This window comes from Ischnura elegans, chromosome 7, assembly GCF_921293095.1.
Source record: "Ischnura elegans chromosome 7, ioIscEleg1.1, whole genome shotgun sequence".
NCBI classification, from domain to species: domain Eukaryota; kingdom Metazoa; phylum Arthropoda; class Insecta; order Odonata; family Coenagrionidae; genus Ischnura; species Ischnura elegans.
Window position 1 is genome coordinate 117919000 of NC_060252.1, and position 144179 is coordinate 118063178.

The window sequence follows — 144179 nt, forward strand, 5'->3', positions numbered from 1 at the left end:
CCAGTTGGACACCCATTTGGAACTCATTTGTACACCATGCCACCTGCTTTGTAGCAGTTCAAGATGGCGTACTCAATTTTCTAGAAGTTTATTTTAGTCTGCTTCGGATATTTAGGCAAGATGAATATTACGAATTGAAGTGCGGCAGTGCCGCCATTTCGCAATCGCTCCATTGCTTTGCAAAGCATTAGTCATTAACGAAAGACCTTCAAGCTCGACAAGCTTAACACAAGATTCATGTTTTCACATAGCGGAGTGAGGGGTAAGTCACTTCGGTGGTCAAGAAAGTCCTTGTCGAGAGCTTAATTCCGATCTTACGTGGTTGATGTGGATCATTCAGTGTCCATTTTTGAGTGAAATGCCTTCGTTTCTGGATATTTTTTCTTGAAAACCGTCATGTTAAATATCTGAAAATGCAATGGGAAATGCGAAAAAAGGCCTTTCCGGGTAATCGAACTTGTCAACCTCGACATTGAAATATATTTTCGAAGGAGGGATTCATGGCGAAAAAATTCAGCCCTAAAATACGGATCCAAATATGGACATAAACCATTTCCTAGGGATCGCGAAGACAATACATCGGTATGTTTCATCATAGAGTAAGTATATTATATACTTACTCTATGGTTTTATGTATATTAATCTATGCAATATACTACTTTTCCGGTAATATCAAAGAACGAAAGCAATTAAAGAAAAGGTCGCAAAAATGCCGTAAAATTCGCAATATTTATAATTGCGAAGTATACTTTGAAAGTATAGACATTGAATTTTGACGATAATAATATACCTACTTGGAAACGCAAACAAACGCGAGCGCTATGAATTTGTTATTGAATACCTTTATTATACGCAGCCAAAATTCTCGGTACGTAGTGAAGATAATCTTGTCGCATTTCAAATCGGACCCAAAAATACGATTTAAGCCACAAGGAAAATAGAATAATTTTTAAACTAATTCGAGTGATTATTTGGGAGTTCCGTTTCTATTAATTGACTTCCCAGATGGCACAGAATCCTCCGTATCTAATTCGTATGCAGATAGTATCCATTGACGAAAAGCGACGAAGCGGTAGTCAATGGATAGTATCTGCATACGAATTAGATACGGAGGATTCTGTGCCATCTGGGTTGCGATTATTTCTTATACCATTTTTATTGCATATATTAAAGAATTTTCGTTTTCTCGACCAAACGTATCAGACTGAACCTGGCCATGGTATGTTGGCGCGTAGAAGACAGTTCCAAAACAAATGATGACGTATATAAATCGCATGGATTTGTTCACAACGAATTACAAACGTATGGAAAGCCGTTATACATGAATCTTGTCAGTACACAACAGTTACAATACGAATGATGACGCCCGGAAATCCTGTCATCTCGTTCAAAGGGAGTTCCAAATGAATTTTCTCCGTACACAGCAGTTACAATACGAATGATGACGTCTGGAAATCCTGCCGAATCGTTCAAAAGTAGTTCCAAATGAGTAGAAAGCAGTTCCAAACGAACACACTCTGTACAAAGGAGTTCCAAAGGGGATCACAAATGAGTTACAAACGTCTTCATATTTCTAATTTTTGGTACAAATGAGTGGAAATGAGTTTCACAGCAGTTCCAAAGCAGATTTTGGTGTTCCAAAGCAGTTTCAAAAGGGTTCCAAAGCAGTTGCAAAGCAAAAATTTTTCCCTGAGTAGCTATGGTAAGATGATGTGTGATCAAGTGAAATTAGAAATACAGAGCATAAGTAAGGTTTAGGCAGATAAGTAATTTTTCCATTGACTGCATTTATGTCAGAGAAAATTCTTCTATTAATTCCCAGAGCAGCTAATATTAGAGGAATCAGCATGTTTAAGATAATGAGGTCAGCTAATGAATACTATTGAGCAAGAAACATAATTTAGATGTATCCATACATAGGATATACAGCTACATACATGTGTATATGTACATGTACAGCTGTAATACACGTGTATATGTACATATACAGCTGTAATACACGTGTATATGTACATATACAGCTGTAATACACATGTATATTTGCTGTACATGTACATATACAGCTGTAATACACGAGTATTACAGCTGTATTTTCCAGAAAAATACAGCTGTAATACATGTGTATTACAGCTGTATGGCAGGACTTTTGAGCTACTTTTACACGTGTAATACAGCTGTATTACAGGTGTATACATCTGCTATACACCATGTATAATGCATGTAATACAGCTGTATTACAGGTGTATTACATGTTTTGTGTTATCTGGGATGTCTGCCTGAGATTTATTGTTAATTTGGTTACTTTGCATTAATTGTATAAATAATCAGTTTCAATAGCATTGTTTAATCATTCTGGGAATCTGAAAATGTAACATTTGATGGGTGTGTACATTATATAAGTTGGAAAATGGGAATTATTTTCTTTTTTAATACCTCCTTCAACGATTCCATTAAACACAGCTGTTACCCACTGTGCATGTTCGCCTGATTTGGGGAAGGAAAATAATATCTGAATTGTCAGCACTTGAAATTCATTAGACCCATTCTCAATTTCTTAAGACAGTATTGTTTTCATGGCAGTTTACTCGGAATTGTAAGCGAAATCTCTTTCGAGCTTGTCTCATAGATGATATTTTACTTTCCTAATGCTCAAAATTTTCCTTTGATGAGGAAGCCCTTTTGATTAAATGGCCATGAGGTTATTAACAGTAGTTTCAGAAATGATTTACACTGTGTAACACTTAGATATTGAAGTTACATATCCGAAAAAAAATGTCCGGCGATAAGAATCGAAGCTTGACTTCGCTGTGTTTAAAATTTTCTCATCAATACTTTTTGTAGAGAAGTCATAAGTAATGGTAGGCATGATTCCCGATTGTTTTAAGTCTTGCTAAACCATATTATTTTCCTTGAATCACGATTTATGTATATTTTTGACGGATTATTAGCCAAATAAAATCTTGTAGTGCACGCAATAGCAATTAAACGTGATTATTATCGTAGCATTCAGTGTCCTCCCATTCCTCTCTCGTCCATTTATCCTTTTTTATTTACTTTCATAACTGAATTTGGTTTAAAAAGTTCTACTGTGATCATCTCAAGTTATAACTTAGTGGTTTCACATGAATTCATCAGTTATTTTTCACCTTACAGCTGAAAATTAGTTGCTAATGTCGCAAATGACTTGTCGTGCGTCATATTTTTAATTTGCTACACCGTGGTTGAATCGTTTATTTCTGTGGTGTATTGGTATTTCGACAGTCTATTGTCTTTTGAGTGATGTGGCATCCCCTGGTGGGAGTGATGGGGAAGCGTAGTGTGGCCACATGGGCCGGTTGTATGTGATAGTGTGCTGTAGAATAAATAGTTAAATCCCGAGACATCTGAGTGTTTATTTTAATGCTCCCACCGTGGGTGGAAACGTAACAAGTGGCGACGAGCGATGAGTCATTAAACACCCAGTGCGTGTGTTGCGGAGTAATTACTGTGTATCGGATAAGATGGCGAACCCTCTGGTAAAAACTGCCCTAATCGGGCGCATGGACCCTTTTAGCCCGGACGAGGAAGATTTTGTATCATACGCTGAACGTTTTGAGCAGTATTTTCTGCTAAACGGGATAACGCAAGAGGAAGTGAAGGTCCCGATGTTTATTACGTTTTGTGGGGCATCAACATATACGCTGTTGAAAAACATGTTGTTCCCAAAAAAGCCTACGGAACAGACATTTGCGGAATTGGTTGGTGTTCTTACGACGCATTATGCCCCAAAACGACTGACTATTGCGGAACGGTACAACTTTCATACCCGTTCACAACAGACGGGTGAAAACGTGAAAGAGTTTATCATTGCCCTAAAGAAACTTGCAGAGTTTTGTGAGTTCGGAGATTTTTTGAACGATGCTTTGAGGGATAGGTTTGTTTGTCGTATAGAATCAGCGGTGATCAGACAGAGACTACTTCTGGAAAGTAAATTAACGTTTGAGCAGGCGTGCATCATCGCCACCGATTTGGAGTTGGCACAGAAGAATTCGATTATTGACGGGGTTACCAAGTTCTCGAATCTGGAAGTTGGGGCAGTTTATAGGAGAGCCCCAAACGCTAAGCAGAACTTCCACCGCCAACCAGATGCTGGTTCGAGCCGCAGGAGAGAGGACATTCCAGCACAACCGGGACAACGTCAAGAGAACGGACGACGGACCAATTGGCATCAGAGGAATGCTGTGTGTCAACGGTGCGGAAGATTCCACAGAGAGGATTCCTGCCCCGCCCGGGATTGGGAGTGCTTTAGGTGCCATGGAAGGGGGCACGCTTCCAGAATGTGTCGAAGCAGGGAAGTGCGTGAGGTGTACTCAGACGATTGGGAGATCGGTCCGTCAGATGACATTTCCCACTCGCAAAATACCCATCCCGTCAAACCAAGGTTAGAGTCGCAATGCATTTACTTGCCTGCTGTTAAATCGGTATCTGGTACTTCACCACTTTTTGTAAATATGTATGTGAATGGAGTTTTATTAGCTTTTGAGGTAGATAGTGGTGCTAGTGTGTCTTTAGTATCTGAGGAGACATATCACCGGTATCTCAACGGTGCAAAACTCCAAAAGTGTACCCTATCCTTGAAATCAGTCACTGGTGACCAAATTAAGGTCAAAGGAAAAATTGAAGTTGGGGTATCTTGGTCCAGTGGAAATGCTAGTAAGAGCCACACATTAGAATTAGTTGTTGTGTCTTCCACTGCGCGAGTAAGGCCTCTCATGGGTCGTCCCTGGTTGGATATTTTGTCCCCAGAATGGAGAAAGAGGCTACTTTCTTGTTGTGTTTCAAATGAGGGGTACCTTGATGTAGATGATAACAATATTTTCAAGTTTGAGTCAAACACAACGTTGGAAGACAATTGTTATAAATCGCTGTTGAAGGACAGCAAATTGCTATCCAGTTATGCCTGCAAATATCCAAATGTTTTCAGCAGGAAAAATTCAAACATGATCAAGCAGTTTAAGGCAAATCTTGTGATTAGGGAGAATGCTATCCCAATTTTTCATAGGCCATACTCAGTACCTTTTGCCTTAAAAGGAGAAGTTCGTAAGCAATTGGAAGAAATGGTAACCAGTGGGGTTCTAAGACCTGTGAGACACTCTGAATGGGCATCCCCAATAGTGTGTGTTCCAAAAGCAGACGGAGGTGTTAGGATTTGTGTGGACTTTAAGGTGACCTTAAATAGGGTTTTGGTCACAGATTTCTATCCCTTGCCCAAATTAGATGATGTGTTTGGATCATTGGCCGGGGGGACTGTATATTGTACGCTAGACCTCCAAAATGCATATTTGCAGTTAGGTGTTGGACTAGAATCTCAGAAGTACCTTACCGTCAATACTGATGATGGACTTTATCAATTTACCCGCCTACCTTTTGGCATCTCTAGTGCTCCAGGTATTTTTCAGTCTGTAATGCAGGAAATTGTCAAGGGTTTGCCCATGGTTACATGTTATTTGGATGACTTATTAATTTCAGGGAAAGATTTAAAAGATTGCCAAGAAAGGGTGGAAATGGTGCTGAACAGGCTAAATGAATATAATGTGAGGGTTAATATGAATAAATGTAAATGGTTTTGTGAGTCTGTGGATTATTTAGGTCATACAATAAGTGCGAAAGGTGTTTGTCCAATATCACACAAAATGAAGGCCATACTGGAGGCTAAGGTTCCCCAAGATGTATCACAAGTGAGATCCTTTGTGGGAATGTTAAATTTTTATCATCGCTTCCTGCCTAACCTTTCAAGCCTACTAAAACCTCTGTATGATCTTGTAAAAAAAGATGCAACTTGGGAGTGGACTTTTGAATGTAACCAAGCCTTTGGTAAATGTAAAGAGCTCTTATTGGGCCATCCATTGTTGGTGCATTACAACCCTAAGTATCCCATAGTGGTATCAGCTGATGCATCACCATATGGTGTTGGTGCCGTGCTGAGTCATCTGATTGATGGTGTTGAGAAACCAGTGATTTTTGCATCCAGTACATTATCCAGTGCTCAACAAAATTACTCCCAGTTAGACAGAGAGGCATTGGCATTGATTTTTGCTGTGAAGCGGTTCCATAAATATTTGTATGGGCAACACTTCACCCTAGTGAGTGACCACCAACCCCTACGGCACATTTTTGCACCAGACAAAGGGGTGCCTACTGTTGCTGCGGCTAGGTTGCAGAGATGGTCCATTGTACTATCAGCATATATGTATAAAATTGAATACCGTAAGTCAACCCTGTTATGTCCTGCAGATGCATTATCGCGATTGCCAGTACCTGAGGAGAATGTAGTGGAAAATGTATTTAGTGTTTTGAGTGTTTTGCCGGCAAAGTTTCCCTTGACTTATGTGGAGGTGGCCAAGGAAACTGAAAAGGATGTGGTATTGTCTAAGGTAATGGATTATACAAAGCACGGATGGCCAAATTTTGTCAGAGAGCCAGCAATTGTCCCATTTTTCAGGCAAAGGTATGGTATCTCCCTGGAAAATGGATGTTTGTTAATGGGGTCAAAGGTGATCATACCTCTCAAATTGCAGAACGACATGCTGAATTTATTGCATGGGTCACACCCAGGAATTGTGAGAATGAAGTCCCTTGCTCGTTCATTATGCTGGTGGCCAAATGTTAACAGGGATATTGAGGAGAAGGTGAAAAATTGTGAAGCATGCCAAATTGTAAATTTTCAACCAGACTGTTCGCAAAAGGCATCATGGCCCAGGGTTGATAATTGGGGCAGATTGCATGTTGATTTTTTTGTTATGCAAAAGAAATATTTCCTGGTTATTGTTGATAGTGAGAGTAAGTGGATTGAAGTGTACCCTATGGCAAATGGAACTGATGCTAGGAAAGTATGTGAAAACCTGAGTACATTATTTAGCACTTTTGGTTATCCATCACAGATAGTCTCTGATAATGGCCCCCCATTCAACTCAAAGCTGTTTGTTGATTTCTGCTCCCATAGAGGCATTGAGGTATTAAAGTCCCCAGCGTACCATCCCCAATCAAATGGCATTGCAGAGAGAGTGGTTCAAACCATTAAAAGGTTACTTGCCAAGGAGTTGAATACAACACCAGGTGCCCTTAGTGACAAAAACATTCACTCAGTCCTTGGCAAAATTTTACTTGCCTATCGTACTACACCTTTGGCAACAGGTGAGATAAGCCCTTCGGAAAAGATGTTCAAGTATAAACCTCGCACCCTCTTGTCATTAATTAAACCACCCCCTAATAGTCTCACCTTTCCAAGCTCTAGATACCCAGAATACAAGGTGGGGGAAGTTGTTTTGGTAAAAATTAGACCAGGCATGGTGCCTGTAAAAGGTGTAATTGGGAAGAGGGTCAGTGTGGTTACTTACAGAGTGTGCATTGGAAGCCAATGTCGGTATGTGCACATGAACCAATTGAAACGCTTGCCACCTACAAAAATTATCCCTAAGCCAAAAGTTTTCCCTTTCCACTTGTTAGCAGATCCTGATGACTCGGCTGTGGATGCAGCACCTCTATGGTCAATGGTGCAGACTCCCTTGACCATTTCCCCTCGGTCCAGCCCATCCTATCCTGCCTCTGTCCCAACTGCTGAAATGGTGATACCCACTGCTAACCAATCCTCTAGGAATACAGGTCCAGAACTTCGCCGCTCCAACAGACCATCCAAGGCACCTCAGCGGCTTGACTTGTGATGCAAGAGGGATTTGGATTCTAGTAGGGGAGGAGATGTGGTGTATTGGTATTTCGACAGTCTATTGTCTTTTGAGTGATGTGGCATCCCCTGGTGGGAGTGATGGGGAAGCGTAGTGTGGCCACATGGGCCGGTTGTATGTGATAGTGTGCTGTAGAATAAATAGTTAAATCCCGAGACATCTGAGTGTTTATTTTAATGCTCCCACCGTGGGTGGAAACGTAACAATTTCATCCAAAAGATGCATTTTTTCCGGTTTTACATTCAACAGATAACCTTCCCTCATCGGTGGGAACGGCTTTTTCCGGCTGTCAATAGGTAAAATATGGAGTTTCCTTTGACGAATTCCCCATAAGGAACCATGTATTTCTGCTCCACCCGCGGTAAAGGAATATGGCGGACCGGCTAAAGTGCCACGCCCCCCTGGCTTCACTTTCCTACCGTAGGAGGGGTAGCTAACGCCCTCTCCAGATGCTCTATGATGCCCGCAGTGGCCACTTTGCCCACCCTTCCCCTACCCTCCCAGCAAGGAAAAACGGATTTCCATCAGATTTGACACTGATTTCCAACAGGTTTGACGCACTGATTTTCTTCTCCTTTGAATCTGTTTTGAAAATTGAAACAGCTGGAAATCAGTAGGAAGACAGTGGGAAATCAGTTGTGAAGGTCCAACATGGCGGCTGTTTTCCCACTCATTTCCATGAATGTGGTTTGACTCTGGTTTCCACTGTTCAACAGATTTGAATCCGGTTTCCCCGTTTAAGCTATTTCGAATCTGTTTTCCACCTTCATACCTATCTGAATCTTGTTTGCGACTCGATTCTCACCTCCTATGACCTGCCGATGCATAAGTTAACTTCAGATACAAGAGTTAACTGCTGATATTCGAGGCGGAAATAATTATTTCTGCCAATTCCAAGTTTCGCAGAGCTGCACTCAACCAACGTTTCTAACTTCACATGCTACATCTCTATCATCAATCTGGATGTATACTCAGCTGAAAAAAGTTTACAAAATACAGCCTAACAAAATGAACTTCATGTAAGTCTCCCGCCACAACAAAATAACACAGGCTCTATTAACGTATTTATTAAGAATGCACAAACCCTGTTGTAGGTACATATTCAATTGAAACTACATAGTCATCTAATTTGGTAAATTTCTGAGGCAGAATACTCTTAAAATCTCAATTTCATGCGTTAGAAATAATTTAGGGAAACACAGAATTTACAGATGAAATCTCATTAGAAGGAGAGTTAGACAAACTATTTGTGCTTTTTGTAATTGTTTATCAGTTCTTGAAAAGTCATCGAAAGGCAAAAGTTTTGTCAAGAGTAACAGAACAGTCACTGCACCAGAACAACAACAACTTACATCAGATTCCACAATCTTGAATTATCGAAGAGCACAAATTTTTCCGTGATTAACAGCAAAATCACAACACTAGACAATATTTCAGATGCCTTTATGAAAGAAAGACTTCTTTACGTGACTTATGAAAATAATTCTGGTTCAGAATTAAGCCAACGATATCTGTATGTTACACTACAGAAACTTGCCATTAATGTTTAAATACATGAACACGGTCGTCTCACTTAGCACAAACAAACCAGCAAGATACACAATACTCTGAAAATCCTGGTAGGTTCTCTTCGGCGACGTAACGCAAGTACATATTATTCATATTGCATACAAAAATATCAGTAATCGCTCAAAATCTGTTGACACAAGATAAATTATTCAATGAAAACACAAAAGATCGAAATCACATCAGGCTTCCACTGTCGCTTGAAGACTTAAGAGATGCACGAATGGCTTAATTCAATGCTGCGGGAATTTAGCACTGGTTAAATAATACTGATATGATTATTTTTTCTCCACGCCCTATTACTTTAGCACAAAACAGACCACAAGCACGTAAACAATCTTTGCACGTAAACATTCAGCACGGAATCGGCGTTGCTACTTTGGTTTGCTATCTTTTGTAGTTAGGTGGCAGCACTATGCCCGCTATATTTTTAAAAAAGGCGAAGTCACAAAGTGAGGTTTAAACGTGCTTAAGCCGTATTAGCCACTTAAATTGCATGCCCGGTGAGCTCCAGCAGGTGAAATGATGCACAATTCAAAATGTGGATGATGTACAGTAAATTTTTTTCATCACCCGTGAATTTTTTCAAGACGGCAAGGTACATATTTCCTCTACGTCATTATTTTATTTCTGACCATGATTTTGAACTAATTATACTCATTGACACCTCAGAAGAAGTAATTTTCCAATCAACGCAGTCGTAAAGCCTGTATGAGATAGGTCTATATAAGACACTCATTTCAAGAGAATTTCAAATTCATGCTACAATAGGGTAGTTTCCTTCATCAAAGAAAACGAAAGGCATTGATTGCGATTCGTTACCCACCATTAGTGTATTCATAATACACAAATTATTTGGTTTTTGAAATACCGGTTTAGACGAATGGCAAGGGTCAAATTTTATCCTCATTTGAAAAAGGCCAGATTGGCGCCCATGCGATTCCACTCCGCATGACGTCACAGGGACCTAGTTTCTACACGAGAGGATAGGAGTTATGCATCGTCTGAGGTTACCAATGCAAGCATGAGGCACAGAGCTCAGGGAAACATGTCTTAATAATCACCTATTAAAACTGGCTAATGTCGGAAAGTTTTCTTCGTTTGATAAGGTATTAATAAACCTTTTTTAAGCCAAGCGCTACCGTTCAGCAAGGTACTCAGCTATCCGCTAGCATCCTGCGACGTATCAGAGCTAAGCCTCGCCTCAAGGTCATCTCACCGGGCGGGAGGGGGAACCAGAAATACGACGTACGGAGATATTTCCCGACATTCATACTTAAGCGTCGCGTTTTCGCGCGCTTGAAAATTTTCACTTTTCATTTAATCGCGAAAAATAGATGTTGTCATTTAAAAATCTAAAAGCGCGAAATACGTACTCCAGGAGTAATAATCTTTCGATTAAGGCAATAAAAAAATAATAGGAAACCACCCTATTCAACTCCCCACACAGCACATCGTTGCCAGAGGACGTCCGCTGCGCGTCCGTCGCGTCCTCTCAGTGTCCGCGGATTTTCAGGACAGCCAGAGGACATCCGCCGGCTGTCCTGGCCATCCGTCCGCACACTGTCCTATCTTGGATGTCCAGCGGACGTCCAGCTAGTGTCCCATTATGCAGGGTTTCGGAGTTTTGGTTTCCTCACTCACCTCCTCAAGGAGGAACTCCGAGAGAAAGTCTCGAGATCCTCCTCCGAGTAGGGAGTGTAGGAGAAGGGAGAAAGAAAAAAACTCTCTCTCGTTTCTGAAGCCAGTATACTTCCTCCCGATCGAGGAAGAGGAAATTTTTCGTGGAGGAAGAGTTATTTTGAGGATTATTTTAGGTAACCAAGTGTAATCCTCTTGTTGGAGTGTGGACTCTGGGAGGAAATTATAAACTATTTAACGAAAAAAAAAATTTGACATTTTTACCGCTTCTATAGTTTAAGAACAACAAATGTACGCTATTTTTAAGTTTTACATTGTTTATAACAATTAATTAAGTTTAAACAAAGTTAGCAACAATTTAAGTAACATTTACGAGCGTTAAAAATTTCTACATGCCTTACGGGTTAAACAACAACAATTGAACGAACTTATGACTCTCTACATTATTTATAACAATTTTTAAAGTTTTAACAAATTTAGCAACAATTTTAGCAATTTTCAAAAAATTAAAAATTTCCGCATGTTGTACGGTTGAGAAGCGTTGGATGAACAATAAACCCGTACTCTTTCATGATTATAAAAATTACTTAAATTTAGCAACTTTTACAAATATTAACAACAGGAATAATGGAACTTATCGATTTTTACTGAAATTTTATATTATGTACCAATGTCCTGCCGACGTCGCGTAGCCGTCTCGGGGACATTCCATTCCTGCAGGTTAAATGAACTCTTTCAACTTATTGATTAATTAATATTTACTCTCTAGGGATTAAAAAATCTCAGAGGCGATTGATTGGAAAGTATTTTAATGAAACATAACGCTTTAAATTCATTTTAATTTTTAATGGTAAGAATTCTCCTAAAATTATCACGGCATCGATGGCCTCATTCCCAGATTAGACATTGTAATTGTCCAATTTAAGGATAGGCAATAGAAGGTAAGTACTGCCGTACCTTTACTTTATATTGAAATTCTAGATTTTTTGGTGGCGAACGAATTTTGAATCTACCGCTACTCCGCGATACAGATTCTCCACATTCCTCCGTTCCTCCTTTCCAACAGAGGAACCGGAATGGAACACCGGAGACAGCATGGTGGTTTGGCGGTTACAAAGATGCAGCTACATGTATTCCAAGTAAGTTTGATGTGACATCCAAATAATTTTTTCTTGGCGTTCACTGTCGGCAGTATAGTGTTTCCGCATGCTCCTTATATTTCTTATAACTCAGCCTGTAACATCTCGAGGAAAAATATGGCTCTGCTTGGAACAACATGACCGTCTCGGTAAAACCGTTACTTGGCAACTAAAGGTAGCGTCTTTTTCCGTTGTTCATGGTGAAATTTTCGCTTTTGTTCCTTGTTTACATGATATAATTTAAAGTGGAAGTTCTTGTACTATAGTCTCTGTACGCGAGAACGTATAGGAAATAATGTAAGTGCTAGCGTATAAAATAGAACCTGTTGTTTTGATAACGTAGGCTACGGCTGAATTTGTTGTCCGAACGGTCCGTTTGGTTCCGTTCCTAAATCAAATCAAGTAGGGTTCTTGGCAATAAATATAACTAGGAATTGACCCACATCTCGTGATATTAAAATATATATATATATATATAACTAGGAATTGTACTTACGTGTAACCGGGGGATTTTGCAACACGCATATATGATTAATAGGTTTCACGTAAATTATTAATTCTTTGAAATCGGAGTACACCGTGTGATTTCTTTTGATATGTATATTCACGCACGCATCGAAAAAGAACATTAATGTTATGATAGGATGTTAGAGCGTAGGTTTCCGCGGTGATGGTTTGATCTCTGCATTTCTCCAGGGTTTTCTTCCGCGTCAGATTGTTGGTTGACAACAGTTTCGCTGGCTATCCTGCCAGCGTCTTCAGGTCGAAGGGTTATGATAGGATATGGCGATTAAGGTTATGATAGGATAACCACCAATGTTTAGCCTTTTTACAAAAAGTTTTTATACTCTTTATCTGTTTGATGGAACTAGGTTAATAATTAAAAATTTTAGGTCCTAAATAAATAAATGATCTATTATGTCAGTAAAGATAAGGCTTAGGGATTAAAAATTACAATGCCGACGTAACTTTTATAGCGTTTAATATATTTTTTCTGCCCAACTTTGCTAACCTACTAAATTATAAACTAATTTAACTACAAACTAAGTAACTGTGCTATTAGTCATCCATGCATTTAATTTAGTGGAAACTATAGGACGACTGTAAGAAACTTGGGATGAATCTAAACAAGGTCTAATTATAAGTGATATATTGTGTAAACAAACCTTACGGCTATGTTACATGGTTCATTTATTTGCTCAAACTGCTGCATGAAATCTTATACCCATAAAATAGAACTTGTGCATCTTTTCGTACAGCCATCGGTACACATTTTGGTGTAGAGTATCGTGAACCTGATATATTTACCTGGAGGCATTTACTGACTATAGCTTTCATGTAGTGGAGTTGAATAAAAATACCTTATCTGTATTTTATTTAGTTCCTATTTCTATTTATAAGTTTGTATGTCTCTCTTCTTATAATTGTCTGTATACTTATTTGTCTTCATTCTTTACAGATGTTGCTCTGAACCAGGACGATACAGCCACCAATTCTAGTGTGGAAGTTACAGTGAAGAGTTGGCTGGAACATGCTAAAGCAAGGCATGAGAGAGAGGTGTAAGTATTCGTTTGATTATTATATAGGTTTGGGCAAGGAGGAATAATTTTGGTCTGGATACTTTTTTCGCAAGTTGCTCCTGTTAAGGGAGCTCATATAAAGTAAATTTAAATAATTATTGAACATCTTGTAATACAAGGTTCACCCTTCCATGCTAAAGGTAGAGAAAATAGTATTGTTATGTATTATTTTCAGATGCAGATTCCACTACCAAGTAATTCAAACATTTGAAAACAATTTTTGTTCTGCATATGGGAGGTATAATTACCAAAAACATGGTTGAAAAGGATCTCATGCTCTATAAAAGTTCGATGTATAACACCTGTAGAACTTAAGAATGGGATAACTTATTCAACAGGGATGGTAGTTGCACAGTACTACAGAAGCTACTATTTTCTAGTAGCTCTAGCTAACTAAGATGTTTTGAAGTAGGTGTTGTTGTAGGAGCTATAGAAATTTCAGTAGCTCACAGCAGGCTTTAGCTGCTATTCACCTGTTATGTCTCTGTCGAAATGTGAATATTGCCAGTGAGCTAGGTTTTCACTTTTGCCTCGATACCAGACTACATTAGAAGATCTATTTTAATTATTAAGATTGGAAGAATTCGGAGATCTAAATCATGGAATGGCCTTAACTACAGCAAGTTTTTGCTAGTTTTTCAAAGTTTCTATTTTTTTTAAGTTGCATCTCGGCCAATGCAGCTAAGTGGTTTGTGTGCCAAATCAGTGTGGCTGTTTTCACACTAATCCCAAGAGATCTAGTCCACTTAAACTTCCTCCTTTAAATTTTCTAGTTTCCTTTACTCCTATATCATATTCAGCTCCTCTGCATTAGTCTTCCTTAGCTCCAGCTTATGTAACACAATTCACTCTAGTGTAGTCATAATCTTCAAGCAGAGACCAATTGTTCAGAAATATTATCCTCCATTTGAATGCTTTTTCCAATATCTTTTTCGAGACCTCTACTTAGCTGTCTGGCAAGGATGGATCAAAGAATTTTTTTCTAGATGGTGCACCAGGGTCTAACAGGCAAACAGTCTTCTCATATTTGGGATTAAAATCTAGTTCAACAATTGTTCTATGAAAAATGTTCTTAATCATAATGTATACATTACTAACATATTAATATTTTTACTCAAAATCTTTTCTTATTTAAGAACAAGAAAAAGTTAAAGAAAAGTTTGTAAAATGTATTCAGCCTCTAATGGACAGGTTTCCTAATTTTGAAACCTTAAGAATGTTAAACACGTGACTAATAAGACTGTAGCGTCCTGTCTTATGTAATCTGCTTGTTACGTACAAGATACAATTTCTTGCTACAATGAAATGTTTATATACTTCATTATTACAGGAGCAGTGCAGGAGAGCATGACCGCTGAAAAAGATGTGGAGGTTGCCATCCAAAACTGGCTAAGGCACGCCAAGGAGCGGTTGCAGGGGAAGAAGAAAATTTAATAATATGTATGTAGTTTCTTGCATTGTATTATTTTAAGAAGCCAAATAAATATTGTGCATGGAATTGATGCCTTATTTATTTAAATTCTTGTCTGGACCTATTATTTATTTGTATCGAACAAAATGCAATCCTAACCTAAACGTGTCCTCAAGGTGTCCAGAGCGGACAATTTCAGGTCGTCCATAGGCCACCTTTTTTACTGACATGCGGACTTGCAGCGGACATCATTTTGTATGAATTCGGCTGTCCGTAGGATGTCCATAGGCCACTTGGCGGACAATCACCGGATGTCCGAAAGGTGTCCGTGTGCTGTGTGGGTCTGTATGAAAGCACTTGTGGAAAACACTTTCAAGCCAATAAATAAGGAAAAGAGTTTCAAATGACATTCAAGTCAGTGTCAATACAGTCCATGTGGAAGACGGCTGGAAACCAGTTACAGTGGAAATGAGATTCAAATCACTTCCTTCCTTTTCCTGTCCGCTGGAAACCAGTGGAAATCAGTGTCAAGACAGAGTCAAATCAGATTTTAAGAATTCAGATCAGATTCAAATGAGGTTCAAAACTGTTGGAAATCAGTTTTTCTTTCCTGGGCTGTTATCATGATGGAATCAGTAACAGGAAGCTTGCTAGGATCAGCCTAAGAATAACCATTTGCCTTCATCTTTACGCAATCTATCGCTTTCAATGGAGGAGAAATAGATCAAATAATAGCCCTGAAGTCACAATGAACCACTCCGATACGTCTGCACTTCAATAAATGAATCATAACCACGCCGTCGCATTTATTCGAATATGCAACTGACATGCTAGCGCAGACGAACAACGGTGCAGGATGTGTTTCCATCTGTTTAGCGCAGATGACGTCACAGGTGCGATTGGAACATGCTCTGAGCTAAACAGTTTCAAACAGATCAGCGCAGATACGTGATTGGAAAGCACCCCTATACTATGGCCGTGCCGCCGTGCCTCGTACTGAACTATGACGTCACTTTTCTACCAGCCAATCATCGGGCGTTTTCGCTTCTCACTTGCATTTGAAAATTCTCGTGATCTTTGATGCATTAAATATCGCAAACCACGTCATAAAATAATAAAAAAAACGTTCACCGAGGTATGAAAACATATATTTTTTAATAATTTGGGGCTATTGATTATATCTGAAATAAATGCAAGTTCCTTATACTTCGTTTCGGAAGGATAAAAGCCGTTTCACGTTAAAATTTCATTTTGAAGGTATCAATTCGACTAGTTATAATATTAAATATGGCACCTAAAGTATCTGATGGAAAGTTTTGAATGAAAAATGCTCAAGTTCTCAAATTTAGCATCATCAAAATAAATAGCATTTTTGTAAGGGGGAAATATATTTTCTGCCTACGGGGTTTTTAGAATGTATGGAATAATAAACCTTCATCTTTCATCGTTTCTCTGAAGTTCTAAACTTAAAATTCGTATGACTATAGAATCAGTCTTCCATGGAGAGGTCAATGCATTGACCTCTCCGAAATGACCCATGAAATCGCAGCTGCACAAATGTATTTTGCCTCGTTAGATGTTGCCATGATGTTGCCCTTAATATGTAATAGGGTAGGCAAATATATAGACATTGATAAAAATGTCCACCTCTTTAAGTTTTTCACAAAAGATAAAATTTGATTAAATCTGTAGTTTAAACTGTTATCGTTAATAAATTTAGATTTCATATATATTAAACACTTTTTAATTTAATATAATATAGTATTATGCTTGTTTTTATACTTTCTTGTAAAAATTAATATATTTCATGTTGGTGTCTTTGCGCAAATGACCTCTCGTGTGGGCTGCTACGTCTGCTAAGGGCATGATTCACGCGACCTCCCGACATTCAGTGCGTGGCACGTGTGATCGAGGTTACTGTTCCTTGGTGAATTTTTTTGTACAAGTCGTGAAATAATGATTAATTGCTGAGTTAAATTGGCAAAAGGAATTTTTATCATCAACTGTGATGGGTGCTTCTCATAGCGTTGACATTCCTGGAGGAGGAACCGAAGGATAGCATGTACTAAGAGTAAGTTGCTTAGTAGCGGCGTTTCTTCAATTTCTTCTGATATGTGTTAATTAGGAGGCAATTTTTACTCCTGGACGCGGAATATTACGGCCGGTTTTGAGTAATTGTGGTTTTCAACAGTATTTTGATTTAAGTATCCGCTTTATCATTATCAAAATTGTGTATTAGCATATTATGTAGTGACATAATAGTCTCACTGAAATAGAACTTATATTTTTGTACTCGATTTTCCGTCAATATTCGTGCGATAGCGACTTTAGCCTTACTTACTTGTGTAACTAACCTTTTTAGCTGTATTAAATTTTAGGCTATGCATTATTTGCTTCCTCTATCTTTATAAACAGTTATGAATGACCTTAACAAAAAACTCCACATCATAGGATGCCAACAAGCTCATTATATGATATGCCAATTTGATTATTTTAGCTGCCAAGTGAGCATATTTAGACCAGTTTAGTGATTGATGACGTTTCTGCCTTCAGCTCAATCGGTGTGTTAACCTATTTAATTTTCAACGGTAATGGCAACAAATTGTTTTTATTTGCAATGAAAGCAAGCATAGCTTTTTATGTTGTCTCAGGTAGGGTGCAATTGAGGTGCATACTGCTATTTATAATTTTATTTTGGGTGTTCTATTTATATTAATGTTTACATTGTAGTCGTAAGATATTTTTGTCGTGTATTGCTTTATTAATTGGCTACTCTACGTTAAGGTACGTTTTGTCAATTTGTGAATAGGTGACGTGAAATTTAATGCTTGTAGTGAACCGGTCTTCAATGCCGTAGAATTACTGATAGTGGAGTAAAAAGTTGCAGCCAGCCCGATTGTATCGTTCAAAAGTAGGCATAAGCATAAAACATTTTCTGTATAATGTACAATTAATTTTTATTATTGGTAATATACCCTACGGCGTTTTGTTGCATTCAAAGAAAAAAATTGAAGAACGAGACGAGGTCATTGGTGCAAAATTTGGCTAATCGGAAGGCCGAGGGGTTTAAAGTTTGCAACTGACAACGTTGATAAACAGATAACTGCAATATTGACGAGCCTCGTATACTTTGATGATTTTCAGCAATTTCAAATTTTTAAGAAAAAACTGTATCGATTCAACATTTTGTTTTGGTTTTTAATAATCTCGATTGAAGTTACATGCACTGGAATAAATGAATTATGTCGAAGAATGTAACTTGCTGTACTTTTCTCTTAAGCCCCCATGTAAAGAGTGCTTTGTCGTTTATTTAAAGTTAGGAACATAGAAAGTAAGAGTGGATCCTGTACACTTTCCACCATTATATTCACTCTTTAGTGTGACACAAATGCTTAGTAAATAAAATAATTCTTTTTTCCATAAAACATTGCAGAAATGAAATACATGAAAAGTTTTTTTGTATTTTACATAACTCCTGACATAATATTGGTTTCTTACTATAATTTGGCATGCTTATTTTGTAAAATATAATAGCTGCATTGGTGTGCTTTGTCTTACATGAAGTGATCTTGGCAGTTGTGTTTATGAGATTCGTTCAAAACTTTAATCGCATTTTCTTCAACAAATTCATTGACACTCACATTTGCAAGGAAACTAAATTTAGGATTCCCTCAGTTGATTTGACTCGTGTCTTTCTTTTGTTTAAGGTCCAGGATGGATCTCCGGGGCAACAGGCTGGCCTTGAATCATTCTTTGACTTCATTGTTTCCATCGGGAACAAAAGATTGGTATGTGTAGATAAGTAACCCATTGTCTACAATGAGACTTAAGCTTTAAATGTCGCTTTACACGGTGAATGATCATGCAAATGAAATCATGCACCTTGTATAACGGAAAAATTTGCGAATAAACCGTCACGCGCATGCACATTCAATGAAAATTAGAATATGTGCTACTTTTGCTAGCATGATACCGTGTATGATGGCCTGAAAATTCACTGTGTACAGCATCCATAAGGGAACCTAAATGCAACTATCAGGGTTCCCTCCCAACAGTGAAGACCTTAATACCGTGAATAAGCCATGAATTTCAACTACCGTGAAAAAGAACTCGAAAGAGCCGTGAATTTCGTCATCAAACCTTAGAAACCTCTCAAACTTGATTGTAGAACTACGATAGACAGACAAAAAGGAAGAATAAAAGCGCCGTACATTCGAAGAGCTTCTATTAATTGGTCCGTGTGCCAATACAGCACATTGACCTTAAGCCTGCGATTGGAAGACGTTAACCCTGGCAAAAAATCAGGCACTTCTTCTTCACTTCCCTGCTCTCTCCATTTTCCCACTCACACCCTTTTAGCCGGACCTGAATTTTGCTAACGATAGGTGACGTCATGAGAGATAGCACTTTTATTGTTGTGTTTGTATTCACGGCATCTGTTGCTTTTGTTATATTTTTAATTAACGTGCAGCCAATGATTGTTAGGTGATCAATATTTCTGCCTTAAATGCTTTATCTACAAACCGTGAATTTGAGGACATTTAAACCGTGAATTTTATAATGTAGTTAGAGTGGGAAGCCTGACTATACAATGGAAGTAAACCATAAGACATAGAATGTATCCAGGCCAATAAAAGCTACTCAGGATTCTATCAATGTTATCTCTCTCCATACAGCTCACGTTTCGTAACCCAAATTGCATTCCGTCATCTAGGCTGATGATGAGTGGATCAAGTGAGCCAGCTTTTTCTATTGTTCCTTGGTTGTCACATGATTGGCTTGGTGTCAGCCAACCAGATTCGGCAACGGTATAGTTATATCGAATCACCAATTTTCATCGGATCTTCACCAAAATTATTAATACATAACTTATTTCACATTCTAAACAATCCTAGGGGTGGGCGAAAGCACTTCAAGTACATATAAAAATTTACTATTTCATTACTCATCTTGGCGTCCAATGGGTAACATATATGCAATAGCAGCCGTCTTAGTCAAGAAAAGATGATCGAAAACAAACTGTTGCTACGGTGAGCAAAATAGTTTGTATTGGAATCAGTTTTTTGTATTTTTTTGTTCGATCGAAAACAATGCCAGATTTTGGCATGGTCCGTTGGGTTTGGGTATAGACAGGGCATGAAGTGTCTTACAAAGGATGCAAATTTTCCTTTCTATATTTTGTAAAATCCGAGCGAATGACTGGCCTATTCCTAGTGTACGGTCGTAAGACTGGAGGGGTGGGTTGGGTAGTGCACGGTAGAAGCCATGCCGAAGGCAAATCATACTCGAAGGATATTTTTTTATCATTGGTTCCCTACGTGTAGAAAATCACAAAATGACATTTGAAAAAATTCACAAGCCATACTTTTTTTTGGCAGCCATTTTTAAAAGAGTGGCTGGGCAAATTTAGATGAAAAACGTGTTTTGCATAATGTTTAATTTCGAGGCTAATTTAAAAGATATCAGAATAATTCCAAAGACCAGTGTGTTCATCATGAAAAGAACTTTTGGAAACCATTTTTTAAAAATTTATCATAAAATACAGTCGGTCAAAATCTTTCCACAAAAAAAAACTGGAAAAATTTGTCAATACTAACATTTTAATGCCATAAATGTTTATGAAGGAAACGAGACTTGTAAATGAAATGTTGTTTCTGAGTTGAGTACTTAAAAAACTACATGCAGGGTCATTCCATGTCAGTTCACCCAGGCATGGCACCCACCGACTCGGATTTTGATGAAATTTTTGTCACTAGCTACTATCACCTATCTAATGACCCATGTAAAATATTTCTTCTTTCACTCTCATAGTTTGCAAGATATGAGGAGTCAAAGTTTGAGATGTTTGCTCAGAAGTGGCGCTAGTGGGAGTCAAATTCCAGAGTGCAGGGCACAGGGTAAAAATTCATAACTCAGAAACCACATAACATATTTGAATGAAATTTTGACCCCTTGTCTATCCAAGTACATAGCTTCCATAGTAATGTCTTTTATTCCCCTTGCATTGTTATGTTGGCCAAAATGATGTCAACAGTTGTTAATTAACTGATTTTTTTAGCTCAAAAACATTACTTCATATTTTCAGAATTATCACCAAAAGGCAGAGCAGTTAACTCATCCAATTTTTTTTTAAATTGAAGGTTAATATGTGCTCCAATATACTGTGAAATAAAAATGGTGGTGTTTTGACTGCCACTATGAGTATTTCAGGTTTTACTTTTTTTTCTGCCCCTGTGAGAGGGATTTTGGACACGTACTGTAAGATAATAAGTATAAGTGTATCCATACCTTCATGAGGATATATTTGAAATATTGGTCAGTAAATCTAAGACCAAACATGTAGTCTAGTGAATGTGGCTCTTGTTCATACAATTTTTTTTAATAGCAATACTTGGCTTGTGGCAGCTGAGGGTAAAAAAATCCAAATGGCTCAGAAATGTGAAATGATGCTTTTTTCCTGGAATTTACCCATTTTTCAAGTGTTTAGTTTATGGAAAAATTGGTATTAAAATACATTAGACTCTTACTGTGCATTAGAGGATAAATGGAAATACTAATTTAAATAAAATTATTTAAATAATACACTTCAATGTGTTTAAGGCATCTCCCGAACATCTCTGGAGGCTCTCTCGGGCAACTAAATGCTTTACAGTACCACCAATTCCATCACATGGGGATTTTCGATATGGGTGCATAAATTTCACTTTTACATCTTGTTCTTCCTCGTGTTTAGAAAGCACTCATCCAAAAAACCAGTGGTCATCATAAGCACATGCAATGTATAAGTTTGTTAAGATCTGTGAAAAAGTGATTAAATGAGTCCCGCTGAACTGGAGTTGTACAAATTTAGCCTCACTTTCACAGAAGAAGTATGGTCTTCCAAACCCTTAGTGATGGAAGAGCTGGCAGAGCAAATGGTATTACTTATAGATATGTAGCAGGTTGTCACCAATATCCACATTCCTTGATGGCAACTGGAGTATTAAATTTCTATTTCACTGGGAGAGATAATGCTGACATTATGTGCCACATTGTTTTCTCCCCTGCCTCACATATGATTGTATTACATGACAAACTTGAGAAGGTAATACAATCCCACCTATTCAGCCTCACTTTTCAGTGTTATTACATCTCCCCAAGGAATAAGAGAATTAAGTGCAACCTCTAGGAAGAATAAAGTGTTACAATGTATCACAGTGAGGGCATGATAAATCAAAATAGATTCTAGGGTACCACTTTTAGTCTTCTGCCAAGTCTTCTTGTGTAAAGATGCTCCCTGGGTGTCCAAGTTTATTCTGTGTATACGATCAGTGTATTTTTACCTGTACATTAATTGTGTGTGCTATGAGTTAGGCAAAGCTGCTCATTGTGAACTTCGACATTAAAAAAGGTTAGTGTCTCCACTATGCTTCAAAATGAGCAAATTGTTGAACTGTGCAGCATTGGAAAAGTAACTGCATCTGATTGCCTCAAAAAAAGCTACACACCAGTGGTGCAACTGAACAAAATTGAGATCATGAGTATGCTTGAAAAACAGCTGTTATCTCTCAGAAGTGGTGTACCTGGGGAAGTCCTATCCAATGTCTGCGAACATCACAGAATATACTATTTGAAAAAGTATGAAACCTACCAAATATATTGTCTTGATCCTTTTAAGAGCCACAAGAAGAAAATATCAAAATCACTGAGAAATGTAAGTCTTGAATTTGCAGAAAAGGCCTGTAAAATCCCAACTCTTCGGAAATTAGTGCCAGGAATGAAAGTATGCCAGCCATGTAGGGAGGAAGTACAGAAACACTCCAGGTTTGGAAATGAGCTTTCTGATGTTGAAGCAGTAGATAGTGACAGCAATGATAGTATTTTGAATTTTGAAACAACAGTATCCCAAGAAAAATCAACTAAGCTACTTAACAGAACGCTGCAAGATATAGAGGAGTCACCTTTAAAATTTCATGGCATATCATCTCACAGAAGGTCAACCTACGCTAAAAGGAAAGTAGAGTCAGCATGCAGTAATTTTAAAAGGAAAGTTAAAAGACTTCTTGATAAAGAATTATCTCCAGAAAAGGATGAGCCAAAACTGCCAAAAGAACTACTTCAGAAAGTTCATGATATAGATGTGCTCATAGACTTAACCCGTCAACGCCCACGGGTGCCATAGGGCACCCAGTGCAGTGCTGAGCCAATGCTCCGGCAATGTATTTAATATGTGAATTTTAGCATACCTTTCAGTGCACATATTTAGTAGAAGGTTTCCTCCATTATTCAGTCAGTTTGAATTGTGTTCTTTGTGTGAAGTTCATAAGTATCATATTTTTTAAAAGTGAAATATGCGTGAATTTAAAAAAAACTTTGGACGCTGATGGGTTAATCAAACAAAAAGTTGACACATCAAGCACTCATCAAGGAAAGGTACATCTGTTATCATTGGTACCAACTTTATGGAGCAGGAAGAAAGTAATGGAAGAGTTTCATGTGAGTGAGTACACTGCCCGCCAAGCAAGAGAACTTTTCAGAGACAATGGAAAATTAGCTGCACCTGAATTGAGAAAAGGGAAGGCAAAAATAAAACATTACAATTAGTTAGGACTTTCTATGAAAGTGATGAGTACTCAAGAATGATGCCTGGAAAGAAAGATTCCATAAGTATCTCCAAAAATGTACATGTTCAGAAGAGATTATTACTTGCTAACTTGAAGGAATTGTATTCCACGTTTAAATTTGACTTCCCCAGAATTAAAATTGGCTTTTCTAAATTCTGCAACCTTGGTCCAAAATGGTTTGTGGTAGCAGGATGTCATGGAACGCATTCAGTGTGTTTTTGCACAATTCATTAAAATGTCAACCTACTGCTTAGTGCCTGTAATATAGAGGAAACAAGCCAGGACCTAATTGGTTATTTCGTGTGCTCTAGAAATAATAGGGACTGTATACTGCGACATTGCTCTCAGTGTCCTTCACGTGAAAAATTGAAAAGCTTAGTGCTGAAAAAGTTTGAAGAATGTGACCCCGGAGATGAAGTTTCATACAGTCAGTGGGTTTCCAGTGACAGATATTAACTGGTGAACTTCACGGTGACATTTGATGAGTACCTATCAATTTAAATTCAAAGAGTGGAAAAACTGGTGCCCCATTCATTTATTACGAAGGTACAGGCAAACTACCTTAAGAAAATGAAAGAAAATCTTGGACCCCATGAAGCAGCTGTTCTCTTTGACTTCAGTGAGAGCTACTCATATGTTATCCAGGATGAGGCACAAGGGAATCACTGGACAAGTGATAGTTGTACGGTACACCCTGTTGTGATTTATACTCTAGATCACCTGACTAAACAGCTTATTATTTCCAGTTTATGCATCTTGTCAGATGATTTGGAGCATTATGTAGCTTTTGTTTATGAAACCCAAAGAATAATATTTTGCTTTGTTAAGGAAAATTTTACTTTAGTCAAAAAATTGAGTTACTTTAGTGATGGTTGTGCAGGACGGTACAAGAACTGCAAAATATTTCTCAATCTTTGCAAGCATTACCAGGATTTCTCCTTAATGGCATCATGGACATTCTTTGCTACAAGCAATGGAATATCCCCATGTGATGGAATTGGTGGTATTGTAAAGCATTTAGTTGCCCGAGAGAGCCTCCAGAGATGTTCGGGAGATGCCTTAAACACATTGAAGTGTATTATTTAAATAATTTTATTTAAATTAGTATTTCCATTTATCCTCTAATGCACAGTAAGAGTCTAATGTATTTTAATACCAATTTTTCCATAAACTAAACACTTGAAAAATGGGTAAATTCCAGGAAAAAAGCATCATTTCACATTTCTGAGCCATTTGGATTTTTTTACCCTCAGCTGCCACAAGCCAAGTATTGCTATTAAAAAAAATTGTATGAACAAGAGCCACATTCACTAGACTACATGTTTGGTCTTAGATTTACTGACCAATATTTCAAATATATCCTCATGAAGGTATGGATACACTTATACTTATTATCTTACAGTACGTGTCCAAAATCCCTCTCACAGGGGCAGAAAAAAAGTAAAACCTGAAATACTTATAGTGGCAGTCAAAACACCACCATTTTTATTTCACAGTATATTGGAGCACATATTAACCTTCAATTTAAAAAAAAATTGGATGAGTTAACTGCTCTGCCTTTTGGTGATAATTCTGAAAATATGAAGTAATGTTTTTGAGCTAAAAAATCGGTTAATTAACAACTGTTGACATCATTTTGGCCAACATAACAATGCAAGGGGAATAAAAGACATTACTATGGAAGCTATGTACTTGGATAGACAAGGGGTCAAAATTTCATTCAAATATGTTATGTGGTTTCTGAGTTATGAATTTTTACCCTGTGCCCTGCACTCTGGAATTTGACTCCCACTAGCGCCACTTCTGAGCAAACATCTCAAACTTTGACTCCTCATATCTTGCAAACTATGAGAGTGAGAGAAGAAATATTTTACATGGGTCATTAGATAGGTGATAGTAGCTAGTGACAAAAATTTCATCAAAATCCGAGTCGGTGGGTGTCATTTTGAAAATTTCTGGGTGATTTGACGTGGAATGACCCTGCAGTATAAGTTTTAGCACTGAGTATGCCCTCATTTTTTATTCTTATTTGTGTGTCGACTGACTCCGACAGATGGGCTTATGACGGCATTAGCGAAATTATGTGGGCGGGTCAGATTATGCCAGAGTGGGTCGGGGAATGGTTTTCGTATTAAAAACATTAATTCGTCCCTTGAAGTGATATCAAATTCCTCCTGTCACCTGAATTGATACGAAATAAATTGTTCACCTTGGCCACAGTTTAGTTTTCGATCGTCTTTTCTCGTCTATGATGGCTCCTGAGACGTATAAGTTACCCATCCGACGCCAAGATAAGTAATGAACTAGTAAATTTTTATTTGTACTCAAAGTGCTTTTTCTCACCCCTAGGATTGTTTAAAAGGTGAAGTAAGTGATGTATACGTAATAATTTTGGTGAAGATCCGACGAAAATTGACGATTCGATAAAACTATGCTCTCACCCCAGATTCTCCTCGGGGATGGTTTCCACGCATTGCTCAGTGAGGGTTCCCACCCAACTGTGAGAACCTTAAACCCGTGAATGAGCCGTGAATTTCGTCTACCGTGAAAAAACCTGGAAAAAGCCGTGAAATTTGTCATGAAGCCTTGAAAACCTCTCAAACTTGATTGTAGAACTATGATTGACGGATAATAAGAAAAATCGATTTATGGATCATATTTCAAGGTCTGTAACTCGCAGGCACTGTCCACGCATTTATCTGCACACGTATATTCGAAGTGCGAATATTGGTCTGTGTGCCATGACGACACACAGGCCTTAAGGCTGTGATTGAAAGACCTTTAGCCAATGTGATCATTAACCCTGGTGAGAAACAGACACCTCTCCACTTCCCCACCACCCTCCATTTCCTCACTCGCGATCTTTAGCCAGACCTGAATTATGCTAACGATAGGCGACGTCATACGAGCACTTTCATTGCTGCATTTGCATTCCCAGCATTTATCGCGATTGCTATGTTGTTAGTTAACGTGTGGCCTGTGATTTTTATGTGATCAATGTTTCTTCCTAAAATGGTTTATCTACCGACATGAATTTGACGACATTTAAGGCCGTTTTACATGGGGCATGGAATTGCGCAGGTTAGAGCTGCGTTAATTTCTAAAATAGCGTGGAATTGCGCGAATGCATGAACAAAATTAGAACGGGCTATTTTGCCGTCTTGCATCCACGCATTCTCGCATGTGTTCTAGCAATTCACCGCTTTACACGACGTAATTTTGATTGCGCCTTTGCACGCACGTCAGATTGTGCAATTCCGTGTACCGTTTTCCGTGGCTTTTAGACCATGAAAAGGTGGAAAAAACCGCGAATTTTATAATTTAGTTAGAGTGGGTATTCTGTTATTAATCATGTTAGGGCCATTCCACTTCAAATCACCCAATATAAATAAAATTTGTTGTTCGACATTTTTAATTGTCCTGATTTTTTTTCTCATTGGTTCCCTACAAGTAGAAAATCACAAAAAAAAACGTGAAAAAAATTCACAAGCCATACTTTTTTTGGCAGCCATTTTGAAAGAGCGGTTTGGCAAATTTTGATGAAAAACGTGTTTTGCATAAAGATTATTTTGAAGCTATTTGAAAAGATATCAGAATAATTCAAAAACCATTGTATTCGTAGCACTGAAGGAACAAGTGACTTTGTACGCAGTCACGCGCACGGGTGCAAAGTTAAATACACCAAAAGATGAAGTTCGCCATGAAAAAATATTTGACTTAGCCGGGATTCGAACCCGGATCTCCCGATTGCCGGTCAGGCGTGCTACCAGTTACACCACCAAGCCATCTTCTCAGAGCGAACTTCGGGATGGGTTTTACCGAACAAGATGTTGACGTCACAAGTCCACACTGTGGCACATGTGGCGAGGGTCGTGCTTACTAAGCCACTGTCGGGGAGAAAAACCCTTATTTGCCGCTGGTCTGCGGCGACGAATTTCAAAGCACTGAAGGAACAAGTGACTTTGTACGCAGTCACGCGCACGGGTGCAAAGTTAAATACACCAAAGGATGAAGTTCGCCATGAAAAAATATTTGACTTAGCCGGGATTCGAACCCGGATCTCCCGATTGCCGGTCAATATTTTTTCATGGCGAACTTCATCCTTTGGTGTATTTAACTTTGCACCCGTGCGCGTGACTGCGTACAAAGTCACTTGTTCCTTCAGTGCTTTGAAATTCGTCGCCGCAGACCAGCGGCAAATAAGGGTTTTTCTCCCCGACAGTGGCTTAGTAAGCACGACCCTCGCCACATGTGCCACAGTGTGGACTTGTGACGTCAACATCTTGTTCGGTAAAACCCATCCCGAAGTTCGCTCTGAGAAGATGGCTTGGTGGTGTAACTGGTAGCACGCCTGACCGGCAATCGGGAGATCCGGGTTCGAATCCCGGCTAAGTCAAATATTTTTTCATGGCGAACTTCATCCTTTGGTGTATTTAACTTTGCACCCGTGCGCGTGACTGCGTACAAAGTCACTTGTTCCTTCAGTGCTTTGAAATTCGTCGCCGCAGACCAGCGGCAAATAAGGGTTTTTCTCCCCGACAGTGGCTTAGTAAGCACGACCCTCGCCACATGTGCCACAGTGTGGACTTGTGACGTCAACATCTTGTTCGGCAAAACCCATCCCGAAGTTCGCTCTGAGAAGATGGCTTGGTGGTGTAACTGGTAGCACGCCTGACCGGCAATCGGGAGATCCGGGTTCGAATCCCGGCTAAGTCAAATATTTTTTCATGGCGAACTTCATCCTTTGGTGTATTTAACTTTGCACCCGTGCGCGTGACTGCGTACAAAGTCACTTGTTCCTTCAGTGCTTTGAAATTCGTCGCCGCAGACCAGCGGCAAATAAGGGTTTTTCTCCCCGACAGTGGCTTAGTAAGCACGACCCTCGCCACATGTGCCACAGTGTGGACTTGTGACGTCAACATCTTGTTCGGTAAAACCCATCCCGAAGTTCGCTCTGAGAAGATGGCTTGGTGGTGTAACTGGTAGCACGCCTGACCGGCAATCGGGAGATCCGGGTTCGAATCCCGGCTAAGTCAAATATTTTTTCATGGCGAACTTCATCCTTTGGTGTATTTAACTTTGCACCCGTGCGCGTGACTGCGTACAAAGTCACTTGTTCCTTCAGTGCTTTGAAATTCGTCGCCGCAGACCAGCGGCAAATAAGGGTTTTTCTCCCCGACAGTGGCTTAGTAAGCACGACCCTCGCCACATGTGCCACAGTGTGGACTTGTGACGTCAACATCTTGTTCGGTAAAACCCATCCCGAAGTTCGCTCTGAGAAGATGGCTTGGTGGTGTAACTGGTAGCACGCCTGACCGGCAATCGGGAGATCCGGGTTCGAATCCCGGCTAAGTCAAATATTTTTTCATGGCGAACTTCATCCTTTGGTGTATTTAACTTTGCACCCGTGCGCGTGACTGCGTACAAAGTCACTTGTTCCTTCAGTGCTTTGAAATTCGTCGCCGCAGACCAGCGGCAAATAAGGGTTTTTCTCCCCGACAGTGGCTTAGTAAGCACGACCCTCGCCACATGTGCCACAGTGTGGACTTGTGACGTCAACATCTTGTTCGGCAAAACCCATCCCGAAGTTCGCTCTGAGAAGATGGCTTGGTGGTGTAACTGGTAGCACGCCTGACCGGCAATCGGGAGATCCGGGTTCGAATCCCGGCTAAGTCAAATATTTTTTCATGGCGAACTTCATCCTTTGGTGTATTTAACATTGTATTCGTCATCAAAAGAGCTTTTGACAACCATTTTTGTCATTTATCATAAGGGTCATTCCATGTCAACTCAACCAATTTTTGGGGGTTCCCACGCTCACCATCTCAGATTTTGATAATTTTTTCCCTGTTGTTAGTTTCAACCTTAGTTAAGAAAAATGCAAAATATTAAAGACCCATTGCAAGTATTTTCCAAGATATGAGTGCTTGAAGTCAATGAGGCGCACACAAAAATTCTGCGCACCGGTCAAATTATTCAAAACTACCATATTTGTGCCCCTGTTAAACCTAAACCAAACGAGTGAAGCTAGTAAAAATTTTAGAGGCTATAAACATGCTGCTATAGTTTTCAAAACTGTTATCAAAACGATTTTCACTTGACAACTTTTTTTTCTATAAATGTTCAAAAATTGCACTTTTGACAAATTTCGACGTGACTCCACTCCACGTGACGTCACAGGGACCTAGTTTCTCTACGAGTGCATAGGACTTTTACATCGTCTGAGGTTACCAATGCATGCATGAGGCACAGAGCTCAGGGAAACATGTCTTAATAATCACCCATTAAAACTGCCTAAGGTCGGAGAGTTTCCTCCGTCTGATAGGATATTAATAATACGTATTTAAGCCAAGCACTATCAGCTAGCGTGGTACTCACCTACCTGCTTGCATCTTGCGTAGTATCAGCGTTCAGAGCCTCGCCCCAAGGTCACCTCAGTTGCGGCAGTGGGAACCAGAATGACGTCACACAGACTTTTTCCCGGCATTCATACTTACCCGTCGTGTTTTCGCGCGGTTGAAAATTTTCACTTTTCATTTGATCACGAAAAATAGATATCGTCATTTAAAAATCTAAGAGTGTGAAATACGTACTCCAGGAGTAATAATCTTTCGATTTGGCAATAAAAAAAATGGGAAACCACCCTATTATCTGTTAAGCTAATTCATTTAAACAAAGTATGATCGTAATTCTTCGTTAAAACTTTCGCGGGTGCTCGTCATGTTGAATTAAAACTTTTGGGCTATGTCGCCGCGTCAGATTTTGGGTGGCCCCAACGTTTCCCGACCAATGCTGGTCGCTTTCTTAAGGGAATCTGAAGAGGTGGGATTTAAAATTGATATATATAGGTATACGTGTCAGGTGGTGGGGGGAGGGGAGTGAGAGGTTGGAGGAGTAGGTTGTCTATTATTTTTGCCAATTACGGGTTGCCAAGTACAGCTGATTTTAAGGCTTGTGTCTCTGTTGAAGTTGTTTTTCTCCTCTTTAGATATTTCTATTACTTCTCTTACAAGTCTCTGTTTAAAGCCTTTCACTCTCGCAACAATTTTTGCTTCCTTAAGGTCGATTGTGTGGCCCAGCTCTGCGTGTTCGGCTGCCGCGGACTTCGTTGACTGCCCCAGTCGAATTGCTCTCTCGTGCTCCTCTAGACGTGTTTTAACCAATCTGCCTGTTTTGCCGATGTAGTTCTTCCCACAGGTCTGGCAAGGAATTAGGTATACCCCTTCAACTTGTAGTGGAGTTCTATCCTTGACGGTTTTCAATAGATGTTTTATCTGTACGTGAGGCGAGAATATTGTCCTTATCTGGAATTTGCGTAGGATATTTCCTATTGTCAGTCGTCCCCTTAATGTATGGCAGGAAGGCTTTCTTCTGGTTGCTGAGGTCATTTACAGAGGAGTTCGCTGCTTCTGTGGTGTTGATTTTGATCTCGTTGTTCTTTCTGATAACTTTATTAAATGTTCGAGAGATAACTCTGCCGTCGAATCCATTTACCCGTAGAATGGCCTCTAGCTTCTTCCTCTCTTCGGCAAAATTGTTCTGGTCGCTTATTTTGTAGGAGCGGTGAATTAACGTGTTGACTACTCCATTTATTTGTGCTGGATGATGGTGAGATAATGCGTGCAGGTACCGATTTGTTGCTGTAGGTTTTCGATACACTGCATGCCCCAATGTTCCGTCCTTCTTTTCCACGAGGACATCTAAGAATGGAAGTTTTCCGCCTTCCTCCACCTCCATTGTAAACTTTATGTTGCTGTTGATCCCATTCAAATAAGTAAAAAATTCCTGAAGCTTTTCTTTGCCGTGCGTCCAAATGATAAAAGTGTCGTCGATATATCTGACCAAAATCTTCGGCTTGTAGGGGGCGTTCTGAATGGCTGTATCTTCTATATGCTCTATGAATATATTTGCAATTGCTGGGGAGAGAGGAGAACCCATCGCTGCTCCAGACGTCTGTTGATAAAAATTATTCCTCCACTGGAAGAAAGTGCTCTTGAGGCAAATCTCTGTCATCTTGACGATGTTTTCTCCGAACCTGTCTTTTATGATATTTACCGCCTCGTCACAAGGAATATTTGTGAAGAGCGATGTTACGTCAAAGCTGACTAGGATGTCTTCTTCTTTGACCTTGATGCCACTAATGATCAGAAGAAAATGTTGTGAGTTTTTCACGAAAGATTTAGCGTCTTCTACTGCGGGCTGTAAGATCGGTGCCAGGTATTTCGCTAGTTTATATGCTGGTGAGTCAATGGCGCAGACTATGGGTCTAAGGGGCACTCCTTCCTTATGAATTTCTGGCAGGCCGTAGATACACGGAGTTTTTGGATCCTGTGGGTTGAATATTCTTCTATCGGCGGGATCTGGTATTTACGTCTTGATTATTTCTTTCACTATCCCATTGTATCGGGCGGTTGGGTGTCTGTCGATCTTTTGATAAGGTCCTTCCGCGAGTAAATCTTCCATCTTCTTGTCGTAGTCTTCTTTCTCTAGGACGACCGTCGCGTTGCCTTTGTCAGCTGATAAAATCACGATGCTCTCATTTTCTTTCAATTTTCTAAGGGCTTCTCTCTCCGCCATGGTGGTATTATGCTTCTGGGTTTTGCTTTTCATTCTGAGGATTCGGCAGGCGTCCTGTCGAACTATTTCAGCCGCGCTGGGGGGCAAGTGGCCAATGGCGCTCTCTACTCCACTGATGATTTCTTCTACTGGAATTTTCTTTGGCGTCAGTGCGTAATTGAATCCTTTTTGAAGGATCGACTGGGCGGCAGGGTCCAGGGGAAGTTTTGAGAGGTTGACGATGACCTTTACCTCGCATTGTGGATTGTAGCGTTTCTGCGAAATTTCCAATCTTGTAAATTTCCTCTTCTGCTTCTCCATCATAGTCTCTGCTACCGCGATCATGTGTGATGCCATCATCCTGTCGAGCCTCTCGAAATCTTCCTTCTTCATGGCATTGGCGAGAATGATGTGAATGTTGAAAAGTTCCTTGCCGACGTTGTCCAGTTCACGGCGGGTCTCTTGAATCGTTGCTCGTAGTAATTGTTTACTGGCGTTGTGAAGAATCCGGGGTGTGCATTGAGAGCGAAGATGATGACGTAGTCTCAGGAAATTTGGCAGAATCTGCTGGTCTCGGCAACGTAGTAGAAATGATAGTTGGCACAGAAGCGATGACTTCTTGGCTCGGAGTTTGTCGAATTTCTTCGATCGATGTTGCAATTCCTCCCCATAGAGGCGTCGTAATTCTTTGTTAAAACTTTCGCGGGTGCTCGTCATGTTGAATTAAAACTTTTGGGCTATGTCGCCGCGTCAGATTTTGGGTGGCCCCAACGTTTCCGGACCGATGCTGGTCGCTTTCTCAAGGGAATCTGAAGAGGTGGGATTTAAAATTGATATATATATAGGTATACGTGTCAGGTGGTGGGGGGAGGGGAGTGAGAGGTTGGAGGAGTAGGTTGTCGATTATTTTTGCCGATTACGGGTTGCCATGTACGGCTGATTTTAAGGCCTGTGTCTCTGTTGAAGTTGTTTTTCTCCTCTTTAGATATTTCTATTGCTTCTCTTATGAGTCTCTGTTTAAAGCCTTTCACTCTCTCTACAATTTTTGCTTCAGGATGAAGAGTTTTGAAAAAATAATAATTCTCGCATAGGAGCCTCTTCTGCATTTGGTGCAGTAATCCAGGCCTCCTCGTAAAGACGCACAACAAACAGGCACGCGTCTCGAGATTTCTCCTCTAATGGCGGTAAAGAAAACTCCTTGCGGAATCGCATTGGTACAATGGGCACACGAATCACCGGGGAATTTTCTCTCTAGTGGCACTGATTGGGACAAATCCCAGGAAAATGTCAATGCACACAGTTGGATGGTCACTGGGAAATATCACTGTAAAAGTTCCTTTATGGGGTTGGAAAGAATTCGTTAGAAAGGGGGATTCATTTCCGGGAATTCATTATCCTATGCCCAAATCCTCAACGCCTGGACCCATGCTATTTACCCAGACCATTTACTACTGTACCCTGTTCTCTCGCCAAACCTTCTTTCTCCTCCTGTAATCCTACCCTCATTGTCCCCTCTGTTCCTCACCTTATTCTTTCTCTGATGGTCGAAAATCCATCAAAAGGGGGAAATCCCACAAACCCAAGGCCTCTCCTCCCCGACCCACCTTCCATTGACTCTCAACTAACCCCACCTTTTCCTGGTGCAAAGAAATAAAACCTCATAAGTTGTAACCCAGAGCTTGAACAATGGTAAAGAAATACATGCGAGGAGAAACACCTTCACATACCATTCAGGGGGTTAGCTCTCAGGAATGATTATCTGAATTTAGACAGACGCACTTAAATGTAAGATTTAGATATTGAGAATAAACAACTGCTACTAAGCCCGTTTTGGTAATAAACAGTGATAAAAATAACATTAAAGATTATATTTTAAGTGTATCCAATGAGTTTTATGCTCTTACAACGAGTGAGAATGATCAACAAAATTGAGAGTATGCAACCCGCGTGCCACCCAAAGTGTCTGACTGTAGTGGCGCATGCTCACTCTCGGTGCGATATCTCGGGAACCAAACGGCAGAAATGGAAGAAATTTGAGATGGTACTCTGCAAATGTCTAATGAGTCGATGTGGAAGACAAAAAGGTGATAGAATAATCCGAGAGTGGCATCATCTTCACTTACGTTCGGAAAACATCCAAAAATACCAAAATTTCAAAACTTTAAGTGCGATATGGCATGTTATCCCCGTATCTGATTGCAAAAATAATTTTCATGACTTATTTTCTCACCAAGAGGAACAAAATTGGGGGTTATCCAAAAGAAATTCGAAAACTTCAAAAATGAGGATCACCCTACTGTGCACGTGGCGTTAAAATCATATGTTGACCCCCAAATACTTTGCTAAGTAATAATAATAATATAATAATAATAATAATATATAATATATAATTTATTCCATTTACAATCAAATATTACATTTTAGAACATACTTAAATAATTTTGGAATATATAGGTACCCCTTTGAGTAGTTTTGGGGCTACCATCTTAAACTTTATGCATAGGTCTGGTGCTAGCACACATGAGAAGTAAAATTTCTTTGTATTCAGTTATTTGTTCTATTGCCGATTGCATTCATTATTACAAAACGTATTTCAAGTATTTGGACAAGGATAACTATTTTTCTTATATAAACTAGAGATGTGCGAATAGTATCCGCGAATACTCGAATACTAAAAAGTATTCGATATTCGAGATCTCGAATACTTATGTCAAAGGTACCGTCTCGAATACCTTGAATACTTTGAATTTCGCGTCATTCACTGTCGCTCACACGTCGTTGGAAGTTGACTCGGAAAAATGAGGAGAACTCTAGTCGTTTAGTGCATCCAGCACCGTTTTAGGCAAGCTGACGAACTACATCAAATTCGCGGGTGAGAACGGTGAAAAGAGTTCGACGAGGGGAACCGAAATTGATCGGGTGAAAAAAATCCGAAAATCCTAGGTGTCCCCCATCAGGAGAACCTCAGTTCCGTGGGATAGCAACATTGGCACATTTCCCACGATCCGCTATCCCCCTCCATTCAGCGTTCGCCCCACCCCCTCCGTGGATTTCCTCTTCCCCGAAATCAAACAAAAGGTCCCGGCTCGTGCAGGGATCGTATTATGAAGACCTCAGCTTCGAAAAAAAATATCAAGTCACCGGAAAATAATTGAATCACTTTTCACCTTTCCTTCTTTCTCCCCACTGACCATTTTCCTGCATCCATCTTTTGATAAAATGAGACGAGGTGTTTGCCATGTGTCCTTTGTGTCTAGTAACGACAGGCACTTATTTTGAATCTTCCCCAGGAGATGAATCTACCATAGGGAGGAACTCAGTGTCGTGGGATAGTGACATTGGCGCATTTCCCACGATCTGCTATCCCCCTCCATTCAGCATTCGCCTAACCCACTCTGACGATTTCCTCTTCTCCGAAATCAAACAAAAGATCCCAGCTCGCGCAGGGATCGTATTACGAAGACCTTAGCTTCGAAAAATATATCAAGTTACACGAGAACAATAAAAACGTGTCTCACGCCCCCCCCCCTCTACTCGCCCACTGGCCTTTTCTGCTTACCTGCTTCGAAGTTCCCCATTTCTGGAGGTCAACCGCTGCATGAGTCATCTACTAGCCCAAACGTTTTCTAACAATGACTTTCGGCAATTGATATTACACTTTTATTGGATTGAAATATTAGTAATGTGCGCGTAATTTAAAAAATAAGACCAAACACGACATATTTCTGACTTAATTTAAGCATTTTATGCAGGAAAATAAATACCGGATAGATGAAGAAATACGACGGAGGCTTAGCGCTTTGGCGTAATGCTCAAATAGGGTGGTATCCTATTATTTTTGTATTGCCTAAATCGAAATATTAATACTCCTGGAGTACCTATTTCATGCTTTTAGTTTTATAAATCGATATCTATTTTTCGCGATTCAATTAAAAGTGAAAATTTTCAAGCACGCGAAAACGCGACAGGTAAGTATGACTGCCGGTAAAAACTCCGCGTGACGTTGTTCTGGTTCCCGCTGCCGCAAGTGAGGTGACCTTGGGGCGAGGCTCTGAGCGCTATTACGACGCAGAATGCTAACAGGTAGCCGAGTACCATGCTAGCTGGTAGCGCTTGGCTTAAATAAGGATTATTAATACCTTATCAAACGAAGAAAACTTTCCGACCTTAGCCAGTTTTAATAAGTGATTATTAGGACATGTTTCCCTGAGCTCTGTGCCTCATGCATGCATTGGTAACCTCAGACGATGTAAAACTCCTATCCTCTGGTGTAGAAACTAGGTCCCTGTGATGTCACGTGGAGTGGCATCGCATGGGCGCCAATCTGGCCTTTTTCAAATGAGGATAAAATTGACCATTGCCTTTGGTCTAAACCGGTATTTCTAGAACCAAATAATTTGTATATTATGAATACACCAATGGTGGGTAACGAATCACAATCATTGCGCTTCGTTTTCTTTAGTGAAGGAAACTACCCTATTGTTTACATAAAATTAAAATATTCCATTAATCAGCAATTGTCCTGATTGAATCCTTTGAAGGCAATCACAATTACTCGCCAAAATCTTGGGTTTCCTGCTGCATAGGCGACCTAGTCAAACATTTTCACATTCATCGTTTAGTATTCGAGGTATTCGAAATTCGAGGTATTCGAATATTCGAGCAATGATTAGATATTCGAATTCGATAGTCGAATTCGATATTCGAATTCGAGAAATCTACTATTCGACCCATCCCTAATATAAACGCATAATTACATACATAGAATATACAACATACCTTTTATTGTAAACTTTTTAACCCACCTTTCTTAGTAGAAACTCTACTTCCTCACACTTCATAAGCCATTTTTTTACGGTGGATGCAAATCCCTATCTTTTTTCCGAGTTTGCTACATTACTCGGCAACAGGCTAAACAATTTAGGCCCTAAGTAATTGTATGACTGCCGATCCATTTCAGTCGTCGGCCTAGGTATATGGAAGTTTCTCCAAGCTCTAATGTCATAGTTTTGTGGTCGGGCCTTTTCACCACTATGGTTATAGAATATTCTAAGGACTTTATAAATGAATAAATGCCTTAGTGGGAGGACATCTAATTTTTTGAATAGAGGAAATGAGTGGCTTTTCCTATACGATCGTGTTATAACCCTGATAACCCTTTTTTGCGCCACTATCAATGGTTTAATGTTGATAAAATATGCTCCACCCCAGCAGGCTATTCCGTATTGCAATCTTGAATTAACGAGAGCATAATATACCATTTTTAACACTGATTCAGGGCATATGTATCTGAGGAAGTAGAATTTTCTTACAATAGAAATCATTTCTGATTTTAATTTATTTATGTGAGACTTCCATTTACAATTTTGGCCAAAATATATACCTAAATATTTTATGTGACTAACCTGTTCAATCAAAATACATTTATCACAGGAAGTAACATTATCTTTTATACAATTTGCACATTGATAGTATAGTTTACTTTTGCTTGAGGTAGATTTACTCATGCTGAACATTATACATTTCGTTTTTTCACTTAACAACATATAGTTAGCCGAAAACCACATATTGAGTGTTAATAGATCACTTTGTATGTGTTCATATAGATCATCAACACTATTAACAGAGTAACTTAGTGCAGTGTCATCTGCGAATGACGTTAATTGACCTTTAAACCTGCCAGCACATAAATTGTTTACATATATTAAAAACAGTATGGGTCCCAACACAGAACCCTGTGGCACACCACAGGTGAGTCGAATCTTTTCACTGTAGCAATTCTTGAGACGCACACATTGATCTCGATCACAAAGATAACTTTGAAACCAATCATATGCGGTTCCACGTATACCCACTTCCCATAATCGATTCATTAGCATGTTATGATTAATGCTGTCGAAGGCTTTGGTAATGTCTACAAATAAGCCAGCAACTCTACAGTTCTTATTCAGTCCGTCGTTCAGCTCTGAACAGAATTTTAATAATGCATCCTCTGTACTCTTACCACTCATAAATCCAAATTGGTTTTTATTGAAAAAACTATGCTGATTTAGAAATTTAAGAAGTCTGACTTTAACAACTTTTTCTATTATTTTAGCAAATACAGATAATAGGGATATTGGTCTGTAATTATTTACGTTCATTTTATCACCTTTTATAAAAATTGGTATCACTATTGCAGTTTTTAATTGTTTAGGAAATATTCCAGTATACATACTTAGATTAGCAATATGGGCAAGGACCTCCGAAATATTTGCATTTACTTCTTTTATAACTTGTGTAGAAATATTATCAACACCTTTAGATTTTTTAGACTTTAATTCCTTAATAATGCTGCTTATTTCTTTCGCATCAGTGGGAACAAAAACCAGTGAGTCAATTGAATTGGAGATTGGGAATATTTCTTTGTATTTATTCGTATTACTTTCAAAATAATTGTTCTGGGTCAATGCTTGAATTACTTTACTATAATGTGAACTAAATTTGTTTACAATGTCCTGGCACTTAGTGACAATGATACCATTACTAGTTCTAATTTTTACACAATTATTATTTCCTTGCTTTCCTCCCGTGAGTGAATCTAAAATGCGCCATTGAGCAGCGGTATTATTGACATTACTATCTAATAGGTCCCTGTAATACTTTTCTTTGCACTTTTTAATATCATATTTTAATCTTTCCGTGTACGATACGTAGTACCTATTTAGCTTTTCATTTTCAGGGTGTTTCCTCATTTTTTTATACAGAAAATTTCGCCTAGAAATTCTCCCGCACAAAGCGTAAGTCATCCATGGCCTCTTCATTCCTCCCGATCTGTTACTGTCTGACACGTATTCAGCTTTTTCAATGCAGCATTTAAATTTATTTATAAATGTTTCATAGGCTTCATTGACATTTTGTTGTGAATAAACATCATTCCAGTCGCATCTTAGCAAACTATTATTTAGATGGTTAAAGTTTATCCGGCAATGGCTTCGATAAACTCGTTCGTATATATTAATGGGTACATTAATATTTAAAGAACATGATACAGCATGATGGTCTGTTAAACCCCAATCGTCCGCTCTTCCCTCATACTTATAGTTATCTCTACTTGTGCAAAAAATGTGATCTATACATGTACCACCCGTTTTGCTAATTCTAGTTGGTACTCGAATAAGCTCATCCAGTCCATGACTAGCCATAAGGGTTCGATATCCAAAGGAAATATCGTTGGGTTGTAATATACATAAATTAATATCACCAATTACAATTAAATTCCTCTCACGAGAGATGGTTAATACATTCTCCAATTCACTCAAAAAATGTTCAACAGGGTTAAAATTAAGTCTATATACACCAATAATGCTTACACCAATACACCAATAATCCAAGAAGAATCATTTATCCCTACTGATATTTTAACCATATCAGCAGTTTTTAATTCACCCAGATCAATAGAAAAAAACTCATAAGTATCTGCTACATATGCAATAACTCCTCCAGCCCTGTAGTTATTATTACACACATCAAAACTCCGATAGCCAGTTATTTGATACATAGATACTTCAGTGTCATTGACCCAAATTTCTGTCAAAACTATTACAGCGGGTTTCATATCGAGATTAATTAGTTGAAATACAAATTTATCAAAATTAGCTCTTAGACTTCTTATATTTTGGTGCAAGACAAGGAACCTGCCACCATTAAATCCACTATCATTAACAGTACTCTGCATTTTGTTAGTAAAGATAGGTTGAAGACGTACATAACTCACTCACAGAATGCTTACAGTTTCTCCAGGTCATCAGAGGATTTCAGAGTGATTACTTGATCATTCTCCTTCTTCCTCATGAGTATTGTCCCATGCCTTAGCCATAAATATTTGTATCCCTTTTCTTTCTTCGCAAGACGCGCAGCAGCGAAGAGTCTCCTCCGACCTGGACTCAGGCTCTCGTTTATGTACACCGGAGTATCGGTCGTTAAGCCCAGGTGCCGTGTGGAGAAGGTCCTTTTCACTCGCCTCTTTTGAAGAATTTCTTCTTTTGTATACCTACGGACGAATTTGACTATGATACCTCTCGTTCCGCCTTCGTGTCCCTTCTTTCCCAATCGGTGGCATGTGTTCACCATATCGTCAGTTATTTTAACACCAAGGGTGTCCCCGACACTTTTCACGATTTCTAAGGTATTTTCATTTGGTTACTGGGGAATGCCATGTATTTCAAGGTCATTAACGCGAGAATATTGCTCTTGGTCGTCTAACCTCTTTTCTAATTCACTCACTCGAGATTTTAAGCCAACATTTTCTTGCCTAAGCAAGTCTATTGTCGCTAAATATTCAGTAATCTGCGTTGAGTTTTCTTGGAGCACTTTAATATTTTCATCTAATCTATTGTGCACAAACTCAATAGCCCTGTTCAAGTCCAATTTCATGCGTTTCCTGTCCTCTTTAGCTTCTTCTAGAAGGTTTATAATATGAGAGATACTAGCAGTGTCCGTATCCGCCAGTGGAACTACTGACATGCTCTTACGTTTTTCCGCAGCACAGGTAGGACAACGCCAACTTTGCTTTTCAGCGCTAATATACTCGATATCCTCTTTGGACAAGTGAACACAAGTAGCGTGACACTGGGTTTGACATTCACTGCAGGTAATCCTTAGCTGGCGCTTAAGAACACTCACATTACATACACTGCAATTAGCCATTTTAAACTGTGGTTTCCACTTAATATTAGTAACTCGAGGTTCTAAATTGAGTAGGAAGTTATCCTCGTAATTGAATGCACTTATACTCTGGACGCAACTGAACACATCACTGAGGCACCTACCTGTCTCGAGCGAAGCACCAGCCCACGTCTGTCTTGTGTGGAAGCTCTACCATGACTGTAATCAGTAAGTAATCAGTTTTGATATTGTCACCGCTAAAGTTGAGGAGTAAAAAATGTCCGTTTCTGTAGCAGCTTTACATTTTTTCTTTTTTTTTCTTCAATTTTCAAATACCCTGTTATATCATGTAGTAGATTTAAGGCCATAAGTAAACAAAGGACTTCTTAAATAATGTCAGGTTTGGTTTTAGAGTCATTGCTCAACACCTGCTTCTTAATTAGTATTCATTACTAGCAATACTTATAGGAATGTTGCCGTTCTACACTAGAAGGACCAGGATCGTATGGCTGCTTAGAACGAATATTAACCATCATTTTGATGGGTAGTTATTATGATAAATATTTCTTCGTTGGTGCTAGAATTTATAGAATACCTCATCAAATATAACCTCTATCTTAATTTATCCATGCAACTGAGTAATTTTGTACAAATCATTTAACAATAAATGATTCTAAATGAACAGCAGTCACGTTGCTCCTGCTTCTCCTGCCCTAGCCTACCACACGCCTCTCGGTATGACTGACATGCTCCTTACTTCCATTCAAAATCTAGTAAGTAGTGTTAAATGTGTGTGCTAACTAAAACATCAAAATGGCTTGGCGTCATTTAGTGTACAAAGAGTCATCGTTTCACGTCGACTACCGTTCCTGAAAAACGTGACGATAAATGAAATGTTAATGGGAGTATAATATCCCATAAAAAAAACAATGTAAAAAGTGAATATCGGCTCCTAGACCTCACAATTCCTATGCGAAAAAATTTTAGCGTATCATATGTGGGGCATTTTTAACGATGGGAATGCCAAACCATGGCATAAATACGAGTTCATGTCTTCATCGACAACAGTAACAGCAGTGACGTAAATCCTCCTCCATTTTTGTATCTTCCCGCATTTGCTTTTTGGCTTAGCTCTGGTGTGCAGTCCAATGAATACTACTTCCACTACCAGACGCTACAGATGGTGCTCCGGAGCACCGGTCCATAGGCCCTACGTTCACTACGAGAATTTCTTTTCAGACCGGTCAGGAGCGAAATCAAATTGGTGTAAATGAACGAGGGCGGGCAAACTGGAAATCGAAAAGATGGTTTTAATTGCGAAGTGAGGTGGGCGGACATCGCCTGGGCATCTTCATGGCTGAAACATCGTCGTAGTAACTTCAGGAACCAAAATTATTGTGAACATTGTTCTTTTGGACATTTTCGTGGAAATTTCTCTGATGCTAAAATTTGCTAAAACAGTAATTGCAATTAACAATATACTCAGTTTTACACTTTGTTTAGACTGACTGTATTACCGCCCACGAAACGAACAACCTGCAATGCCTGCTATTTCGCCTTTTTTTCTCATGAGAAATTTAAAAGACTTGACGTTATCGCGAAGCGAAGGTGCGATAAACGAATGATGATCTCAAAATTTTCGTGACGTTATCGCGAAATGACATTATACGGGGTGACGTACAACAAGGACTCACTCTATTTAAATAAATAAGAGATTGTAGCACTTTTCCACAAAAATGTTTTACCCTGTACAACACGTTTCAGCTCACAGAGCCATCATCTAGTACAATACCAGCTGATGTCTTGCACCACCACTTCCACCAGTAGAAGCCTGAATCTGTTGGACCTGTCATTTAGAGTAGTAATTTCTGGACTAAAAGACATTATTATAAAAAAAAAAATAGAAACGCATTTTGACAGGTGTTGGTCTTCCAAGGTAGACAAGTGGTATAACTCCATTTCTCCGTGAAAACATTAAATTATATTTTAACAGAGTATGTACTATTAAAAATAAGCATAAGTCAGATAAAATGAAGACTACAGAAAAAAAAATTCTAGGCAATATGATAAAGTGAGTAGAGGTTAACAAGTAAAAAGGTATATGGTACTTTTTCATTTTTCACACAGTTTATTTAAGACGATTATAGGTGTCATTGCTGAGGCGACATCTTCGGGCTTTGCTCTCCGGCTGTGGCGCCATGCGCATGACCTGGACTGCTAGTCGCATAATATGCTTGGCAGTCCATACCACCTTGTCCGGTACAGTCCACAAATTTCCACAGAGGAGAATGACGCCTCGGTGGCTTAACTGGCTAAAGCACTCGGCCGGAAATCGAGGGATCTGGGTTCGAATCCCGGACAAGGCGGATGATTTTTTTCCTCTATGGATTTTCCGCACGATAACAAAAACGTTTGGCGGAGGAAGACGACAGTACACTGGGCAGTCGACGTGTGCATTGAAATGAAGGAAGGATACTCCTGCGGACGAGGAGGAGGAGAGAGCCCGGCAACGTACATTACCTTTTTAATTGTTTACAATGGATTTTCACAAATTTAAGCCTGAAACCATCAAGTTTTAATAGGGGTTGCCCACCAAAATGATTTTTCTGGACCTTCAAGTGTTTAACCCTTAGTCTGCTCCCATTGTCTATTGACGATTTAAACTAAGTTTGTACTCTCTGAGTTTGTAGGTGCTCAGAAGTTCGTCCTTTGACAAGTAGATGTCATGCGGACATCTTTTACTCCTCTTTCTATTTTTATTGCCCGCCAGGAACCCTTAGTAGCCTATTTCAGATTATTTGCGCAGTTAAAGGGTTAATAAAATAACTGGTGTGGTGACTGTTGTTGCAGGACCAGGACAATGAGATGCTGAAGGAGGCCTTGCGTGATGCAGTGGGGACAGAGGCGAAGATGTGCGTCTACAGCAGCAAGACGCAGAGTGTGCGTGAGGTCATCATGCGGCCTGGAGAGGGGTGGGGGGGACAGGGGCTGTTGGGCATCTCGATACGCTTCTGCTCTTTCGAGGGAGCCAATGAGAACGTTTGGCACGTGCTGGTAAGAATCAAACAACCAATTTCAGTTGATGCTTAATGATGCTTAATTTTATTAATCTTTAACACTTTGGGTGCTGGGTGAATATCACCAGGTCTTTACCCCAGTGCTGGCTATTTTTTTGCAATTTTCAAAGCGATGTTACAAAAAGAATTTTTAAGATATGCATGAGTGAATAGCATTAGTTTTAAGACCATACTTTTATCTTTTGAATTCATATTGAAATATTTTGTATATCATAATGCATAAAGAAACTGCAGAAGCTAAAAGAAAGCCTATATTTGTATTGTCAAAAAGTTGAAAAATCATTGTTTTTCATAAATTTATTTATAAAATAATCACAACACACTAATTGGAAATAGTAATTACCAATATTTGAAATTATAATAGTAGTGAACATTTAAAATTATAATAATCAATGTTTGAACAATAATAAAAATCAAATAATAGCTATATTGCAAAGTTCTTCCTTGTGTGGAAAAGCTGGAAGCATGGCTCTATGCAGAGACCAATCTTACATGTACTACACTGATAGGAGGTACTATCGTTTTCAAAAGTATGTAGACACCCACGAGCCCCACTTAACTGATGTGGTAGGGTCGGTAAAAACTTGGAAGGTTGGCACATGAGGTAGCCTGCATCTCTCGACAGTTCGCCAGCAATAGCCGACGAGGACGGACGCAGGGGCGATTGGGATAGCGGGACGGGAGTCAAACTGTCAAACCACAGGCGCAATAGCCCAAGCAGATGGAATACACCGAGGAAACTCACGTCCACGCACGCGTTTTGGCCGTCTGGAGAGTTTTCATTTGGGCTCCGTGGTGAGGTTGTTTCCTCTCTTTAGATTCATACTTGGAGTCACCGTGTACACTTAATGTTTATGTGGCTCCGTAGCTGAGTAGGATTACTTCACGCAAATTTGATGCACTGAAGTTATGGGGGGGATTCGAACCTGAGCCAATTGTATTTTTTTTATTTTGTGAAAGGTCAATTGATAACATCAACATAATAGTTTACTCAATAAAAAAATTACCACCAAATTTTTTAAGCGACTAATTTTTTTTAAAATAATGACTCAATCTGCCTTAACACATTTATTTCTAAGCAAGTTTATTCAAAGAGTGGAAATAAGCAGGGGAAGTGGCAGAGGTTGTAATTTGTCCTTGCTACTGTCGAATTTCCATTGATAAAAATCTGTACTCATATTGTGGACAATACTCAATAAATAGCCAGATACACTCGTGTGAAATTGGAATGATAGCCGTAGATCATGATGTTTGAAACTCTATCGATAACACTGATCAACCAAAAAATAATTTTTCCTATTCTAGCCACATGTTTGGCTAATCCTCTGGTATTTTTCGGGCTGATTCCGAAACTGGGCCCAGATGTTTTCTATCGCGTTGAGTTTTTTTTAGGGCAATCGGATTCAAAGGAGTTTAAGTAAATAAATAAAATAATGTGAAAAATGGGTACTCACTCGTAATTTTCTCGCATATTTAGCTTCTGACGAATCCCTTTTCAGTGTCCACCGCTAATCTGATAATATGTTTCTGAACTTTTCATGGTGCTGTTCGTGCATCAGTGAAATATTCTGGTGGAAACACATATCGTGTTGAGCACTAACGGCGTCAAGGTATGTAGGAAAAAAGTCCAGGTGTGAGCCAATGAAGTGATTTGTTTTGAATACGTAGAGCAGCCCATTTTTAACGCAATTTAATTACATTAACCACCAGATAGTGGTGATATTTAGCCATTCTCTTTCCTAGAAAACCTTCAAATGCATTTTTGAATGACTTCCACGAATTTTTTTTGTTGAACTCTTGTTGTCAAAATTCCGAATTCTTCAGCACTTCTTCAAAAAAAAATCTGTGGCCCAATAAAAAATCCTTCTATTATCTTTTTTTTCACTGATTTTTAGGACATTTGTTTCAAATATGTAAAACCTGCACCACTTTTACACATATGTTTTACTAAATTTTTAAAAATCCCTAATTTAATACTTAGAGGTAGCAAAATAATGTTTTTAGGATCGTAAAAAGATGAAAAGGACATTTTTGAATCCAGTGACGAGTGCTTACGTTATAGCCAATCTTTTTTCAAGCAATGATTTTTTCTGTCTCTGCTATCCCAATCGCGGAAGAAGCAATAATATTTTGGTGCAGTGAAACTGTATGCCTAGTAAAATACAGCTACTTCTAATTTTCCACAAATTTTGGGTACTGAAAAATTTACTGCCTATTCTGGTAAGATTCTTTTATGTCGGTTCCATGAGCTAATGCTTTGGAGGGAAGTTCAATTCCATTATGTTAAAAAACAGCCTTTAAATGACGTTAAAGGAATCAATGAACTGAATGATCATCTGTGTTATATTCAAAACTAAGAGTACCCATAACAGAGAGAACATCATTGCAAAACTTAAATTTTGTTATCATGAGAAAAAATTATTTGAATTCGTCATTGAGAGGTGGATGCATAGAAATTTTTGTATTTGGATCCAGCAAATTCCAACCCATCAATTGTGATCTTAAGATTTCTCTCTGCTTTTTAGACAAATTTAAGTTGCGCAATAGATCACTTAAATACTCTTTTGTCATAAAATGAGGTGTATCAGAAATGTTTGGTCCGAAAATTGGGTCTTTCGAGTTTTCGAATCCATAATTCTCAGATACTTTCTGAATATTCGCTAAGATCAACATTTTGTGTGGTTCCACCACTGGTAAATTTTTCAAGTGTGGGGTTGATTCTAGGTTGTTTGGATCTTTTACAGTGCGTTTTGACTGCGGTGTTATTCCTTTAATTTCTGTTTCACAAAAATAGATTTCAGAAATATGATCCTTAGCTTCCCGTCGAATCATGAGGACGGAAAAATTCATATGACATTTTCCATCAGTCCAACCAGTCTTTCACACCTGCTACATATCACAGAAGACTCCGATCCTGTATCCTGGTCACCCAACGGACAGTCATAATAAAGTCTAAAACACTGTCTCAAAAAGGTAATATTCCTCCTTTTAGCCTTCGAAGTAATTTCACCGCACACGTAGTAAAAGTAATCGTGGTAGTTCACGCACTGTTTAGGCCCATTCCCCCTTTTAAAAATGTCTGCCAAAAAAGTATGGCTTGTAAATTTTTTCAAATGGTGTTTTGTGATTGTCTACTTGTAGGGAACCAATGAAAAAAATTCAGGATAATTAAAAATGCTGAACAACATGGCCTCGGTGATTTGAAACGGACTGACCCCATGATGAAAGCTAAGACACTTCATAACGATTACAATGTAATAAGCTGACATTTCCTGCGAGCAGCAAATTTCTAAAACCGTCTGCAGATGAAAAACACACGTCTTTACGCGCCGACAGTCACATACTTATTTGGAGTGGAAGCTGATTATGCGTTGCATCAAAAAAAACGATAGGTTACTGCAAGTTTAATTATATATTTTGTTGGGACAGGAAGGCATGCTCTCGTAGGACAACATGTTATGACAGGAAATTATTATTTTTACCTGTTCATGCTATTATGATATATAAATGAAATAAATTACTACTTTTGTAAAAGAAAAAACATACATTCAGCTGTCCCAATGAAACTAGACGTGATGGAAATAATCCCTGCCCAGATTCCAAATCAGCCAAAAAATACGTCTGAGATCATCCAACGACGCGTCCTGGAGACGTCGCGACGTCTCCAGGACAAAATCTTTGTTCACCAGTGTGGGAAGTTATGTAATTAAAAGCAACAATGCTTTTCTTCCAATAGGAGTGCGAAATACAAATATATCCAAGGATTAAGTTGAAGTAAATTGATACATGAAATCTTTCTCCCTTAAAAAAGGACGAAAGGGTAATTGGGTGACCTCGGCTAGGGCCCATGATAGGGGGTCCTCCACCGGAAGATTTTGGGAAATCGCACGCCTACAAATGGATTTTGACGCTATTCTGGCTCTTAAAATTTAGATTCAAGTTAATAAAAAGTATCAATTTTGTAAATAAAAATACTAAGAAAAATGAAAATTACATAGCTTAAAAATTTAGATAGGTGTGATGGTTCTATTATCTATTTAGAATATTTGTACCTAAAAACCGCACTGAAATATAAAAATCCTCCAGAATAACTTTCGAATAACCCTTTCAAAAAGCATAAGGTTCTCTTTTATCTTCTAAAACCTTTATTTCATTATTTTTTTACAAACTTTGCATGCCGATTAAGCTGTAAATAAAGCTGTAGATAAAAATAATCTAAGCTTAGAATTTTATAATTGTTAAAAATAATTTGATATTAATCGACCTTTCACAAAATAAAAAAGTCATTTGGTTCGGATTCGAATACCTCCCGATAACTTCAGTGTATCATATGCACGTGAAGTAATCCTACTCAGCTACGGAATCACATAAACATTCCGTGTTCACGGTGAGTCCAAATATGAATCTGAAGAGAGGAAATCCTCGCCATGGAGCTCGCAAGAAAACACTTCGAAGGCCCAACATGAGCGTGGACGTGAGTTTCCTCAGCGAATTCTATCCGCTAGGGCATTTCAGCCTGTAGTTTGACTCCTTTCTCGCTAGCCCGGTCGCCCCCACGTCAGTCCTCGTTGGCTATTGCTGGCGTACCGGTGAGAGATGCAGGCTAACTTATGTGCCAACCTTCTAAGTTTTTATCGACCCTACCACATAAGTTAAGTGGGGCTCGTGGGTGTCTACATACTTTTGAAAACGATAGTACATTTTCTGGCAGCTTTCCCAGTCGTTTTTCGCCCTTTCTCGGAGCACACCCTACACCTCTTTCGAGCCTTCTTTTGTCCTGATGGTGCGGGAATTTTTTCAATGAAATGCTTTTCAGATATTCTAGTTATCTTGGCTCTGGCGTTTTCAATGGGCGATTCGTCTTCCAATGTAACTAACTCCGAACAAATTTTTTGCGTAAAATAGGTGACTGCAACGGATTTTTGGCTAAACTGATTGTACATGATTGTGGCATTTGTCACTGCCATAACTATTAGGTGGAATGCCAGCTTACGCCACCACTTCACTGATCGATGATCCAGGGCACCGTAACTCATTAGTTGATCAATTAGATCTACACCAAATTTTTTCTTGTTATAGTGTATTACTATCGCAGGTTTAGTTTTCTCCCTTCCTCTGCGATCTTTGAAAGTGATCATGTCACTTGTATGTCGAGTGGAGAGCAGAAACACATCACGTTTGTCTTTCCAACGCTGGACTAATATATTTTCATGTCGCGCGAAAACATGCTATCCATGAGATAGGCGAGCATTTTTTATCGCCAATGGAATCCCCACCCTATTTTTCATGATAGTACCTACTAATCCCGTTTGAAGGCTTTCCAATTCACGGGCCAGGGCTTGTGTAAAATCGGTCTGTATATAATGTGTGACCCTTTTTAGCAAGCGTTGCCAAAAGTCTCTTGACTATAGCCAATCCAAAGTTTTCCTGGCCATGAAACACATCCACATTCCAAACAAAACCACTGCTTGCTTCTGGGAGCATGTACACTTTGTAGCAAAACCTACCACGAAAGGGACAAATTCCTTCATCTACAGTTATATCCTCCGCAGGTTGGTAGGATTTTTGAAATTTATTTTGAAAATCCTCGAGCAATGGACGCACTTTGAATAGGGGGTCGTGACGGTCTACGCGTTTTTCAATGAATAATTGGTTGTCCGCAAGATGGAAATTTCCTAAGATTGCAAGTAATCTATCTGTAGAAAAAACACCAGGACAGAAGCCACACGCCAAGACGGGATCAGTACTCCAATGATCATGGATACGAGGACGTTTGCTAAAGCTGATGTGCATTATAACGGCAAGAAACTTTTTTACGTCACCTTGAGTCACTGTTTTCCAGGATTGCAATCTGCTTTTTGCGGATAGTAAGTTCCATCTCCTCAGTTTTGCAATTCTTTGCCTTGCACATAAGTTCGTATGTTCCTTGATACAATTTATCAAATCAATGTCGAAAAATGTTCAAAAAATCATCATCTCACTTGAACTATTTAGCCCAGTACATATTTGATTTCACACCATAGTCACCAGTGAAGATTACATACTTCAAAGATGGAAAGATTATCGTTAGAATAGAGGCTCGAAAAGTAGCTAAGTTCCATATCCTAAATAAAAACCTTGGGAAGTGCGTCAATATCACTCCAAATATCTCCCGGGCCCGCTCCTCTGTTAGTTGACCGTCTTCCTCTAGGTGCACCCCTACGATTGCACATTGTTTTTTGAGCTTCTCCTCGCTTACTTAGCTGTTGCACCATTTCTGGTTCATTCAAACCTTCAGACTCTGAAATAAATATCATATGAACAATGAAAAACAGTAATTGTACGAATAAATGTTGCGCAAAAGATATATAAAAGAAGTCAAAAAAAGGTCACGCGGGTTGCGTTACTGTACGCAAGAAATGGAAATTACCTGTTGAACTATCTTTGCTGGGCATGTAATCATCATCGCAATCTGAGTCATCAAAATCACTTTCACTATCATCGCTGTCGAAACAATTCAACGCATTGGCAATGTCTTCGTCGGGGAGATTTCGCTCCATGATCACTGGCGAAAGAACACACGAATGACAAACGAGGTAGGGATTTCCAAACCTTCAGACAAATTTTGTCTTGAAGGAGAAAAAATATGACGAAATATATAACTTTGTGGCATTAACTTCACCTGTAAGAGCAAATGCATGAATCCGAGTAATACCAGCTGCGTAACTTTGAGGCGGGAGCCGCCACAATGTAAACAAAATGCCCGTCGTAATATTACGCCTCCCGCAAATTCTGCAACACCTCGCGCCGCATAATATTAAGCGGTTAGCACTCAAAGTGTTAAAAGTCTTAGCAGACATAAGTTGTACACCAGTGAGCTTTTATGATCACAATTGCTCAAATTTAGCACTATCTTTGTATTTTCCTTCGATTGTATCTCCTAACGTTAAAAACGATAATGATTATTTTAAGAAAATAAGACTTGGTTTAATTCGTAATCCTGAAGTATGTATGCGATGTATTTAGTGCACGAACACTTTAATACTCTCTCATGTATTCATGAGATTTGGCTGAGCAGACTTCTTTATGAATTTGCAAGTCTCATTCTCCTGTAAGTAGAATTAATTACCAGTGAATGTTCGTGCTGAAAATACATTATCAGCCTTTAAGAGAGCCATTTATAATTATTTACTGTTACCATTCCTGAATGAAATATGAAATCTAATTCCTTTATTCAACTTTAAACTAAATTATGGACTCAATTTAAAGTTGAATGATACTTCTTGCTTTTTTATTACTATTTTTTAATATAATGTACTTTAAAGTCTTTAAAAATCTTCGCAAGTCTAAAAGGGTATTAGTCGGTCGATCTTGAATAAAAAGTACCTTTGAGGATAGGGTATTTGTTGGAAAAGGTATCGTCATTTGCACTTGAATGAGATGAAGTCAATCTGGGAGGGTGCCTACTCCAAATTGCAAGACAATGAAAAATACAGTGTTGTTTCTAATTGTTGAGTCTAGATGATACCGTTTGTGTTTCCTTTGACTGCCACCAGGAGGTGAACCCATCGTCGCCAGCCGAGGAGGCCGGACTTCGAGCTTTCGAGGATTACATTATCGGAGCTGACTCGGTTCTTCACAAGAGTGGTAAACATTTTGTGGGGTGATTGGGGGCCCCAGTCGAGATAAAAGTTAATAAAAAGTAGTGATTTCTCAAGAATAAATGTTGTGAGAATGCATAGCTTGTAAAATTTTCTAATTTATCCTGGTTCTAGTATCCATTTTTTGAATTTTTTCCTTGAAACTCCACTGAAACATAAAAAGCCTCTAAAATAACCAAGGACATGAGTCGGTTCCTAAATTTTTTTTGTTCTCGGCACTGGTCCGATTCTCTCCCATTGGTTCTCGATACTCGGCTCCAAGGATGAACTATTATTATCTGAATTAATGGCAAATTTTGATGAACAACAACAAGAAGTCAATGACAATAATTTCACTAAAGAATTAAATCAGCAGGAAAGCTCTGTAGAAAAAATCTTAAGATTGTCTCCATAATTTTATTTTCCTAGTAAAAAAAAGTTTAAATAACACGTTGTTAAAGAATGCATGATCGACCAATGTGTCACATTACATCAGGTAGCCACTGGTTCTTTCTCCAGGTCTTGACTTTAAAAATTCAACATTTTTACCCTATTTATTCTGTTTTGGTAGAAATATTGCCTGCAGTACCAAACAGGCATTCACCGAAAACAGTAGTTGTCGAATGTTGGTGGTGATTTTCGGGAATTGCTGCGTAGGTAACATTTTCATGCTCAAATAACGTTTCACTCCTCCCACTGGGAGCGTTATCAAGAGAATGGGAAGGAAACTGTTGTCATCCTGAGCTTATACATGTTTTGTTACCTATTGTTGACCCGATTTTGAATTTTAGGTGATAGCCGTTGGTCATTATATTGGGCCAGGAACCCTCTCCATATGCTAATGACGCAGGCCTTTTCAAAACGCTAACCCACCGAGCCAAAACCGTGTGTGATGCGGAGCATATCAGTGGTGAAATGCAACACCTTATGTGGGCACTGAAATGGTTGCAGTGTCTCTTTCATAAAAAGAGCGATGAAAGAAAGACACCCCCCTCAAGATGATGACACAAGGGGAAGAATTAACATACGCTAAACTTCCATACATCTCCGGGGTCACCGATAGAATCGCTAGGATCCTTCAAAAAGGCTACATGAAGACTGGCTTCTGCACGGTGAAGAAAATTCATAGTATCCTACCTTCACCGAAGGGTAGCCATCCTCCCCTTTAATCTATGGGAGTGTATGAGGTTCCCTGCTGCTGCGGCAGAAGCTACGTGGGACAGAGGCAGCGTTCAATCTCCCAAAGGCTTAAAGAGCACGAAAGAGCATTAAAACTACATCAGTGGGATGCATCAGCTGTCGCTGAACATTATGCCTCCAGCCCTGGGCATAGAATAATGTTTAACGTTACACGGGCATTGGCGAAGACGGAATAATATCATCAGCGTCTTATACGTGAATCCGTCGAGATAGCGAAGAAGGCCAAACAACTTCAATAGGGAGGATGGATGTATAACCTCAGCCGCTTATGGAGAGGGTTCCTGGCCCAATCTAATGACTGACGGCTATCGCCTAAAATTCAAAATCGGGTCAACAACAGGTTAACGAAACCTATAATATAAGCTCGGGACGAGAACGGTTTCCCTCCCATTCCCTTGATAACGCTCCCAGTAGGAGGAGTGAAACGTTGAGTGTGAAAATGTTACATACGTAGCAATTCCCGAAAACCACCATCAACATTGATAAAAGAATCCGTGAAAAACTTCATACGAAAAGTAGTGGTTGAATTTGATTGGCCACGCGAAATATGCTTGGAGCACAGCTTACATACTTCATAGCATCAGGATCTATAGTGAAACTCCCCCAACATCTGATGACATCATCCGTTAATTTGTTGTAACTAGTGAGTCAGTTCAAAATATGTTCTGTATTCTGCGATGTAGCTTAAATTGTTACTTTAATTGACAACTCACTTGCATGCTTCACTGTCACAGTTCCTATAACCTCAGCAATAAACTGCTCAATATGCCGCTACAGCGACACCATGGATAAACTGAGCGGACATGAGCTAACGCAACGTTGCAATGCAGTGCATTCTGCAGGATAACCACACTTTTCGATGCCTTGCGTGGGTTTATCAACTTACGAACAATTTCTCGGAACATATCTTGCTCATATGTCGAAGATTTACTGTATATGTACGTGATTCAATCATAAGAGCACTTTGACGTGAAACGATTTTCCACTGGCTGCTGTTCATTGCAGTCCACACGGCATTGCAGAGAGTTGCATTTTCTGAACACCGCCTAAATATCACGTGAACGGCAGCTGGCTAGAAGTCATTTTGTCTGAAAGGGGCCTCAATGTAGCATTGTCTGTATTTGATGCGGTAGAAATTTCAGCGAAGAACCGACAGTACCAGGAGCCGTGTAGCGGAAGCGACACACCTCTAAAAATAACCATTATGAGTAGTCCTTTCAGAAAAGCATCAGGGTCTCTTCTATCTTCTCAACCTTTTATTTAATTTATTTTTATATGATATTGATACCCTCAGTATGTTTTAAATAAAACAAGAAATGAGTGCGTAGAATGTTATGATTGCAAAATATATTTGGTTCAAGCAATCTGAGTACAGTGAAACATCTCTTAAACGAAACTCAAGGGACCGAAATTTTGCCGTTTTGTTGATCGGGAGTTCGTTCCCCGGGTGTGATATGCATGTTGCATCATCCTAGGGGCACGGAAATTGAAGGGAGTCTGTTTGCGTTATCTTCATTCTTCCTTCGCACACTTCTAAACAGTGCTGATTTCTTCAACTGCAATGCAAATTGCGGGCCAGAGACCACAATTAGGAAGCCTAAGTGCGTATTATCCAATCACTTCGCGTGCTTTTTAATCGGTTTTCAAAAATCGGTTTCATAATAGGGGAGTTCGTTCATTGGGGTTTTTCACTACCCTGTTTACATAGGCAATTGGCCGGACCAATAGCAGTTGTTCGTTGAACGGAGTTCTTCGTTTAGCGAGAGTTCGTTAATGTGAGGTTTTACTGTATTTTTTACTACATCTTACGTATAGGCTTCACGAGAGACAAGCGCATTGTGGGGGCCTACTAAGCTCAGGGCCCAAGGCGATTGCCGATCGGCTGACCTGGCCAGACCGCCCCTGGCCATAATCACCAGGGGCAGTTTGGGCTGGCCAGAGCCACTCAAGCCCCTTTGTTTTATGTCGAGAGGTATTTTGTTTTGCAATCGGTCAACAGCCCTTATTTTGACCTCTCTGAGCACAAAAATTGTAGATGCCTGTTCAAAAAGCGTGCTGGAAGTGAGATGATATTCATGATGGCGGCTAAGTTAAGAAATGCCGTTTTCTCTTAAAGGTCGTTTTAAATGGGGCACTTCATTTTGCAGGTTAGCACTGAAAATGTTTGTTGAAATTGCAAGAATGCATGCTCGGGATTAGAGTAGAGGTTAATTTGATGTCTCGCATCCACGCATCCTCACATTTATTCTAGCAATACTCCGCTATACACGACGAAATATTGATTACGCCTCCGTATGTACGTAAGATTGAACAATAGGGAACTTGCATATATTTCAGATATAATCAATAGCCCCAAAATTATATAAAAATATATGTTTGCATATCTCGGTGAAAGTTTTTTTATTATTTTATGACGTGGTTAGCGATATTTAATGCATCAAAGCTCACGAGAATTTTCAAATGCACGTGAGAATCGAAAACGCCCGATGATTGGCTGGTAGAAAAGTGACGTCATAGTTCAGTATGAGGAGGCACGGCGGCACGGCCATAGTAGAGGTTGCATACTTGAATACAAGCGACGGCGTGGTTATGATTCATTTATTGAAGTGCAGACGTATCGGAGTTGTTCATTGTGAATTCAGGGATATTATTTGATCTATTTTTTCTTCATTGAAAGCGATAGATTGCGGAAAGATGAAGGAATATGGCTATTCTTAGGCTGATCCTAGGAAGCTTCCTGTTACTGATTCTATCATGATACCAGGGTATTTTAGTGAAACTGTAGACTTCGGCGCCGAAAGACAATGCCGAGAAATGGAAAGGTAGCTGATGTGCATCTGAAATGTTTTATAGTTCATAAGAAAGTGAGACTTGCATGTAATATTGGCGAAAGCGTATACTCATGTGAAATGTGTATTCTTTTCGCAGTCCTTTAGAGTCTTATGGTGAATTTATTTCCACCTCGAAGCTTTCGATGATACTTTCAAATTAAAAATACCTTGCCTGGAGGGCGACAGGAAGCTCTGAGGAAGCCAGACTATTAATGTTTCAATTTAGTAGCGATAATATAGGCGAACTTCCAACACAATCTACCATCTTGTGACTAAAAACCCTGAAGCCACTTCCTATTCTGCAGAAAGAATCGGTTAATCGCCCTTCGATCAATATAATAAACACAATGTCTGCGGGTGTTAATAAGTTACTTTTAAATAAATACTTCCAAAATTAGCATTAGAATGTGCATGTTTTCCAAACAGAGTCTTTAATACATTTTGGGAGCTTCTCTCACGATATATCTGAAACCTACTCTAAAGGTGAGCTCATCGTTATTGCGATTGGTTGTCACTTAAAAATTCCGTATCAGAAATCGTAGAGAATGACCTTTGACGATGACTGTGATCACCTGCACTCACGCTATCACTGGAACCGGTGGTGGAAATATCAAACCAATACAATTTCTAATTGGTTTTAACTGGGGAAAGAGCAACATAGAACTGCAAATTCTTCGGGCAACTTTAGGTTTGACTTTCCCTCAAACACCCCATTTCCCCTGTGGTGCACATCAGGATCCTATCTTTATACGATGGCCTGACAACTTTTAAATGGATCCTTGGTTTATCCTGACAACCAACTAAATGGAAATTGCTGATCCACACGTCTTCCTCTATCTCCACAGTTTCCAAATCAGGGGCCGTGGAGTATTCCTCTTGTGACTCAACTTTTTCTGAAAAGCAAGCAACGGCATAGAATAAAATCAAAGAATGCTGCGATTCATTTTATGTGACCACCTCTGGATTCCATTCGTTTTCCATCTACAACTTCCTTTATCTTTCGAGGTAAACTATGGGACAAGATAATGTTTAAATATTTTCATTAATTTATAACAAAATATAAGTTCTAAAAATACCCAAAAGCCATTTTATTAATCCGCACTGATGAGTGTAAATGAAGATGAATGCTGTAGACGTAGTTGTTTTCCATTGGTTGAGTTGCAAAGTTCATAAAGTTAAAAAAACGGCTAATTTTTCGGTGCGTGGAGTCATTTATTGCACTGGCCGCGTCTACATTTTTGAATTTTTTTGTAATAAAATCAGAATTTAGGATAAAATTTCCTTTAGAATGACGTATAGTTCATTATTATAGCATGCTGTGAAGCCAGGATATAAATTTGCAAAGTACAGCGGCACATCATTTTGACGCCGACAGTAGAAGAAAACGCTGTCTTCTTGGCTGGCACTCAATGCATGAGGATCAACGTTGCTCTTTATTTTCATATTCCATCCCTTGATTTTAAGCATCATAGAATTTTCTATGTCCTTCCGTAACTGAAATTGAACAAGTGCCATAAATAATTTGAGTCCATCTTAACCATCGAGAAATACCTATCTCGATTTTTGTTGAGAAGTTGATTTTTTATTCTACGGCAGCCGAATTATCGAAAAATCTCAGTTTCAAGTTATTCAGTCAATGAAATATGGAAATATTACATATTTATATTTAAGTTATCTTCGCTTACATAGCACACGGGGTTATCATTCCGATTATTATACTCTTATTTTTCCGTAACGCTCATCCCGACAGACGGCATGCATCGAGGCTTTTCTTCTAATTTGCTCGGTGGAAATGCTGACAAAAATTTTTTCTGGGGTGTTATTGCACAGAGAAACAATGCACCACTTGTAATTTTTCCGTATTTCACCCATGTTCTCCTTTAAATGCAACATGGCTCTTCCAAACCTGCAGTTACTGGGCTTGGATCTTGGACTCCTATTGAACTATGACGTCACGGCCTAAGATTAGTGGGGGCAGTATTTTTTAGCCCGCAAAACTCGGGAGACTTTTGGGAGTCATTTTCTAGTGTATAAACTGAATTTTAAGCGGAAAAAATTATATTGCGGTACTAAGTGTTTACTGTAATATATCAGCATACTGTTTATAAAAAGTATGCAATTTCCCTATTACGTGCTCCTTGTAAAACGGCATTTGGAATTGGAATAAATCGCTGTATTAAACATGTGTTGTAATAGATTGACTAAGTATTAAGAGCATAAAATGGCCTTACTTCTCAAGATACTTAGGAAAGTGGTTGCGTCTGTTTCAGAAAGTGTTACATGTGTTTGTCTTTGTTGCAGAGGATTTGTTCTCGCTGATTGAGGCTCACGAGGGGCGTGCGTTGAAGCTGTATGTGTACAACACGCAGGAGGACGCTTGCCGTGAGGTGACAATCACGCCCAACTCGGGATGGGGCGGAGAGGGGAGGTAAGTGAACATTCAGCACTCTCGCTAACAACCTTATCACAAAGGTCTTGCTTTTACGAAGCAAATCGTTTGTCCCGGTGTAGGAGCCGATCCAATCTATAGTTAAAGGAACGTCATTAAGAAATTTAAGTTGTTACTTAATCTATAATCCCTGCCCTGGGCCTTATTCATGAAGGCCTTGATTGTGTCGAATCCTCGACAATGTCGAGGTGGCGACGTTCAAGCCTCCACGTTTCCGTAAGTTGCAATTCCACGAAGCATATTGTCGCTGTTTCGAGGCCGCCCTAAACGGAATAAATATTGAAGCGAGGTAGGCCTCGACAATTATTTCGAGTCATGTTTATCCTCAATTTACAAGGATTGCAGCTGCAGCTGACATATTTAGAACCTTATAGTTCAATAGCTGACGTCCGCACAATGGTGATCACGGTCTTATTTCATGTATTTAAGGCGGCAAAATAGGTATAATGATACACATATAATTTTATAATACGATAATTCCAAAAACCGAAGTTTCATGACGTTGTTTCATGAGCTATCACCTGTGAACTAGCCTTAAAGTTATTTTCTGTGAAGAAGCGTTATTAAATATTCGCCATCACGAATCTCAGTCACATTAGAACAATATTTATACATTGGATTTTACAGCCCTCAAATTTGTGAAGTTAGGCAAAACTCATAAACTCCCACTGACTGATTTAGGGTTGTGTCTACGTTCGTGTTGATTTCGTGATTATCATGGGTTGTGTTCTTCTTTCCGATGCATGTTATATGGCTGTGTTTTCTGCTGTAGGTGATCAATGTAGAAATGTTGGAAAGGAGGAAAATCTCAGTAGTATAAGGGAGAAAATGATAACTGAATTGAGGCTTGTTTTTTTTACCTAGACTATAGCTCGCCAGCATGGAAACAACTTACAGCTGTAGAGATAAATGAGTGTGCTTGTTTTGAACTGTAGTACGTGGTGGTTCTCTTTGAACTTGATAATTTATGGAATACCTAGTGCTCTAAATGCATTGTACTTATGTGTGGATAGCATGAGATAATTTCACATTGGTTACGTTGTCATACACTTTGCAGTTAAAAGAATATGAGAACAATGACATTATTACACAAGAATAGCCATTAGAAAAAATTACCCTGGACCGGGAATCGAACCACTATGTTATCCATGTTCTTTAACCTAACTATTGGTTCTCAATCACCTAACACCTAGTGCCGTGAACCTCGGTATAATTGCCATGGGAATTAAGGAACCTGGATAGCGTAGCGGTCTGTGCAGTGGCGCGGAAAGCCAAAGGTCTGTGGTTCGATTCCCGGTCCAGGGGAATTTTTTCTCATGGCTATTCTTTTGTAATAATGTCATTAATCTTGTATTCTTTTGACTGTAAAGTGTATGACAACGTAACCGATGTGAAACCCAGCAAGGCCTCATCCATATTCTTCACTGGGAAAACTGAAGACGTTGCATTAAAACTCCAGACATTTGCTGTTGTTTTTTTGTTGTATTGAGTGGTGGAATGAATCTAATTCTGTTTTCTCTCCCTTGTAGTGTTGGCTGCGGTATTGGCTACGGATACCTTCACCGCATCCCGATCCGCAACAACCACGATGCCAGAGGTAAACCGCGTGTCGTCAAGGCAGCTGTCACGCCTCCAACTTCATCCCCCAAAGAACAACCGGCGCAGATGCCAGCTGCAGCGACGCCCACGCAAGCTGTCTCCCCACCATTGGCTCCAGCTGCATCTGATTCCATCCCAAAGGTATGATCAACAACGCCGTGTTGGTTTTACGAGTCATGGCCCCTTTGCGGACAAAATTAGCCATGAATGTAAATGAGCACATTACGAAAAACTAGATTCACAGATTTGGAGCACTTTTGGAGAAGTATTTATTACTGCGTACTCAAGCAGCGAGGGGGGGTTTAGGGGGATAAAAACCCCCCAGAGCTCAGGGAAATTTTGAAGTTTAATCCATTTTACTTAATTGGATAAGATATTCTATATTATTATTACAGTATTCTGCCGATTAAGGTAGGTTTCCATGGAGAAAGAAGTGATCTGGGAGTAAGTAACTCACAGTAAGGCCTACTCCCTTTCAATCCATCTAAAAATCCTATTCTTTTCCTTCCCCTCCCTCTTTTCCCTAACACTCTACCCTCTAACACCATTTTCAACATCCCCTCCTCACTAAGTACCCCTCCCATCCATACCTTCTGTCTCCTCCGTACCTCATCTAAAAGATGCCTCTCCTCGCCAACCATATACAGCACTTTGTCGTTCCTTTTCTTCTCCATTCTTCTCCGTACCCTCATCTCGAATGCCTCCAATCTTCTCTCGTCGTCTTTCCTTAATGTCCACGTTTCCGCACAGTAGAGCGTTACACTCAAGATCAAACTCTTCACTAACCTTTTCTTTAAACTCTTACCTAATGATGCTCTCAGAAGCTCCTTTCTGTTCATGAACGCCTCTTTTGCTAATGCAATTCTCTTCCTAATGTCCTACTACTGTGTCCGTTTTCCTCTAATGTACTCCCTTAATAGTTGAAATGCTCAACCAGCTCAAGTTTTTCACCACCCACTTTTATCATAAGTCTCACATTCCTCGCTCGTGATGCTGTACAAAACTGCATAACCTTAGTTTTCTTGTGATTAATCCTCATCCCATATTCTCGCAACGGTTGTATAACGCATCCACTAGGGCCTGAAGCCCCCTCACTGACTGGCTAATCAACGCCTGATCATCTGCGAATCTCACTGATTTGAACATCATTCCTCCTACTTTTATTCCTGCTTCTAATTCATCCCATGCTTCCCTCACCATCTCTTCAGCGTACATATTAAAGAGCAGCGGCAAAAGAGGACAGCCTTGCCTCACTCCTCGTCCCATTCTTGCTCACCCAGATTCTCCGTCCGCTATCCTCACTTGCGCAGTCTGGGCCATATATAGATTACGAATCAGTTGCCTATCCCTCCAATCTACACCTATTTTCTTGAGAATATCCAATAACTTTACCCAGTTCACTCTATCAAAAGCTTTTTCAAAATCCACAAACAGGCATACACGTCCTGCTCATATTCTAGGTTCCTCTCGACGAGGGACCTCATTGCATCACGAGTTGACTTCCCTTATCTGAAACCAAACTGATCTTCGCCCAATTACTTGTTTGCCCTCGCCTCCATTCGTCTGTTCAATATCCTAAGCACCACTTTTGCCGCATGCGATATTAGGCTGATAGTCCTGTAATCTCCACATTCCACAGCTTTCTTCTTTTTCGGTAGTGGAATTCAAACCGTCTTCACGAAATCCTCCGGCCAACATCCCTCCTCATAGATCCTGCGTACTAGTTCGAAAAACCTTTTCTTACCTTCCTTCCTTAGATTCGTCAGAAGCTCACACGGGATATTGTCCACGCTTCTTGCTTTCCTGGCCTTTATATCACAAAGTGCTTTCTCTAATTCTGAATCTAATATCCCCGGCCCAAGATTATCCTCCTCCACTTCACTTTCATCCTTTAAAGTCAATCTCTCCGGTCTGTTCCTTCCTTTATAGAGTTCCTCCATGTATTCCTTCCATCTGCTCTGTACCTCTTCTCGCTCGGTTAGTATCCTTCCATCTTTAGCCTTAATTTTAGGCATGGTTGGCCCTCTTTTTCCTCCCGATAGCGACTTAACTTTGCCATATAACGCGCCTACCTCTCCATCCTTCTGTAACTTTTCCATTTCCTCACACTGTCTTTTCCACCAAGGCTCCCTTGCCCTCTTAGTTTCATGTCGTAATCGATTACAGTGGAACCCCGATTTATCGTTCCCGCATTCATCGTTTTCCCGCATTTATCGTTCGCCGCTCCTGGTCCCAAATTAAGTTCCATAAAGACAATGTAATTTTTTCCCGCATCTATCGTTCCCCAAAGTATCATTTTCCTGCATTGATCGTTTGAAGATCGTGGTCCCGTCGAATAATTTTCCCTCATTCATCATTTGATAAAAATGAGACAAAGTGTTTACAACGTGTTATTTATGGCTAATAAAAACAGACACATAGTTTGAATCTTCCCAAGGAGATTGGAATGCGATAGGGAGAAGCAGAGTGCCGTGGGATAGTTACATTAGCGCATTTCCCAAGATCCGGTGTTCCCCTCCATTCAGCACTCGCCTCCCCCCGGTTGAAGCTTTCTTCTTCTCCGAAATAAAAAAAGGTCCCAGCTCGAGCTGGGATCGTATTACGAAGACCTTAGCTTCGAAAGAAAATACAGTAAACTCTCGATTATACGAAGCAGGATTTTACAAAGTTTTCGATTATAATAAGTGATGGTGCGGTCCCGGCGAAAAGCCTATGGTAAATACATGGTGCTATTCGATTATACGAAATGTTTAGAATTTACGAACTTCGGATCGGTCCCCAAGAGCGAAAGGCATTCGTTTGTACGAACTAAGGTGAAATATTTGTCAACAAAACTAGTTACGCCGGCATAAGTAGCTAAAAAAATCAGCGCTACCAACTGTGGTTCATCAAAAGTGTGAAATCGTAAATCATAGTGCAACTTTGGAGGGAAAGGGTTTGCCTAAAACCTCACGGTGGGAATTTAGGGGAAGTAGGACTTAATTAAAATATCGCGACTGACATAATGCCCCTATTTACTTGCCTATTCGTAAACATCGCATCGACAATACTTCGTAGTTTAACATGTCAGGAAGGTCGCGCGGGGTATTTTGTGCACTCCCAATTAACCCTTTGCACTGCTGTGAACGTACCTGGTGCGTTTGCAAGGCAGGCTGCTGTGAACGTACTTCGAAGACTACTTGACTACTTTTCGCCGAAGCACTTCGAAGGGTCCCTAATCCGGGACCCTTTCCTCGACGAGCTCACCCTCGCTGGCCCCTCTCTTCGACCCTCCGAGCATGGGGCCTATCTCCCCAAAAGTGACCGCTCTGACTGCATTTTGAAAATCTATCAATCAATGCCATCATCAAAAATAATTGTTTGCATCGCACTCCTGCCAATAAGGCATTCAAGTATGTCTCTGAACCGTGTTTCTGCGATGAGAAATAACGATTTTGTTAACTTTGCTAAAATGGCCAAGTTAATAAAATTGTCATTTTTCATCACAGAAACACGGTTCATAGACGTACTTTATTTCCTCCACTACAATCGCAAATTGCTGGAAATCGGCCGAATTCCCTTTGATAGCTTATCATGAGGATGTTCTTGAGGTTGGTAATTGATACAACGAGCCTACTAGAAATTCTACCGCTATAATATCACGGCTATGGTTGATTCGTTACGTTATACCTTCAGGAAGCTGCAGCGGATAAAATTGCGGAGGATATTAGAGGCTTAAAAGATGATTTTGAAAAATTCTTGGAAAAAGCAGGAAGAGCACTGCGTGCACCATCAAACGATTATATTGCCCTTTACAATGATCTCCAGGCTTGCGACAATGGGATGCCGGTACATGCATCGGATGAAGCAGCGGCCGGGACTAGTCATAATAGCAGTGACGACAAAGATGAAAGTGAAGTAATTTCACCAAATAAAAAAGAAGTACACGCTGCCCTCCAAACATTAAGATATTTTGATCTGGCTAACGAGTTAGGTCCCCAATTTCATTCCCATTTATGCAAGTGAGAAACCATGGTGGAAGCGGCGATGGAGAAGGGCAAAAAGAAAAAAAATAACAGATTTTTTAGTAGTATCTTTTCGTGTATATAATAGCCTTCCTGAGTAAACAACTTAAATATCTTAAGTATTGGGCTCCATTAACCACCAACTTATTTTTCAGGCTACTCGTAATGTAGATGCACTTCTAACTCTAACCATGAGCTTTTTTCTCGCGCGTCTCCCAGTTTTCCCATGCCGAGAGATCTTTCTTTCCAAGTCTTTGTTTACTTCCGGCGGCAGCGGCCTTCTGCTGATCTTGCTGACACCCATCTTACGCATCCCAAACCCCTCCTTCCCCAGCATTTCCCATTCACTCCCCCCCTAAGGACGGAGCTTGAGTGCGTCGTAGAAAAATAAGCCCCTCAAACGTAAACTGAGGCAGAGCTGAAGGCCCTTTCCCCACCCATCTTTCTCCTGCCCCCTTCACCGCACCATATTCTGACCACTTCTTTCCTCAGGCAATCCTATCCCACTCTTATTCACCCCACCCACGTTCCCCGATTGTGGAGAAGGGCATGGTTCATCTTTACCTGCAACGGGGGTAAGTTATTAACCGGAGAGAGGCTGAAGAAGTATCTTCCACTATCGGTGAAATGGTGCCGCGCTTACAATTGTCTCTCTTCTTATCTGCTGACGTTTCGATTGAAATTATTTTCTTTGCTCTTTCCTCTCTACATTTATTTACGATTATGGCACGAGTATTTTTTAGTGCTAAAGCTAAGAAAATCTTTTCTTTACGTCAATGATTCTTTGCATAACTTTCAATACGGCGGAGAAAGGGACACGAAAACTAAATGAGATGAATGTACAGGTTTTTGCGTGTCATTTTTGGGAATTCACGCAAGTGAACCAATACTTCACACACGTTGAGAAATGATGAAACATATCTTGTAGAAAAACAATCAATGCGGATAATAACATTTCTCTCTTTATTTCTCCGATAATGGAAAATGTTTCTCCTGTCGTTTTCCGGTTGTAACCTTGCTCCTGTGGGCATAAAAGGAGAGAGAAATACTATATGAAGATAGCACTTCACACCCGGTATGAAGAATATGGTCCGAATGAAGAATGAAGTCTTTCGTAGCAACATTTGCTAAGATGATTGAGCACAGTATACTGTGCGGATATATCCGGACGAAGAACTCGAACAGAATTTACTTCAAATATTCGCCAGAAGATAATCATATCCTACGTAATTTATAATCGTATCTGAATCTCAACAAAAATAACCAATGGAAAAGATAGCACATTCAACTGAATATACAGAGTAACTCGAAATATTAACTTACGAAGGTTATTTTGGAAACGGGTGGAGGCCCTCGTTTTTCTTTTTTTTTCTCGTCACTAAGCGATAGAGGGCGACATAAATGGCGGTTAGGACGGCTGCCGCTAAAATTCCGTGGGTGCTGGAAACAAATATATATATCTTACGCTAACTTAATATTTGTTATTCGCTCCTAACCACAAATTTATAACATTAAATTCTTATAATAAACTTTGCAATTCAATATTTGATTACGTTTTCTAAACTGGTCGGGAATTTCTTAAGCGATCGTTGATGTTGAAGTATGAACGAGAAATGGGAATTTTATGGTGGTATAATTATTTAACGATCTTTCACAGCATATATCGATAACAAAATGACTTTACTAGGAATAATATCGAGAATAACCGCCGAAAACATTTAAATAAGACCACTAAAGACAAAAAAGGGCGGAAGAAACAAAAGCGAACATTTTTTCGTGACTTATGAAAAAGTTTTGAAATTACGAAACTCGATTTTACGAAGCGCCAATTTTCCGGTCCCACTGACTTCGTAAAATCAAGAGTTTACTGTATCAAGTTACTCGAGAACAAAAGAAACCTTTTTCACGCCTCCCCCTTTCTCGACCGCTGACTTTTTTTTAGCTGACTCGCTTCAAAGATCCCCACCTCTGGAGGTCAACTGCTGCATGAATCACCGATTAGCCCGAAAGGTGTGTAAAAATGAATTTCAGCAATTGGTATTATACTTTTATTAAATTGAGATATTAGTGATGTGCACGTAATTCAAGAAAGATTCATACCAAACACGACTTATTTCTAACGTTATTTAACCATTTTAAGCAAGGAAATAGTTGGAATAATATGATGGTGATTTCCGGCAAATATCGATATCCTTGCAGCTGATAGTGAGCTTCATGGCAGTTGATGCGGATTTTTTTCGAAAACAGGGTTACAGGATCTGGTTACAATTTACGAGTTATGCTACAAGTCTCACTTGTCTGAGGTGCTAAGGAAGCGAAATATTCTCAGGATATTTTGTTTCTCGCTACTAGCAATCTGAATTCATCTGCTCATTTAGAGCTACGCTACTTATTGTTAGAAATGAGTGGGTAAGTTGCCTTCTCTATCGGATAAAAAATTTCATTGCGCAGTCATATGGTCATGCTTCACCCTCTGCAGTAAGCTCTGCCGATGCCGCACGCGATAGTATCAGTGCCGAACTTCACCTCGTACGAGTGGTTCCGTACTTTCCGGGGTGGATTGACTTAAAACTAGCAAGTGTTTTCCGTGTGGGTTCAATGGAGTCAGGTTTCAGTTTCATTAGTTTTATTCTTATTTGTCTTCGGACCATGGCCCTTCCAAAGACATAAGTGAGAACTTTAAAAGATGTACTGAAAATAATTGATGATGAAGAAAAGAATCCGGGCTAGATATGTGTGAATATTACAGTACGCCTCAGTATGTCCGCTAGTACATGACGGCAGGGGTGGGGGTAGAGCAAGATCCCTGGTGAAAACAAGAGGTGGGATGAAGCCGAGGATCAGGTGGGCGTGCCGCAAACGATTAACGCCACATTGCCTCAATCATATTAAAAATTTAATTGCTTCAAAGGAAGATTTCAAATAATAAACTATTAATGGCCTTCTTGATCCATCTCATAACCAATCACTGCGATGGCAAAATCAGTTGTTTGAGGCACGCATGCAAATTTCTCTCATAAATACGTGTACTGGAAATGGCATTTGATGGATAAGAATTTTTACATCAGACAGAAATGCATAATAGCAGTGAAAATTCCGAGTGGAGTGCAAACATTTTTTAGCAAGGCGGCTCGTTCCTTTAGGATATTTGAAAGAGAGATAAGTCGAATCAACAAAATGACCTAAGTGTTTCGATAAAGTAATAATATTCCTGTAATCAGCTAAAATCTCGTTTGAATCCATTAATGAATATCATAATTCGCAAAAATCCAGCGGATCCTGGGACATAGGCAACCCGGAATAACAATCCTGCATCGATCGTTTTCCCGCATTCATCTTTTTTTCATCCATCCCCCTGAAAAACGACAGATCGAGGTTCCACTGTATTTAGTTCCCTATGCATTCTTTTGGCCTGTTCTGTGTCCGCGTTCTTCCACTTCCTCCTCTCCTCCATTTCCCTTATCATGTTCTCCGTTATCCACGGCTTCTTTATCCTTCTACTGTCAACGTAACCAATTGACTTCTCAGCCGCTTTGATTATTCCCGTTTTAATATTATCCCTTCTTTCCTCAACAGTCTTCGTACTTTCAATCTCCCATATACTAATGTCCACTAGTTCCTGTTATTCTCTCCTCATACTCCCCTTCAGCGCTTATAAATTCCATTTCTTTGCCTTCCTAACTTTCTTAAGTCTTTTGAATCTTACGTTGTGCTTCATGAGCACTAGGTTGTGGTCTGAATCCGCATCAGCTGCTGGGAAGCTGCGCGAGTTTTTCACACTGTTCCTAAACCTCTGTCTTACCATAATGTAGTCTATTTGATATCTCCCCACATCCCCTGGACTTTTCCATGTGTTTCTTCGCCCTTTATGATGATTGAACCACGTGTTTGTGATGAATAATTTGTTTCTCCTGCTAAATTCTGCTATTTCATTTCCATCTCTCCCTTCCCCGACTGAAGCGTTCCAGTCCCCCATCACTACCAGATTTTTCTTACCCGGTGTGTCTCTAATTATTTCCTCGAGCTGTTCATACACCTCGTCTACTTCTTCCTCCCTATGATTGCTAGTGGGCATGTAAACCTGGACCACCACAAGGTTGGTGGGCCGTGCCTCAATTTCTACCACCAGAATCCTTTCGCTTACCTGGTCTATACCTACCGCACGCTTACCCATCTTCCCGTTTAATACTAAAGCTACCCCTTGCTCCCATCCACTATATATAGCCTATACCCATCACTCCAATAGTCCCCCCCATCCCTCCACCTCACCTCGCATAATCCTAAGATATCTATCCTCCCTTTATCCATTTCTCTTTTGATATTTTCTAACTTCCCCGCCCTCATCATTGTCCTCACATTCCACGTCCCTGCATTTATAGCCGACTTCTTCTTCTCCATCTTCTTCTTGGTCGTCTTTTCTTCTCTCTTCATTGCTGCTGATGATGATAAGTCTCTGCAAGGATTTCGCATGTTGACGAAGCCGACCTCGCTGCCGTGCCGGACACCTGCCCTTTGCGGATGGGTCCCGGACGATGAGATTCCGTGACTCATTTGGTTGTACTCCATGTTTTCAGGGAAGAGATAGTTGATGGGGATTGCCACTTCCATTCCAACAGTGTTTTTCACGTCACAGCATCACGTGGACTACCTTTCATCTGGCTCCTACCATTCGACCTATCTGGCATGGGTGGCCCTACTGGGAATAATTTAGAATTAATCCTGCCAGTGCACTTCTAGGGGTCATAGGAACGTGCAAGCCTTTCCACCGCGACTAGGTTGTAGCCCAAGGGAAAGGATATTACTATGTATAAACAAGATATTCTATATGATCTTGTTTTTTCTCGGCGAATATTTCTTATAAATATTTCTCGGGTTTCTAGCCGAGTGAGACTATTTTGTTCTAACGTTAGTTACGTTGTTTGTTATCGTCCTTTAAACCGTGACCCCACTGACTCCGTAGTCAGAAAGACTATTGAACTCATTAAGAAAGCAGGTTTACCAATAGAAATCAGAAGAAACCTTGTGCCACAAGCTCCGATACCGCCAAGACTATATGGACTGCCAAAAGTTCATAAGAGAGATATACCCTTAAGACCCATTGTGAGTGCAATTGACTCTCCCACTTATTACCTGGCCAAATACCTCACGGGTTTATTAACTCCCTACGTGGGAACATGTGAACGCCACATAAAAAATTCGTCGGAACTTGTGAAGATCCTGCAAGATTTCCACTTGGCTCAAACAGACATCATGGTCAGCTTCGACGTCGTGTCTTTATTCACTCGTGTTCCATTGAAGGAAACGCTTGAGCTTCTAGAAGATCGTTTTGACCGTAAGACAGTGAGCCTTTTTCATCATGTACTAACGTCCACATATTTTCTCCATAATCGAAAATATTACGAGCAAGTGGATGGTGTACCAATGGGATCACCACTCTCTCCTGCAATAGCGAATTTCTATATGGAAGCCTTCGAAGAAAAAGCCCTTGCCTCAGCGACGCATAAACCAACACACTATTTCCGATATGTGGATGATACATTTATTGTTTGGTCTCATGGATCTAAGGCTCTGCATAATTTCCTGAAACACATGAATGAACAACATCAAAATATTCAATTCACGATGGAGATAGAGAAAAACAACAGTTTACCCTTCCTCGATATTTTAATCCAAAGAAAGGAGGACGGAACTTTAGGTCACCGAGTTTATCGGAAGCCAACACACACTGACCTGTACCTAAATGGCTTAAGTCACCACCATCCATCTCAAAAAAGAGCTGTTCTCTCTACCCTCCTGCATCGTGCAAATATTATAGCAGACAAAGAAAGCCTCCCACAAGAATTAGATCACCTACGGGAAACATTCCTCCGAAATGGGTATACGAAGAAAGAGATTTCGCTCGCCCTGTTAAGAGCTAACACAGAGCACAAGAATAACCGCGTTGAAAGCTTCCTCGTTCCAGATATGCCTTCCAGAGATAAGAAACCCATAGCAAGAGCTTGTCTGCCTTATGTCTCAACTGTGGCCGGGAAAATATCGAGGATTCTAGCAAAGCGGAATATTGAAACTATACACAAACCACCGCAAAAACTGCGTGGGGATTTAGTGCGTGTGAAGGACAACTTGGGACTCAGAACACCTGGAGTTTACCGTATCCCATGTCAGTGTGGGAAAGTGTACATCGGAGAGACTGGGCGCACGGTAGAGACACGAATTAAAGAGCACAAGAGGTGTATAAGACTGTTCCATCCGGAGAAATCGGCCCTCGCTGAACACAGCCTAACGGAAGATCATATAATATCTTTTGATGAGGCTCGAGTGATCTCTAAGGCACCTTTGTTTTGGGATCGTCTCCTTAAAGAAGCCATTGAGATCCGGCTGGAGAGGAATAAAGTAAATCGCGATTCTGGGTACACGATAAGCACGGAATGGAAACCGTTAATCAAAAAGATAACGGACAGAAGGCGACAACAATGCCCCGCGGTTTGCACGGCTATATAAGCGCAGGAAGGCGGGCCTGCAGCACATTCATTCTCTGAGGACGATGGAAGAGTGTTCCGTCGAAACGTTAGAACAAAATAGTCTCACTCGGCTAGAAACCCGAGAAATATTTATAAGAAATATTCGCCGAGAAAAAACAAGATCATATATAACACACCTCTACGGGGAGGAAACATACATAATTATACGCCGCCTTGAACACCTAAGGAAGGAGAAAGCGAAACTTCTTAGTTCACTCGCATTCCTCCTAAGATGCCGGGACCAAGATGTCTTGCCGAAGTTCGCCCAAGTCCGTACCGGAGTCGACTCACCCTCAGCGAGGAGGATAATGAAGAGAGCTGGTGCCGCTCTTGTCCGCGACCGGATTCACGACAAGAGAAGATCTCTTGATGAAATTGCAAGAGAGTTGATGCCGTTACACCTACGCCTCGCGTCCTTCCTCTCTCCCTTGGACTGGGATTACATCGATGTCTCCACCACTGTTCAAGCTGACATCTTATTTCGCCAAGACACGGAAAGGCTGAAGAATAAATTTCTTCGGCTTTTACCAAAGAAGGCGCCTACTCCAAAATCAGATGTAAATCGAATCGTGATTAATCTCACGGGTGATGCCCTTGACGAACATACTTTATCCGTCCTTTCTAAAGGGCTTAATTTCGCCCCTGCTCCAAGATCTATTCCATATGAAGATTTCATGGGAGGTATAGAGCAAGCCGTACGGAAACTTCCGTCTGACGCCGCGGAGGAGATACGAGGAGAGATATCGATGGTTCTTAAAAGAGCTGCTATCCCAAAACCGAATTTGAGCAGAGAGGAAAGATTGGCCTTGACTAAACTACGGAAAAATGTTGACTTCGTCATTCTTCCAGCCGATAAGGGAAACGCGACAGTCGTCATGAAGACCAATGATTATGAAGAAAAACTTCGACTTGTCCTTCAGGATAAGGCATATCATCCTTTAAACCGTGACCCCACTGACTCCGTAGTCAGAAAGACTATTGAACTCATTAAGAAAGCAGGTTTACCAATAGAAATCAGAAGAAACCTTGTGCCACAAGCTCCGATACCGCCAAGACTATATGGACTGCCAAAAGTTCATAAGAGAGATATACCCTTAAGACCCATTGTGAGTGCAATTGACTCTCCCACTTATTACCTGGCCAAATACCTCACGGGTTTATTAACTCCCTACGTGGGAACATGTGAACGCCACATAAAAAATTCGTCGGAACTTGTGAAGATCCTGCAAGATTTCCACTTGGCTCAAACAGACATCATGGTCAGCTTCGACGTCGTGTCTTTATTCACTCGTGTTCCATTGAAGGAAACGCTTGAGCTTCTAGAAGATCGTTTTGACCGTAAGACAGTGAGCCTTTTTCATCATGTACTAACGTCCACATATTTTCTCCATAATCGAAAATATTACGAGCAAGTGGATGGTGTACCAATGGGATCACCACTCTCTCCTGCAATAGCGAATTTCTATATGGAAGCCTTCGAAGAAAAAGCCCTTGCCTCAGCGACGCATAAACCAACACACTATTTCCGATATGTGGATGATACATTTATTGTTTGGTCTCATGGATCTAAGGCTCTGCATAATTTCCTGAAACACATGAATGAACAACATCAAAATATTCAATTCACGATGGAGATAGAGAAAAACAACAGTTTACCCTTCCTCGATATTTTAATCCAAAGAAAGGAGGACGGAACTTTAGGTCACCGAGTTTATCGGAAGCCAACACACACTGACCTGTACCTAAATGGCTTAAGTCACCACCATCCATCTCAAAAAAGAGCTGTTCTCTCTACCCTCCTGCATCGTGCAAATATTATAGCAGACAAAGAAAGCCTCCCACAAGAATTAGATCACCTACGGGAAACATTCCTCCGAAATGGGTATACGAAGAAAGAGATTTCGCTCGCCCTGTTAAGAGCTAACACAGAGCACAAGAATAACCGCGTTGAAAGCTTCCTCGTTCCAGATATGCCTTCCAGAGATAAGAAACCCATAGCAAGAGCTTGTCTGCCTTATGTCTCAACTGTGGCCGGGAAAATATCGAGGATTCTAGCAAAGCGGAATATTGAAACTATACACAAACCACCGCAAAAACTGCGTGGGGATTTAGTGCGTGTGAAGGACAACTTGGGACTCAGAACACCTGGAGTTTACCGTATCCCATGTCAGTGTGGGAAAGTGTACATCGGAGAGACTGGGCGCACGGTAGAGACACGAATTAAAGAGCACAAGAGGTGTATAAGACTGTTCCATCCGGAGAAATCGGCCCTCGCTGAACACAGCCTAACGGAAGATCATATAATATCTTTTGATGAGGCTCGAGTGATCTCTAAGGCACCTTTGTTTTGGGATCGTCTCCTTAAAGAAGCCATTGAGATCCGGCTGGAGAGGAATAAAGTAAATCGCGATTCTGGGTACACGATAAGCACGGAATGGAAACCGTTAATCAAAAAGATAACGGACAGAAGGCGACAACAATGCCCCGCGGTTTGAACGGCTATATAAGCGCAGGAAGGCGGGCCTGCAGCACATTCATTCTCTGAGGACGATGGAAGAGTGTTCCGTCGAAACGTTAGAACAAAATAGTCTCACTCGGCTAGAAACCCGAGAAATATTTATAAGAAGATATTCTATATTACTAATAGAATAGTATAAGGATCAATAAAATATAATATCCCTCAGAAAGCTGTAAAACTCACCATTTTGAACCATACATCTTTGAAATTCTGCAATTTATTAACCTCGCACCTACCGCTTATCCTGGTGGTTCTACAACCCCCACTCACCCCGGTATTAGTTGCACCTAAACCCCCATCAGCCTTAATTCCTATCTGCACCCCTGCGATGAATGTTCATAAAGTAAGTTCCGTAAAGACATGATAAAAGAGAAAGTGCAAATACTTCAAAGAAATTTATTGCACACATCTCCACCATCTCTTACACTAGTTTTGGACGTAGATGCCGTCCAAATAAATTAAATAAATTGTCAGCCTTCCTGACCCCCCCCTGAGCACCACAAAATGAACAAAATTCCGCAATTTGTTTATCTCGCACCTACCGCTTATCCTGGTGGGTATTCTATAACCCCCACACACCCCGGTATTAGTTGCACGTAAATCCCCCCCTCCCCTGGCCTTAATTCCTTGCTGTGCCCCTGTACTCAAGGTCATATGTAGAGGTCCGTGGAAGTGGTTTTATTTTTTGCTAAAATTCATTTTAAAACCATGTGATTTCGGTGTTATAGAAAATGTTGGCGGTTTTATTAAAATGCCACAATTTTCCCACATTATAGGCATTTTGTTATTTTACGATACACATTTCATGAGTACTTATTCAAATATGTAGTCTTGGTGAATACGATCGGCAAACGGCAAATCCCTCTACCTCTTATATGTATACTTCGTGAGCCATTCCAGAATTTTTGTATTGTCAAGTTTCTCTACACTAAATAAAGCCTTTAAAAATGCTTCTGTAGTAGCAACAACAAGCTCCTCCTTTGCTTTCTTTGACTGAGTGACTGTGTGTTCAAATGATAGCTGTTGTTTTGCAGGTGTCCCCTTTTTTTTGCTCGCTTTTGTATATCGCTACTGATGTGCTTTAACAAAGTGTCACATCTTGCAAATTATAATCTTTTATCGCAAACTTTGCACAGTAATACTCTGTCTTTCACATTAAATCCTAATGAGCTGAATTCGCTTGCTCTGTTAGGAACAGTATCACTTGCGTTTGGCATTTTAAAATTCCCATCCTTCGTTCAATATTTAAAGCTGGAACTACGATAAAAAAACAGTCTAACCTCAAAACACAACCACTCACAAAGGTGTTTTCAAACTGAGTGCTGGGTAGCTACAGTATAACCATAGAACTGTACAACTTACAAATGGCCGAAATGTTTCATGACGTGGGTTCCCTTTCGATACCCCTCACTCAGGTGTTGAGGGAAGGTAGGACAGCTGCTAGATACAACAAAATCGCTTAGTTTTGATTACAGCTGTTGCCAATCAGTCGGGAAAGGCAGTGAAAGAATCACACGTAATAAAACATAATCGGATTCAAAGAAACTTGAAAAGTTATTTCCCATTAATCGATCCTGCAACATCTAGATTGAGACACTTTCTCTCCAGAAGAATTAGATATTACATTTGGCCAATGCCGAAATGATTTCTTTTGCATTGTAGTTCAGTGCAGAGCCGAATATGCGACGATCCATCCGCTAGTAAGGAGACCCCCCTCTCCTCCTATCCTTTCTGTTCCTTCCTTCCCTTCCTCCATTGCTAGCGCTTCGTGCTTTCAAATAACCATACTTGTCAATGGATATCTTTAAACGAATCGAATCACGCAGTTGATGGCATGGCGCTGTTGATGGCCACCATGGTCACCACGGAGCCCATTTCAATTCGGCCCGGTGGTGTGCCCTCTACGGCGTGAAATACAGGCAGTGCCACATTGAGGCTGCTTTCTGACTAAACGAAATCGAAGAGAGAGGCTGTGATAAATTGAACGGCAAATTCTGGTGGAGAAATCACTACGGTGTGCGATAATACGCGGATGCGTTATGCGCGAGGCTTAACGAGCCAGTTGACCTTGGAATCGTAATGAGATGAAGCAAGTGAACGTCGGCAGCATTAAACAATGAAGGTTTAGGCTTTAATGGACTGTGACTCATTAGATGTGATATTTTTCGCTAATCCACTTAACATTGCAAAGAATGCGAAATTTTGTTTTCATTTACCGATTTTGTATCATTTCATGTTATTTCGCGATATCGCATCTCGCGAAATTCACGGACCTCTAGTCACATGTCATTCGTCTGGAGAACTCCCGCCCACACTCTGTTGAAATTGAGTCGCTTTGTTTATCAAATGTCTTGGATTTCTTTTTCTAATAGCTCTCCTTTCCATTTTTAGAAAAGTAATTATTGCAGTCTTTTACAGATTATAAGACTCTTTTCGGTATGGCACACACCAGAAAAAAGTCCACTTGAAGGGGCAGCACGACAGGACACGAGGACTTGAGTTACCGTATAAGCGCGTGTAAGAGGCGCACCTTTTTTCCCAGAAATTGCTGCCGAAAATGAGGGTGCACCTCTTACACAAACTTCTTATCTTCCCCCCTCCCCTTTCACCGGTCGCAAGTCCAAGGGGAACTGAGTGGGCTTGGTTTTCAGTGTGAGTCAGTCATCTGAAATCCTAGGTCAAAAGCAAGCGGCAGGCAGGGGAGTTTATCCCTTAGTGACGTATTTTTAAAATGCTCCTGTTTGCTTTTCTTGTAAGCATTGCGCGGTCACGTCGGTATCTCAGAGGTGGGCATTGAAAAGATCGCGCGGGGGTTTTTCGCTCCGGAGCACGCGCTAAATTTATTGTCACGAGTAAGCATCCCACGGCATTTATACGGCATATAGTAATCGCTTATCAAACGTAGAGAAACGCATAGTTTTGAAGGACATACCTGATTAGTAGTCAAGATCTGTCTTGCTGAGCAATTTCCATTACGCTGAGCATGTGATTTTTCAAAAATCATCTTCAGATGCTAATATGAGGATTTTTGCAACTGAAAATTACATTGGTGTCAAAATCTGCGCTTTAAAAAATTCGAAGGGTGTGCTCATTGTTGGACTAAATTGTGGATATAAGAAATCAGAAATGCTTATAAGTGAAGAGCACTGAAGGAGAGGTCGAGGGGAAGGAGCGCGATCCCACCGTCCTCGAAGCTACGAGCGAAGGAGCAAGGGACAAACACGTCCGATATTGCATGTGACGTTGTTGCCTACAAAGCGAAGGGGCGAAGGCGCAGCAATGTGATGTATGCAGTTTGCATTGCCTGAAGTAACCAGTCTGTCTTGTCTTGTTTGAATGCGCTTATGCTACTCTTGCTTCTTCCGAAAGTGTGCTGTTTGGACTATTTTGAATATTAGTAGCCTTGTTGTAACTATAAATCTTTGTGTCAAACAATGAGAGCTTAAAAAACTTAAATTCTGTCAGATATGCGTCGCGTTAGATTTCTTTCTTTTTTTGTACCTCGTGCGTGTCTTGCAATTATTGAAAGCTATCGAGATATCCTCAGGCTCAGTAGATGACTCCCCTTGCATTTGGCCTCCAGAAACTGGGAGATCGATCAAGGTCAGTTGCTGAGACGGGGTAGGGATGAAACACGTTTCCGTTGTTCCCCTGTAACTTGATGTTTTCCTATTTTCCTGTGGGGTATCGGAAAGGAAAAAAAAACGTCAGAGGCATTGGCTGATGGAGGGCCGAGTGTGGCTCCGTTAAATCTATGACGTGGTTATTATCCTACGGCGCTCAGATTGCCCTGATTGTTGTCCAATCTCTTGGGAAGGTTCATGCTATGTGCCTGACGTGTTTTGCCTTAAAATTTTCCACGGCTGCAATTCTATTGCAATACTCCTGCGAGAGCATTTAAATAAAATTGTTCGTATGACAAGCAAAGTAGAGCAATGGCGTATGCTAAGAGAGGATCGGAACTCTTTCTACTCCCTCTTATGCCTCTATTACCGCCGCAGTTTATCAAAATTTCCTCTTTCAAATAGTACTGAAAGAGGAAATTTCGATAACTGAATGAACACCGCTGTGACTTACGAAGAACTTCATGCTAATAGGGTGTTTACCTATTATTGTTTTTAAATGCCTAAATCAAAAGATTATTACTCCCGGTGCACATATTTCAGGCTTTTAGATTTTTATATGAGGATATCTATTTCTTGTGATTAAATGAAAAGTGAAAACGCGACGGTTAAGTATGAATGCTGGGAAAACTCCATGTGGTGTCGTTCTGCTTCCCGCTGCCGCTAGTGAGATGACCTTGAGGCGAGGCTCTGAGTGCTGATACGACGCAGGATGCTAGCAGGTAGCAGAGTACCCTACTAGCAGGTAGCCCTTGGCTTAAATAAGGATTATTAATACCTTATCAAACGCTTAGACCATAGAAGAACTAGACCCGCCATTCCCCACCCCTACCTATGTCTCGCCGTGTGGCCAACATCTCCCCTCCGTTCCCTTCCTTCCCCACCCACTTTTAAAGGGGCGTGACGTAACGGTTGTGACGCTCATCGTCGTAGTGCATGGCAACGAATGGGGATTCACTGTATCACTGCGGTATTTTGACCATTTTCTTCACGATTTTTCAATTAAGGGTCATTCCACGTCAAATCACCCAGAAATTTTCAAAATGACACCCACCGACTCGGATTTTAATGAAATTTTTGTCACTAGCTTCTATCACCTATCTAATAACACATGTAAAATATTTCCACTCTCACTCTCATAGTTTGCAAGATATGAGGAGTCAAAGTTTGAGATGTTTGCTCAGAAGTGGCGCTAGTGGGAGTCAAATTCCAGAGTGCAGGGCACAGGGTAAAAATTCATAACTCAGAAACCACATTATATATTTGAATGAAATTTTGACCCCCTGTCTATCCAAGTGCAAAGCTTCCATAGTAATGTCTTTTATTCCCCTTGCATTGTTATGTTAGCCAAAATGATGTCAACAGTGGTTAATTAACCGATTTTTTTAGCTCAAAAACATTACTTCATATTTTCAGAATTATCACCAAAAGGCAGAGCAGTTAACTCATCCAATTTTTTTTTAAATTGAAGGTTAATATATGCTCCAATATACTGTGAAATAAAAATGGTGGTGTTTTGACTGCCACTATGAGTATTTCAGGTTTTACTTTTTTTTCTGCCCCCGTGAGAGGGATTTTGGACACGTACTGTAAGATAATAAGTATAAGTGTATCCATACCTTCATGAGGATATATTTGAAATATTGGTCAGTAAATCTAAGACCAAACATGTAATCTAGTGAATGTGGCTCTTGTTCATACAATTTTTTAAAATAACAATACTTGGCTTGTGGCAGCGGAGGGGAAAAGAGTCCAAATGGCTCAGAAATGTGAAATGATGCTTTTTCCTGGAATTTACCCATTTTTCAAGTGTTTAGCATATGGAAAAATTGGTATAAACATACATTAGACTCTTACTGTGCATTAAGAGGATAAATGGAAATACTAATTTAAATAAAATTATTTAAATAATACACTTAAATGTGTTTAAGGCATCTCCCGAACATCTCTGGAGGCTCTCTCGGGCAACTAAACGCTTTACAATACCACCAATTCCATCACATGGGGATTTTACATGGCTTGCAGCAAAGAATGTAAATGATGCCATTAAAGAGAAATCCTGGTAATGCTTGCAAAGATTGAGATATTTTTGCAATTCTTGTACCATCCTGCACAACCATCACTAAAGTAACTCAATTTTTTGACTAAAGCAAAATTTTCCTTCACAAAGCAAAATATAATTCTTTGGGTTTCATAAACAAAAGCTATATCATGCTCCAAATCATCTGACAATATGCATAAACTGGAAATAATAAGCTGTTTCGTCAGGTGATCTCGAGTATAAATCACAACAGGGTGTACCGTACAACTATCACTTGTCCAGTGATACCCCTGTGCCTCATCTTGGATAACATATGAGTAGTTCTCATTGAAGTCAAGGAGAACAACTGCTTCATGGGGTCCAAGATTTTCTTTCATTTGCTTAAGGTAGTTTGCCTGTACCTTCGTAATACATGAATGGGGCACCAGTTTTTCCACTCTTTCAATTAAAGTTAATCTGTACTCATCAAATATCGCAGTGAAGTTCACCAGTTGAGATCTGTCACGGGAAACCCACTGACTGTATGAAACTTCATCTCCGGGGTCACATTCTTCAAACTTTTTCAGCAGTAAGCTTTTCAATTTTTCACGTGAAGGACACTGAGAGCAATGTCGCAGTATACAGTCCCTATTTTTTCTAGAGCACACTAAATAACCAATTAGGTCCTGGCTTGTTTCCTCTATATTACAGGCATTAAGCAGTAAGTTGACATTTTAATGAATTGTGCAAACACACACTGAATGCGTTCCAGGAGATCCTGCTACCACAAACCATTTTGGACCTAGGTTGCAGAATTTAGAAAAGCCAATTTTAATTCTGGGGAAGTCAAATTTAAAAGTGGAATACAATTCCTTCAAGTTAGCAAGTAATAATCTCTTCTGAACATGTACATTTTTGGAGATACTAATGGAATCTTTCTTTCCAGGCATCATTCTGGAGTACTCATCACTTTTATAGAAAGTCCTAACTAATTGTAATGTTTTATATTTGCCTTCCCTTTTCTCAATTCAGGTGCAGCCAATTTTCCATTGTCTCTGAAAAGTTCTCTTGCTTGGCGGGCAGTGTACTCACTCACATGAAACTCTTCCATTACTTTCTTCCTGCTTCATGAAGTTGGTACCAATGATAACAGATGTACCTTTCCTTGATGAGTGCTTGATGTGTCAACTTTTTGTTTGATTAAGTCTATGAGCACATCCATATCATGAACTTTCTGAAGTAGTTCTTTTGGCAGTTTTGGGTCATCCTGTTCTGGAGATAATTCTTTATCAAGAACTCTTTTAACTTTCCTTTTAAAATTACTGCATGTTGACTCTACTTTCCTTTTAGCGTAGGTTGACCTTCTGTGAGATGAGATGATATGCCATGAAATTTTAAAGGTGACTCCTCTATCTTGCAGCATTCTGTTAAGTAGCTCAGTTGATTTTTCTGGGGATAATGTTGTTTCAAAATTCAAAATACTATCATTGCTGTCACTATCTACTTCTTCAACATCAGAAAGCTCATTTCCAAACCTGGAGTGTTTCTGTACTTCCTCCCTACATGGCTGGCATATTTTCATTCCTGGCACTAATTTCCGAAGAGTTGGGATTTAACAGGCCTTTTCTGCAAATTAAAACTTACATTTCTCAGTGATTTTGATATTTTCTTCTTGTGGGTCTTAAAAGGACCAAGACAATATATTTGGTAGGTTTCATACTTTTTCACATTGTATATTCTGTGATGTTCGCAGACATTGGATAGGACTTCCCCAGGTACACCACTTCTGAGATATAACAGCTGTTTTTCAAGTATACTCATGATCTCAATTTTGTTCAGTTGCACCACTGGTGTGCAGGTTTTTTCGAGGCAATCAGATGCAGTTACTTTTCCAATGCTGCATAGTTCAAAAATTTGCTCATTTTGAAGCATAGTGGAGACACTAACCTTTTTTAATGTTGAAGTTCACAATGAGCAGCTTCGCCTAACTCATAGCACACACAATTAATGTACAGGTAAAAATATTCTGATCGTACACACAGAATAAACTTGGAAACCCATGGAGCATCTTCACACAAGAAGATTTGGCAGAAGACTAAAAATGGTACCCTAGAATCTATTTTGATTTATCATGCCCTCACTGTGATATATTGTAACATTTTATTCTTCCTTATGTAGAGGTTGCACTTAATTCTCTTATCCCTTGGGGAGATGGAATAACACTGAAAAGTGAGGCTGAATAGGTGGGATTGTATAACCTTCTCAAGTTTGTCATGTAATACAATCATATGTGAGGCAGGGGAGAAAACAATGTGGCACATAATGTCAGCATTATCTCTCCCAGTGAAATAGAAATTGAATACTCCAGTTGCCATCAAGGAATGTGGATATTGGTGACAACCTGCTGCATATCTATAAGTAATACCATTTGCACTGCCAGCTCTTCCATCACTAAGAGATTCGAAGGCCATACTTCTTCTGTGAAAGTGAGGCTAACTTTGTACAACTCCAGTTCAGCGGGACTCATTTAATAACTTTTTCACAGATCTTAACAAACTTGAACATTGCATGTGCTTATGATGACCTCTGGTTTTTTGGATTAGTGATTTCTAAACACGAGGAAGAACATGATGTGAAAGTGAAATTTATGCACCCATATGGAAAATCCCCATGTGATGGAATTGGTGGTATTGTAAAGCGTTTAGTTGCCCGAGAGAGCCTCCAGAGATGTTCGGGAGATGCCTTAAACACATTTAAGTGTATTATTTAAATAATTTTATTTAAATTAGTATTTCCATTTATCCTCTTAATGCACAGTAAGAGTCTAATGTATGTTTATACCAATTTTTCCATATGCTAAACACTTGAAAAATGGGTAAATTCCAGGAAAAAGCATCATTTCACATTTCTGAGCCATTTGGACTCTTTTCCCCTCCGCTGCCACAAGCCAAGTATTGTTATTTTAAAAAATTGTATGAACAAGAGCCACATTCACTAGATTACATGTTTGGTCTTAGATTTACTGACCAATATTTCAAATATATCCTCATGAAGGTATGGATACACTTATACTTATTATCTTACAGTACGTGTCCAAAATCCCTCTCACGGGGGCAGAAAAAAAAGTAAAACCTGAAATACTCATAGTGGCAGTCAAAACACCACCATTTTTATTTCACAGTATATTGGAGCATATATTAACCTTCAATTTAAAAAAAAATTGGATGAGTTAACTGCTCTGCCTTTTGGTGATAATTCTGAAAATATGAAGTAATGTTTTTGAGCTAAAAAAATCGGTTAATTAACCACTGTTGACATCATTTTGGCTAACATAACAATGCAAGGGGAATAAAAGACATTACTATGGAAGCTTTGCACTTGGATAGACAGGGGGTCAAAATTTCATTCAAATATATAATGTGGTTTCTGAGTTATGAATTTTTACCCTGTGCCCTGCACTCTGGAATTTGACTCCCACTAGCGCCACTTCTGAGCAAACATCTCAAACTTTGACTCCTCATATCTTGCAAACTATGAGAGTGAGAGTGGAAATATTTTACATGGGTTATCAGATAGGTGATAGTAGCCAGTGACAAAAATTTCATTAAAATCCGAGTCGGTGGGTGCCATGCCTGGGTGAACTGACATGGAATGACCCTTAAAAGTACTAATATATATTGCGTTATGTACGAGAAGTATTCTCTCAGCCATGATTGGATTGGTGAATTTACAATTAATGAACAGTGGCATTTTTCGTCATTGGCAGCGACGAAAAAATATTGTGGCAGTAAAATGAAGACAAAGCCCTTTGTAAACTTCCGCAGATTTTTTCTTATCTCGTTAGCGATCTAGCATCATTCGGAAAATCGTTACAAAAACATGAAATCTTGCACAAAAGTTGTAAACGGGGGAATTTTAGAGAGGAAAAGGGTCATGGTGTAAAGAATTTGCCGGTCGTCCACGAAGTAACGCGGCAACGCCTTCGCATATAGTAATTTTTAAACGGTCAATTATGCGACGCAAATTGAACTGCACGCTAGCGCTACTAAAAAGGGATGTCAACAAATCAGCATTCATATTATTTAGGTAAGTAATTTAGTTATTTCATAAATGCATAATTTTTTACCTAGCAGACAGCTCTCGTGTTATATATATTTTGCGATGGTGGAAAAAGGTCGCCGGCTTTGCAAGTGACACCTACGATTTACGTACGCTACGGAAAATTCTGGGGATAAATAATACCTATTAACATATTTATAATAAGAAAGAAAGAGAGGATTGGATTAAAATAATTTTAAAGATAAATTTGCTTTATAACAATCAATTGTATTTAATATATTGAATAACTTATTAAATATTTTCATGTAATGTTGTACGTATGTACTTACAGAGTTTTCAATTAAATTTTTTTAAACAATTTACGACATAATTTAATTTTTTTATTCTTGTCACAATACGTAAGAAAAGAAGATGCAGATTCAACGATCATCTAAGAAATAAATCGCATTTTATTAAAAAATCCAGAAGCAATTACTCTGTCCAATGTGTGAAATGTAACGGATAATTTTCTATTTTTCACGGCAGTATAATATTTCGAAGAACTTGGAGACGCAAGAGCATAAAAGATATTTAAATACTGCTGCATCTTCCTCCAAAATACAGAAATTTTTAGTAAAAACAATTTATGGAGACGAAGAAAAGAAACTAGCATTAGCAGTAGGATGTCTTCCCATGCTATTTTTAATAGTCATTCCTTCAGATCAAAGGCATGTACAATCGGTTTTGCAGCGCACATGATACATAACGCCTTTCAAACAGCTGCTGTTATAGATATAGATATGAAAAATATTGTCATTAAAATATATTTCTATTTTTACATTACACTGTGCGTCTTCAAATACTGAAAGAATTTTGTGAAACTGCGGAAGTCGCATATATAAGAAAATACTTGGTTACTGTAAAACGCACTAGTTACCTCTTTCGTCAGCTGTAGATAGAATTTTTAAATTATACCACACTATGAATTCCTACTTTCTATATCAGGCTTAATGCCCTACAGTTGTAGAAGAGAGTTTTGAAAAAGAATCCTCAAATTTAGCTAGAGTTTAAAACCAATCAATCACCTTTTTTAAAAATGCTATTGAAGTTATTGAGGGTGATAAAATATTGGTAATCTTAGTAGTGAATGAAGTTTAAAATATCTGAATCAAAAGCGGTCAGAAAGTCAAAGCGGTCGGCTAAAATCTCTATGACCTTTGACCCACATTACGACTTTCGGTGGTCAAAATAAATTGTTGTACGGATGAATGAACTGCGTAACCGACTTTGGCACCCTTCAAAACCTATGGTTTGACACGTTGGTTGTCATGATGGCCAGACATTTAACTCTATGACCTTTGAGACCTCGGTGGTCAAAAAAAATAACAATACGGATCTATTAACTGAAAAATCGACTTTGGCACCCTTCTAAACATATGGTTCGAAACCTGGGTGTCACGATGGCCAGACGTTTACCTCTATGGTCTTTGACCTCCGTATTAACCTTGGAGGTCGATTAGTGAATAATATGGGTATTTGGACAATACCATTGACTTGGGTGCCCTATAAAATCCATGGATCGACACCTTTGTTGGTATGCTACTCTTTTTGCCTCCCTTATGACTTTGACGGTCAACGGTTAAATTTTCGTAAATAAAAGTGTTATTTTCGGGTTTCTCTGGTCCAAAAACCTAAGAATTGACATCTCGGTCAATGAAATTCAGACATTCTATCTCGACTTTTTAAACATTTAAACCCCATAGGGCAAATTCAAGTTTGGACCCACATTGTGAGGTCAAAAGGTCAAAATTGTAAAATATTGCTTACACTCAAAAAAACTTAGGCCTTTTCCCCATAAGTGTGCCAGTTTTCATGAATATTGCTCCTTGCAAAGTTATTAAAATTACATTCTTAATAAATATATTTAATGCGATCGCTTCGTCTTGATTTATTTAGCTTTTTGCGCTGAGTCAAGGCTATAAAATGCCTTAGTTCATCGTAAAAATATGTTTATTAAGTGTATAATCATTTTGCGTGCCCAATATCGTCACTTTTCAGCGACTTTGCAGCGTATGAGCGTTAAAATATCTCAAGTGCGCATACGGAATATCGTCCGCAGTCCGAACCGTGACGTCACGATCCCTCATCCCACTCACTTCCCCGCGGTGCGATGTTGGCCACAGCGTTCCGTCCGAACGGCAGGTCTACTTACTTAAATGGTCTAAGATCAAACGAATAAAACTTTCCGACCTTAGCCACTTTTTAATGGGTGATTATTAAGAGATGTTTCCCTGAGCTCTGTGCCTCATGCATGCATTGGTAATCTCAGACGATGCAAAATTCTTATCTAATCGTATAGAAACAAGGTCCCTGTGACGTCACGTGGAGTGGTATTGCATGGGCGCCAATCTGGCCTTTTTCAAATGAGGATAAAATTGACCATTGCCATTCGTCTGAACTGGGATTTCTAAAACCAAATAATTTGTATATTCTGAATTCATTAATGGTGGGTAAGGAATCATGGTCAATGCATTTAGTTTTCTTTGATGAAGGAAACTTCCCTATTATGAGCTCCTACGCACATACTAATAAAACAAATTCTTGCCAAATTATATTTTATTTAAAACTGATGAAATTATAGTTGCGCAAGGAAAGGAAGGAAGCCCTGCATGCCGGATTATTGCGAGGGCAGATTGTAAAGATTGTACTGTACATTTATAGGGACGTATTAAAGTCTAGGGATGGGTTGAAGAGCATTTTTCTCGAATTCGAATATCGAATACGATGCAAGTGCTAGCTCATGAGAAAGGGTCTGGAGAAGGCAGACTGAGGTGACAAGGCGGACGTCTGGTTTCACACCTTTAATTCACAGAGCGCAGAGGTACATTCTCTCCATAGGACACACAGCGCTAGACTCCCCTTGCATTTGCCCTCCAAGAAGCTGCCCCCCGTGTAATGTCCATCTCGTGACCCGAGTGTCACTCTGGGAAAAGCCAACGTCGCGTGCATTTGAATGCATGCGTAAATTCTTCTTAGTGTTGTTCTTGTGGAGTCATCGGCATTTTACAATTTCAGTGCTTGCTCGATAAGTTTTCATAAAAATATTATTAAAGCATTAAACCAACAAAATGTGCAAAATTTCATTAAAGACCCAACCATTGTCATTAGAGATGAAGAGAATTACAGACAATCTGTGCTGTGTATTTAAAATTCGAATACACTTGGGTCTCGTATAGCGCAAGGGATGCGTTCCTTGGGGTCTTTGCGCTATACAAATTTGCGTTTTATGAGAGCGTTTTAACATTGGAAATAAGGGATGCGTTCCTGGGAGCATGGGTGTTGGGTATCTTACACCCTCTAAACCATATATATTCCCATAAATAGCCTTAGAAAACATTATTTATGCAAATGTTTATAGTTTAAAATATCTTTAAAGATAGTATGCCCGCATTCAAAGACTTTTATTCGCGTTGAAATAAATTCGTACGAGCTTTTGAAATTCCCCCATGTCGTGCTGGTGGGCTAACGTCTGCTATTTCAAGGGGTTCGTAATGCATTGCTGGCAGTTGATGATTTTTCAAACCAGTCTAAAAAAACTAATGTGTCACTCAGGCCCTTTTGTCGCTCATCGAAATGACAGGAAAATGCTACTTTGAATGCCATTTCATAGCTAGTGGTGTTTATGAATGATAAATCATTTTAATTTGAAGTCCTTCGAGTCATTAGCAGCCAGGTGAAATGGTCTTTAAATGCCTCGAAACCTGACCCAGGTTTTCCTTCCCTGAAAATGAATGAACGAGAATGCATTATTTTCCAAAAGAATATCGTCTCGTCAGAACTAAAAACTAGTTGAGGGGGAAAGGAGCCACTTTCACTCACAGCTTGGAGTTCATCAGAAAATGTTGCGGTGACTGCGCTATCAGCACTTGCAGATTCACCTGATATCGCCGCACTGAAAATACCTGCTCACCATTTAAAATTCTGGAACCAACCGGAGCTTGTAACCACTAAATGCCTCGGAGCGATTACCACCCTCATCTTTTTGTACAGAACCACTATGAACTCTCCGTATGTGTAGACCGCTTGGTTGAAGTTGGTGCGGCTGAGGTCACTGATGTTTTAACTTCATCTTTATTCAGAGATCGTGCGTTTAAACTTCCTCACAATATCGCTTTGACGCTCTCCATTTTCAAAGCAATTGACCTCTTTCAATTTCTCTTCTAGGTTTATGGTTTTTCTTGATAAATTCTTGATTTTTCTACCCACATTCCTATTTTTTGCCATTTTCTCTTGGTTTTTACTCTGTATGGCTCTATCAAAATCGTCTTCCACTGCTGAACTGTATTCCTGAGATGCAGAGGACCTAGGACTGCTGGGAGGGAATGAAGCTGTTGTGTTTGAGAGACTATAGCGGACCCTTTTATGTGTTGATGCTAAACATACGCAACTCGGACACCACTCCATTTCTCATAGATGACCTTGAAGGCTTTAGTATAGACCCTCTACCTGGAAGTAAATCGCCCGATAACCTATGAAGGCAAAAATACGTCTCAAACCGTATTGCCGAAAAAAAACTCATTTCCAGTATCCCCACGCTTAATTAACAATCTAAATTATTTATCATCATTCTGTGAAGGAGACGAGATAAATTACTTCGGTAGGCCGGCTATCTGGACCCAATGACGAGTGATACTTTTGGCCATTGCACAGCAATGGATTTCGATTAATATATAAACAAAAAAGCGGATTTGAGGCAAGCAATAATATTAATATGCGTAAAATGATAGAAATTTCGTGTGTACTTAGCGCAAGTTCACGTTTTATCACGAGAGCGTTTAAGATTTTTGATTAGGCTACACTGCGTTGCAATGTTTCCCTGAGGAACGAATTTGCGCTGTATCGAAATTGAGCTAATCGAAATTTCACTGTACGAGACATGGATGTAGTAGTATTTACTTTACATCAGATGCGCTTGCGTCCTATTTGCCATTCAATTTTTTTTCGTCGCGTAAAATTTGAGCAACGTTATCGTGGAGCAACAACAACGTTGAATGATGAAGGGTTTCAATTTTTGGACAACGTTATCGTGAAACAACGTTCAACAGGACGACGTTAAATGAGGACACACTGTACTATATTTACGACATCTCTTGAAGACGTACAATCAGAAAATGAGTGTTTTTGGCTGGTGGGGATGTTTTTGGCCCAGTTTCTCTAAAATGAGAATGTCCTTATTGTTTTCTAGGTTGTCATGGCTGCAGGTTGAGAAGTCGTTGCTTCAACCAAACAGTGGCAGTCGAGTGAAGACAGGAGTTCCTTGGCAATGACCTTACAGGTGACCACTCATTGGAGTGTGGTCTGGCAGACGACGGGAGCCAAGGAGTTAGCGGTAAGTGCATTCGTCGTGGAACAGGGGGTTCAACGACCGGGAGAATCTTCTAATGGGGAACATGCATGATTTTGTTAAAGTACTAGAGAAAGAACTCTATTGTATTCAATGGAAATTTTATGGATGAATGACGTTTTATATGACTGAGGTATGAGTCTTTTGAAATACCTCTTCATCAGCTGCCTGAAAACACAATTTCATCATGAGTGCTTGTGCATGACGTCACAGCACGGTATCCACTGATGACACACTGAGGAAGTGGATAGAAAATTGGTCTATGCTGGGGCTTAAATGCAAATTTGGCAAAAATATTGCCGTTTTAACGTCAGACTGCAGATTGTGAATATGTTGGGTCGCCTACGCGTTGTTGGAACAAATAAGGGTGACGTCCAATAAACAAAACGTTTAAGTGGTGCCAGTAAACTATTTGTCACAGTTTTAGAAAAACCCATGTATCACTTAGTATCTTTTTCTCAGTACAATTTATTATCCAAGCTCTAGATTACTAAGGTCTGTTCACTTTATCTATGCGGGTGAGCTGGTGTGGCTTAACCGAGTTGGGGTGAGAGGAGGGAAAGTTTATCGACTTGTGACTTTCCCTCTTCCAATCAGCAGACAGTAGGCGTGGCCTAGCACTTTGGAATTTCAGTCGCTCTCAGACCTCTGTCGTGTCAACTTCGTGAGTCTGCTACCTGTGTGGCCAAATCTCGCGCGTTCTCTTGGTGCTCTTCGATTCTTCCATTTAAATCCAACATATAACTTATTGTTCCTTATTCTTCCACTTCAATCCTTTTCCATCTCCTTTTCGAAAGTTTTTTATCCACCTGTTGCATTCCCATCCGCACCGACTCCCTCCCTCCACCTACTCCCTCTCAGTACTTCTCCAATCCCTTTATTACCAAACCCTAACCCTTTTCCTCAACTCCGTATTTACTTTTGGGTATTACAACCTATATAGTTCTGTATACCTATGATTTAAAAGAGTAATATCCGAGCGTGTTTTTTGAAGGCTCCGAAAGTGACTCCGAAAATTAAGACACTGACGGGAGGGGAGACGAAGAGGTTGATTTATTAGCCACACCGCTCCAGCAATAAGTTACAAAATAAATTATTTAATTAAATACCTGTCGTGCTACTGTTCTCCATTCTTATTGCATCCTCATCCTCACGAATTCCCTTGCAATCCCCGTTTATCAGAATGTTACGCTTATGTATGCCCTTCACCAGTGGTCTCGCGTTTAGCGGACAATATCCTGGCTTCTGAGATGGGATTATCCTCAATCCCCTCTAAATGAGTAGCTATACATTGTATGCATTGTTTCGCCGCCGGGCCCAAAATACATGTGGCCATGTAAGAGTCACACCTTTTCAGTGGGACACTAGGGCGCCTACGTACATTTGGCAATGCTAAGGTTGCTCCTGCTCTCTCTCTCTCTCGGTACTACCCCTTCCCCTTCAACGAGGCCCTTCGATAGTGTCCGGGATCTCACGAAAGCTGACCCGCAGAGATAAAATGAACAGATGATAGTGAATGAGATTGTCGATTTAATTTGTGTTCCATTTCAATTTTGTGGATTCTCAACTCCATGCTGAGAAATCTTAAAATTAAAGTCGCAGGGCATTCTTGTAGTGCTAAAGAATTTAGAAATTTTTGGGAACTTTGAAGGTCTGTAGCAACAAGAATATTGAGAATTATGAAGTCAGATTTTGCATACATTAATAACATTAACTTGATTATCTATTCACGTTAAAAAGATACTACCTATTTCAATTTTATCAGATACCACATTAGCTTGTAGTAAATGTGTGAATATACAATGGCACTATATTTACAACTATGGAAAATGAATCATGTGTTATCATTGACACCATATTCTGATGTTGTAATTATTTTGATTTATGGTTTATGCCCATATAATTAACTTAATACAGTAAAACCTCTATGTAGTGAACCTCTTTATATCATAAAACCTCCACTTATCGTACCAAGGAGACACCCCAAAGACGGCCTAACTACCTCCGCAAATCGTACCGAGACAACTAGAGACCATTAATGCAGCCGTGATTACGTGTATGGAATGAAATTTTAAGCAATAAATGTTTCACCTTTTTTTATACATACACCCTTAATATGTTGTAATTTTAACATTAACCATTAGTTATGGCCAAATTGTTCCATATGAGAGCATACCTAACTAGGGATGAGTCGATTCCACTTTTTTTCGATTCCGATTCCAATTCCGATTCCTTCAAATCGATTCCCGATTCTCGATTCTGATTCCATCGATTCTTACTCCTTATAGCAGGTGGGATTTTGATTTATCTGTAGCATTACTGTCATTAAAATTTAAGAATGGAGTAGAATAAAATAACTAGGGATGGACGGATCCAGGATTTTTGGAGCCTGATCTTTCGAATCTGATATTTTCGATTCCGAATGCATTTTCAAATTCCTGCCATTAAACAAAGTCATTATTCAAGTTTATTCTGGGTACATACAATTAATGGAATGCTTTTTAGATTTTCATACACATTTTAATATTTTTATAAATTAAAAATCTTTTGTATAGGCTTTCAAGTTGTTTTTTTTAAACTTCTCTACATGCTCAGGACCTAAAATGTTATGCTTGGGTTTGGAAATGAAAATAGGAAAAATCTTAGATGATCCACTGACCAGTGACCAGTGGCATAGCAAGAGGACCCCCCAAAATATAAAAACACAATTACTTTCCTTCATAAAAGGAAACAAAATATTTAAAAATCATGAATTTATAAAAATGAAAAATGAAAAAAATTAATCTTTGAAAAATGAAGTTTTTTCTATTATGAAGGGTGTTAAAATTGGTTTGAAACCCTCTCCTATGTACCCTGTTGTTTAAAAATTTTCCCCCTGGTTTTGGATTGGCGACCCCCTGCCATCGACTGAATTCAAATTTTCCTCACTCACGTTTCCCCCGAATTTTATTTTCTCATTGCAAACCGACTTGTGTTTTACCCCGAAATGCTTCACTATGGTGAGGTGGATTTAGCACATCCTCGCGACAATTTATACCACAGTGCACGCACACGGCATTCATTGGTTCTCCATATCTCAATGGAAATGTTTATACACAATGAAAGACATTTTTATCGGTGTATCATTAACGTCACGAGCGACGAGGTGCTCAACCGCTCAGCTTGAGGGAGGGGTGGGCAGCAGAAGCGTGTAAAGGAGAGGTGGAGAGGAAGGAGCAGTTTCGTAGCCAGGTATTTCGTTCGGAGGGGGGGGGGGCAAAAACAGGGGGAAATATTTTAGAAAAAAAACCGGGCACTAAATAATAGGTTGTAAACTAATTTTAAAACTTATTATAATCGAAAAAACTTATTTTGTTAAAGAAAAATTTTGCGAATTCCTGAGTTTTCAACATTTTGTTTTCTTTTGTGAAGGGCAATAATTGTGTTTTTATATTTCGGGGATGGGGAGGGGTCCGGACCCTCCCCCGGGATACGCCACTGGGAAGGAGCGCGTAAAGGAGAGGTGGAGAGGAAGGAGCGCGCTCCCTCCGTATTTCAAACAATGAGGCTACAAATGAGGGAGTCAAGGACGAACAAGTCAGATCTTGCTTCAGTGACGTCGTTGCCTTCAAAGCGAAGTCGGGCACGCTATGTGATGTATGTAGTTGGCGTTTCCAATCCGTCTCTAATTGTTTGAGGGGTTAATGCTGCGCTTGTTTCTTTGAAAATTGTGCTGTTTGGACAATGTTGCATATCAGTAAAGTGTAATTGTAGAATTGTAGATAGAAAACTGAGTTGCAATCGATTAGAGCTGAAAAAAAAAACAGAAATATCGTCAGGAATGCGTCTCGTTTGGTCAAATTCTTTTTTTAATCTCGTGCATTTCATTCAACTGTCGAAGCTATCGAGATATCTTCGGGCACAGAAAGTCACTTTCCTAGCATTTGTCATCTAGAAACGGAGAACTGAAGCAGGTAGGCCAAAAAAGGTCAGTTGGTGAGACGAGGTAGAGATTAAACACGCTTCAGTTGTTTTCTTGTGATTTGATATTTTCCTGAAAAGACAATGATTTATGGTCCGTGTGATTTCGGAAACGAAAAAAAAAACAAGAGGTACGAGCTGATGGACAGCCGAGGGTGGTTTTCTAAAATCTGTGACGTAGTTACTTTTGACGTGGTTATTATGCTACGGTGCTGAGATTAACCCGATGATTGTTCAATCTCTTGGGAAGAGTCACACTATATGCCATTCGTATTTTTCCTTTTTTATTTTCTGGCTGAAAATCCTGGCCACAGCTGAAATTCTACTCGTAACCTCTGCGAGAGCTTTCGAACAAAACGGTTCATGAATAGGACAAGAATCGCATGCGACGGCGCATTCGAAGAGAGAATCGGAACTCTTTCCACCATTATGGGTCGTTGCATTCACTGAAGCTTTAATTTAAAATTTCGGATCCAGATCCGATGTTTTCCGCGACTTTGGATCCGTTGTATCCGATGAAGAACAATATCCGCGGATATTTGGATCGGAGGTATCCGATCCGACCATCCCTGAAAAGACAATAGCCGCGGTGGCTACATTCTCATTTGGCCGCGGTGGCTAAACAATAGTGTAGCGTTCATATACAAACCAGAGCAGCATAGCGGGTGCGCGGTGGCGGCCGAACGCAACCTGTCGAGTCTGCCCGGAGGCCGGGGCGGCTTATGCCTAGCTAGTATCAACTTCCTCAAGGGTGTCATTGATGAAACTGGGCTATACAAATGCGAATGTGTCTATTTTTTATTATTGACGCAGACGTGTGTTAGTCTAAAAAAAGTTACTTATATAAAAAAACCGCTCTCAGCGCGTATTTATAAGAAACTTTTTTTTTCACAGGTAAACCCGTTCTCTGATCGTTTTTATTTTCATCAGACTTCAAATAACATTTGAAAATAAAAACATATCTATCGATATATTATACTTTAAAACTGGTGGTCCAGATGAATTCTCCGAATGTGATTTATAATCGTAATAATTTGATTTGCCATGACCAGCGGTGATGAAAGAACGAAAAACGCATGCAATGCTTCCCGAACCCGTGCTTTCCAATTTTTTTCTCTGAGAGTAGCTTATAAACACGAGGCATTTCAGGGTTCGTCGGTTTGTCGCTCTTGCCGACATTTTCATGTTTCGGAGGCCTCTTAGGCATGTTCGTCGCAGCACCCGCGTGCCAGGCATATTCTCCGCGCGGGCAAGGCTGACACCGCGGCCGCTTAGGTGTGTGGCAGCCTTTGTGCCCCAAACTTATAGTCTATGCTCAAAACATTTATCTTCCTGGAATTGATGGAATCGGAATCGACTTTAGGCGATCGATTCTCCATTCCGATTCCGTTCCCGAGAATCGGTGGAATCGAGAATCGACATTTGGAATCGACTCATCCCTATACCTAACAGTAAATAAGGAAAAAGGTATCCAACGATCCAAATCATTTTAAGTGACTATTGACTTAAGAGAGATCACATCATTTTCTCTCTGATCATGGTACAAATCATGCGATAGCGCTCGCTTTCTGTAATTATCAAATAATAAGTACATATTCACTAATGCGTGCATGTTTATTCAAACACATAAATGTAATGGTTTAAAAGACAGTAGTGCTTTTCATTTCCAAATGATATGTAAAAATGGTGCCTATCACTAAAATCTCTCGATAGTGAACCTCCATCCGTCAAACTGCCCATCCTGCAGTGTGGGCAGAATACTCGCATACATGTGTTGCGTGAAGTGTACATCAAAGGATAGACACAAAACACGCTCAATTCGTCGCTTACGTCAGCTGTGAGTGAAGACGAACTCCAGTCCACTTTGGAGGCACAACCAAGTGCACTATTAGACGAAATCACATTTCAGCAGCTGCTTCTAACTAGACGATGCAATTTTGATATTGCCAGCAAGCAGCCTAGTCAGATCCAGGACCAGGGGCCAGTGATTTTGAGTGGGCCAGCATTTACTAGCCGCAATCAGAACTGATAATGTTGTGAAATTTCTTCGACGTACAGGCACTTTGGTTGTGTGTGTAGTTATGCCCTGATTTGGTTGTACACTTTGGAGATGAAAATGTTTCAACTGTTTCTATAAATAACATGTTCATTGTTGTTGTTTTGCTTCTGAGTAAATTGACTAAATAAAATTGAAAAGTTCAATACTTGAATTAGTAGGAAGCTCTTTTAGATCCTGAAGTCTCTAAAAATCACACAGATTGATAGAATTTGTTCTTAAAATTCTATTCTATCAATGTACGCTACACTCCTAGATTAGAAATGGTGTTTAAACATGATGCAATTATGATTAACACATTATGGTCCGCACGCATGTTTTTACGTGTTTCCGCCGCCAGCGCTTATGTGCCGATCACGTGTTTTTACGTTTTCATGCAGTGTAGTCTCCTGCTGACCTCTACGGATTTATTTGGAACTATTTCGACCTAGTTCTGGTTTGTGCGTCTTCAGGTAGCTTTACTGTTTGTTTTTGTGAAAGTTTTTCTTATTGATGTCTTTTTTATCGACGTTATAATAGTTTGAACATATATTGAAAACCTACCTACCCAGAAGAAATGCAAAAAGTAACCGGCCCCAATGGCTAGTCTAGTTTAAAGGATGCCGGACCAAGAGGTGTTAACACACTCAATGCTGAGAAAATTTATCATAACACACCGCCACGCGGAAAAAATATTTTGCAATAATATCAGATATTATGTCTTCCTTAATCGTATACAATCATACATAGGTCAAAATTATTAAAATTTGCGCTATTAATAAAGAAAATATTAAATATTATAATAAAATTATAATAAATATATAATAATAAAAAGAAGGCAAAAAATCTGCTGAAAGCAAACGACTTGTATCCAGTCACAGGAGAAGACACACTGAGACGCTGGGCACAATTGCAGGGTCTAGTAGAAGACGCGGAGGCAGATGGCGGGCCGAGAAACCTAATGGGACCGATGCCTTGTATTCAAGGCATCCGCGTCCTAGGCTAGCGCGGGATGCCTTGAATTTAAGGCATCCGCATTGAGTGTGTTAATGTAGCAAATGGGAAACTTATTTGATGTTATGGTCAAATTTCATGCATGTATGTTCACGACCAGCTGATGATTTAAAATAGTGATTTGACATCAAGTTATGATAGCCTCTTGTGGTATTTATTTTTCTCTACAATAATTACGTGTTCAACATAATGTGCAATGCCATAATTGAAGCTCTTTATTGGCTTGTTTCATTATCCATCAAATCCTACAACCTTCCCTAGAGATGTAATGATTCTTAAGTAGGTAACTCTGAAATATATTCTCATGATGTGGCATATAAGAATCACCATATAAGTCCATGAATTTTTAGCATATCCTTCTCCATGACGTGGGATAACAGGTTGTGCACAGGAAAATCAGGAATCATGCTTGAATTATGTCCCTGGAATTATGCGTGAATTACTGTATAAGCATGTGTAAGAAGCACACACGTGTAAGAGGCGCACTCCTATTTTGAGCATCAGAGCTAAAGAAAAGGAAAACTTTTCGGCATTTTTTTATCCTATCGCACGGTGTAGCAGACTTAAGCCTGGACTTTCGACAGTTATCAATTTTTCCGCTTTCAATAGTAATAATTTACACAGCATTCTTGTGCTAAATTTACATGATATGTATGGCGCTCGGAGATTAGTAGGTATTCACTTGTAGCCTTAACCTTCTGATGCTTACTAGGGACGGTCGGATCGGATACCTCAGATCCAAATATCCACGAATAATGCCCTTCACCTTAATGTACTTCGGATCCAAATTTGTCAAAGAAATTGAATCTGAATCCTAAATTTTCAATCGTTGCTTTCGTGAATGCAACATCCCATAAGAGGGAGTAGAACGAGTTCCGATCCTCTCTTCGCATGCGCCGTTGCACTACGATGTTTGTCCTACTCACGTGCAATTTTTTTAGAGCTCTTGTAGGAGTATTGCAATAGAATTTCAGCTGTGGAAAATTTCAAATCAAAACATAACAGGCACATAGCGTGAATCTTCCCAAGAGATTGGACAACAATCGGGGAAATCTCAGCGCCGTTAAAAAATAACCACGGCACAGATTTCACAAAATACCCCTAGCCCTCCATCAGCCCCTGCCTATGACGTTTATTTTCCTTTCCGAGACCCTACGGACCATAAATCACTTGCTCAAAGGAAAATATCAAGTTACGTGGGAACAATCGAAACTTGTTTCAACCCTTCCCCGTCTCACCAACTGACCTTGATCGATCTCCCAGTTTCTGGAGGCCTAATGCTGGGTGAGTCACCTAGCGAGCCTGAAGATATCTCAATAGCTTTCAATAATCGTAAGACACGCACGAAGTTCACAAAACGAAAGAAATCTACGCGACACATATCTGACAGAATTTAAGTTTTTTAAGCTCTAATTGATTGACACAAAGATTTATTGTTACCGTATTACCGCTGCTAATATTCAAAATAGTCCAAACAGCACAATTTCGGAAGAAACAAGCGTAGCATAAGTGCATTCAAACAAGACAAGACGGACTGGAAACTTCTGGCAACTGAAACTGCATTTATCACATTGCTGCCCCTTCGCTTTGAAGACAATGACGTCACGTGCAAGATCGGACGTGTTCTTCCCTTTCTCCTTTGCCCTCAGCCTCGTTGTGGAGGAAAGACGGAGGGAGCGAGCTCCTTCCCATCTACCTGTCCTTCAAAGCTCTTCACTTTCAAACATTTCAGATTTCTCCTATCCGCCATTCAGTCAAACAATGTACACACTCTTTTGAATTTTTTAAACAGCAGGTTTTGACACCAATATAATTTTCAATCGCAATAACCCTTATAATATCGTCTGAAGATGATTTTTGAAAAAGCAGGCCCCTAGCGTAATGGAAATTACTTGGCAAGACAGATGTTGACTATTGACCAGGTATCGTCCTTCAAAACTGCACTTTTCTCTACGTTTGGCAAGCGTGTACTATTTGCAGTATAAATGCTGAGGTATGCCCACCCATAGCAGTAAATTTAGCGGGCCCTCCGGAGCAAAATACCCCGTGTAATCTTTTCCATGTTCACATCTGAGGTACCTACCAATGTGATGGTGCGATGCTTACGAGTTAGAAACGCAAACAGGAGCATTTTAAAAATATGTCACTAAGGAAGAAACTCCACTGCCTCCCGCTTGTTTTTGACCTTGGTTTTTAGATGACTGACTCAGCTGGAAACCTAGGCCACTCAGTTCTTTTTCGGCTAGTGACCAGGGAAAGGGAGGAGGGGAATATAAAAAATTTGTGTAAGAGGCACTCCCCCATTTTCGGCTGCAATTTCTGGGGAAAAAAGGTGTGCCTCTTAAAAGTGCTTATACGGTATTCATGAATTTTTGCTCAAACCGGGAATATTAAAATTTTTTTTCAAATTCATTTCACATATAATTTTTCCAGTTCAACGCCCTTTTTCTGGCTGAAAATGTTTGTTTCAGTTTTAAGTGCACCATCTTAGTATAATTTCTACCGCTGCAGCAAAATGTGGTATGACGGACAAGGCAACATATTCGAAATGTCTATCACTCTATGATTTATGTAACATTCAAAAACACAAAGACTTAGAATTCCGTGGGACATCAAAATCCGCTTATCAGATCAAAGTAGCGTCTTGGCTCGAATTGAATGTATTTAAATTTTAAATGCATTGTGTGCTAAGTAACCAATCCTAGTCCTTTTATGCACATAAATATAATATTATTTAGAAGCATTGAAATGATTTGGAGTGTCTTAACATTCTTAGCCATCACAGTAATAATGTGAGATTAACCTGGAATTTTTTCAGTTTTTCTTGGAAAACTGGGAACTGTGCATGAATTTTTATACTTTGATTGGTTGGACATCCTGTGGAATCAATTTGAGCCATAAGGCTAATTGCATGAAAAGAGGCTAGCTAACCTCTTCCTTGTCCTTGTAAATACGTAAATATAATATTATTTGAAAGTATATGAGTAATATTCGGTGTGTTAAAATTCTAATCCATCGCAGTAATAACGTGGCATCAACCAGGATTGTTGTAAAATTTCTTTTGCTTACAGGCGCTTTGTTTGTGCATATACATGTTCTGATTTGTTTGTACACTTTGAAAGATGGACTTTGACTTAGTGTATGTTACATTTATACAGGCTATGTTGGTGTGCTTGTATTGGAGTTTGGCCTGTTTCTTCACTCTTCTTTGATGTGCGTTCATTGTCTTCCGAGAACAGGGCTCGAGGATGTGGCGGATGGGGATAGTGGCAGACATTGCGTGTGCTCGCATTGCAGCCAGGGATTTGGCAAGAGCAGTCAGCTATTGTGCCACGCAAGGACGCACCACTTGGGGGAGCTCCCCTTTGCGTGCGGGGATTGCAGACAACGATACGTCAAGGCAAGCGACCTGACCCAGCACTCAAAGAGCCACAGTGCCGTCAAACTTCACAGGTAAAGTCATGAAGGAAAGTCTCCTGGAAAATACTTCGAATTGGAAGTGGAAGGAATTGTAAATTTTCTCTCGTCCAATTCGTGAGTGTTTCTTATATCTTTCCCTCCGCTGAGGATGTCTGTTTACCTGTGAAGCTGTGATGTCATGGAATCATGTGGGCCATTTTGTATTTTTGGATTACTCTGTGAATTTGATGATGAAACGCCTGAAAAAAGGCTGCTTTTGTTCAACGTAGCAATCTGCAAAAACTATTCAACTCTATTGAATTTGTGCGATGACTTGATTTGATATTTCACATTCATATTTCTGGGTCGAATTTGGCAATGACATCCCCTTGTTCTCCAACCCATACGCTCTCATATACAAATTTAATCAGTTACACAGCCTGAAAAAATTGATTTCACCCTCGGCCATGCACCTATTGGGACGGCTTGAGGGGTAATATGTTGATGTTGTAATTGAGATTGTTGATGCTTTCCAGGTGATTATAATATTTCAGGGCATCAGAACTCTTTCAAGGGCTTGGGAAAAATCATAGGCTTGACAATATTAAGAAATCTCTTCTTTTACTATTTTAAAGGTCGTTTTACAGGGTACATGGAATTGTGCAATCTGACGTACGTCCAAAGGCGCGATCAAAATTGTGTTGTGTAAAGCGGTGAATTGCTGGAACACATGTGAGAATGCGTGGATGCGAGATGGCAGAATAGCCCCTGATCTAATTTCGTTCATGCATTCGTGCAATCCACGCCACTTTAGAAATTAATGCAGCTCTAATCTGCACAATTCCATGCCCCGTGTAAAACGGCCTTAAGAATTCATTATTTCTGTCATGTAGTTTCTGTTCGCTCCGCGTGACATTTAAATTTTTACGCCGATGTTTCTCCTATCATTACAAAACCATTGCTGCCTTCCACACAAGAACCATCGCAATACCTTGAGTCACAGCCTCCGGCATCGTAGCCAGCTTCCCAGGCCCTCTCCCTGGAACACGACTTTCGACAGCTTCTCCCGGCCACCGCGCCTGGAATGCTGCCCACACCGGCGGACCAGGAGGTTCTGGAGCTGCTTACGCTCCTGGCAAACAACAAGGACTCCCCGAAGCTCACCAGGTGGGACGGACATGAGTTCCATCTCTTACTCACATTGGGGTCTGAATGGCCGACTCTTTCGACCACTATGAGGAGCATTGGGTTCAACCGTACTAGGATCCTTGCCATCGCCGCCACCCATGGGTGGGAAACAGCATCACGGGTATCGACCCCAGAAGAGATCCTGCGGTGCCTGCAAACTCTCTTGTGGGTGCAGACGGGGGAGAGGCCCTTTGCGTGTGGTGTGTGCCACAAGCGCTTCTCGCAGAAGAGCACGCTCAACCACCACGCAAAGATGCACTGAACGCTGTTAGTTGGGTGAGAGAAGAATAATAGTAATAAACGGTCTCTGGAACTCTGTGTGATATCATTCTGGTTCCTGCTTTCACCGTGTGAGGTGACCTTGGGGTGAGGGTATGTGCGCCGCTGCAATGCAGGCTGCTAGCAGGTAGCAGAGTACCCTGCTAGCAGGTAGCAGAGTACCCTGCTAGCAGGTAGCGCTTGGCTTAAATAAGGATTATTAATACCCTATCAAACGAAGGAAACTTTCCGACCTTAAGTAATTTTGATAGGTCATTATTAAGAGACGTTTCCCATGAGCTCTGTGCCTCATGCATGCATTGGTAATCTCAGACGATGTAGAACTCGTATCTTCTCGTATAGAAACTAGGTCCCTGTGACGTCACGTGGAGTGGCATCGCCAATCTGGCCTTTTAAAATGAGATTAAAATTGACCGTTGCCATTCGTCTATACTGAGAATTCTCAAACCAAATAATTTGTATATTATGAATTCAGTAATGGTGGGTAAGAAATCGCAATCAATGCCTTTCGTTTCCTTAGATGAAGGTAACTACCCTATTGATTCCATATTTCGCAAGGGGTGATACAAAAAGACCTAGCGTAAATAGATGTTTGATAAGGTGGGGGGTTAGGGGGAAGATGGTAAGGTGGTGGGGGGGGTATTTCTGAACAAACATTTAAACATTTCCTAGATAACAATTTGAAAAATAGATATAACCTTGTACTGCCAACGGGCTGATATATCGGTCCTTGCTGTTTGAGCGAAATTTTTTCACTTTTTTGTGATTGTGGCCTTTTTATCGGCTGTAATTTAAGTAAACCCCCTTAATCTATCTATGGTTATAAGATATAAATATATCTTAGGAATTGGGAAAAAATCTAGAAGTATTAAATATTATTAAGTAGCTGAGAAATTTTTAAACCTGAAATGTTGCTAATTCCGGAAAATAGCCTTGGCAGTCTTCGTACATCCCACCTGAAATAGGCTGGCAGTACAAGGGTTAAAATCAATGGTATTTTGCAGAGTGAAAATGATTAACAGGTGATATAATTAATGAACCTTTTCTGGCGATACTACGTTATATCTTTCATGGAATACGGAAAATATATTCCGTTTCCTTTCCTTGGAGATGATGACAACTGATAAATTTCTGTTCTCACAAAATATTTTCTTCAAAACTGCGTGATCATGTTAAAAATGCATAATTAATTTCCTCGATTAATCTTAGTTGTTTGTGTTGGAACAAATTTTCATTTTTGTCTCGCAGATATTATTTTCATAAATTTGCTTTTCCTGAAAACTTTTGCATGAGCATCTTCCAGCATTTTTATTTCACGATGAATGGAACATGCAGGAGAGGGAATTGCAATAATGGTCGTATGATATTCTTTATAGTAATACCCCGAAAATGAACCAGGAGAATCTTTCAAAGACCAAAAGTTAGTAAGTAGCAAAGTATCTCCCGTAATTTAGTTAAATTTTAAAGAAGTTATCCAAGATGGCGGCGAGTGAAAAAGCTTCTCGGAATTTACGCATTGTAATTCTGTAAAGTATCTTAAACAACCATCAAAAGAATGCGATCGAAGTACATAGCTCTAGATATCATATCTTTGAGCGTGTAAATATTGGGACATTGAGTCATTTACGAAAGTCAGCATTAACATTTTTCGCAATTCGCCGCGAGCCGCGAGTTGGGGTCGGTGGAAACACACGATGGAAGGCTATGGTTACGGTTAATAATGACGATTCTGATTGGCTTATTCAGTGGAAGTCTCTAATTTGCCCTCCAATGCTACGAATATTAAATTATTCATATGAAAATAAAAATTTAACCGGAAAAATTGGTGACTGAGAGGTGAATTTCACTCAATCGCGCCGAAATTTCATTTCGTTGATCGGGAGTTTTCGTAAAAGAGGAGTTCGTTCATCGGGGTTTTTCACTAATGTGTTTACATAGGCAATTGACCGGACCAATAGTATTTGTTCGTTGAACGGAGTTCTTCGTTTAGCGGGAGTTCGTTAAGGTGAGGTTTTACTGTATGTCTCTAGGACATAATCTATGTCGAACAGTGAAAATAATGATGTATATAATTTTCACGATTATTTTAACAAAGTTTTAAGTTTATCAAAAGAGTTCTATGGTTTAACAATGGGTGAGAATGAATAACGAATTTAGTGTATGCCATTTAAAATATATGGCTGTGTGTGGTATGACTACATTTTGCCTTTTTGGAAGCTGAATTTTGTGTTGAATTTTCTTATTTTTCACGTATTATCCCTCTTTGAATGCAGTGAAATGTCTGTATAACGTAATTCTATGAACTGCCATGATAGGTTTGTTAAACAGAAATTTCATTATGTTGAATTGTGCAAAAAATATTGCATGGAACCACAGGAATGAAAGTGCATGAAAAAAACTTAATGAAACATCATTAGTGAAAAATATATTTTGTCAAATACAATTGAAAATAACTAAAATTCAAATTCATGTACTTACCAACGGTATCTTCGATGGCGCTTATCAGTGAGGTGGAGGATTGAAAACTTTTTATGTCCACACCACGTAAATTCAATCATTGACACTACTCTTCATGGAGAATGTCCAATAGGGTAGTTTCCTTCATTAAAGAAAACGAAAGGCATTGATTGCAATTCCTTACCCATTATTAGTGTATTCATGATATACAAATTATTTGGTTTTAGAAATCCCAGTTCAGACGAATGGCAATGGTCAATTTTAACCTCATTTGAAAGAGGCCAGATTGGTGCCCATGCGATGCCACTCCACGTGACGTCACAGGGACCTAGTTTCTATACGAGTAGATAGGAGTTCTACATCGTCTGAGATTACAAATGCATGTATGAGGCACAGAGCTTAGGGAAACATCTCTTAATAATCACCTTTTAAAACTGCCTATGGTCGGAATGTTTAATTCGTTTGATATGGTATTTATAATCCTTATTTAAGCCGAGCGCTACCAGCTAGCAGGGTACTCTACTACCTGCTAGCAGCATGCATCATAGCGGCGCTCATAGCCTTGCTCCAAAGTGGCTTTACACGGCGGTAGCTGGAACCAGAATGACGTCACACGGGCTTTTCCCAGCATTCATACTGTCGTGTACTCAAATGAGCATCACGGAATTTAGGGACGTAATTACTCAGGGTTAGGATCGCATGTCAATAGGGATGATCTTTAGGAAAGAAAACACACATTATCTTAAGTAATTCCATTTAATAACCAACTATTACGAGTACATTACTCACAAACGGTGTGACATGACGTCGGAGTTAAGGGGACGAGGATCGCAGGCGGGGAAGACAACTGCAGAAGCGGCGACTGACAAGGGATCCAGCGGAGCGGAGGTCAGGCAGCGAACTCGGCAAAGGGTGTGGCGTCGAAGTGGCGGTCGGCAGAGGGTGTCGCGGAGCAGCGCTTCGCCGTCAGAGATTTACCAAAGAGCGACTGTCTTCATCAGAAGACGGGGTATTTATAGTCTCGTAGGAAAAGCTTCTAGAATGTTCCATGACACGCCCTAGGTGTTACGCGTGGGGTGGGGGATGGCGTCAGAGACGCATCCTCTATACGATGACCTTTTTTGAGGGGATGGAAAAATACCAAGCTCAAGAAAAAGAGGCGCATAAGCCCAACTAATGATGCACCGCCTTGGAGACGGAAGAATGCGGTCATCTGAATGCATCACTAACAAGTAAACAACCACAGTTCGAGAGATAATGACTTAGCGCTTATGCAGGACGCTTGCAACACCTTGGGAGCGGCCAGCGTCGAGGGAAAGGAATTTAATCTTAAGAAATTAATGGGATAATGGCTTTGGAAAGTTTGGAAGGCGGCCCTGGGCCGGTGCAGCTGGCGACGGTCAAATAATTGGGTATCTAACCTTGAATCTCACCTCCAGCGTCTCTCGTCTTGAGGATGGAATTCGGGGGTGGTTGGAAAGGGTAGAGAAATCGGGGCGAACGGGAAGAAATTACGGGCAGGACCCGACATATGCCCCCCCCCGGGGAACTTTCCGACCCGGGAAGTTAACGCGGAGCTAGTAGGGTCTCAGCGCCAAGCGCCATCTGTTGGAGGAGGGCGGGGGCGTGAGAGGGGCGACGCCATGTCAACAAACCGTAAGAGACAACAATAACACAAACACAAAAAAACCAATAAAACAGATTGCCCAAACAAAAGGCAAGGCCGATGAAGTCGGATTGGCATAAAAGAACAAAGTAAAATAAAAAGGAGCCAACTAAAGGATACCCAAAACAAAAGGGTCACCGACCGCTACAGTCAATTACACAGAGGCCGATGAGGCGGACTGGCAGTCCAAGAAGCATGCCAAATGCACACAAAATCAAGAGCACAAAAAACACACACAAAAAAAAATGGATGTCACCAAAAACCGAAAACACAATGAAATAAAGGGTGGAACGTGTGAGACAGCAAAACAGCGTTAGCCCATGCAGAGTCTGACAATGGACGGGCCCAAAAACGTGTCCACCGCAAGCAAGATTAATTGAAATAATATGAAACACAATAAGTAGCAAATACAAACAACGCGTATCAGAACACAAATGAGAATTAAAATTAAAATCATTACAAGGTAATACAGGGAGATGGGAATGCAACTTATATAATGCAAGATAACAGGCAAATTAGAGAGAGCCATAATACATAAATCGTAACACTAAACGTACTAACTGAGTGACCAAAGCAAATATAAACCCGTAATCCAAAAATACACAAAACCACTAAACACAAAAGCGATAACTGAAACTCCCAATAACGTCGGAGACTACATACAAAGCATCAAAAAGGGAGGTAAATAACCAGCTTGAAGAGCTCTCAATGAGACAATAATTCAAAAAATGCACAAAAGTGCACAAAATTAACGATAACCGACACCTAAGTAAAACACAAGTTTACGCAACTCCAAAGTAAAACAGAAAAACATAAATGTTCTCATAAAGAACGTACATGAGAGCAATGAATTACACCAAAGCAAAAAAATGAAAATCAATCATCAATCAAAAATCACCGTCACCAAAATCAAAAAGCCAATCTAGTAAAAGCACTACTAAAATGAAAGCAATAATGTTACTAAAAAGGTAATACCACTTTAACCAAGTCATTGTGCTAAAGGCAAGTGAACTAAGGAAGTGAATTATCTATGCTACACGCATGGTAGTCCAAAGACACAAAAACACAAACACTATCATGAATAAAATCAAATATTGAACACCAACGACGTAGCACCTAATATGAGGTAGGGCGAAGAATGCCAAGCACTACTCACAGACGGGGGAATATTCACAAAACACTGCACTATTATCGGACTGGAGGCGGACGACGCATGGGCAGATACGTTGTCTCTTCGATCACCTCGTAAACAGGGGCCTCAGCTGACAGGATCGGCGTCGGGCGCCGAAAGGAGGCGGCCGCGGAAGGAATCGCTGGAGGGGGAAAGGCGGGTGGACCTCTCCTAGCAGGGCTAATCGGCGGCGGCGTGGGTGGGCGAAGAGCTGGCGAGTGATTATCCTCTCTCAGGAAGAAGGGAGTGGGGGTGTGAAAACAGTCGATGTATGGACGGATACTCAGGACTAAGGCGGGAATAGATAGGAAGGCGATCACAGCCATATTCAAGAACAGCATCCATGGGCGAAGCTCCAACGGTGAGTTACGCTCAGGATTCCATGAAGACTTAGTACACTCATTTAGGTCCGTACAGGTTGAAGAATGCGCCAGAGAGAAGGGAGGGAGCGTAATGGAGAGGAGTAACGACCATTCGGCCGGAATAAGGCGACGGACGGAGAGGGAGGGGGCCGTGGAGGGGATACAGGGGAAGGAAGGGTTGACTTCGCTGCCGTCGAAGACGAGGCGACAGCCGCAGGGTAAGGAAATATGGAAGGATCCCTTATTCTCTGCGCCCCAATTGTTCCATCGGACACCATCGCAAAGGATCGCAGCGTCCTTTGGGGGATGAGTGATCAGGAACGTGGATGGCCCCAAGGAGAGGACCCGGGTCTCCGCCGATTTTCGGCAACGCAGGGGGCATTCTCGTGCCGCCTCGTCCGCGGACCCGCCCACCGCCACTCGGCGAGCGCACCGCATCGGGATGGAGTCGTCATCGCGAGCCGCTTCCAGGGAGCATAACTCATCACGATAGGGGTTACATTGTAGTTCACCCAACTGCACACCCTCAGCGGTCCGAATAAGTGCTAGCTCCGTTGCAGGGGCCGTAATTTGGCATGTGTGATCGCCGTAGGCAAAGGGTATGGGCACAAAGGAATGAAGGGAGACAGAAGTGGTATTTGCTTTTGTCAGGGGAATGACTAAGAATAGGTAAAGGGAGGTAGGAGACAAAAGACAGTCTACGAGGCTCAAAATGTAATATCGAGAGAAGTGTTTAATCGCCAGTTCCCACCCACGATCGTGGATAGACTTTTGGACTGACAAGAGTTCGGTGCGGAGTCTTTCCACATTGACCACCGAAGGGCTGAGGCGCCTAGTTTGGCACATGGACAGGACATCCATTTGTGCAGCAATAGTAGACAAGACGACAGTCAGGAGGCCGTAATCAGGCTCAGTACCGTGGGCGGGGGCGTAATTTGCCACACACGGTGCGGACAGGTTTGTCACCTTCCCCGCCTCTGCCAACTTGTCCTCCAACTCCTCCCCCTCCGCGTCGGATATCAGCATCCGCTTGGAGAGCCGGCGCGTGGGGAGAGAAAAGGCGCTGGTCATGGCGCCACCGTCCGTCGCCAAAGGCGCCTCAGTCAGAGACTCCAACCAATTTCGTCGATCCCAGTTCCGAAGTGCGTCATCCACTGCCATGCGGGGAAGTCCGCATACCGGGCGGCGGTCAGCTGAGTTGCATGTCCGTCCCACCATCTCACGAAGTAATCGGAGTTGGGAGGCAGGGTTGTATGGCAATTTGAAGACCAGAGGGGTGGATGTGGTGTATACCGTTATGTTTGGCAACGGTTTAAGATAGGCCCCGGCGGTGAGGTCGACAGGTGGTAACCCCAGGCCGGAGTGTGGGGCGGCCGCACTCGAAGTGGCGAGCGTAAGCAGGGCCACTGAGAGAAGGCGCCAGCCCGCTCTGGGCTTAAAGGCCAGATTCCTCTGCAGGGTTAGGCTCACATAGGACATGGTGAGCGGCCTGTGAGGATATAATCGAACCCAAGAGACGATATTTAGAATAGACCCAGTGAGTAGGCAGAAATAATACACAAAAGACAAAAAAAAGTAACTTATAAAGTAAGAGTTGGCTGGCAAGAGCGAATGTCATAAGCCAAAATTAAATCGAAATATAGAATGACTTATTAAGCTCTAAGTACTGTATCCGCAATGAGACAATGACAGAATATAATGACACCACGTCAAGCAGTAGGCCCGAATTGCGGAAGGCTGCTTTGCACTTAACTACGCAAACAGGATGCGGCTTGTGGCTGCCACTTGCGCATATGAATCTCTTAAAGAAAAACAAGCGCTCAGACTTATGAGTAACCAACATAGGGAGTGAGTAGGAGTGATCAAGTCCTTTACACTTCCGTTAGTCAAGTCAATAATGGCAATATATTTCTACGTCATTAACAATCTCCAGGGAACCAAAAAAAATGAGTACAATTAAAGAGCCATTAAAGAAAGAAAAGTCATCCCATAAAAATAAAGAGATATATAAAATTTCATAAAAATAAGCGTTTCTCTAAACTAAACTTAAATGAGCATTTGGTCTCTCAGTCAAAAGATAATATCTTATCACAGCCAAGGTAATACCTTGCAGGTAAGCTGCCCTTTACTGCAGGTCGCGCCATAAAGGCTTGTCAAATCAAAATGTCACAGGCTTGTGCAATAATTATTCCGTACGCGGAGGTCCTATTGACCTTTTCACCCCTAAGACACCTATATGAAAGGGACTTGGGGCCCACCTCGTCGCGTGTTGGACATTATAAATCTGAAAATGTGTCAATCACACATAATGAACCTTGTTGCGCCATTCAGTGTAACTGTAACGCGGGGCAAAACTATCCCCAAATAATCTACTTGCGCCCTCCTGGCGCTCGCGAGATTTCATAATAATAGCCCATGCATTCCTCATGCATTACCGGCATTTATATCATAACAGAACTAGGCCCATGTGCCTTCATCGCACATTACTGGCAGTATGATCACGTGATCGATAAAACATAACTTCAATTCTAACATCCTCTCAATAATATTAAACTTAGGGGCACAGGCGTCCCTGAGCCCCTGGAGGGGTCATCACCTCCAAAAAACCTTTTGCGCGCAAGAAGACCCTACGGCCTTCAACATCAATAATAAAATACTTTCGAGGGAAAGAGGGATGGAATGCATCCATCGCTCTTCCCTGGCTAAAAGCGTCTCATACGCTGGCCTTCGAGTTACACTGAGGCGTCAACATCCCATACCCACTTCGAGGATTCTCTCACTCGAAGCCTCCAAAAAATAACCAAAATTATGCATTTTGGAACTTTCACCCGCTCTACGGGCCCTAACTCGGCCACGGCGGTACTTGCTGAAAATAAAGGCTTAGTTAATTCACACAAAAAATATTTAACACTGCGTCTCGCGTAGCAATGCCCTCTCGCGGCATTTAAACCGTATTTCACGAGTCTCAGGCGATTTCGTGTCATAATACTCGAGGCGACCATCGTAATCTCAGCTCAAGGAAAGGATGTGAATTTTTATTTTTTCGTTTATATTTTTTTCTCATTCATACGTCATATCACGGAGTACGCTACCGGAAGACATTCCGTCGTAATCTCTCTCTCGGCGACTCGGCCGCGCTTTAATCGCGGGCCGCTTGCGAACTTTTACTATAAGGGAAATGCGACTTACTATACTGAATCTTGACCAAAGACATAGGGGCCTACCTGCGTTTCGTCATCCGTAGGCTTTCTCCGCGCAGCACGGGTGAAAATTAGTTCTTGGCCTTGTGGGGTCAAAAGTAGATAGGGCATCCGTCTCTCGTGTTTGTACACGAAATAGACCAGGCCGACGAGGACCAAGGTTAGGAAACCATTCCACGATAGAGATAATCCTGCCATTGTTTTCTCAGATCTTGCTACGTATACGCCATCATTATCGTCCGTCAATGAGAGTCGCGGCTGAGTGAGGTTTAAATGTGGCAATTGGATTGTCCAGTTTTGATTCAAGCAATCATCTAATTTTTCAAAGGTGGGTAAAGTTTGGGGCGATTTTGGGTCCAAAACGAGTGAGTCTAAATTAGACCAGATTGCAGGTAAGATGTGGACGGTTTTAATTTGCTGAGGGCCCGAATTACATGGAAAATTCGAAGGTATATTCAAATAATCTGAAAAATGTGCGGAGCATTGACACGGAAGAGTCAGTTCTAGAGCCCCTGGGCCCGGTAATGTTGAATTAAAGGTTTTTGAGTAAGAATCGTCACAGTCAATCCTGATTTCGGGGGGTGGATGCGTAATTATATACTGCTCGAAACCTACTTCGCTGATAATGGTTGCCTTTCCGGGCCTACATTGGAAGGTGCACGCCCTTGACAATTGAGACATGGTTCCCCCTCTAAACATTTGAATGGCACAGCTCGGACCATGAACCGTATCTGCGCTGAAACGGGGTAAAAAGCATAACCTATTCGAATGTACTTGACAGTCGTGTAAGGCAGGACCGGAAATCGTTCGTAAACGCTTTCCATCGACCGCAGCGTAAACAGTTTCGTGGACAATAGAGCACGTTTGCTCGTGCCAAGCAAAAGGAGTCGCATTGATTTCAAAGAGAGCCCATTTTGCACCTATTTTTACGATGGGAATATTTACGCGAATTATCATATCACCTTCATGCAGGAGACAGTGAGCCACCTTAAGGGTAGCCACTTCCGCAGCGCTCGAAACCACCCACTCATAGCCGTGGTCTCGTATGTTTTCTGCACGCCCATCCATTTCCTTTTGCAAGGCCTCAATGGGAAATATAGACGTTGGCAATAAATGATTATGACACTTGTGCAATGCTTCGTTTTCACGCAAATGTAAGGTCAACTTCCCTTGAGCATAGAGATTCCGGGTTAAGATGTCTATTATTGACATTACCATGCCTTTAAATTCGGCGGACGCGTTGGACGCTTTAGTAATTTGTGATTTAATTATCGTTTGTAAATTAACTATTCGCCTCTTCATATCGAATACCGTGTCATCAACAATTTTTGTATAATTCTCTAGCTGACCCTTAATGTCGGTTACAAAATTATGTTCTAATCTCGTCATGGCTGACAATTCTTTTAGATTCTTTTAAGCCTAACTGTGTCTCTGCGAAGCTAGATAGGTCGCTCTTCGTGGCTAATCCGCAACACCATCGCATAGCGGTCCCGATAAAATCAATCGAGCGGCGATTACGATCGCTCGATACGGCTTCTTCATTGCCTCCATAGAATAGGGGGTTAACTTTCACAAAATCTACGAGCTTACTGACTTGTATCGCGGTGCCCCGCAAAGAATTCAAGGCATTACACACGGGGCCAGTGGACCCGCACTGAATCAGAGGGGGTTCGGGCGCATCGCGGTTAGACGCCCTCCACTTTATTTTAAAAATTAAGGGGATTACCGCTTCATATGCTAACGTCTCGGGCAAAGAATTCCAATGCGTTCCGGCGACTATTTTTATAGCAGGGGAAGTAGTCGGAACCGTTTGCCCGTTTAGTCCAAGGAAAAACGTGAACGCCGCAGAAAATAGTATAAGATTCATTATGCCCGAAAAAAGGTTCGCAAATTTATATTTCAGAGATTAAGTTTGGCTAGTGGCAGTGCTGGCGGGCTTTAAAAGGGCGTCCGCTTTCCTTCTCTCGAGGAAGAAAAGATAAAATAATCTACTTCCGCCCAGCCGTCTGGCGGTTATCTCCCCGCGGAGAAAATAATTTTATTTTTTCTTTCTTATTTTTTTCGCTTGTCTCTTTCTCGCGGAGTTATCTGTCAGCCGTATGTTTTGAAAATTCTTCGGGTTTGTTTACATATGACCTACCCCAACACAGTGAGAGAGAGAGGGATTTAAAGCCAAAGCTAATGCGACCTAGATTGCGAGTGTTATCCTACGCTCAACCGTGGCGCTAATATTTTCTCATTAGTAATGAATACATTAGCTATCGTGGGATAGCGGGAAGGGGAATAGGTATGTGTCCTGTGGTGCGTTGACCGGCAGAACCCAGTGCTTTCTCTGCTTCTCTCGTTCTCAGGTGGATCTATGGGGAATAAACAAACAAAAAAAATCTCTACCTGTGTAGGTCAGCGCCGAAGACAACGTCCTGTGGGCACACTCCTGTGGGCGAAGGGACGGTAAACGGACTTTTAGACGGATGGATTAAAGGAAGGTAGTGGGTAGGGGAGAAGACACCTCCCCTCTCGGATGGGGCCCTCTCCCTCAATCACCCCGAAGGCTACTTTCCGAGGGCCAGTTGTTAAGGGACCCCGGTCTGTCTTCTGGCATGGGGTAAAGACCCGCGGCTTCCAGGATGCGACGGCCTCTGCCCGTAGCACCCCTCCGACGCACGGTAGGGGAGTGGAGGTCACCCGCGCCCCGCTCCGCCTGCCTCTCGGGTTGAGGCTGGAGTGGACGCGCAGGGGATCCCCCCTCCCCCCCCAATCCATCAAGGAGGTCCAGTAGCCGTTGTTGACGCTCCCGAGCCTCCCTCGCCCCCTCCCCCGACCGGTCCCCCACCCCCTCCTCCGCTCGCTCCCCACCCCCAACCGCCGCCTCGGCATCTTCTTCCCCACCTGACACCGAGGACGAATCGGCCGAGGAAGAGGACGAGGAAGTTCCCCTCCGGGGGGAGACGCGCCAGGGCCGCCCAGAGGGGGATGGCCGCCACGCCCCCCCCAGGGGAGGAGCCGGTGAATGGAGGTACCAGGGGAGAGTGCGATCTAGGGGCCAAGAAACGCGGGTCAAACCCCTCCGACCCGAGACCACCTCTCCGATGTAAGGAAAGCAGGGTAGCATCGTTCACAGGTTCCTGAGGAAAACGACCCGGCGCTCGATGTCCAATAGCGCGCCCCAACTCAGAAGGCTCTCCATTCCGAGAACCAAGGGGAAGCGGAGGTTGGCGGTGGGCCACCCCCACATGTCTATCTCCTCTACCCCTAGGGTTAAGGTGAACCGGACTAAATGATTTTGGGCATCTGTCCCCACGAGCTCCGGACAGATGAGGGTGTTGTTTAAGGAGAAATTCAAGGGGATTGCGGGGAGGAAATTGCCGTTTACCGCCCCGGAAACAAATATTCGGCACTCGCCAGGTCTGCGAGGATCATCCAATCCGGTTTCAGGGCGGTATCCGCTGCGAATAAATTAGCATTTCTCTTAATCCTTTTAATTCTTACCTCTCCTCCTGCCCTTCTCCTTTCAGGCGATGTCATCAGAAGAGGCTCATCTTTTTAGGCCACTTTCGGCCGTATCGACAACACATTACAAACAAATCCACGAAAAAAAATAAACATTTCTAAAACTACATGGGCCAGTGATGCGCTCGACATTTATATTTGTGGTGCGAGTATCATTGACTGCGCGAAAGAGGGGGGGGGGGTGAGACGCATCTCGAAGACAAGAAAAATAGCTAGAGCGCATCACTTGGCAGAGAAAGATGCAAAATAAACGAAGAAACATGGAAAGAAAAATTGGCGGCTGTGAAAAAGGTTAATATTCATTTAAACTAACAGCCTTGTTGCAAAATTAAAATTCGTGCTGTGGGTTTTATTCTTATTCAGTATTTTTCCAGCTGAATAAACTGGCTGCTGTTTGCGGCTGACACCGTCCGCCGGGCGATGAAGGTCGCAACCCCTCCTACGCCAAAAAATGTCTTGGAGTGTGACCTCCGAAGACATATCGCTCCCTCTGAGCCTATTTCTCATTCTTTCGCCCTCCACTTTGGGCGTCTGGTTCTCCGAACCCGCGTACATGATACGGCGTCATTCGTGACACATGAACTGTATCTAGTTTGCCTTTTTTCATTCTCACTTCGTATGTAACTGGCCCTTTTTGCCGTATGACCTCATATGGGCCGTGATATTGGGGTAAGAGTTTTTCACTCTTTCCTACTTTCCGCGTGGGCGTGTACACACGCACCATGTCACCGGGTTTGAACGATACATCCCTGTGTTTTTCGTCATAGCGTGCCGCGTCCTTTACTTGGCGGTTCGCGAGTCTTTCTAAGGCTACCTTACGAGCCTCCTCCCACCGCTCGCGCGCTTTCTTACCGTCGTCACTTATCTCGGGGGATAGACTCACCTCAGGGGGTAAGACGGCTTCTCGCGCGTGCACTAAATAAAAGGGGGTCTCTCCAAGAGTGGCTTGAATTGAGCTATTGAAGGCAAATGTGACCTGATGTAAGAATAACGGCCAGTCTTTAATTTAAATGCCGCCACCAATTCGTCCCACGTACCGCGGAGAGAACCAGACTCGACATCGTAGGCAGGTAATCCTTGTAACCATCTTTGAGCTGTACCCTCGAGGGAACAAGGAAAAAGACGAAGTCTCGTTTCTACTGGCCAATTATTAGCGGTGGCTATTTTATTGAAATTGGACAAGAATTGCAATACGCACTCATTTCCATTCCCATTGAATTTCGGCGGGGCTAAATTCAGACCACCGGTGCGAAAAAACGTGGGCGGATTTACTTCACCAGGGGTCCCACCCCCCGTAGCTTGCGCACTCGAATCCCCTAGAGACATTGTCGAGGCGTTAATCTGCAACGCTTTTAAATCAGTTACTATCGCCTTATCTTCCCTTGAATCCCTCTCGGACTCGCTCGTTTCCGATTCGCTCGAATCTGATTCAACTAGCGGGCGCCTGACTGGCTTTACGGCGATATGATAAACCGGCGGTTTTCCTGCTAATCTCTTGCTTGCCCTGGGGGGTGTTCTTTGCATTGAAATGAATTTTAATTTGGTATCTCTACATTAATAGCAATTTGAGAAAAACTACCTGAACTCTGCAATGAGTCCGAAACGAGGGGACGCGAAACACATCAGAAAACATGAAATAACTCTAAGCTATGCATTACACACGCAACACACAAAATTTCATCACTACCTGAAAGAAAAACCCTGCCTAGACACTCTAAGCATAACCAACACCAACATAGTACATAAGCATGCAAAAAACAAGATCACACAACATAAAATGCATATCCTGAAAAAGAAAACTTCGCTCCGCGCATACTAATAACTTGGGGCGTCTCCCCGCGCTGAAACAACATGCAATTTGAGAGGAACGGCATATGAACAATAACTATGCTAGTTTATGCACATAGTGCGTTGTGAATTTCTTTCCAAGACCATTTATGACATGCCCAAAGCCTCCACCACTTGTCGTGTACTCAAATGAGCATCACGGAATTTAGGGACGTAATTACTCAGGGTTAGGATCGCATGTCAATAGGGATGATCTTTAGGAAAGAAAACACACATTATCTTAAGTAATTCCATTTAATAACCAACTATTACGAGTACATTACTCACAAACGGTGTGACATGACGTCGGAGTTAAGGGGACGAGGATCGCAGGCGGGGAAGACAACTGCAGAAGCGGCGACTGACAAGGGATCCAGCGGAGCGGAGGTCAGGCAGCGAACTCGGCAAAGGGTGTGGCGTCGAAGTGGCGGTCGGCAGAGGGTGTCGCGGAGCAGCGCTTCGCCGTCAGAGATTTACCAAAGAGCGACTGTCTTCATCAGAAGACGGGGTATTTATAGTCTCGTAGGAAAAGCTTCTAGAATGTTCCATGACACGCCCTAGGTGTTACGCGTGGGGTGGGGGATGGCGTCAGAGACGCATCCTCTATACGATGACCTTTTTTGAGGGGATGGAAAAATACCAAGCTCAAGAAAAAGAGGCGCATAAGCCCAACTAATGATGCACCGCCTTGGAGACGGAAGAATGCGGTCATCTGAATGCATCACTAACAAGTAAACAACCACAGTTCGAGAGATAATGACTTAGCGCTTATGCAGGACGCTTGCAACACCTTGGGAGCGGCCAGCGTCGAGGGAAAGGAATTTAATCTTAAGAAATTAATGGGATAATGGCTTTGGAAAGTTTGGAAGGCGGCCCTGGGCCGGTGCAGCTGGCGACGGTCAAATAATTGGGTATCTAACCTTGAATCTCACCTCCAGCGTCTCTCGTCTTGAGGATGGAATTCGGGGGTGGTTGGAAAGGGTAGAGAAATCGGGGCGAACGGGAAGAAATTACGGGCAGGACCCGACAATACTTAGCCGTCGTGTTGTTGCACGCTTGAAAATTTTCACTTTCGTTTTATTGCGAAAAATATATATCGTCATTTAAAAATCTAGAAGCATGAAATACGTACTCCAGGAGTATTAATCTATCGATAGAGGCAGTAAAAAAATAATAGGAAACCACCCTATTATGAACACTTTTTACATTTACTGTACACAAATCTATTTACACACGACACTTTTTAAAATAAATCAGTTACTTTTTTTCCACACTGTGTTTCACACAAGATCGTTCTACAAACTTGCTTACAAATTCAACTGAGTGCTCCCGACAATTGATTTAACGTCCTCCTTCGACATTAGAAGTTTATGCATATTCAGAACAAAGTTGTGTGTCATTGTTGTATGTGAATGACTGCAACCAATTGATTTTTCTTTTTCAATTGCAGCTGATTATATTTGCTATATGATTACAAATTTTTACAGTGGAACTTGGTTAGTACGTTCCTTGTTAGTACGTTTTCCTCCTTAGTACGACCATTTCTCTCGGTCCCGGTACCATCGGAACAAAATACAGGCAAAAGTATTTGGTTAGTACGTTTGAAAAAATTGCGCTTTCTTGTTAGTACGCTCAATTGCTAGCCGTGATGCAACCCGCAAATCGTTCACCAGTATCTTCTTAAGGGTCGTAAAGCTCCGAATTCATGATTTAATCTATTATTACTAGCCATTAACATTCTTTCATTTATTCTACATATCCATCTTCGACCGTGATTTATCCAAATGCATTTCTCAATTCTTATGACGTGATGAATTTATCAGGAATGTCTGACTATGCAAAACTGCAGCCAATGAGAAGCCCCAATTTTCCCCACCCCGAGCTCCTCACCTTCTGTTGCCTCTGGAGTGCCCACTGTGCACAAATTTAACGAGTGGGCAATTGTTGCTATTACACGTGTTATCATGATGAAGAAATGAGTCTTATCCATTTCCCACTTTATCTAAAGCAGTACTGCACGTACTTCATAAACTCTATGTCAATGCTACGGGGTACGTGCGTATTTGACTACTGCTGTGGGAGCAGACAATGCTCTGGATCTGCACGCGAAGCTTAGCTTAAAAATACTTGATCTCGGCACGAAAGCAGACGACATTAAACAAATTTTAAAGTAAATTTCAACTGTATAATATAAAGTCTTCTGTAATTACGACATATTCTAATAATCTTGCGTGTTATTATTTGATATATCGATATATTTAAGGTTAATATAATTTTGTCCAATTTCTATGTTTAAATACAACCCGTTGACATACTCAGGTTTGTTGTTATATTCTCCGAGTATGCTGTGACAAAAAAGAAATGACTTAGCTTTACTTGTCCTCTTTCTATAAATACATATAGGATAAATCACGGGAGAAAGACGCCGTTTTCATGTAATTGTCTTCGGGAAATCTAATAAACATTGTGATTTTTATTCACATAGTATTGTTTTTCAATGTAGCGCCCATTTTCTTGATTTTAAAGGTGAAAAGAGTTCAGGAAGGTGATCCTACGAGAACTACCGATAGTAATTGTAATTATGACGACTTTTCCACAGATTGCAATTACCCCGACTGCTATTTTTTACTTTCCTCGTTAGTACGTTTTCCTGGTTAGTATGTTCATTTTTTGTGGTCCCTTCAGAAACGTACTAAACAAGTTCCACTGTATATCTAAATACTTAACGCATGGCTGATGATATTCATGAACTATTAGCTGATCAAAATCATTTAAGTTGAATGTCAGATATCTGATATTTTCTTCTACTCTTGTTTGAATACTCTTAATTATAAGCATTATGCATTTTGCGGATACATAGTAAATAGTCTTAAATTGTGGTTAAAATGAACTAAACTCACTATGGTCCACAAACCTATTGTTAAATTTTTAAAATGCTCAGGATAGTTATTTTCAATATACTTGTAATGGTAACCAATTAATTTATAAAATAATAATGGGTTCTAGTTACTGATTACAATTTTTATTGCCAAATATATTTCACGCACTCATGATAATCTTCTTGGACTGTTAGATGATCAAAATTTTCTTTTCATTCCAGGTGAATTGCAGTTGAGTGTTTAGTCCAACTGATGCCAAAGAAGATGAGAAAATGCCCTAATACATATTCGGCGGAGAGAAGGTGCCATTAGCCATCTGGGCTCTGGTACAGGATTTTTTAGTTAATAAAGTGAATAATTACTGGTTTGGAAGTTTCTATACAGTCAATTCATATACATCGTTTTGCCTCATTTCTGGTTTTTTATAGAATTCTTTTTATAAGATTTTCTTTTATATATTTTTTTCAAGAGTGGGGCTTTACTGGAGGATTTGCGGCGTTTATATTCCCTTATTGTTGATGCCAGTTATCCCCCAAGAGAGATCTGTCTCCGATGCAACAGTTTACGTACCTCGTATCAGTTTATCTTTAGGCTGCCCTACATCAGGCGGCGATTCAGCCGAGAGTGACTTGTGTCCCGACAACATCATCATGGTGGTGATTTAATAAAAAATTCTGTGGAAAAACAAATTTTTAGGTATTCGTTAAAAAATGTCTTGCCAGGTACAAGATGGTTCGTTTGGAGTTAACCAGAGTAATTTTTAATAGGAGAATACTCAGTCAGGTTTAAATGGAGATCGCAATCACTTAATTAACCACGCTTTCACTTAGCTCCTGCTATAATTAAGGTTAGCAATTCTCAAGTAATGCAACGCCTTCACTTACCTGCAATGAAACAATTTACATTAACTTATCCCTGTAAATGTATGTAATCAGGTGTCAGTTGCCTACTTCAAAAATATAAGCCCTGGTTTTTCCTGAACCTGCTTTCACGACGGCGTGGGATAAGTAAGTGTTATTTTTTATTGATTTGGTATTACAAGAATCATCAGTATGTTCAGAGAAACATTACCCAGGATTCCAGGACACATACAATGGTCTCTCAGGTTGGCCTTTGGTCTGCGTTGGGTGGCAGTGACATGGGGAATACGATCGGGGTGGGACTGTCGTTCTTGTTCTCGATATTTTACCATAAATTCCAAGTTTCCCACTTGTATGGGTCCTCTCCTTCCCTATCAATGCGAGGGTGGCATGCTAGTATTTTTAACAATATTTGCTTTTTTCAAGCCAAAAAATTAAACAAATAGTGTGTTTTTTCAGCACGTCATTCCATGTATGTATGTACACATGAGCAATGTAAACACAGTATGTTAGGTGGGCATATATATGTATATGGTCATCTGCTATATTGCAAGTTATTTTGACTGCTAATAATCAGGGAAAAAGATTACATATGCTTACTACTTCCCTTTCAACAGAGGATATATGTATTCAATTTTTTATTTAGAATCTATCTGAAATGGATGATTATTTTTACCATAATTACTTGTCTCAGGCGTGACATCATGGAATTGAATCAACTTAATAAATAATTTGGGTTGATTTTATTAATAAGTTATAAGTTACAATATGTTAGAGTTCCACCAGATTAAATCTGAATCATTTCTCTCCATATACCGTATTTGCACGAATCTAAGACGAGGTTTTTTTTCCTCCTAACTCCTGCAGAAAAGAGAGTTCGTCTTACAATCGGATGCAAAATTCTCGACGTCAATCGGGTTGCATAATTTACGTCAGAAAAATTATGGACACCTGAGTTTGCCACCTGATAACTATTCAACGAAAAATCAACGTCAAAAATATCTTAACAGTAATTTAGCATATTTAATTTTGTGTTCAAGTAGAAAAAAAAACATTTTCCATTTTTGGGCAGCAGGCAAAAATTCGGCGCGTGCCGATCAGCCGCCGGGTGCACTTTTGCCGTGTCTGCGAGATTGCCTGCTTTACCCTGGGTTTGGCTCCATTCAAGTTAAAGCTCGATCAACTCACAAAATGTTCGTGTGATTGGTTACAATTTACCTAAATTGTAATGTTAAAGCCTCAATGCCGTCGCGGAATAAACTGCTACAAAGTCGTTGCATTTTTCTCAGAGCAACGGTAAGAAGGCAACATGATTTGCCTCTGATTAGAGAGATCGATTCAGTTGTAATTCCGTGCCTTTCAGAGTATTACGATGGCAGAGAAAAGAAGTTATTAAGTTGCCGCTGCCACTGCCGCTTTCAAAAGAAAAGTTATTCAGTGGAACCCCGATCTATCATACCTGTATTGAACATTTTCCTGCATTCATCGTTAGCCGTTTCTGGTCCCAAATAAAGTTTCATATAGACAATGTAATTTTTTCCTGCATCTCCGAAGTATCGCTTTCCCCGCATTGATTGTTTGAAGATCGTGGTCCCGATGTATAATTTTTCCTGCATCCATCTTTTGACGAAAATGAGATGAAATAAATAAATATCACGTTACACGAGAACAATAGAAATGCGTTTCACACCCCCCATTTTCTCACCCGCTAACCTTTTTCAGCCTACTTGCTTCAAAGTTCCCAGTTTCTGGAGGTCAACCGCTGCATGAATCACCTATTAGCTCAAAAGGTGTCTAACAATGAATTTCGGCAATTGGTATTATACTTTTATTAGGCTGGAATATTTGCAATGTGCTTGTAATTCAAAAAAGAATGAGACCAAGCATGACGTATTTCTAACGTTATTTAAGTATTTGCAAGGAACTAATTGGAAAAATACGATAATGATTTTTGGGGAAACTCTATATCCTCGTAGCTGAGCTTCTCGGCAGTTAATGCCGCAATTTTTTTCTGAAAACAGGATATCAGGTTATTATCAGTTGTCAATTTACGAGTTATACCATAAGTCTCACTTGTCAGAGTTACTGACGAAGGGATATCTTCTCAGGATATTTTGTTCCTCCCTACTGGTAATCCGAATTCATCCGCCCATCTGGCGCTACGCTAATTAGAAAAGAATGGGTATCTTTGGGACAAAAAATTTCATGGCGCAGTCAAATGGCCATGCTTCACCCTCAGCAGTATACTCTGCGTACGCCGAACGCAATAGCATAGCTCGTACGATTGGTTCCCTACTTTCCAGGGTGTCTTGCCTTCATACCACCGAGTGTTTTCCGTGTGGGTTTAATAAAGTCAAGCTTCATTTTCACTAGTTTAATTTTATTGGTCTTCGGACCATGGCCCCTCCAAAGAAATTATTAGTCGAATCAATAATTAGACCTAAGTGTCTCAATAAAGTACTACTATTCCTGTCATTACGCACCAAAAATCCCTCGTTTCCTGGGACATAGACAACCTAGCCAAACATCCCCACATTGAACGTTTTCCCCTAGAAAAATTTTTTCCCCATAGTGGAGTTCCAAAAAAGGGGGGGTCGTCTTAGAATCGTGTTCGTCTTAGATTCGTGCAAATACGGTAACATTGATTTCTGACTCTATATTGTTCTCTGGAATTCTACGTTCCTATCCTTACTCTTCAAAAATCACTCCCCATTGTGTTGGAAATTGTCCTCTTAGTAAATAGCAAATATAATTGCACCGTAATACTCTACACGCCAGTAAATAAACCTTTCTCCAACCTTTTCTTTTGCCCTCCTGTACTGTGCGTAGAAAACTTTTGTGAAGGACATTGTTGGGTATCTCGAGGGTACCCCATTTACAATTCATAAATTATATGCACTGTTTTAGTATTTCCTGTAATTCAACACCATGTCTTTCTTTTTTAATTATATAATATCTTGTTATGCATAATTCATAAATACATAGGAGGCTACATTTAGGTTTTTACATTTCTTTTCTCCGAAATGGCAGTCGAATATTTCATATTAATTGCTATTGCATGTAACTGTGCATTGACTATCATGGAATGGAAAAACAACTACTAAAGGTGCCATCATGTAAAATGTAGACATTGTTGAAGTTGTAAGTTAATAAAATTTATTGAATTCAACTTTTATTCCTGCACTCATATGAATAAACAAGTTTTTTTCTTCCCACCAACAGCTGTGGGGTAAAATTCAAAGTTTTCAAAATAAAAATTTAATGTTTAAAAAATCATCCATCACCTAAATAATGACCAAGTGGTAGAGCTCAAATACAAAAATTGTCAAAGGGACAAAATAATTAAAAAGTGAACAAGATTAACGTAATTTGGGGTGACTAAGTTATTCACACAGCACAGTCACGGAAAGGTTGAAACTCTCATGTGATGATCCTCTCAGAAACTCTTTCCCGTTCATGAATGCTTTGGTTAAGGGTTTGCCCCCTTGTATACTAGTATTTATAGATATACTTTCCGTTACATATATATACATACCTACTCTAACGAATTGATATACAAACTAGCTCTAAACATATGCCCTATTTTACGTGCTCTTTTATTATGTTGCAATTGAGTGGCATAAGTTCTTTAAAGGGCCACAGCCCTCCCCTTGGGTGTCCAATGTGTGTATACACACTAGATAGAGTGGTGATTTTGTTCGAACCCCCACTAATGCAGAGAGGTAATAGATACCCCCTGCTTTGGCCCTTATTCTGCATCCACCGCTGGCTGTTACAATTATACTTGCAGGACCTATTGTGCGTGTTTGGTTTTAGTATAAGAAGCAGAGAAGAGTTTCACAAAGAAATAAATAAAGGCCTCTGGACTTATATTACCTTGCGTTTACACTTTTTGGCCAAGATCCGCCCAGCTGGGAATAATTCAACCCCTTTACGACCCTCCCCTATCAGACCGTTGTGTTTTTTAGTGGCACAGCGCACAGGGGGATTTAGGGGGATAAACCCCTCCCCCCCCCCCAGAGCTCATAAATTTTTTAAAGTTTAATCCATCTCACTTAATTAGATCGATATTACTAATAATATAGAATAGTGTAAGGATTAATAAAGTTTCCCTCAGAAAGCCATAAAACTCACCATTTTGAACCATTTATCTTTAACAAATATTTCTTGGGTTTGCATCCAGGTTAAAGCTTTAATGCAAGCCTGACGTTTTGGAAGACGACTTGTCTTCCATCCTCCGAAACGTCGGCTTGCATAAAAGCTTTAACCTGGATGCAAACCCGATAAATATTTGTCAGAAGTATTCACCAGGAAAAACTGAAATCGTTTATTTATCTTTAAAATTCCGCAATTTATTAATCTCGCACCTACCCCGTATCCTGGAGGGTATTCCATACCCCCACACACCCCGCGGTATTAGTTGCACGCAAACCTCTTTCCCCCCCCCAGCCTTAATTGCTAGCTGCGCCCATGGTAACTGCGATTCTTACCTGTGATTGCGATCACCGATAGGAGAATCACTTTTAAAAGTCAGCCGTGATTTGTGGCGATGCTATTCTTGCTATGTATTTTGCCCGATTCCAATGAACGAGCTCCCTATAAGACCTTTGTGTTTGTGAGATTTAAAAAGAAAATACTTTAGTGTGTGTGACTGGTTATTCTATCGTCTTCTATGCATCTTCTGTTCCAGGCGTCGAAGGCTTAGGTCGTAGCATTTTCGCACCGAACTTCGGGTTAAGCCGACGGACGTTTTCATACGCGGAAGACCAATGACGTTGGGTATAGTTGTCGCGGATGTTTTAGATGTAAACGATCGGAGGTTGTGTCTTGCTGTCGAGAGGGAAGGGAAGCGACCGCTGAGGTAGAAAAATCTCTTTTTCTAAGATCGTGGTAGCAATGTCGGATGCATTCAGGCCCAGCCTGAGACACTCAGCTTAGCGAGTCCTTTAGGGCCATTCTTCGACAGTTAAACCCAACCCTTCAACTCATTTATGATCATCTTCACTGCAGGAATCCGTTGCTATGTGGTTAAATAGTCGATAGTTTTTTTCAATGATAAATTTCGATGAATAGTACTATATTTTCTTCTTTGAAATGAATTCTTCGGCTTTTTCTGTGCGTAAGCAGTTTTTAAACACAATTTTAGAATTAAAAATTAACAGACTTCTTCGGAAAATGGATTCTGGGGTTCCGTGGGGGAACATGTTGAGCGATCCTTCTGCGTCTAAAGAACGTGAGTGTACATTGTATTTCGATAATAACCATTAATAAATAATAATGCCAAGAACCATAACCAATCAACCAATGAAGTGTGTGCATCAGAAAAAATCACTATCAAGTGTTGAAACTTTAAAAGCAATTCAATGTGTGAAATGTAACTAAACAAATTCATGTGAAAAGTTTCATGACCTTTTCCACACAAGAAATTAAGAAAAAAATTGCTCAAATATAGCATATATGCCAATGAAAAAATAATTTTACAACAAAGTATGCGTTCTTAAAATACGCAATAGCCATTTTATCAATCTGTATTAATGTTTGCAACTTATTGTGGAAGACGAATGTTGTAGACGTATTTGTTATACCTAGGTTGAGTTGCGAAGTTCACGAAGTTGACAAAACGGCTAATTTTATGGTGCGCGGAGTCATTTATAGCACTGGCGTGTCTTGATTATTGAATTTTTCATAAAAGAAAAATATGAATCAGAATTGAGAAAAAATCATTGAAGTGACGTATTATTATTTACTTTCTTCACCAATATGTGCGGTTTTAGAAATCCGAGTTGAGACGAATGGCAACGGTCAATTTTATCCTCATTTGAAAAAGGCCAGATTGGCGCCCATGCGATGCCACTCCTCGTGACGTCACAGGGACCTAGTTTCTATACGAGTAGATAGGAGTTATACATTGTCTGAGATTACCAATGCATGCATGAGGCACAGAGCTAAGGGAAACATGTCTTAATAATCACTTATTAAAACTGGCTAAGGTCGGAAAGTTTTCTTCGTTTGATAAGGTATTAATAATCCTTATGTAAGCCAAGCGCTATTAGCTAGCAGGGTACTCGGCTACCTGCTAGCATCCTGCGTCGTATCAGCGCCCAGAGCCTTGCCCCAAGAACACCTCACACCGCGACAGCGGGAACCAGAATGACGTCGCACGGGCTTTACCCAGCATACATACTTTGGCGTCGCGTTTTCGCGCGCTTGAAAATTTTCACTTTTAATTTAATCGCAAAAAATAGATATCGTCATTTAAAAATATAAAAGCGTGAAATACGTACTCCAGGAGTAATTATCTTTTGATTTAGGCAATAAAAAATAATAGGAAACCACCCTTTTTATGAATTAGGAGATATTTTCAGGAGAACGCATAGATATGGGAATTGACTTCCAATGGCTTGCCTCAACCATGCGTTACACCACTTTGCCACGTCTCCAGACCAGAAGAGAGACAGAGGAGAGGAAACCCGGCGCCACGCCGAAGAACCGCGATATTGTTGTGAGGTGACCTTGGGAAGAGACTTTGAGCGCTGATACGACGCAGGATGCTAGCAGGTGGCAGAGTACCATGCTAGCAGGTAGTGCTTGGCTTAAATAAGGATAATTATTACCCTATCAAACGAAGGAAACTTTTTAACCATAGGCAATTTTAATGGGTGATTATCAAGAGATGTTTCCCTGAGCTCTGTGCCTCATGCATGCATTAGTAGTCTTAGACAATGTAGAACTCGTATAGAAACTAGGTCCCTGTGACGTCACGTGGAGTGGCATCGTATGGGCGCCAATCTGGCCTTTTTCAAATGAGGATAAAAAATGACCATTGCCATTCGTCTTGGGACTAACTGGGATTATTAAAACCGAATAATTAGTATATTATGAATACACCAATGGTGGGTAACAAATCGCAATCAATGCATTACGTTTTCTTAGACGAAGGAAACTAACCTATTGGTCGTGCCCCTGGACAAGTTTATTATTATGGGATAGGTTGCCGCCAATAGGTCTCTGAACACCTATGTAGATAAAGACGTTTCTGAAAAGTAGGTGTAATTATTAAGCTCAAAGTTATAACAATATGGCTGTAAAGTCATCTATTTTTTTATTATGAGCATTTAAAATACGTCTTACAAGCCATCAAGGAAAAACGTAAATCGCACCGCCGCCATCTTCAATGACGTCAGCTCATGCAATAGTGTTGTTCTTAACCACCTTGACCGTGTGCATTATTGAAGTTTACAGTGGAGATATTGTGGTTATTACGCCGTATTTTTCGTGTCGTAGTTATTCCTCGATATGTCGCAGCGTATAGCTTCAAGTACTACATTGTGCCTAAGTGCAGAAATACGACTAGAAATGCTCCAAATAAATATTTTCATACGGTCACCAAAGACGTAGAATGAAGATTGGTTCAGATGAGAAAGTGCCGACGAATGTGAATGAATGAAAAAATTGAATTCTAATATTAACGCATTGTTTATCAGATTTGACACAATCCTATACCTACTCATCTTCACCAGTGGAAAGTTTTTTCACTTGCTGGCTTTATCCATTTCGAGGGGATCTCTGTCCGACACTTTTTTAAAAATTTATATTCCTCAGGGAGACTAATGCAACCATATAGAGCAACATTTGAGAAGTTTTACTTTAAAAAATAAAATATATATTTTTAAAACATACCTTTCTCGTGTACTATTTGTAACTATCCTTACGAGCAAAAACAGGTTAAATATTTTTTAAGATCTCTTAGTTTCCATAAGGTGAGGTGGGGTAAGTGCGACTGCGGGGTAAGTGCGACCCCCCTTCAGGTAAATCGTATTTCCGTTCTCGAAGCAGGTGGCGGTCGTGCAACATATTCCACACATTGTTATGAAACCAGAGCGAACGACTTTGTAATACTTATCCCTTAATTTCTCGTTCCCCATGCTTAGGAAATATACCCGTCCGTTCATCTCGTAGACTTAGTTGGTTGTGAGGAGAGGCTACACCGCAGTTCCCTCTGAATCAACGCATCGGAGGTGTTAGGTAAGAACTATATCTTGTTTTCTCTTCTTCATGGATTGGTTTTCCTTGCTTTACTTTAAATTTAGGAACTCGGGTCATTATATTTAGTTTAGATGGGGGGTCGCACTTTCCCCGTCGTAACCATTCATTCCTACCTTCCGGGGCAAGTGCGACCCCGTTGCCTGGGGTAAGTGCGACCCCGTTGCCCGCGGTTAATGCGACCCCCTGCCGCACTTACCCCAGGATACGAGGTTGAAGTAGGTATGGATTGAATTTTTAGCTTCTGTGTAACAGTGTTTGCGTTAAACTTTTAGTTTCTGTCTGGCAGTTCTTGCGTTAAAATTTCTTAAATAAATGTTGCAAAACACCGAAGTTTATAAAACTATGTCTTTTAATTAGAGTCCTCTCATTAACTCTTATTTCGAAGGTTTATCTGATAAAGATAGCTTACTTCAGTTTGTTGATTGATTATGATAGGGCATTGGATATCATGTCTTCTGACGAGGAGGATGTAGACGACATGGCATTAATGCCTGAAACAAGATAGCATGAGCCGAAAAAGCTTAACAAATTCGGTGACTAACATTCAAAGTGGGGATTGGATTCTGGCTAGGTTCAGCAGCAAAAAGTCAGATGCTCACTCTGCAGGGAATATTCTGGAGATTAATGAATAAGGTGATGCCGTGGTTTGATTTTTGAGGACTTTTTTGGAACTGAAATAAGTTTCACCTGTCCATGGAATGAGGATTCCAGCGAAATACCTATGGAAGGTGTTGTAAAAATATTACCGAAGCCGTCTGTCGGCCGTCGACCAGCCGGCTTACAAATGTTATTTTTTTTATTTCAAAAAGTATTTCAAATACTGTTTTAGATTTCAAACTCCCAAGTCACAGGTTTTGCGCATTTCAATTTTGCCCAGCCCTACTTACACAATACTTGAACTGCTCTCAGAACTAGCTATGCAATCATTGCAAGAAAGGCTGTTAACTTCCACCTCACCGTCCTCCTCAAAAACTCGTGCCTCCACATAATAGGTTGTGCTCGGGGCACACACGAGCTCGAACTATACATTCGTTTTCATTGTGCATAATTTGCACGCAACCAATGGCAATCTGAACATATGTTTAGATTGTGCCAATGGCGTCGTCAGCGTAATCTTCCCGTCCGACCCTAATGAATGGAATTTCATTGTTAAATTTCATAAACACATTTAATATTTATTTTACAAGAGCCGGTGATATTATATTTCCATGGCTATGCATCTTCACTCCCCGGCTTTCAGCCTGCATGTAGCAATTTCTGTTGCTTACGTAAGTAAACATTGCTGCCGTTGTAATTTTCGGCAAGTTTCCGGTGTCAGCCTTGGTGAAACCAGGTTCCGTGGCGTTTGTTTTTTACGATAAAACCTCCGAAAGATGTATAAGAAATAAAATCTCACGTCAAAGTCGTTAATTAATGCCTGTACGTAGCTGCAATTGGGGTACGTCAATTGTGCCCGTGTTAAAAGCTAATGGTGACATCAGAATCTGTGGGGATTTTAAGGTCACACTAAACCAGTATTTGGAGGTTGATAAATACCCCATACCTCGCATTGAGGATTTATTTGTAAGCATGCATAAAGGTAGGCATTTTAGCAAAATTGATTTAAGCAATGCATTTATGCAATTGACCTTAGATTCTGAGTCACAAAAGCTTTGTACTATTAGCACACACAAGGGTCTCTTCTCTTATTGCAGAGTGCCCTATGGTATTTCGAGTGCTCCAGGAGTATTTCAAAAGGCCATTGAACAAACCTTAGCAGGGTTAGAAGGTACTGTTATGTTTTTAGATGACATTTTGGTTAGTGCACCGGATACTAAAACTCATTATGAGCGATTAGAGGCTGTGTGTAAACGTCTTAGTGAATGTGGTCTAACAGTCAAAAAGGAAAAATGTAAATTTTTTGCAAGTAAGGTTGAATATTTAGGGTTTAAAATCGATAAAGACGGATTGCACACATCCCAAGATAAAGTAGCTGCGATTGTGAATGCACCCATACCAAAATCAGTCAATGAAGTTCGAGCATTTATTGGTCTTGTGAATTATTATTCTAAGTTTATTAAAACATGTCAACCATTTTAAATCCTATGTATAAACTTCTACGTAAAGATGTTCCGTTCAAATTTGGCAAAGACTGTCTTTATGCATTCAATGAAGTAAAGAAAATCTTGACGCAAGCACCTGTGTTGGCACACTATGATCCAACACTGCCCGTGAAATTGGCAGTTGACGCCAGCTCCACCGGACTTGGTGCTGTTTTAAGCATAGTCACTCAGGAGGGTGTCGAAAGGCCAGTTGCATTTCATTCGCGAACCTTATCTCCTGCCGAGTGTGGGTACTCGCAGATAGATAAGGAGGCATTAGCTGTTGTTTTTGGCGTCAAGAAGTTCAACCAATATTTGTACGGACGGAAGTTTACTTTATGTACCGATCACAGACCCTTAGTAAGCATTTTCGGCCCAAAAAGGGGATTACCTGTTTTTGCCGCGAGTAGACTGCAGAGATATGCTTTGTTTTTATCAGGGTATAATTTTGATGTTCAGTACGTTAAATCTGAAAAACATGGTAATGCTGACGCTCTTTCACGTATGCCATTACCTGACTTACACTCTGTTAATGAAGAAACAAAATTGGTAGGAACTTATTTGCATTGTATATCTGAGAGTTCCGTACCACTAAATTTTGAACATGTAAGAAAAGAAACACAGGGTGACCCTATCTTAAAGAAGGTGTATAATTATGTAATGAATGGGTGGCCTAACTTTATCTCAGAGGAAAATAGTGAGTTACAGCCATATTTCTTAAGGAAAGATGAACTGACTGTAGAGCATGGTATTATTATGTGGGGGTACAAAATTGTTGTTCCAAGTAAATTGCGTGACTATGTTCTGAACGAATTGCATTCGGGTCATCTAGGTATTGTAAAGATGAAATCTGTGGCTAGAAATTATGTTTGGTTCCCAAATATTGATAGACGAATAGAAGACCTAGCTAATAATTGCTCGCCTTGCCTTAGAGAACGTTCTAGCCCTCCCAAGAGTGAACTTCATGTGTGGCATTATCCCGCTTCTCCTTGGGAGAGGTTACATGTGGATTACTTGGGCCCTTTTAAAGGAAAGATGTATTTAGTGGTGATTGATGCTCATACTAAGTGGCTTGAGGTATTTGAAGTTAGCTCTACGTCGGCTAAGGTAACCATAGAAAAGCTCAGAGAGCTATTTTCAAGATTTGGACTACCTGTTTCCGTACATTCCGATAATGGCCCACCTTTCACTTCATTAGAATTTAGAAATTTTATGGTATCAAATGGTGTGAAGCACTCATTTTCGCCGCCATACCACCCTCGATCTAATGGCCAGGCGGAGAGTTCTGTTAAGTATGCTAAGCATAAGTTAAGTTGCGCTTTTGTAGAAAATGCGGATGTAAATATTGCCCTGAGTAATATATTGTTTAGTTACAGAAACTCTATTCATAGTACTACGAATGAAACCCCAGCTAAACTAATGTTTGGCAGACCTTTAAGATCCAGACTAGATCTATTGAGGCCTAATGTGGTCAAGAGAGTGGAACTTAAGCAAGAAAAACAAAAAGAGTATTTTGGTGTTAAGAAAACAAGGATTTTGTTTGAAAATCAACCTGTTCTAATTAGGGATTATCGCTGTAAAGACAAATGGGTTGAAGGGATCGTATTAAAACAATTAAGTGGTGTAATGTATTCTGTAATGTTCAAGTCTGGTTTTGTTTGTAACAGACATATTGATCAGCTCATTGGGATGAATTCCAGCTCAGTGTATGCCAATTCTGATAATGTTAAAACGGGTGATTTCAATGTCAATAACGACGCAGTAGCGGAGAGGTTCCCAAACAAAAACAACCTTTCTCCTCACTCCTCACCCACCTCTAGCATTCCCAGTACACCACGTTTGCCTCACCCATCCCCATCGCTGCAATCCCCGGTTCCTTCTCACTCTGACACTCAGTCAAATGCAAGTGTTCCATCTCCAAACGAGGGATCAGCTGTTGATAAAAGATACCCTCAGCGCATTAGGAAGCCGGTTGATAGATTTCAATCGCAATGATCTTGTTTATTTGGTTATATTTGAGAGTTTAGTTGGTGTTTATATTAGTTTTTATAGTTTATGCATTGTTACACTGCTATTGTTATTGCCTTATATTTCCAAATATGTGTTTCCAAGGAGTTGTTAAATTTTTGTTTACTGAAACCAATTTATTTTTTTTGTTATTAAGTTTTGTTCTATGATGCAACCATTTTTGAAAGGGAGGAATTGTTGTATTTGAATTTGGTGCTGGAAATAAATGAGGCTCGATTGGCTTGACCGGCACGCCGCCTACCCCGGCTTCTCAGCTGCAGTTGTTAGCTCGAGGGCAGTTGCTACCCTACCTGCCGCCGAGCCAGTCGGACTCGCTGAACTGTCAAGCACGTGTGTTAAATCATTGAGCCCGGTACACCACAGAAACGAAATGGAGAGGACGAGGCAGAATCAATGATTGGCCCCTCGCCACTCTTCAAAAGGTGATATTCATTTCTGTAAATGAAAATAATTTGGCAGGCGTCTAGTTTATGTTTTGATGTTCCCTTCAAAATATATCAACTCTCTTGGGTAATTTGTTGGTCTGTTCCCGTGAAATGCCATGCTAGATTTCTCAGGTTTATTATAATTTTATTACCAAAAGTGTTCTTTGTGTGTCGTGAGGATGTTGTCCCTTCAACCATCGCAAAGCTCCCTTCAAAGTTAGGTGAGTGCTTGTGAAGGATTTCGGGTTGAGAGGCTTGGGTTGGTCACTGCTGAGAATCCTCCACTTCCATCAAAGCAACACAAGTACTTTGAGTGCGACCTGTTAGCTAACGTTGGTCACCCTATTGGATATTACTTTCTGTTTGACTCAATTTGAGATGAGATTCGAGCCAGATCTCGTGACACCAGCGGAATATGATGGTTTGGATAACTGACGGAGGAAGACCAAGAGAATAGAGCACTTGAGGGAGAGGAAGGAAGAGGAACATCAGGGATGTGAAGGAACCAACTTGGGAAGTGGAGGAGTACAGTTTACGAATGGTGCGGTGTGGCATTTGGGGGAGGCTGAGGTCATTTGCGCCGTGGAGGATGCTAAAGAAGTGAGGTGAGAAGATGGAGAGAAACCTGGTGTCGCAATTAACTTTCCGTAAAAGAATGGCGCCAGAGGAACGACGCCTCAACGTCCCATTTGACGGTGCTGTGTTTGAAACACCCTCCACAAACCACTCCAGGGTAGTCTGTGAAAAATCTCTACCACCGCCAGGATTGGAACACAGATCCATGGGGGGAGCTAATACGCCGACCCAAATGCTAGTATTTTAGGATTCTCGTACTACGAATGAATGAATATTTCCTTGCTATGATAAAGGCATCTTTTTCATAACTTCAGGTTATTTTTCTCATATAATACAGCTTCATGTAGGAGTGCAAAAATCATTATAGGGAAATAATGCTTTTGTCTGCACTGAGGTCTTTCTCTTTGAAATTGTCGAAATTTTGAGTGCGACTTCGAATGCCTTCCACAAAGATACAACCCAGATGACTAGTCCGCAGTTATATCCTTAAATAAAGTTTATGTTTAGCGTTCTAAGCTCTGGCATTAGCCTCGGGATTGTGATGCTATCCGCACTATGTTTTTTTCTGGCATTCCAATGTATCACCTTGTTCTATAAAGCCAACATAACTCGGCAGGGTTAAAAGATCAAGTGGTAGATAATGGATAATTCAGACCCGTACATTCTGCATTTAATTGTAAATTAAGTCATACGAACATCAACCATGGAAAATATGTTTTCAAAGGTCCCAACAGAAATTAATTTCATAATTAAGTCATGAATAGAAATAGGTTACTAATACTTGTTGACTTTTAATACTTACCAGCCTACAGACTCATATCTCACGAGCCGTCATTTTCGATGATTTTTTCTCCTGCCTAGTGACCCAATTCGAGCGCGCATTCGTTAATCATCTCATATCGGCGCAGCGGCGGCTTCATTTGTCTCCGTGAAAAGAAGAGTAACGAAATCACTCGGTGGATAATCCAGGACCAACCGGCACACATGATGCAAGGCATTCAGTCTTCACAAACGATATTACGAAGGTGTTCCACGGCTCAGCGCTGTCTTTTGTTTCCCGATTCAACTCTCGTTCACTTCGCTCGGGCGTAAATATTTCCTAAGTTCCAATATTTGGCTTTTATATGTCCCATTGCTGTTATTTTCGTCGCTGCGATGTGAAAGCCATTTTGCGTTTGCTTAGAACCATCGAGATGTACGGTGAAGTGGTCATTTCAGCCGGATCATTATGATTGGTTTCGAATCCGTTGATATTTTTAAGCCACGGAATATTTACGTTTTCAGAGGCGGAAAACGAGTGTTTCAACAATCCTTGAATGCAATAAAAAGCGCATAATACCTCCCTGAGGTCAAATACATTGTTTAGCTCTCGAAGCCTTGCTGTTCATTTTTTAACATCGAGCCCGTAGTTAATTTCATTGGAGAGTAAATTTTCCCAATTCCAGTGTGGCTTTGCTAGGCGTGGAATGCCGTGAAAAAATTATTTGCAACTATTTGTCGTTATATTTACTCAACTAACAACTTTTTTACCTGAATCTGCTCGATATCTTTCTTTACATTTGGATTTATAGCTTACTAGCTGAATAAATCGATATTTTATTGTAAAAAAGTATGCTAATATCTCACGAGAAATAGTTCCTCTAGTGTGTATCACGCTGTAGAGAATATCAATTTTAAATCGAGATAGTAGTTACAATAATTTCAATTTGTACTTTGTTACTTGATTTATTTCTTTATAATTCGTGGACTTCAATGAATAGTTTCACGGCTATTTCTACAACTTGAGGGAAGAAAAATGGAAAGAGATTTAATTGAATTTTTAAAGTTAGATATTAATAGGAGTTTTGCATTCGAATTTTGATAAAGTGTTCGCGATTAAATAATGCCGAAAGATAAATGCTAGTAAAAAAAACTAATAGTCCCGAAAGTGAAATGTAGTGAGTTGGGAAAATAATGCCGTGCGGCTTTACCTACGTCTTCATCTGCAAAAATAATTAATTTCTGCTCTTCTCCAAAGTTTAAGCTTTGAAATGGATGTTCAATACCACGCAGAAGTTTGAATACTCGTAATTTATGCTTGGAAATTACAAGTAGTTACAAATATGAGTCAAAGGTACTTGAAATTACAGTTACAAGTAACTTCTATTAAGGTGTTTTGGATTATATAGCTGATATTTCCATTTAAATAAATAGTAAAGACCTTGCTTGATGGCCATCAACCGTAATTGTATGGCACAGCAAAAATTAATTGAACAAATCTTCGAAACTGTTTATTTATTCCAGATTTATATAATATTCCAAGCACGATTCGCACTCTTGGCGTTCGGTGGAAGTGACCGTACTGAAAAAAATTATTGCTGGAAAACAGTTGCTTCAGAGTGTAAAAAAGTGAATTTTTTTCCTTTACCTTTTGGTGGATAATTTTTATTTTGTTCATAGACATGGCATATCTATACGATGGAATATTTAAAATCTAATTATTATTGTATTTAGAGCTCTTGCGAGACCCCAAACTTATGGATTGACCTGAGATGTTTAGAATGATGATTCTTCTCCCCATCTCGTGCATCATAATTACAAAAATAAGGCTCACCCCAATGAGCCCTCTCCTCAAAACGAACTCCTTTTCTACTTATTATTTATTCTTTTTACCCTTTGCCATCGTCGAGTAATCGAAATCTTCGAGCCAGTGGAATGATAAAATTTGGGTGGAGGGAATGTTCGAGTACCCGCTGAATAAATAAAATGTCTGTGAGGATTCTTCTCTTGTGGCAAAGATAGTCTTGTGGGAGGCTTCGACACAGACAGCCAAGCGAATTGTAGTGGGCTGCGCAGGGAACACAGGCAGTGTCGGTGCCAATGGATTGCGGCTGGGCCCTCCAAATTAAATGCGAGATTTTTCCAACCCCTCTTCCCTCCCGCCAAATTTATTTCGCCCGCATTTTAGAGCGTTCTTTCGAATAAATTATGACTCTACCCCTATCTCTCTCTTTCTCTTCCTCCTACCGAGGCTCGCCGATTTCTGCCGAATGAATTCTCTGGATTTCGGTCATTACTCACGAGGTTAATTTTATTGCGAGGATACTTGCGTGGATGGAAAGATTCTTTAATACCAAGTCCATGCATTCACGGGTGGTTCAACTTCAACTGTCTAAACATGCATTTATGCCGTGATTACCGTTGCGAATCGATGAAATGTATTGAATAGCCCCGATTTAAGTTAATTTATTTGTCTAATATAGCCCAGTATAATTACTACTCTAAGCCTATAATTCTAAATCGCTATGAATAATGTATGAAATGTGATAAGATAATCTGCCAAAATTAGCCTACGAGTATAATCTAAATTTAATTTAGTATTTTTCTCATCCTCCTCACATCCATATTTACGATAGTTTGTATTAGCATTATGTCTGTAGGATCATAGAATAATTTATATCGTATTACTTGTGCTTACTTTAACGATAGTTCACCTTGCACGAAAATACATTACCATGTTTTTCCATCTGACGGTGAAAAAGAATGTTCGTTAAAGTTCTGTCGCTCACTTTAGAACATTTTTCAATTTGACGGACTTCATTTCTATTTAATTACACCTTCCTATTTGTTCTAACTTATTGTGTACCCTTTGGTATGTATTATTGAATCTTGGAGTGAGGAAGACGTTTTTTCAGCTTGAGGATATAAGTGGCAGAAAAGAAATACAACTCGAATATTTCTAAAAGAGGATGGAAATATACATTTATTAAGATGATAAAATTTGATGCTTTTTCGTCGAGAAAGAATCGGTTTGAGTGGTTATTTGTTGTAATATATTCATTATAAATGGATTTTTTTTCCATTCTTACATGCGTTAAAATTTTAGCATGCATGGTTGTAAAATGGAAGAAGAGCAGAGTTTAGCAATAATTCTCACCTGGAATTCAACTTTTCGCATTAAATAAAAAACGATCTTTCCGCGGGAATTGAACAGAGTACTTGGTCTTTTTTCCTCCAAACTTTTAAAATAATTTCAGAAATAGCTTAAAATGATCACATGCATATTTTCCAGTTGAATACGCATAGATCCCAGTGTCTCCAATCCTTTCGTATTAGTGTCACGTGGGCGGCTGAACCTCTGTAAATAACTCTCCTAGAATAATTTCCCTTTCCACAGCCTGGGCCATTTCGGCGTAAAATTATGTTGAACAAATTCGGTTAAATATTTCCATCATTTATGTCCAGGGAAAAATTATAGAAATTTCTTTCTGCGTTTGTGTCGAGAGAAGTTTTACAAAATTTCAATAGAATGGAGGGATTAGTCAGTGATTAAGTAAATTCGAGTGATAACCCTTTCCAAATGATTTATTCCATATGTACTTCTTGTGTTAAACAAATTATACTCCTCTGTTTATGCATAACGCCTTATCATTCGGTAAATTTCCTACTTATTTCTTATTAATTTGATTTTCATGGAGTCATTTGACCACGTCTCTCCTAAATCCATTTCTGCAGCTTCACTGGAGGAGTAGAATTTGCCGCGGTGGCAATAAAAATGGCTGCGATGAATCCGTCAAATTCACCCTGCTCACAGTTGCAATTAGAGGGAGGGAGGAGGTGATACTATTGCGAATAGGAATCGCTTTTCCCCTCAAATCTGCGACCGCCGTGCTCCAATTCCATTTACACCCTCCGAGACACATCCCTGCTATCTTATAAATTAACGCAGCCTCCGAAACCTATCACAAGTGGCCACGCATTCGATTGAATGCAATTCGCGGATTGTAATTTCATTGGAACCGCATTCACGCCTTCCGTTCGCACGGAAAGCGCATTCGCAGATGCAATCGTGTTGCTCGCACATCAAAATCCATTTGCAGCTCTGCTGTCAGTCTGGAAGAAAATAAATCATCGCTCCCATCGTGACATCATCCGTGAATATTGTGGCGCCGTATTCTCCGACCGCCCTCCATCCCGTCGTGTTGTCACTCATTGTGCATTCAAATGGAATTACCGAAGTTTCCACTCAAGTCACTGAAAGCGTCACGTACGAATGAGCTGTGAAAAGGACTGCTGACCGAAATTCATATATTCGAGAGGATATTCATGCGATTCATTAATTTCGTAGCTTCTCATTGCTATTTCTCGCAAGTGCTAATGTTCGATCGCAATCATTGTGAATAAAACGATCGCTCGGCACTCGTCACCGCGCTTTGGATATTTATGAAAATTATCGGTGGTTGAATATTATTTCGTTGGCTGGAGCATGGAGTGTGACTCAAAACGGGAGTGAATCATTGGACGTAAGGAGAGACTGAAAATGAAGGAAAATGAGGGCTGAAGGCAGTTGAGAATTTTGAGGCAAATAGCAATGCAGGCGACGAATTGCCTTCGCCTCTTGGAGGTCACCAGCGTGGAACACCACTCCGTGAGTCCGGGTTCGAATCTAGGCGCTCGGATTGAGCGTCAAACCTTTGCGTCTTTCGTTATTGCCGGCGCCAGGTTTTCCTCCGCCCTCTTTTTTGACTACCTTCCCTCGCTTGCTTCTCTCTGTGTGCCAGACTAGTTATATCGTGTTCATTCCATCGGTGAAATTTAACCTGACCTATGTCGGTGTAAAATATTTTGATGGAAAGATTTTGTGTATCCTGTATAGCTGAACATCAAGACTTGTGACTAATATATGTTAATCTGCGTCGGTGTATTTGATAATATGCGTGTTTATGTACGGTGAGTTCTTGATAATCCCAAATAAACGCAACCATAATGGCCGGATTATCGTTAACGCGGAATTCCTCGAAAATTTTCTTGCTTAAATTTGTATTCTTTTCCCGTTATGCAGAGTCTCGTAACTAAACCTTCGTACGAATTATTTAAGAGTATTTTATTGTCTATCCACTGAAATTAACGAAATATTTTTGTCCAATGGAGGTTGCCAGCGAGGAACGCCACATTACTAGACGTGTCAGGTTCTACTTAAACGGCAATAAATGGAAGAAAAATCCATCATATTTCGGAAGAAACTGCGTGAGGCCACGGCATGCAGAAATTTCCTTTGATTTGGTTTTTTGCCTTTCCAAGTGTATAGGCCGTCTACGGTGAGTTTCAATCTAGTCATTTCATGGAATTATTATCGCCGTTAAGTCTCATTGTGGCAGTGAGATAAGTTAGGCAGAGGGCATACGGTGAGGAAGTGTCACGCCGTTTTATGTTCGTCGGAATCTCTTTTCGTGAGTCGCGGTTTCTGATATAGTAGGGCGCCGCAGGTATTCGTCTGATAAGTCTACCACAGCCTAAAATCTAAAGAGGTTTCCCAAGCATATGGAGAGTAGCTGCGTGTGTGTTCAAATATGCGGTGGCTTGTCCTAGGGACGACTTAGCGGTTGGTCGAAACAGCAGTGGCAGACATCTGGTTGACTCGCGCGGAGACATTCGATTCCTTCTGAAGTCGGGCGAGAGTGGAGTCGCTGAGCTCCAAGTGATAAGACCCGGGCAAACGAATTGTTCGTTGGGAAGACGAGACCGTCATGCTGACTGCAGCTAGACCCCCGTCGTGGAAGTTGTACCGCCAGGAGGTGCGTGGCCACAAGTACTATACACCGCGTGGATTCCCTCCGTGAAGTCCATTGCATGCGAGTCGGTTCGACGCGTTGGTGGGGGTCGCAAGCGGATGCACTGGGCGCCTCGTGGTCGCTGGAGCTCCTCAGGACACCGCGCCCCAAGACACCAACTGACTGCTTCCGGTAGAGGTGAGCGTTTGATATTTAGTCTCACCATTTAGAGAGGGGGAGGGCTTCGTAATATCCCAAAATCATTCTCCCTCATGTAACTGTTGCTTACAGTGATTGAGTCTTAGGTGAGCGCTTTACATTTTTTTACTCATTATTTAGTAGCAACGGGAGGTAGAAGGTTAAAATCGCCCCCTCCTTCCCGAAAGTTTTCTCTGAGGAGATATTTGCTTTCAATAAGCTGAATACTCCGTGAAAACGGCATGAGAAGAGGCACCACTCACGTTAAATCAGTCGTATTGCTTGAAATTTACGAGATACGTATGTAATGCAGACCATTTTCATCTGAGCATGGCATGTTTAAACTTTGCTTCAATAATACTTTGCTTGAATCAATACTTAATGAGACGTTTTCATTTTTGTACCTGAGATGCATATACTTCAACGGTGTCAATGTTCTAAGTTACATGCCCTAGAAGTTTCAGGTTATTAGAGTAAGATTGAAATAAGTATAGGTCAGGAAATCAGGCCGTCTGATTGGGAGGGTTAAGTCCTGTTGCTACTGAGTGATTGCAATTCAATCGAATAAAACGGCACTATTTCGATTTTGATAATGTTGCGTCCCTTGTGCATTGAAGCGCAATGCATTTGCAAGCGCATGATTGGCTCTTTTCGTGCGTGAAGTAGATTCTATGGGTAAATTATTCTTCTATTCGATTTGTAATAGGAATCCGCTAAGCATCTGCTCAGAAGACGGGAAAATCATCTGCGTCAACTCCGAACTTAGTGAGGCCAGGGGGAAGAGGCATTGTTTGATAAATGAAGCGAAATCATAATTTTCGCCGGAAGCTAAAATGCTACTCTACTGTATGACATATCTGTGCATACTTTAGATCAGCTTTGAGAACAATGAATCAATTCGTTTAAGATATGAGATAAAATGTATAACAAGCATAAATGCGGTAAATGCAACGCATAAGTTTTCATTTTTAACCAGTGAAAAATGAGGAGGAGAGAAGAAATGGCGCAGTCATACCGGCACATGTGCCACAGCTCTTCATATAACATTCATCCAGTTACTATCGTTTTCAATAATACGTACACAGTTACGAGTCCCATCTTACTGATAAGGCCGGGTCGGTAAAAACTAGGAGGGTTGGCAGTCAAGCGATCCTTTGATTTGACGCCGACGAGGACTGGGCGGACTGGGCTAGTGAAATCAGAGTGAAACATGAGGGGCAAAATGGAATGCTTTGAGGAAACTCACGTCCACCCACACGTTGGGCCATCGGAGTGTTTACTTTCGGGCTCCGTGGCGAGGTATTCCCTCTCTTCAGATTCATATGAGGACTCACCGATAATGTCTTCCAAGGTGGTTCATTCAATCTGGCCAACTTAGATGGGAATCCTCGGGAAAAAGGAGGTACGTCAGGAATTATACATCGGATGTGGTATTTTCCAAAGACTTCACAGCTACTTTTGAACTTCCGAATTACTCACATGATCCTCACCATTATTCTATTTCAAAACATTTCGAAATCCTCCAAATGTTGTTATCTTTCAGTGCTGTTATCTTCCATACCTCATCGCCATAAAAAAGCAAGCACCAAATGTTAGTCATAATAAATGCAACTGTAACTTCATCGCTTATGTTTTCAGCTGCAAGAAGTCTCCTCTTTTTAGTAATCCCGTCTTTGCTTAGGCTATTCTTCTTACTATTTCCTTTATGCATCTTCCTCCGTCAATGATAATGATTATTATTATTTTTATCATTGGTCACTCGGCTAACCAATTAGCAGAAATCCTTCACCTCGTGAAGTTTATGGTTTCCTTATGCCGCACAATATGTATATCTATTTCGACCACGATTACGACCTTCATCGTCACAACACCTTGGTACACACCTATCTTAGTTATCAGTTTGATGTACTCGTGATGACTTTTTACACCGAAATGATAAACGCTCTGTAATTACATGAAGGAGCAATTCTAAGGAATTTTTATGATATTTGGTCATTTAAATAATCGCCGTTTCATAATAACTGATGAGTTGAGTATTGCATTTCGCAAACATAATTTAGTGGTTGAGATAGCAATAGTGTGAATTTTCATTGTATGTGCCATTATATTAAAGTGCGAATGTCTTTTTATCATTTCAGGTGAGTTTTACCGTGATCCCAACCATTGTTGTTTCAGCTGGGGGTGAGTTGCTGAAGGCGTTTTTTTGTAAGTTTGTGCTTGGTTGCATGTGCTCTCCTAATCAAGTGTTTGAACGTATTGAACCGATTGAAATGAATATTTTTTGTACTTTTTCTCGTAAAAATATTTTATGCCCTATTTATGCGATATTCCCGGTGGTGGGTTTGGTTTAATTGGCGATTTGGTGCATGCTATGGCTATGTAATCTAGACATATGCCCACATCATTCCCAAATCATGCGTGTTGCTCAGTTGAGGATAGCATTCAACTGTGGGTAAAACTCGTTTCTACGTGAGAAACTTCATTTCGTATTCAGGGAGACGTCGCAAGTACGCTCAGTGCTTATATTGGCCGACGAAAGTATTCATAACGGACAGAAGCGCACCTCGTTGGCTGCGGCGAAGGTGCTTCAGCCTCTGGTCAATCTCTTCTTAAAGCAACTTGTTGGCTTGTTTTCTCTGTCGAGATTCGAGCCCGGTCCTCCGACTTGATGATGCATTCATGGCGATACCATCCCGTGTCGCCTGGAGACGGGTGCTTCACTTGGTGGTGGCGTGTTACGCAATCACGGACGCAGAGCGGTCGAATAGGCGGATGAGGGGTTTAAGACGAAACATTAAATAAGGCTTTGAAGTAGATATGAATGGCGTCGCTCTGTCATTGGAAGCAAGCCGGGACCAAAAGGCCCGAATTTGCTTTTTTGGCATAAAAGCATTAATATAACATATTATTAAAATATTCTACCGTTTAAAGTAGGTTTGCATTTGAGAATCACTGTGGCCGCCTCCATTCCCCTCATGCACTTTCCTCTTCCAAGATCAATGCTTCCCGCCCTCTCTCATTCTCACAGAGAAAATCTCATTCCCCCTCCCCCGCATTCATCCCTACAGCACTGTTTAGCCTTCAGCACCCCCTCCTTCCCCGCTCAGGTCAAATCCCTCAATCCAAACCCTCTGCCTCTTCCTTATCTCATCTAAAATCTTTTTCTCTTCACCCATCATGTCCAGCACTTCGTCGTTCTTCTTCCTCTCGGCCCACTTCACCTTACCCATTTCCCTCCGCAGCCACATTTCGAACGCTTCCGTTCTCTCCTCTTTTCTCCGTTGTTGTCTTCATCGAATCTTAAAAAAATACACTGCGCCGCTCATTTTTTATCAAATTTCACTTAAAAGGTAAAAACGTGCTTCTGTATGACGTTTTTTTAATAATGCTTTACCTTGCGAAAGGAATAATCAGCATGCTCTTCACAATTCACCCCAATGCAAGAATTATAATTTGGTAGCTATGAGTCAATACAAACAGTGGCGGACATGGCACAAGATTGGTGGGGTGGTGTTATGACCTTGGTCCGGGGATTATGGAACTTCCGCCAGGGAGAGAGAGTTCTCCCGTGTAAAATGTTCTTAAATACCCATTTTTTACGCATTTCGGACCCTAAAATTTAATTTTTAGACTTAATAAAAATGAAATGGAAGAATTTTAGACATTTAAGGAAACAATAACGATTAAACTAGGAGGTAAAAATTAAATATGTTACATAAAATTTTGGAGGACGATGATCCTTGTCAACTCCCAATAGGTTCAAGTGTTACGGGATTTCACTGTCTCAAATCAAACTTTCTCGGTATTTGCATCGCAAAGAAACTTCTTGCTGTAAAAGATGCCGTCATTTTCATTAGTAGTTGCTTTTAAATGGGAATTATGTTTTGATCTACATAAGTGGCATGGAAAATCAAAATGTTTGCGCCACTAACATGAATATTGCATTCCAATTTTTTCTAAGGGTGATCCAACGAACAGGCAAAAGCCTCAGGAGTCACCGAAGCTCCCATTTTCATATGTGTTCTGTTGCTGTTAACATTTTTACGGATCTACAGTATGTTGTTATTATTATTTTAACCAAGCCATCCGTTAGATAGATTGCTGATGCCTTCTTTGCATGAATGCCATTTTCATCATCAACAGTCATGGATCCCAAGATTGGTTTGATGCTCATCTGCACGCCAATCGTCTCAGCTCTCAACACTCGCATGATTCTTTTGCTTTCCACGCCTTTTCGCCCGCTCCGTCCGTGGCTTACCTCGGCTGTTCCTCCTGCCCACATGTGCTTCAGCGATGTTTTTCATTAGAAACTCGTGTTCCGCCATGTGGTCGATTGAACTGTCATTACTCCCTCACAGGGCATCCAATGGGCTTCTCTCGTACCGTTCTTACGAACTCCGCATTACTCCCACGACCCATCCTCTTTATCTTGATCATTCTTCTATTGCGCCTTCAATAGGGTTGTTTCCTTTATCAAAGAAAACGAAAGGCATTGATTGCGATTCGTTACCCACCATTAGTGTATTCATAATATACAAATTATTTGGTTTTAGAAACCCCAGTTTAGACGAATGGCGATGGTCAATTTTAACCTCATTTGAAAAAGGCCAGATTGGCGCCCATGCGATTCCACTCCACGTGACGTCACACGGACCTAGTTTCTATATGAGCAGATAGGAAATTTTACATTGTCTGAGATTACCAATGCATGTATGAGGCATAGAGCTCAGGGAAACATCTCTTAACAATTACCCATTAAAATTACCTAATTTCGGAAAGTTTCCTTCGTTCGATAGGGGAATAATAATCCTTATTATTATTAAGCAGTCCGTGACGTATCGGCGCCCAAGTCTCGCCCCAAGGTCACTTCATACGGCGAGAGATGGAACCAGAAATACGTCAAACGGAATTTTCACAGCATTTCTACTTAGCCGTCGCGTTTTCGCGCGCTTGAAAATTTTCACTTTTCGTATAAACGCGAAAAAAAGATATCGTCATTTAAAAATCTAAAACCGTAAAATACGTACTCCAGGATTAATATTCTTTCGATTTAGGCAAAAAATAATAAGAAACCACCTTATTCAGAAGCTGCGAGAAGTATATGCCCGGTAAAATCAAGATTTATTTCTACCGACAGTAGCGCACTGTCAGTTAAAATGACAGCCTCCCTCTTTGCGGCGATTATCATTGGTTTTCGGTGACTCTTTCCGCTGGAATTCCAGAGCGATCGCACTGATGTGAACTGTCTCTCTCGTTCTGCTCCATAAACTGCTGCTCTTACGTAGTCCCCCCCTCCCTTGGCCTCCGCTGCTCTCCGGCATTAAGCAATCCTTTTTAAGGGGGACAGCAAGCCGTTTTATGTCCGCAGGGGATAATGGCAGGCCACTCGATCCCCTGGCGTTATGGCTTTTACCCGCGCCTAGTAATAACACTAAAATCTCTGTGAATACTAACGCATGGAAAGGCAAACTGGAGTAGGTACCTTCCGAAAGGGTGCTTACCTAATGCTTGGCTGCCGTGGACGTCAGATTTGAGGTTTAAAGGGCTCTTTTAGGCAAATGATAGCTATCTACCATAGGCATTTACTGCTGCACGATCGTCACAATGGCGGTTTTTTGTCTCTTAGAGAAAGCTATCATTTCTCTGTCATTTTTTCAACCATAGCTCATGTTTTCATCCGCATTTGCTGCTTGGATACACTTTAATTAGCTCTTAATAGAGCTTACCGGCTATCTTCATTATCTTCTGATCGAACATAAGCCAATTACTCATCCTGTAATGTGCAGTCTTATTTTTTCCCTCAGAAAAAAAAACTTTAAAAATTTTTATGAGGATTTTAAGCTTACTGTATTGCCTTCTTGCGTAATTTTCGATTATGATAGTAGGTATTTTTAGAATTTACGGGAGCTATATATGTTATTAGTTAATTTCATTCAGCGTCTGGCATATAAAAGTAGTGAAAGTTGAAAAAATCGAGAAATTTTATAAAAAATAAATTCATAAATTTTCTAGATATGAAAATTATAATTAGGCGATTTTGTCTCGGTCCAGGGGAATTTTTTCTGATGGCAAATTCATGCATTAAGTAAAAATAGATTTCAATTTTCAATTTAATGAAGATACATTCTCAATAACTTGATCAGTCGTAATGAATGGCGAATCATCCTCGTCAATGCTCTTCCTCGATGAATAAATGTCTCCCTCCCCCGAGAAACTTGATTTGGGTGACAACTTTACAACATATAGGCATGACGAACGCTGTTAGAGCCATATTGGCGGCGTAGTGATCGAAGTGGTTAAATTTTTCAACGCCAACGGCGCGATTTGCAGTGGTTTCGGTATCTATCGCGTTTTGTAGTCAACAATGTGGTGCCTCCGTCCATGGCTACTAAGCCTACTTCCTAGCAAATTAAATAGGCTTAACTAAATAGAATATCCCCTCTACCAATCAGTGAAATATTCCACCAATCATAGCTCAGACCGTGTTTCTCTAATTAAATCAATTGAAAATTTTCCGTAGTTTATTATTCTTTCAATAAATACATATTTCTCTCTTATGTCTAGTTTCGAGATTAATATGTGCTTTTCTCTACTAATGAGCAATCCAAGTCAAGTTAAGTCACTTTAAGTTTCTGTGATCAAATAGACGCTCATCTCAAGTAGCCAACTCCTTTTCAAATCAATATCAGTCAAGTGAAGTTGCTGTGATCAAGGCCTCACTC

At 40.4% G+C, this 144179-nt stretch overlaps 3 protein-coding genes across 7 annotated transcripts; 2 read left to right on the top strand and 1 right to left on the bottom strand.

Moving 5' to 3' along the window:
* The first annotated feature begins 3500 nt into the window (after positions 1-3500).
* On the top strand, positions 3501-7700 carry LOC124163078 (uncharacterized protein K02A2.6-like). The gene has a single exon (XM_046539865.1). It carries the CDS (start codon positions 3501-3503, stop codon positions 7698-7700), a length of 4200 nt encoding a protein of 1399 aa, XP_046395821.1.
* Positions 7701-16892: 9192 nt separating this feature from the next.
* LOC124161917 (Golgi reassembly-stacking protein 2-like) lies at positions 16893-117656 on the top strand. Of its 5 annotated transcripts, XM_046538172.1 has the most exons (11): positions 16897-17129; positions 18766-18846; positions 43714-43917; positions 51476-51566; positions 57892-58018; positions 59569-59779; positions 87608-87751; positions 98015-98228; positions 99152-99638; positions 116935-117039; positions 117183-117656. In XM_046538172.1, exons 3-7 carry the CDS (start codon positions 43729-43731, stop codon positions 87626-87628), a joined length of 639 nt encoding a protein of 212 aa, XP_046394128.1. In that variant the 5' UTR covers positions 16897-17129; positions 18766-18846; positions 43714-43728; the 3' UTR covers positions 87629-87751; positions 98015-98228; positions 99152-99638; positions 116935-117039; positions 117183-117656. The 5 variants fall into 5 exon arrangements, with proteins under 5 accessions (XP_046394131.1, XP_046394128.1, XP_046394127.1 ...); XM_046538171.1 differs by having other exon boundaries at positions 116935-117412; XM_046538173.1 differs by having other exon boundaries at positions 99152-99341; positions 116935-117412.
* Positions 32029-32538, bottom strand: LOC124163079. The gene has a single exon (XM_046539866.1). It carries the CDS (start codon positions 32536-32538, stop codon positions 32029-32031), a length of 510 nt encoding a protein of 169 aa, XP_046395822.1.
* Positions 117657-144179: the final 26523 nt, after the last annotated feature.

What these genes read in the sequence shown, in the direction of transcription:
- LOC124163078 (XM_046539865.1), top strand. Translation starts at nt 3,501, where the DNA reads ATGGCGAACCCTCTGGTAAAAACTGCCCTAATCGGGCGCATGGACCCT.
- LOC124163079 (XM_046539866.1), bottom strand. Translation starts at nt 32,538, where the DNA reads ATGGAGAAGCAGAAGAGGAAATTTACAAGATTGGAAATTTCGCAGAAA.
- LOC124161917 (XM_046538175.1), top strand. Translation starts at nt 43,729, where the DNA reads ATGCTGAAGGAGGCCTTGCGTGATGCAGTGGGGACAGAGGCGAAGATG. An exon ending in CTCGGTTCTTCACAAGAGTG is followed by an intron (nt 51,567 to 57,891) that starts GTAAACATTTTG and finishes TCTTTGTTGCAG; the next exon opens with AGGATTTGTTCTCGCTGATT. An exon ending in CATCTGATTCCATCCCAAAG is followed by an intron (nt 59,780 to 87,607) that starts GTATGATCAACA and finishes ATTGTTTTCTAG; the next exon opens with GTTGTCATGGCTGCAGGTTG.